This window comes from Salvia miltiorrhiza, chromosome 1 (genome assembly GCF_028751815.1).
Source record: "Salvia miltiorrhiza cultivar Shanhuang (shh) chromosome 1, IMPLAD_Smil_shh, whole genome shotgun sequence".
NCBI lineage: Eukaryota > Viridiplantae > Streptophyta > Magnoliopsida > Lamiales > Lamiaceae > Salvia > Salvia miltiorrhiza.
Window position 1 is genome coordinate 57,418,997 of NC_080387.1, and position 122,646 is coordinate 57,541,642.

General features: G+C 35.4%; 11 protein-coding genes and 1 non-coding gene across 14 annotated transcripts; 8 read left to right on the top strand and 4 right to left on the bottom strand.

Moving 5' to 3' along the window:
- The first annotated feature begins 11,139 nt into the window (after positions 1-11,139).
- LOC130997954 (uncharacterized) lies at positions 11,140-15,210 on the top strand. Its single transcript, XM_057923392.1, has 9 exons — positions 11,140-11,157; positions 11,435-11,823; positions 11,916-12,003; positions 13,189-13,274; positions 13,921-13,999; positions 14,141-14,200; positions 14,536-14,657; positions 14,759-14,830; positions 14,904-15,210. Exons 2-9 carry the CDS (start codon positions 11,456-11,458, stop codon positions 15,004-15,006), a joined length of 978 nt encoding a protein of 325 aa, XP_057779375.1. The 5' UTR covers positions 11,140-11,157; positions 11,435-11,455; the 3' UTR covers positions 15,007-15,210.
- An 838-nt stretch (positions 15,211-16,048) lies between these two features.
- Positions 16,049-18,858, bottom strand: LOC130997963 (CRIB domain-containing protein RIC4-like). The gene is made up of 3 exons (XM_057923402.1): positions 18,419-18,858; positions 17,796-17,924; positions 16,049-16,363 (listed from the first exon to the last, which is right to left on the bottom strand). The coding sequence occupies exons 1-3, from the start codon at positions 18,537-18,539 to the stop codon at positions 16,158-16,160; spliced, it is 456 nt and encodes a 151-aa protein (XP_057779385.1). The 5' UTR covers positions 18,540-18,858; the 3' UTR covers positions 16,049-16,157.
- A 4,899-nt stretch (positions 18,859-23,757) lies between these two features.
- Positions 23,758-28,137, top strand: LOC130997979 (15-cis-zeta-carotene isomerase, chloroplastic-like). 2 transcript variants are annotated; one of them, XM_057923426.1, is made up of 5 exons: positions 23,758-24,114; positions 24,262-25,257; positions 26,175-26,321; positions 26,433-26,642; positions 27,580-28,137. In XM_057923426.1, exons 2-5 carry the CDS (start codon positions 24,853-24,855, stop codon positions 27,913-27,915), a joined length of 1,098 nt encoding a protein of 365 aa, XP_057779409.1. In that variant the 5' UTR covers positions 23,758-24,114; positions 24,262-24,852; the 3' UTR covers positions 27,916-28,137. The 2 variants fall into 2 exon arrangements, with proteins under 2 accessions (XP_057779409.1, XP_057779402.1); XM_057923419.1 differs by lacking the exon at positions 23,758-24,114 and having other exon boundaries at positions 24,203-25,257.
- Positions 28,114-29,987, bottom strand: LOC130997972 (amino acid transporter AVT1H-like). The gene is made up of 3 exons (XM_057923412.1): positions 29,666-29,987; positions 28,919-29,520; positions 28,114-28,827 (listed from the first exon to the last, which is right to left on the bottom strand). The coding sequence occupies exons 1-3, from the start codon at positions 29,844-29,846 to the stop codon at positions 28,288-28,290; spliced, it is 1,323 nt and encodes a 440-aa protein (XP_057779395.1). The 5' UTR covers positions 29,847-29,987; the 3' UTR covers positions 28,114-28,287.
- A 3,554-nt stretch (positions 29,988-33,541) lies between these two features.
- LOC131007429 (U2 spliceosomal RNA) lies at positions 33,542-33,737 on the top strand. The gene has a single exon (XR_009096130.1). It is a non-coding gene; the product is annotated as a U2 spliceosomal RNA (small nuclear RNA).
- Positions 33,738-38,471: 4,734 nt separating this feature from the next.
- LOC130997991 (uncharacterized) lies at positions 38,472-47,419 on the top strand. Its single transcript, XM_057923430.1, has 9 exons — positions 38,472-38,955; positions 40,058-40,211; positions 40,796-41,118; positions 42,072-42,153; positions 42,243-42,546; positions 43,152-43,210; positions 44,300-44,389; positions 45,458-45,549; positions 45,697-47,419. Exons 1-9 carry the CDS (start codon positions 38,552-38,554, stop codon positions 46,952-46,954), a joined length of 2,766 nt encoding a protein of 921 aa, XP_057779413.1. The 5' UTR covers positions 38,472-38,551; the 3' UTR covers positions 46,955-47,419.
- Positions 47,420-49,115: 1,696 nt separating this feature from the next.
- On the top strand, positions 49,116-55,684 carry LOC130997996 (aspartic proteinase 36-like). Its single transcript, XM_057923438.1, has 10 exons — positions 49,116-49,596; positions 50,660-50,789; positions 50,912-51,156; positions 51,573-51,797; positions 52,363-52,522; positions 52,614-52,687; positions 53,696-53,783; positions 54,468-54,543; positions 55,079-55,150; positions 55,260-55,684. Exons 1-10 carry the CDS (start codon positions 49,355-49,357, stop codon positions 55,403-55,405), a joined length of 1,458 nt encoding a protein of 485 aa, XP_057779421.1. The 5' UTR covers positions 49,116-49,354; the 3' UTR covers positions 55,406-55,684.
- Positions 55,685-59,843: 4,159 nt separating this feature from the next.
- Positions 59,844-60,596, top strand: LOC131010566 (uncharacterized). Its single transcript, XM_057938132.1, has one exon. The coding sequence runs from the start codon at positions 59,844-59,846 to the stop codon at positions 60,594-60,596; it is 753 nt and encodes a 250-aa protein (XP_057794115.1).
- Positions 60,597-61,388: 792 nt separating this feature from the next.
- LOC130998006 (uncharacterized WD repeat-containing protein C2A9.03-like) lies at positions 61,389-66,709 on the top strand. 2 transcript variants are annotated; one of them, XM_057923453.1, is made up of 10 exons: positions 61,389-61,750; positions 62,182-62,272; positions 62,450-62,617; positions 62,747-62,833; positions 64,005-64,139; positions 64,803-64,913; positions 65,087-65,178; positions 65,258-65,360; positions 65,752-65,838; positions 66,054-66,709. In XM_057923453.1, exons 2-10 carry the CDS (start codon positions 62,210-62,212, stop codon positions 66,462-66,464), a joined length of 1,257 nt encoding a protein of 418 aa, XP_057779436.1. In that variant the 5' UTR covers positions 61,389-61,750; positions 62,182-62,209; the 3' UTR covers positions 66,465-66,709. The 2 variants fall into 2 exon arrangements, with proteins under 2 accessions (XP_057779436.1, XP_057779430.1); XM_057923447.1 differs by having other exon boundaries at positions 61,402-61,750; positions 62,118-62,272.
- Positions 66,710-76,479: 9,770 nt separating this feature from the next.
- Positions 76,480-79,901, top strand: LOC130998023 (probably inactive leucine-rich repeat receptor-like protein kinase At3g28040). Its single transcript, XM_057923462.1, has 2 exons — positions 76,480-78,218; positions 78,293-79,901. The coding sequence occupies exons 1-2, from the start codon at positions 76,699-76,701 to the stop codon at positions 79,764-79,766; spliced, it is 2,994 nt and encodes a 997-aa protein (XP_057779445.1). The 5' UTR covers positions 76,480-76,698; the 3' UTR covers positions 79,767-79,901.
- A 7,858-nt stretch (positions 79,902-87,759) lies between these two features.
- Positions 87,760-91,527, bottom strand: LOC130998031 (eukaryotic translation initiation factor 3 subunit H-like). The gene is made up of 12 exons (XM_057923469.1): positions 91,346-91,527; positions 91,175-91,254; positions 90,693-90,809; positions 90,485-90,588; positions 89,828-89,894; positions 89,506-89,639; positions 89,353-89,401; positions 89,014-89,085; positions 88,833-88,934; positions 88,691-88,758; positions 88,408-88,560; positions 87,760-88,131 (listed from the first exon to the last, which is right to left on the bottom strand). Exons 1-12 carry the CDS (start codon positions 91,353-91,355, stop codon positions 88,074-88,076), a joined length of 1,014 nt encoding a protein of 337 aa, XP_057779452.1. The 5' UTR covers positions 91,356-91,527; the 3' UTR covers positions 87,760-88,073.
- A 540-nt stretch (positions 91,528-92,067) lies between these two features.
- Positions 92,068-105,809, bottom strand: LOC130998035 (histone-lysine N-methyltransferase ATX2-like). Its single transcript, XM_057923472.1, has 25 exons — positions 104,761-105,809; positions 104,617-104,668; positions 104,332-104,406; positions 104,020-104,242; positions 103,025-103,148; positions 102,779-102,883; positions 101,488-101,693; positions 101,130-101,222; positions 100,923-101,020; positions 99,757-99,912; positions 97,510-97,644; positions 97,241-97,288; positions 96,220-96,334; positions 96,038-96,103; positions 95,886-95,947; positions 95,620-95,676; positions 94,868-94,936; positions 94,572-94,773; positions 93,996-94,271; positions 93,789-93,850; positions 93,635-93,712; positions 93,228-93,323; positions 93,047-93,150; positions 92,824-92,970; positions 92,068-92,327 (listed from the first exon to the last, which is right to left on the bottom strand). Exons 1-24 carry the CDS (start codon positions 105,363-105,365, stop codon positions 92,829-92,831), a joined length of 3,249 nt encoding a protein of 1,082 aa, XP_057779455.1. The 5' UTR covers positions 105,366-105,809; the 3' UTR covers positions 92,068-92,327; positions 92,824-92,828.
- Between the last annotated feature and the right edge of the window lie 16,837 nt (positions 105,810-122,646).

Here is a 122,646-nt window from a genome sequence, read left to right on the forward strand (position 1 = left end):
AAATGAAAATATAACTCACACGATGTCGAGTTTAATAATTTTTTGTAAAAGTAATATTTTAATGTCTCAATTTATCGCTTAGACTAGGTGAACTCCTCGACAGTAATAAAAAAGTTGTTTAGTGTACGTGAGTAATAAAAAATACTTCTTCTGTCCCATAAAAATATGCATAGTTTGGGACGGCATGAGTTTTAAGAAATTCTGTAAAATATTATAGTGTGAGTGGAGAATCCCACATTGATGATTGTGATGTTTAGTGGATAATTATTACTATAAATGGGTTATGCATGTTTTTATGGAACATATGAAAAGAAAAATTATGCATGTTTTTATGGAACGTGGGAGTATAGTATTTGTTACGTGATTTTGAAGCAATTAGTGTTTAAATTATTTGTTACAAGGGGACATAAAGGAAAACGTCCAAGTTAAAATCGAATGTTTGTGCTGATTTGTTAGTTTTCGACAAAAGCTGTTTGATTAATACGAGGTTTCTCATTGTGAATTTGTGATCTTAGTTTTCATTAAAGGGACGTGAGCTTGGCAATCTAAGTCCCAAGACTATGTAAAATTTAAAATATAATTAATAAGTTGGAGTTTTCACTTTCAACTGCAAATCCAAATTTGAAAACAACGACCAACAAAGTTGACCCATATATGGTACGTACCAAACAAGTGTTATTTGTTCTACTGCCTCGATATTAGATTTTGTTATATTCTACAATATTATTCGTGAAAATATAATGAGAGTATTTATTAAGTATGATAAAAATAGATAGAAATGATTTGTTCCACTGCCTCGATATTGTATTTTGTTATGTTCTACAATATAATTGGTGTATATACAATATATGAGAGTTTTTTTTTAAAAAAGTCAGAAAATATAATAAAAGCGAGTACAACGGGTACTTGAACCCTTATATCAAAGTATTTACAAAGGTTCATCCGAATTAAGACGGCAAACAAGCAAAAGGGTTAGAGCACTAATCGTGAACCGAGTAAATAAACGAAGAGAAGAAAAAAGATCGAAGCCACTTCCATTAATGGATTTTGATTCCTTCAACAATTTTATCCACATCCTATGAACCTCCCTTGAAGATAGCATCATTTCTAGCTCTTCAAATGCTTCAACAAACCATTGCCAAGTAATATTCAAAAATTTCTTTGAACTCTTTCGCTTTCGAAGACAAACAAATATTGTTTGAAATGATTCCTAAGAATATTGCAGCCTACCGCTTCAATCTCAAGCCAACTGAAACACTTTCGCCAAATATAATACGATAGGCTACAAGAGCACATAAGATGATCAATACATGAGAGTATTTATGTGGTTTGTGGATATCAGATGAAACGACACTCTAATTCACTAAAAAGGGTCGTGATCATCACTAAGTACTAAGTAAAATATATATGTTATGTTTTATTAAGTAGTAATATAAACTTTTGCTTTCAAAGGGATATTCAAGTGGTGTAGACTTTAATATGTAAATAGTTAAATTATAATTAAGGGTTAAGGTGCAGATAGGCCCCTCAAGTGAAGGCTCTTAGAGCGTTTCAGTCCTCTTACTAACTGTGTGTGCAAATTGGCCCCCGAACTCAAAAAAACGATTCAGATCGCCCCCTCTGACTTAACACCGTTATGGGCCGTTAGTCAGAGGGGGCGAAATGCACCATTTTTTTGGAGTTCATGGGCTAATCTGCACATTTTTCCTTTTTGGAGTTCGGGGGCTAATCTGCACACCGTTCATTAAAAAAAATTCACATCTCATCTTCTCCGACTAACTTTTCCGGCGTCAATCGCCGTCAGATGAGGAAAATCACGAAATCAAGTTCCCAAGCCCCAAATCGGGAATTCCAAATCGGCGTCATTGCTCCCAAAAATCACATAATCGAAATGGAAACTTGAATTCTCCCTCGAACGTCACCGCCCCCAATTGCAGAATCACCCCCAACGAATCGAACTTCGCCTCGCCGTAGACGGTGATCGTGACCCCAATCGAGAAAAGCTCTAACTTCGCCGGATTTGAGAGAAAGAGGCGACTCCTTATCGAGAAAAGCTAGGTGACTCCTCATCGAGAAAAGCCAGGCGGTGGGTTCACCGGATATTGCGGCGGCGATTTCCGACGGAATGGGAGAATTAGGGCTCGTCCTTGACGCTAAGCGTGTGCAGTCGAGCGAGCTCCGAGGTTTAGGGCCCAAGAGAGAAAGAAAGGGGCGGCGCCCTCCGCCGGCCTCGCCGGAGCTTGAATCAGCGACAACGACGATCAAATTTTGAGCGAGAGAGATGATTAATTAAAAAGTTAAAAGGTGCAGATTAGCCCCTGAACTCCGAAAAAACGGTGCAGATCGCCCCCTTGACTAACGGCCCATAACGGTGTTAAGTCAGAGGGGCCGATCTGCATCGTTTTTTTGAGTTCGGGGGCCAATTTGCACACACAGTTAGTAAGGGGACTGAAACGCTCTAAGGGCCTCCACTTGAGGGGCCTATCTGCACCTTAACCCTATAATTAAAATCTCACCGCTCGTCATCGCTCAATCAAAAAAAAAAGTAGTATGAACTTTGTATTTGAAAATAAATGCCTAAATGGTCTCTAAGCCCAGTATATATCCTCACCATATTTTATACTCCTAGATAACTCGATGAAAAATATTTGCTTCGAAATTTAAAGGAGTTGGAAGAATACTTATTTCTAGTTATACATTCTTGAGATTTGCGTCTAGCTAGATTAAACGAACAAAAGAATATGTGGCCGCTTTCTAGATGCTCTATAAGCTACTCTGACCTAATGATATATTTTAAAGGGAAAAAATTTAAAAGGCCCACTTTTATTAAATTGTAATGAAAAATGTTCATTTTTATAAAATTATTATATTTATGTTCATATTGACTAAATTATCCTTTAATGTCTCAAAAAATATATTTGTAAGACAAAAATAATATGTTGTCAGAAAAGTGACAATCTATTTTTCTTGTAGCAAATTAAAATTTTCAATAAAAAAAAAATAGTTGCCGCTTGGAAAAGTATTTTTCCGACAACAGAGACTATTTATTCTTACATTTTTCTTATATATTTGTATTTGTGTCATAAAAAGTGTAAGACTTTACACAAAAATTGATGCAAAACCATCAACATCCAAAGACAATTTCAACTCTTCACTTTAATTTATGCATAAGATCAAATTTTCTATAAAAATAAATATTTTTAATTAGAAGTTATAAATATGAGCATTTACCTATTAACCCTAACTTAAATCACAAATATTTTGCATGCATCTATAAATAGAAATCGTCAGTTACAACTTGCAATCGACATTAATTAATATATTTCCAAAACATAGGTGGCATTATACGCTAATGTTAGTTACGGGTCTTTTTTAAGTGAAATATTAAATCTATTTCTTTTAAGAACCAAGTAAAATATTAAATCCAATTCAGTACTCATCTTTAATTCACGAGATTTAAAACTAAAGCTGGAAATGGAAACGCAAAAAAAATAAAATAAATAATAATAATAATAATAATAATAATAATAAGAATAATAATAATAATAATAATAATAATAATAATAATAATAATAATAATAATAATAATAATAATAATAATAATAATAATAATAAAATAAATAAAAAGAACACTAAATTCAAAAAAAATCCTCACCAGGGTGATGATGTGAATGCTCGAGTATTTGATTATTGTCACAAACTCCTGTGTAACTAATTAGGAATCAATTCATTTAGTCGCCTTTTCAATTTTTCTAAGGCCACTTTCAATTGTAGTAGTATTTTATTTTATTGTTTTCTAAATTTAGGGTGTTGATTTTCTGCATGAGATTTTTTAAAAAAGTGACATAACACATAGGTTGTAATTGTTGCCTCTAAATTTTATGTTGTCTGATATAGTGCGTGCTTGTGCGTGTGTATTATTGCTTGACTTTTTTATTGATGAGTTTTTCCTACTCATCTAAACTAATTGCTCTTTGTTGTTAATTGATAATTAATTCAAGCCAACAAAAAAAAATGTTTCATGCCAACAACTCCTACCTTTTAATATCCCTGGATGAATTGCTCAAAGACCAATTTTAATTGTATATGTGGAAAGATTATATGTTCACAAAGTATGCACTTAATTAAAAATAAATATTTAAAGATACATACAAGCCAATTTGCAACAATCCCAATTTACTTTACCAAGGTACGCTACTCCAATTCTGTTTATTGTTTACATGCATGTGCATGTCATGTGTATGCACCAAACTAAATTAATTTATGTTTTAGAAATTAGATATATAACGATTTAATTTTCTGAACTTTTTATGAGAAGACCTCATATAACTCACATTATACTAGACCCCGCCACAAACTGAAGCAACGGTCACAAACAGGGCCGACCAGAGCCCGGGCAACGGCCCGGCAGCCCAGGCCCCCAAAATTTGAGGGCCAAAATTTTTAAATATATCCCATTAGTTATATATTTTATTAGAGCAAAAAAAATATTTGATTTATTGATTTTCAATCGAACATAATTTATTGTTAAATACCATTAAGTTATCAACTATTTAGGTAGATAAGATCTCATCTCCTTTAACGTATCTTTTGAAAAAACAAAAAAAACTCTTCTTCTTCTCCAAATCGTTGGCCAGTTTCTCAAAAAATAAGAATGGAGAAGGTGGTCTCTTGAATTTACTTTTCTAAATTATTTTGGAACTCCCCAAAAACATTCACCAAAACTTAAAATTGAAAACGTATTAGAGATCGTCAATGTCCCAAAAAAGATTGAATGGTTTGACAATATTATGTATCGAAAAAGAGATTTTAAATAATATAGATTTGAACAATGTTATAGATGATTTTGTAAGGTAAAAAATTAGATACATTTTTTTATAAATAATGGACATTTTTTCTTTTCAATATATTAAAAAAGATAATATATTAAGGATCTATTTTTATAATTTCACCCAGAGCCTCACTTTTATCGGGACCGACTCATAAATATCAAATTAATTAAATACTTAACCGTCAATAATTTGTATATTGTATGGGACATAGAATGTGGCTAGCTAAGGAGCTTTTCCTCATTTCCTCTCTATATTACTCTACCCCTCCCTTATTAGTGTATACTGCATGGGACATAGAATGTGGCTAGCTAGGGAGCTTTTCCTCATTTTCTCTCTCTATTACTCTATCTCTCACTTAGTAGTGGAATGAAAAACGTCTTATTAACTGAATTATATTTCATTATTAAAATATAATTATAAAATTATCATATAATAAATTTACTTCGTCAAAAGAATGTAGCAAAAAAATTATTTTTTATGGTCTCGAGTTCGAATCTTATTGGTAGCAAAAAAATTATTTTTCGCAATTCATACATTTACACAACGAATTCATATGTGTTCTACACAAATTCATACATTTTAGGTAATTCGTATTTTATATGTTAAAAAGTGTTTATACCGTAGTCATCTCCTATATATATACATATAAATCTAGAAATAAGTTGTTTGTAATACACAAATAGTGTATTCAATTAATATGGTGAAATTTTCGCCCTCTCCAGGATTCGAACTCATGTATAAACGACTATTCATGCATTATTAGCGACTTATTCGTAGATTTCTACTGGCTTATTTATTGTTTTCCTTTTACATGATAAATTTGAATAAATTCGTATTAGCAATAGGATTTGAATATCTTAAATTCCAGATTTATTTTCATTTTTCATCACATTTGGTCATTCTCACTGGATCCATTCTCTTTCTCTATATATATAATGACATTTGCACACATGCAATTCACGATAAACTTTTTTATATTTCTTTACATATATATATAATATATAATATCAACATATATAAAATAATATCAACTTAATTATCATATAAAAGTTATAAATAAAATACAAAATATAATTTTAACTGAATATAGAAAACTAAAAAGTATAAAAATTTAATAAAAACTACTATCACGAAAAAGCAAATACAAAAAAATAAGTTAAAAGAAAAAAAAATGAAATTGAAAATAAAAATAAAAATAAAAATGGATTTTAAAATAGATTTATTCCAAAAAAAAAGGAGAGATGAGAGGGAATTTTCTTGACTTTTAATTTTTAAATAAATAGTATAAGTTTTACATTTTAAATCCAACATTTACACAAGATATATCAAATTAAAGCTCTTGGTGTGATCTTTGATTTGATATGCATATCAATATTTTATAATTAGCAAATTTCATAATTTTAGAAAATAAATAAAAAGAAAAATAAGAAGATAAAAAAAGAAAAAAGAAAATATAAAGTGAATATAATTTACAAATAAATCTTCAATTTTATTATAATAACAAAATTATCACTCAATTTTAAAATTGATTTGAAATTGAAAGTTGTGCTTTTAATTTAATTATTAGGGCTCGTTTTGGTTCAAGTGATTCAAATGTATAATATGTCTATGACACCCTAATATCTTGTTTGGTAAGAAATAATACAAAACACGCGACATTTTATAAATCAAAAGGCGAAAAATATTATACTGGGTTGGGGGATTCAGTACCTCTGAAAGTGGTTTACGTAATATAAACCATAATTATTATTAACTTTATATAATCTTAATACATCACCCCGAACAACATATTATATTTTACAGACATTTTAATGCATTCTATCAGACATGATATTAATATGACATATAGTGAAAGACATTTTAGTCAAACATATCACACTTATCTCATAACGCGTAAAGAATGATTGAACCATTTTTAATTATTCGATCATAATATTTATAGTGAATGCATCACTATGATGGATGAATGTATCATATGTATTTGACTTTTATAATAAATATTTTTTTTAGTGTAACTTATTTCATGATGAATTTAGTGACTTTATAAAAAAATTCAATTTTTTTAGTGCAGTACTAACACATTGTACTCACAATCACACGATGTATGATCATGTATACATATTCAATGATATTAATTCTGATCTGATTTGTTCGAGTCTTGGAGATGTATTTGACCACTCTACCACATAGGATTGAAAACCGTCACGATTCCATTTCAAAGAAGGCAAAATTCTGAAAGATTCTTAAGCTAGTTGGAAATTGTGTGAAATATCATTGAAAATCCCAACATAATCCTCAATCTAATCAATTTGTGCTTCTCCACTAGCAAGGGGAAAGATTCAAAGATTCACCTCACATGGTGAATCTTTAATAATATTCCAACGTTTAGATATGATTTGGCATATACAATTCTTTTAATGTACAATAGCACATCGTCAAGGTTACAACCTATGACAATATAATTGAGTGGTTGAGATTTACGTATATAGATCAAAAATGACAAACTACAGTTGTATTAAGGTAGTCACAAGATTGCTAGATACTGAGATCTTTTCAAGGATATCTGGGAATATGCAAAAAAGATTCATGACACATAGAATCCTTTATAAAATACAAAGGGGCTAATTGATTTCAAAAAAAGGAAATGAATGTGAGTTGTATTATGAGATAGGAGAGATAGTATGATTTTGGGGATGACAAGTCTTATTGTGACCTTTTCGACTTTAAGAGATTTATTCGATAATAAGTCTATATGATTCGAAATCAAATAACTTATTTGTAGCTGGTTATTACAGACATAGTGTTCCAGATATATAGAATTGGGTCCACCTAAATCTTAATGTTAATAGTGTCCTTGTTTTTTTTTTTTTGATCAGTAAAGTAAAACTTTTATTGAAAGAAAAGGGATCAAGGCATCAGGAATGCCAATCAAAACAATAAAACAAGTTTGAAGTCTTTGGAACACCAAGAAGTAAAAGGAATTCCTAACTCCACTATTTTGTAGGCCTCGTTCCAACTCCAAAGTCTCCCCTTAATCTGTAATACAAGTCTATCAATATCCCAAGCCTTGTCCTGAAAACGACTACCATTCCTGCTTTCCCAGAGCAACCACACTGTTCCAACCCACAAAGCTTTAAGCAGTCTTCTTTCTCTCTTCTTTTTTCCAGCCGCAATGAAAGAAATGAAGTGTTGAAAGATACCTCTCGGATTTGCCGTTTTGATGTCGAGCCATTGAAAGATCTGGTCCCACACCGCCGCTGCTTTCGGACAATGGAGGAATAGGTGTTCCGTCGTTTCCTCACTAGAAACACATGCATTGCACCATCTCTCCTCCACGCTGATCTGGACATTTCTTCTATTCAAATTATCACATGTTGCCAATCTGTTTCTAAGACATCTCCATGCCGTCACCTTGGCTTTATTTGGTGTTGGGGCCTTCCAAACCTTTGCCATCTCCGAAGGTAAAACTTGTTGCTCCATTCTTATTTTTGCCACAATTTCATATGCCGACTTGATTGTGAAGCATCCATCTGGTGTCGCCTTCCAGTTCCATCCGTCTGTTAATAGTGTCCTTGTAGTTGTTGGTAAATTAAAAGATGAACATAATGAGTTTTTTACAGTACTGCTTTTTTTTTTTTTTGTAGATTCCAACATAATCCATATGACTAGACGTTACATAGTGATCCTTAAATTTAATCATGATGATATTTTGGGGTTATTGTTTCATGAAGTGTTGGAATGTTTTTAGGGAGGTATTGATTAATTATTGTACCTCCTCCCTCAACTAACTTATGGAAGATTTCACTATGAAAAGAGTTTATGCCTCGTCGCAAGGAAAAAAAAAGGGTAAGAAAGTATTAGTGAGGGTAAGAAAGTATTAGTGAATCGAATAGGTTGAGAATTGAGATATTGGATCAAGTTTGTGGAAGCCTATGTAGATTAAATGGGCTTTAAGATGAATTTTGGTTTAATACTGGTTTGTGGTCTTACAGAAGAAAGGTAAGGTCCCCTTGTCATAATTATTTTTTCCCATACATATTTATTATTTTGAACCATAATCCATGAATTATTAATAATTATAGTTAAATATACTAACTATGACAAAATTAACAAAAATGTCATAAAATTGAGGTGGATATTCGGATGCTTACGCGGAACTTCAACTCGTTTTTTACGGAAAGGCGTGGATTAAAATAATGCTCTTTTAATTCACGTCATTAAAAAAAATTAAAATAAACAAAAATATTTATGATTTAAGGGAAATTAACCTTGCTCAACTATTTATTCTCGTAGTTGTTGTGTGTGTGATTATAAATCTATGAAGGCTCGAAGTTATGGTTATGTTTTATATATTTTCGAAATGGGTTAGGGATTGGCAATAACTAATAAGCTCTACCTTGGATCAATTTCTTTTTTTATTTGTGAAGTGAATGGGATTGTTGATCTATCAAGAAAGGTGAATAATGTCAAAATTTATACACAAAAATTTGGATACAATCGGGTGTACTGTGTAATCGGGTTGACCGCATTCAGACCATGACCCGTATCCTGACCCAAATTTTGTAAATAACACTATTCGATTATACAAATGACATTATAATTAACACTATTTTGGTTATATAAATGACATTGTAATATTTTAAAATGTTATAGTGTCATTTTCAATCTTATAGTGTCATTTACAATCTTATAATATCAATTACAGGAAGTGTCATTTATATTTATTAATAGTGTCAATTATATATCGTGTCATTTATACGCAGTGTTATTTGTATAACATAATATTGTCAATTACACACAGTGTCATTTGTATATAACCGAATAGTGTCATTTACACGATTTGGGTCATGATGCGAATTTGGATCAGAAATCAGTCCGATTGTATCCAACATCACCTCATATTTATATACGGAATTTTTTTGTAATTTGGACTACTCATTTAGATGCAACGAAGATAAGTATTAAATAAGTATCAATAAAATTCATTGTATCGTCATAAAATTATATGGATTTCAACATGTGGCTTGTAGATATAGGAGAATGACTCTTGACATAGATTGCTTCAAAGATCACAAGTTTCATCTCAAAAGTAATTTAATTTCACCAATACATTATACTGATGCAGTTATATAGTCTTACATGCTAGTATTTTACAGGGAGTGAACTATCAAACATTGGATTCACCCAAATTAACTAGGAAGAGACAATGCTCTCATGTACTATGATCAATTTTTCTTCTTTGAAAAAGCAAATAAATTGGGCCAAATGATGAATGTTGAGTTAGAATATAAAACGATAACTTTTCCACATCAATTTTAACACGCCCATTGACAATTTTGCCCTTTATCATATTCTTCTTTATCGACTACAGTCATCAGCTCACTTCTTCCTTAAACCCCAGCTAACCGCCACCCGCCACTGCCCCCGGCCCCGCCCTCGCCGGCCGCCGCGGCATACTCCGCCGTGATTTTAAAATTGGAGGTAAGATACTTACTGTTGTATGCAGAACTATATTATCCATTTACTCTTTCTGCTCGGAAATTGCAATCGCATTAAGCTAGCTCTTCTTTTGATGTGTTTTCACTATACAGTTTATTGGTGTCAAGTAAGCAAGTTCATTGCCTTGTATATATTTTTAATTCGAATACTAAATCTTAAAATTTAAAACTAGTTATCTAAGTAAATTGAGGGCAGAAGCCTCAAGCCAGAATTCATTCACGCACCGCACACACAGACCTTCAAATTGGGAGCCATGACCTCACGCCCGACGCCCCCATTCGCCACTCGGCCGCGCCGCCCCCAGCTGATGCTCGCCGTTGCCCGCCAACAACACAGCAGTTTCAACCCGCCAACAGTTCTCGGTCTCCGCTGCGCCGCACCGCACCGTCGCCACTGCCGAATTAATTTTTTGATTGCTCTTTCTATAAGTTTGTGTGCCTTTTGGTTCATCTTTTGCTATTGTCATTTGTGAGGTTTAATTTTGCTTGATCATTGATGTTTGTACCTAAATGTGATTATTGGGATAGCTGCTGGGACTGAAAATTGATGCGTTCTTGCTGTGGGTTTCCGGTTTCCTCTTTATAAATTTTGTTATCATTATATCAAAATTGTCATGCTGCGCACCAGGTGTTTGCTGAATTGTTGTGCTCATCATCATTTTTTTTTATTTTTTTTTTAAGATTTAAACTGACAATAAAAGTTAGAAACGTTTTTTTCTTTTAAATGTATTTCAGTTAACCGAGGACCAAACCGAAATAACTGATTCTTTATTCGGTTAAACGAATACCCGCCTCGATTATTACATTTTGGTGAATTTTGGGTTCAGGTAACCGTAAATTTCAGTATGCCGTTTGACAGCCCTACAATTGTCATAATTACTTAATGGAAATAATAAAAAATAAATAGAATCATTTAAAATAGTAGTAATAGAATAGATGACTTCTAGAGAGAATAGATTGCGATTTTTGGTAAAAAATTCTTTTGGGTCCAAGTTAGCTTTGCTTGCATGAAATATGAATGACTTATCCAAAAAGTAATTCAAGAATGTTGTAGTTAAAGAACTTTTGCATTTTTCTGAATTAATGAGAAGAGATGTGTTGCAGATATTCTACAGAGGAAATAAAATGAAAACATCTTGTGCATATGCACGATGTACCTCTTTCACGAGACGGAAGGAACTTCTTTCCTCTTCATGTTCACTGTCGGCGGCCCAGTTTACCGCAGTACCCCAACATAATGTATTTCTTGCTCTTCCTGCTAGTAGGAAGCTGTGGCAACATATGCTGCTGCCTGCAGTAGCAGTGGCAAAGAAGGATGTTAGAGGGAGTGTCAATCAGGAGGATGACACGGAGCCCAGTACAAGCGAGGGTAGTAGTGGAAAGTTTGCCAAAGGGTCAGGGACTACAGCAAGAGGGCGCCGTTTATTGAAAATTCGGGAGGAAAAGCGGAAACGTGATCAGGAGCGTCTCCACAAATATCCTGCTTGGGCAAAGTAATTTTTTTGCTGGTGCTGTTCGTACTTTTCTGCTTGCATGTATAGGTTCAGATATAAATTCCTTTTTCCTTGCATCGATTGTTGTGCAGGGTATTGGAAGATGCCTGTAGAAATGATTCCGAGCTTAGAGCTGTTCTTGGAGATAGTATTGGTAACCCTGACCTCATGAGAAAGAGAGTGAGTTAGTGCTTGTTCAATTGATTTCAATTTTTTTGAATGATTTTGCAAAATACATGTTGAAGGAACACTGTGCTTACCTCTTAATTCTTAGTTGGTCTGGAAGATTCCATCTCCCTTTTAATTGCCCCTTGTATTTGGAATAAAGTTTTCAATCTATGCCAAATTACAGTGTCCATCAAAATTCTTATAGTTCATTTGATATTACTTGTTACATAATCCTTATTATTACTCATGACCCATCTAACTATGATACAACTGGTTCTGACTGAAAGAATGTTTTGTTTTAGGTATATGATACTCAATAGTTATTAACTTAAAGATTAAATTAGGTAGCTTAAGAAAAATTGTAGGTTTCCTTGGTAAATTAGTAAATTACTGAATGACGCCTGGTCATGAAGGGGGATCAACTTCCATATAGGAGTTGTCGAATTAGTTTAAGGGTGCAATAGAATTTTTAGCCCTTCCCAATCTATTGAAAAGGGATTCACTGAATTGAGCTATCGAGTTGGCTGCATATTTACTGGGTCTGGCCTAGGGCTGGCAAATTATGCATTCGGGTCGTTATCGGCCTAGACGATAAGGTCAAACACGAACACGATCCATTATGAATCTGCTCGACACGAACACGACTCAGACACGCCACAAACACGACATGAACACGATTCAATTCGTGTTGACACGGCACTATAACGAAACGATCCGATAAGAACCTGAATTGTTAGTAAATATACTAAATAAGAAGTTAACGGTGCTGACAGTGTGTAAAAGAAAGTCTCAACTCAAACAAACCCTAACTATAAAATATGAATTAAAATAATTATTTCATAAAAATAATAATTATTATAACAGGCAATATGAACCCGACACGAAATTATCGTGTCGACATGATAAGGACACAAACACGATACGGCTTGACATTAACCCATTAATTTCATGCGTGTTTGTATCGTGCTTTCGTGTTGTATCCAAAATTGTCAAAATTGTCAGCCCTTACCTACACTACATGCATTAGTTTTCCGGTGAGCAATATTGAAGTGCATATCTTACAAGATGCACAAGATCATGTTCTTTACGTGTTTTCGCGATAACTGTCATTTTAATCATTGCTTCGCGCAAAATTATAATGTATTAAAGTTATTATGATTTAACTTTACCTTCTTTTTTTTCCCCTATATCTGATAGGTTGAAGAAAGGGTTCGAACGAGGGGGAGAAATATCACAAAATCTAAATCCGGCTCTGTCCTTGCATTCAAAGTTAGCTTTAGAGAGTAATGCAATTTATACTTTTGGATGCTTCTCTCTCTCCCTCTGTGTGTGTATGTATTTTACTAGAAATATTTAATTGACGGAAAACTTGAGAATATTTAATTGAAAGTTTTCATATGGTTAAATGTGGCAATCCATGTCTTTTTCTGATTGTTTCTCTTGCTTCATCCAGTATCATTTTTTGCGGAATAGGCAATGATAGCATAAATGCATAATCAAAGCTGCTGACAATTGTTCCTTCACATTTTTATTTTTTCTTACCAAGCTGATTCTTAACGAGAGTTCTCTGCGGACTCTTTGGGCCTTTCATCATTTTGTGATGTTTTCTTTGCTCGTACTCCATGGTGATATTTCATATAAGATATACTCCATGTGATCTCTCAACTCAGCATGTTATTACTTCAATTATTCTTTCTTTTTTCTGAAATATGCTTTTTCGGCTGTATAATGAGTAGAATTTCTTTCATAGCTGAAAAGTGTTTCTAATCACTAGGCACAACGTTTTTTTGGGTCTTATCTGTAAAGATAAGAAGACAATTCTTACTCGTGCTTGTGCATAAAAAGATTATTTTCAAGCCTCGATATTCTCCTAGTTTGAATTGGTAATGCATATAACGCTTCTAATAGATTTTGTTGTCGTGATTTCAGTTTTAATCCTCTTGATTCATACATATGGTTTGAGTTATATGGATCCCCTTCTGATCGAGATGTTGACCTTCTTGGCAGTGTACGTAGATTCTCTGTCTTTGCTTCCTCTTATAACAAGTTATTGTTGAGCTATTTTGAAGCTCGAACCTATTATTCATTTTTTTCTTGTTATTCTTAGTAGGGAATGAGCTGTGTCCTTTAATAAATTTATATGTCACAGGTGATTCAATCATGGTATGTGATGGGCCGTTTAGGTGCGTTTAACACAGCCAACTTACAGGTTCGTCCTTCTTTCAACTCAAATTTTTTATTGCACAGTATATTTCAGCTATCTTTTTTCACTTTCCAATAGCAAAATTTGTTTAACATGTACCCTAAAATGACATTGTTTGCCATGAAACGACATAGATATATATTTGAAAAAATTGTGGATGTAATTGCAAAAATTAGGTGGTGTTGTAAATTGCAAATTTGTGCAAAGATCTGTGTTATTTCCAGCAATTGACCCTCTAGTTAATTTTCTCAAATAAAACTGGTCGTTCATTTTGCAATTAGTCATTACTCCTTGGGCTCAATGCCCTTTTAAGATCTCAAATTTGCTCCTCAACGATGCAGTTAGCAAACTCATCGATGGAGCATGACCCTCTCTATGACGCTGACAAGGGGTTCAAGGTGATGCCTTCATCGTTTCATGATATAAGCGACGTTGAATTCCAAGACAATTGGGGCAGGGTCTGGTACGGGATTCCTGATCGCCATTTTATTAGCTGTATGTATTTCTCATCAGTTTTCAGTTCCATGTGTCTCATCCTCATACGACATCTATGTGTCTTGACAGGGTGGACCTTGGCACGGCTGATATCTTTTCAATCGACGTGCTTCTTAACTGCTTGACCGTATTGAGCTCAGAGTAAGTCTTGGTTGTTCTCATACGACATCGGGTGATATAGTTGAAACTGATGAGCCTGTGTCTCTTTGTGTAGATATTTGGGCATACAACAGGTGGTTTTTGGGGGCCGGAGACTCGGGGACTGGGAAGAAGGGATGACGAGCACTGAGTTTGGGTATAAATCCTTCAAAATATGAATGATTTTTTCTGCTACGAAGTAAGGCTGATGTTTTATTTCGATAGTGAGCAGAGGTTTTCATCTTCTTGTTAAAACCATTGTTGTTGTTCGAGTTGAATGTGATGATCTCTTTTCTATCTTTCTCTAACTCAAACATATTTCCTAAATCATATCATCAATTCACTGTAAATTTATGTGAAATTTTACAAATTGCTTGGAAGTATCTGAATTGTCTGCATGCTTTTTTTTTGGTTTTTTGTTTAGAATCTTTTATTAAAAAGGATGTCCAATTTAGGCAAAGGAAACAATTTCTTTCTGTTTCCTAAAGGTGGGCTTGCTTAAACAAAGGGTTGTGGTCATGTCTAATCTAGGTCTGGCCCCAGTAGGCTGTCTCTTTTGTGATCCAAAATGATCTTTTTGCTTTTATTTTTTTGAAATATGGTGATAAGGAATAATCTACCATTAATTATCCCCATTTGAGATCTAGGACATGGAAACTTTTATAGATTATGCATTTGTTGATATTATTATTCCATTTTGTTGACTAGAGTGTCTAATAAGCAACATAAATAAATGATATTCCCCTCAGAAAACGCGCACACACACACTCATACAAACGATAAGAATGTATTTTTGTTTGTTTGTATTCGTTAATATGGTGATACCGAATAATCTACTATTAATGACTACAATTTCTTCTTTTTGTTTGTTTGTTTGTTTTGTATTTTTGTGTTTTTGTTTTTAGCGTGAAAACTCACATAGCTTCGAATCAATCGAGAGTCTAAAAATTCTAGTTCCCTAGCAGGTTATCACGACATAGCTGTTTTCTCTTGGCGCTACGTACTTTTTCCATGTGAAGAAAAATTCCTTATTTTGAATCACAGATAATTATACATTTTAAATTATATCTCTTGATTTACTAATACAAATAAACAGTATATACGTTTATAATATTAGCAACGTTCATTGAACAGAAGTAGACAATAAAATTTGAGGTCTTGATTCATTAATACTAGTAATAAGTTTTGTGTGAGTAATGTAACATCGAGTAGCTAGGAATATGATAAAGATAAATATATATATATATAAGATGCATAAAATTAAGAATCGTCGAACACATGGAAAATGAAAAAAATGAAGTGATACAACACAACACAAGGTAATAAAAGGTCAAAGAGGAGTAGTGGATTGTGCAGCCATGGCAAGTTCAAATTGCTGCAAAGACATTGAAGGAAATGAAAGAATTTCGGTAGCTTTGAGAACGGAGTTATTAACGCTCGTGGATCCATCTAACCCTATGTGCGTCACGTGCTTCACGTCTGTTGGAAACCCTATTTCCATCTCCTCTTCCATCTGCCCCATTTCTTCCTTGTAAACTACTCATCACAAACTTAAACTCATCAATTACAAATAAATTTATAAAACTCTCAACTGCCTAAATATGGCCGTATTTGTTTCTCCAATAAATATCACTTTCCAATTCGAGTTTTTTTTTTGAGTACTTTCAATAATGACACATTTTCTAATGTAGGAGGGGCCCGTGGTGGCAACATAAAATATGCGTAGAAATTATACTCGAATAAATTAATATGATTAATTGCTTTTTTGAAGATTTTCTACTGTCAACGCGACTTTTCAGTAGAAAAAAGTGGGTACATTCAAGATTTGAAACGAAGGAATCAATTTATTAGGTACTAAGCTATCATTATCAAAAGCATTAAACATAATTTGTAAACATGCATACTTTAGGGCCGAATTTGTAAAACATAATTTCTATCCCCGAAAATTGTGAATTTATTACTATATTATTACGAAAATTGTGATTTTCTTTATTTGAAAATGACTCCACAAACTTCTCATTTAATTTCACTATTTTTCAAAAAAAAATATGAGATTTAATCTCCATTTAAACACAATTATCACACTTTTTCTTAAAATATGTGTCATGTCTATTGAATCACAATTTTTAGGGAGTACTAATGTAAGGGGAAAAAAAGTTACAACAGTGACACGCTAGTGAATAATATTTTCACACCACTACCTATTAATTCAACATTCGAGAGAAAATGAAAAGGAGATGTAAGAGAAAATTATCCAAGCTACCCAGAATTATTATTTTTATACAAATAGTGAAAAAATAATAAAAACTCATTTTAGAGTAGATGCACCCTTCGTTTAATATGTGTGAATATTGATTCTTCCAAAATGAACAAATAGATAACAAAGCACGTCGGGCGCTCCCTCTCCGATTAATAAGTCGGATTAATGTGTGCGAGTGTGCGTGAATTGTAGCTCTGACAAAACAGAAATTTATATGTATAATTAATTAAATATCGAAAGACTTAGGTACTTGCATAGGATAGGAGCATTTATTAGGTTCGTGTTGTGTTTGTTGGGTTTGGTATCATGGTTCCCAAAAACGAATAATTTACTAACGACAAATTATAGGCCACGAGTTTTGCTAAACTTTCACCAACTCGCCCAAACTCACTTATGGATGAATTTCAAGAATATTCGACACCTAACTAATTTAACTCTCAAATTGCCACCTATACCTATTAATCCTAGCTACGTGTCTGTATACTCTACTAAATTACTTACATAATTCTATGAACCTACAGATTTTGCTTTTTTTTTAATTATAACTCAATTAAATTCTGATAAAAACTTTCCGAGGAAAAAATTATAAGAATTTTCCCTAAGAATTAAAATGTGATATTTCTTCAAAAAATTTAAAATTAAAATGTGACATTAAATTAAAATATGTGAAATAGGAAAATTTTGAATTTAGGAGAGGGTAAAACTTACCGAAGAATTGAGAGAAACTCTTGACGCATCTGATTAATCTGTGTAGCCCTTCAGATAATGTCGCTTTTGAAATTGTCTGATTTTTAATATTATTCATTTTCAAGTTCTCCTCGCCACTCTTAATTCCTCCTGCAAAACAAACAACCAAATGGTTTAATAAAAAATAAATGAATTGATGAGAAAATTACTTGAATGAAATTTTCATGACACAATTTGATAATATGACACGTTAATTTAGTGGATAAGCAGTAACAAAATGCCATGTAAATATGTAGTAATTAACTTTCACGACTTCTACCCCTAAAAAAAAATAAAAAATAAAAAATATCACGTTTTCTTCAGAAACAGGGACGTATATATTATACGTGAGTTTCTGGGTGTGAGAGAGACAATGTGATTTTTATTTTATAAATAAGCAATTAATTTCATCAAATATACTAAGTTGCAATAAGCATCAATAATTAAATATGTGAATATTACATAACGAGAAAAATCTACATTCACGTCGATAAGTGCAACCTGATTATTTCTATAATTTATAAGTTTCTTAAAAAAAATGTATATTAATTAAGTAATTCCACTACATCCGCAGAAAGCTTGAGAGAGAGAGAGAGAGAGCATACTGGTTTTGGATTGTTTAGGAGAGGTGGTGGTGGCGGCGGCGGAGACGGCGAGAGCAACGCTTGACTCAGAATCACAGCGGATGGAGAAAGGAATGAGCACAAATCTACCTCTCATTATCATTAACTTCCTAAATATGAGATTTATATGTGGATGAAATGAAATCTCTACTGCAGCAAAATCCGGTTCTAATAGTGAGCTAGATTAATAGGTTGCTATATGTGTGCGTGTGCGTGATGAAGAAGATAAAATGATTTCATTTGTGGAAATTAAATCACATGAAATTAAAGGATGAGGTTTGGGAGGCTGCATTATTATGGTGTTAAGTGGGTTGGATGAAGTAGTTAGAGAGTTAATCTGTACAACTCAACCTACTGTTTGCTGATTTCATTTGTCGAATTATTTATTTTTGACCCCACCATTAACCTACTTTCTATCATTTCTCCTAATGCTTTCCTTATTCAGTTTTTTCCCTCTTCATTTTAGTATATTTATGCTGGGGTGGGACCACCCTCTCTTCAATGCTAAGTCTCTCTCTCTCTCGTCCAATAGTGTTGCATGGCTTCGTGTCGCTAAGAAGTGTAAAGCAAGGAAGATTGGAATTGAACGTGGTTGATTTGTTTTATGCATTGAATTTGATGTGCTTCAAATAGAAAGCCCAGAGCAACTGCTAATACATTCAAACTACTCTTGTTACAAATAATTATTGGATTTCGAGTCCAAATCAGACACATTATAGTAATTAGTATTAGATAAATTATTTTAAGGTGCCATAATTTTTAATTGTGTACGTTATAATCAAAGGTGTGTCCAGTCTCCTATATATAGCTAGCTAGCATGAGATGAAATTGCAAAAAGATTTTTCACTTTCACAAACATTATCTTCTTGTAGTGGCAGATTTATCTACTCTTGGAATGAAGGACCATCCTACATTTTGGTCGATCCTTTCATCGAATTTAAGAAATTTGATGGTACAAACAATCATTGCATATTAATTATTGCTTTGATAATAAAGCAAAAAGCAAGCTGTTATTGAATCATCTATCAGTACAGATTATTAGCAGGCAAATTGACATAGTGTGATTTGAAAAAATGAGAAAAAATATAAAAAAAAAGAAAAAAAAAGTTTAATAGGCTACAAAACTGACTGTACTTCAATAAGCACTTTCAAAAAGTGCTCAGACACAGTAATTATCTTTTTAAATTCCATAAATCGTGTCTTTAGCAATTGATGATTATTTGAGCATGTACATCAAACTATTATTTTTCATGTTCATTTACTTAAGAGTCAAACTCAAATCCTATTTCAACCAACAATATTTTTATTCGAAAGAGCATATTTTTTTTCTAGTCAAAAATGTTTTCTTTCCTCTTAAAATGTTAAATTATTTTGAACCAAAATATATTCAACAGCCCGCCCAAGTTAACACATTTGTTTACTTTTAGGGCCCACAATGAGTCCAAAAGAATTGAGCCCATGAAGATCTCTTTCAACGTGAAGAGTTGTAATAAGAAAAAAAAATTACGATTATTCGTAAATTCTTCACCGAAAAACAATGTACTAAATTCAATCGCAATAAAAACAAAATCACATAAAAATTAACTTTTTGAAATTTTAAATTTAAATTCTGAAAAACACAATTGCCACCATTATTTTTTTCTATCTACACACGTGAAGATATATGTTACTTGTAATCTTTTCATGGGACAATATCCTAATTCCAAAGCATGGTATTACCATCAATGTTGGATACTTCCTCTAGAAAAAAATTAATTTAACAGAAATATGTACACCTATAAGAAAAGTGGGAGGAACCTAAAAAGGAATGTATACAGTGGGTCTCCACATGTATATTCAAACATAATTATTGATATTTAATTAAAATACATATCAGATTGAAGTTTGTACTACATTGAAGAATCTTATTTAAGAAAATTGTAATAATTGTACTTTTTTCGTATCATTTATAACGGCCCAAATGGATGGCACATGCAAATTAAGGAATGTGAATTTCAACAATAAAGTAGTATTTTTAAACTCAATTAAAAAAAGAAAATGAGTATAAAGTGAAAATGAGGCACGCAAATTGAAGGAATGATCTTAATAATTTAATATATTTCCTTTTCTAGGTTGAATAATTGTACATGAGATAATTCAAAAATAAATTTGAGATGTTATTAGTGAGAAGTGGAGAATATTAAATTCTAAATACGGGATAAGATGAGAGGTAACAAAATTCGCCTAGTTGTAACATTTAAGGTACAATTATTAGGGGTGAGCATTCGGTTATATGGTTCGGTTTTTGCTAAAACCAAACCAAACCATATTTTAGTTCGGTTTATAAAAAAAACCGAACCGAACCGAATTAACCGAACAAACCGAACCGAATTAACCGAAATTTTTATAATTAAAACCGAACCGAACCGAAAAACCGAATTAATCCGAAGAAAACCAAAATTTTCGAAAAAAAAACCAAAAAAACCGAAATTTTCGAAAAAAAAACCGAAAATTCCAAAAAAAAATTATAAAATTAAAAAAATATTAGAAGTTAGATATTATAAAATTATAATTAAAATATTATATATATATATATATATATATATATATTTTATATATATATATTATAAATATAATTCGGTTTTTCGGTTTTGTTCGGTTTTAAAAAATCCGAACCGAACCGAACCGAAAAATCGAAATTTTATGGAAAAAAAAATCGAACCGAACCGAAAAACCGAAAAAACCGAACCATATTTTAAAATTTCGGTTTGGATCGGTTTGGTTATTCGGTTTCTGATTTTTTGCTCACCCCTAACAATTATTGCTGATTGAAAAAAGTTATCATCAAGTAATTTTTTTAAAATTATTTTCTTATCAATTTTAACATAAATTAAAAATTATCTATACATCATGCATGTTTCAAACTCGAATTTAATAGTAAAAATAAATTGAAAGTCACTAAATAATTTTTAATTATTTTCTTATTAATGTGATAAATTTTACATTCAACCACTAAATAATTAGTTAATACATTACAAAGCTTTGAAAAAGAAAATATGAAATGAAAATTACTAAGCAAATAACTCTTTTAGTAAATAAATTAAAATAAAAAATGTACTATATAATAAGAGCATAAGATAAATAAAAATGGAGAATACAAATAATGTCATGTAAGCACATTAACTAATTAAGGTGATATATTGAATGCACTATTGAAAATATATATATATATATATTTATATATATATATATATATATATATAATTTAATTTTTTTTTATAATAAGAATGATCGCAAATGAAGTAGAGTTGAGAGGTTTTAAAATATTGAAATTTGAAAATGCACGTAAGATTCTATTATTACTCCATTTCTCTTCAAAAATAGTTTTTTTTTGTCATTTTGGGACGCCCAATTTTATTTTTTATTTTTTTTTTCTATTTTGGATAATACTCCCTCCGTCCACTAATTCATGACCTAAGTAGCAAAACACGGGTTTTAAGAAAAAGTGTATTTTTATTAGTTGAGTGGAGAAAGGGACCCACAATTAATATATTGTTTATTAGTTGAATGGAGAAAAAGTGTATTGTTTTGGGACCCATCAATTAAATATAAATAAAAACTTACTAAAAATGAATAGGCCTTGAGTTGGTGGACGTCCCAAAAAGGAAAGAAGGCCTTGAATTAGTGGACGGAGGGAGTATCTCATAACTTATTTACACTTAATATATCTACTTTTTTCCATTTTTTTTAGAATTACAAGAGGTATATATAATCAAATAATCAACCCGCACGCAGGCGGGACATCTACATCAAATAAAATTCACATAAAATGTAATATATCTACTTATTAACTCTTTTTTATCACACGATGAATTCTTTTCTCCACTTATTATAAATTTTTTCAAAGTTATTCGTTTTTAATATACACCTTAGCTCAGATTTCCCACATACGACGTCAGTTGGTGAAGTAAGAATTAACACCCTAAATAAAACGATAAAGAACACAAGGATTTTATGTGGTTCGGTCACGAGATCTTCATCAACGGGGGGTTTGCCGGAGAATTTCACTATATTCGAGAGAGTTTACATTTTCAAGTTATGAGCTACTAAAGAAAGAGAGTCCCCTGATTTACAAGTAGAAATGTTATTTATAGTTTACAAATAAAACATAATTTAAAAGGATCATTCATTTAATCAGTTGGGCCCAAGCCTCATTACAATAGTCTTATTTCGGAGCTGAATTGTCATATGTCATCGGCGCTGGTTTTGGCAAGGTTGACCAATCAATGTTGATTTTGGAAGAGTTGATTAGTCAATGCTAACTTTGAGAGAGTTGACCAGACAATGCTGAATTTGACCAGACTGACTTTGACCAAAGCTGACCGGCGCTGACTTTGTCAATGCTGACGACGGCGAGGCCATCAAGATTGACACAAGTGTATTACCTTTCTTCTTTGATAGTTTCCCTTCACCAATTTTAACTCTTTGTTTCATTAAATTTGGCCTCAAAGAGATGTGCATAATATTGTCATCATCATAACTTCGTTTTTTTTGAAGAGGAATCCCATTGAAATAAATTAGGAGCAATCATCCAAAACAATATCTCTAAACCATCTAGGGAAGTTCGAAGTCCAGGTAGCACAGTCCTAACATGAACGAGCAAATTGGGCGAGGCCGTGAGCCGCCCTATTTGCTTCCCGATACACATGACAAACACAAATGAGACAATTCTTCCTAGAAAAATTAAGAATTTCACATATATCAGCAGGCAAAAAAAGTTGCTCCTCTTCCTCATTCGCCATGACTCGGGCAGCCAACATCGAGTCGGTAAAAAGCACGATTGGAGTGATGTTATGATCCAAACTCAAAACTAAACCTTGAACAACTGCCATAATCTCTCCAAGCAGCGGGCTGGACATCGAGTTCATTCTTTTCGCAGCAGCAACTTTTATTCTCCCGTGCTCATCTCGTATAATGACTCCAGCTCCGAAAACGTTTTGCTATTTATCAAAAAGTGTGTCCACATCGACCCGAAAGCAGCCTTTCCTTGGTTTTTCCCACGTCTTCTTGCTAAGCTTTAACCCCATGCAATTCTCAAAAGTGTATGTCGGTTTTGCAGCAATATATTGATCGAGAATCACACGACATAGTTCTTCTTTCGACCTGTCATCCTCATGTAAAACTTTGCAAACATAGCCCCATGTCTGCCAAAGGAGAAGACACCGCAGCTCATAATCTTCTTTACCACCCTCCTGCCAAATAGTCGCTGCTATCTCCATAAGTGAAAGTCCCTCTGCCTACCAAAAATAAGATGGCTTCCAAATATCACGAACCTTTGGGCAGTACAAGATTACGTGTTCAGTTGTTCCCCACCTGTCCCAGCATGACTTGCATCCTCCAGCCACGGGCACATGATGGCTCTTAAGGTTACCCTCAGTCGGGATAATATTATTAAAAGCTCACCACAAGAAAACTTTAACCTTCGGGTTCGGGGGCAGCGTATTGTTCCAAATAAGCCTGCTCCAGTTCTTCTTGTCTCCAGAGCTATTGTGGGGGTGGGGGTGAGTGTTGTAGAACCCTATCGCAAGAAGAAATGCCGACTTCACGGAAAAGTTCCCTTTCGGCTCGTAGCGCCAACAAATTCTATCTTCCCCTCCATGTTCACAAATAGGTGTGCGTCGCACAGCCTCAATCTCATGGTGGAGTAAATTTTATGCTAGAAGCTCTTCATTCCAGCCCCCATTTTCATCCATAAGATCTGCCACCCTCTTGCCCCTTAGCCATTCATTAGTGTTTCTCTGTGCAATCAAAGTTTACTAATATTGCCTCCATTTCCCACTTTCCAGATAATTCCTTTCTCAATCAAAGGCCGGCTCCATGCAATGGATCGCCGCACATACGAGGCGTTCGAGGTCATCATCATAACTTATTTACACTTAATGTATCGCATGATGAATTCTTTTCTCCACTTATAATATAATTTATTTATTATTATTATTATTATTAACACTAGAATTTTAATAATTTTTTATTTATACACTCAATTATTTTTACTAAAATTCACATACTCTCTTCTAAGATTATTTTTTTAGAACGGAGAAATTATAAGCGAGAGGGAGGGAGTTCATGGTTTCCAAATTACAGTACATAAATGTGAAACATCCTTGAAAAAAGAAAAAAGAAAAAAAGTTAAAAATATACTACTAATTTTTTATTTTGTAGAGATAAACCCCACCCAAAAAAGAAAAGATAAAAGAAACAAAAAGATTTCCCGGCAATGCCAATGCTGCAACAGCATTGCACTAACCTCCAAAACCACCACGACTCACGCCTCTCTAACCTTTGATTCCCTCCTCCCTCCATATGCAATTTCCTCATCGCCCACTTCAATTTCTCCCAATTTTTTGAGGGCGGAGTCGAATTCGATCACAACCAACATGTCAACCTCCATCCTACTCTCCCACCCTCTATCCCCACACCTTCATCTCCCCAAACCCAAATTCCGTCCTCCTATAACCTCCAAATTCTCTTGTTTCGAGCTAAAAAATGTTTCCCTGCGCCGACCCTTCAAATCCCACTTTACAGGTGGACCTCAAAAGCTCAGGAAACTCGTATTAGCGCGAGTGGCGGAAACTGAAGCCGAGAGAAGTGATGTTTCTCCGCTGGTGGGTGAGGATTCTGCCGAATTCGTCTTGTCCGAGCAGAAGATTTCTTCGTGGGTTTATTTCACTCTGGTTTTGGGCGTCGTGCTTTATATTCTCAACGTGGCTTGGATTGACAACTCCACCGGTTACGGTAAAGTATTCAGCGACGCTGTTTCGAGCGTTTCCGGCAGCCCCGAGGTTCGAACATGAGTTGATTCTTGTGTTAATTTTTGTGTGTTTTGCGATGCGGATTGATTCGGCGAAAGGCGTATTTGTTGCTCGTGAATTTCAATGTTGATATATTATTTTGGAATGTTGATTTTCGTATGGTTTTAGGCTAGTGGGGTCTTGCAGGTTATATACTCTGTTTGGATTGAGGATTTTCCATTCAGGCAACATTTGCCCTTTTTGTTTGATGGTACAGAACTTCTTGAAACATTGCTATGATCAAAATGACAATTATATGAGGTTTAAAGCCCTAATGTTAGTAAGGTTGGCAATTTTTGACAAGACACAAACGCACACGAAATTAATGGTTAGTTTCTGGCCTTATTGTGTTCGTGTCCTTATCTTGTCTACACACTCCTTTCGTGTCCTGTTTGTATAACAAACTCAAATATTAAGTATTACCGGGTAAAGATTGGTACCTTTATGGTTTCACCCGATTCAAGATATTGTACCAGATGTGTTGTTGCTAGAGTTTATGTGTACGTATTTGATTAATTTTGTTTAATTTATTTTGCACTATTACAAGTTAGTCAAAAGCTCCCCTTCTCTGTGGTGCATCTTTACCATGCTCGCTCCGTGCAACGTAGTTTACTCATTGGCCAGTTACATTGATTTTGAATCCACCACTGTGACTTCAAAAACCAGACGCTAAGATGGTGGATGTTGTTGGCTTTGGAGTTGTTGAACATATGGAAGAATGTTTTGTATTAAGTAGTGTCTGTTGATAATAGCTCTAAAGCTTGAATCTTGCTAACTGACTCATGAAAGATAATCTTATCAAGTACATGAAGTCATGGCCTAGTAGTATCAGTTTGTGCTCTTATCTCTGATGCAATGCAACAGTAATTACTTATATTGATTGTTGTCAACACTGTTTTTATATGTAGGTTGCCATGTTGGTTCTTATTCTCATATTTGCACTGGTTCACAGTGGCTTAGCTAGCCTCAGGGACACAGGTGAGAAACTCATTGGAGAACGAGCATTCCGTGTATTATTTGCGGGGGTATCTCTTCCGTTAGCTGTTAGTACTGTTGTGAGTTCCTAACCATATATTATAGTTATAGTTTACTGCTTATAGATTGTACATCCTTGGCTTGGTTTCTATGGATGCTGGCTTTATTTGGTAATCTTAATCTCGCGACAGGTTTATTTCATCAACCACAGATATGATGGTGTGCAGTTATGGCAACTTCAGGGTGTTCCTGGACTACATGAGCTTCTTTGGTTCGCCAACTTCGTTTCCTTCTTTTTCCTTTATCCTTCGACTTTCAACTTGTTAGAGGTTGCAGCAGTTGACAAGCCCAAGATGCATCTCTGGGAAACTGGAATAATGAGAATAACTAGGCACCCACAGGTATGTAACTGTCACAACCAGATCTTTTTTGGGGGGTTCGTGTCCTGTGGAACATTGGTTCCAGCTACACTATTATTACATACTGATAAAAAAAATTTAGATGCTGCATGCTGTCTCTGGAGAAAACACTAGGCAGGGAATTCAAATTGTGCAATTGTGAATTAACTTTGGGAAATAGTATCTATTATGTAATGATAAAAAGTCTTAGGGTTAATTGCTGCAAATAATACAATATGTATCCAAATTTGCAAATTTCACTTGACTAACAAAACATTGTAATGACAGCATCACCTTTTAACTTTTTGCAATAACAACATCCCCAATTTATTAAGGAAGTTTGTTCGACATGTGCTACTTAACCACTGAAATATTTGGGAATGTAATTGGAACGTCTTAAAAGTTGTGTGGAACTTGCAAATTTGGGTGTTATTTGTGGATAATGAACAATTGCTGCTGATTCATTTTTTCCTTCTCCAAATGCGCATATAGTTAGTATCTTGACACAAAATTTTAAGTTTACAAGTGTTTTTAATATTTCAAACTTGAATACAATTTTAGTTATCAGTGTCTAAATTGTTTAACCATGATATGAGTTGAAATTTAATAACCAATTTGTAAGATCAAATCTACTGTTGTTCTCTTATTTATACCTTGTCTTAGTATGTACGTATTCTTGAATATGAAAACATCACTCTTGATTCTGATGTAAATTTGAACACCTTGTCTTAGTATGTACGGATTCTTGAAGATGAAAACATCACTCTTGATTCTCATGTAAATTTGAACACGAACATATTCATGTTGTCTATCATCTGATTTCACCTCCAGTAGACATTTAAAGATCGGTGCATTATTTATAAGCACAGTATGCAAACCTCATGTTCACATTGAGTCTGATAGCCCTTTTCTGTTCCCTAATTTTGCTTGCTTTCTTCAGATGGTTGGGCAAGTAATCTGGTGTCTTGCTCACACAATTTGGATCGGGAATTCAGTTGCAGCCGCAGCTTCTGTGGGTTTGATTGCGCACCATCTGTTTGGTGTTTGGAATGGAGACCGGAGATTGGCCATACGATATGGTGAAGCTTTTGAAGCTGTTAAGAGTAGAACTAGTGTAATCCCATTTGCTGCTATTCTCGATGGGCGCCAGAAGCTACCAGAAGATTACTACAAGGAATTCCTCCGGCTGCCATATATATCAATAACAGGATTGACGTTGGGGGCGTACTTTGCTCACCCACTTATGCAGGCCGCCAGTTTTCGTCTTCATTGGTAGCTTCGCCTGCTGTATATTTCCTCCGCAAGAGTAAGTCTCGGTTTCATGATACTGTTCCCGGCTGGAGCATTTTGCAAGTGTTTAGATAACTGCAGCATGGTTTGTATTTGTCGAACGGACGAGTATTAAATAAGGAGGTTTATCAACAAATGAAACATAGATCATTCAAATGTGTAGTAAAACACTAAACAGTTAGCCTAATACAGAATTAATTTCTTGCAACTATTCATTTGTTTTGTTTGTGTACTTGATACATATTTCCTCATTACATTCAATCTTTATTTAAGGGTTGAACATAAGAGAAGCTACAGCTCTTATATAAAATCCAAGAAAAACACACATATATCCATCCATGTGTGTGTGCGCGCGCGATTAGGATGTATGCCCTCTCTGTAAACTTCTGATGAGAGATCTTGAAGATGAAAAGGTTCCGAATGCTCCCAAAATCACACCAAATGTTATGAGAATGAGATTGAGCAGCAGCAGAGGTGTCGAAATTTGTCTCCAGAATATCTTGGTGTAGAAAGCACATGGAAAGATTACGCAAATTCCGACACTGACTAGGGAGCCCGTGAGGCTGAGAACGTGCTCGAAGTATGGCACGGAGAGGGCGAGCACGAGTATGATGAGCAGTAGAATCGAGCCCACTGTCCCCCGTATGATCATCCGTGTTCTTGATTTGATCGAGGGGGGAAGGCTTTGTTCGAGCTGCATGGCAAAAGGCGCGAATTCAAGCGCGTATTTTGTCATGGGCGTGAGCACTGTCGCCCACAGAGCGATCTTTGTGACGATGAGATTGTGAGGCATGCTCAGAGTGATTTGTGAATTCACTTGAGGGCCAAACATCTTGGCTCCCATGAATCCTAATGTTGTGTACAGCACTGTCACCATTGAGAAGCTCACAATGGATACCTATACATTATTATTCACCATAATGTCATAAGATTTGCAGAAACATTATATATATACAGATTTGATCATCATGGAAGTTTGACACACATACCTTGGTGAATTTGGAAGGATCTTTCATGGAATTGTATAGATTGGGGAAGACTATATGACCAGCAAAACTGAAGATATAGAGCCCCGAAATTGCAGGAATTTTGTTGAGGTGCAGGACTGGAATGTAACGGTGAGCTTCAACGGCTCCAGAGATGGCGGTGTAGGCCACAGTGGAGAAGATGACGAGAGACAGGAGGATGCCAGCGGTCGAGAGGAAGGAGATTGAGGAAAGATCCCTTAGCCACAGGCTCGGAAGGGCAACGAGGACGGCTATGAGCGCCAGCAGCTGAGACGCGGATAGATGAGGCGAGTTCAAAGTGAAGGTGGCGAAGACGTTGGCGAGGTTGTCGTGGAGTGAGATGGTGTAGGAGACAAGGGCCATGAAAATCTCTAGGTAGATGAAAGTAGTAGCTATGATTCTTCCCTTTGAACCAAATGCCTCATTTCCTATGTCTTTGTAGTCTCTTGATTTAGGGTTCTTGTGCATGCATTTCCCCAGAAGGCAAGAACTGTAGGCACACACTGCTCCAAGCCCTACTAGGAGGAATGTTGATGCCCATCCTCCATTTTCCAAGGCATAGGGAGTTGATAGTTGTCCCAAACCTGCAACAACATGTGTCGGAGTTAGCTCATCAATCTCAACCAAACTCAAAAAATACTAAAATTTTGTCCTAAACCAGCTGGCACAACAACATGATCTTGATGAGAAAAACAGGCTATCTTCTAATGAGGAAACTAGTGAAGTTACCAATGAGCATTCCAACCATGTTGATGACTGCATGAAGAAAAGAGCCGGTGGTTCGATCATCTGCATGGGTCTTAACTGCACTTTTCTCATCTTCTTCCTCGTCGCCCACGGTGCTCGGTCGCTCCTCCGCCGCAGCTTTCTCACCGGCTTCCTCTTGGGATTCCCAAATCCTGGCCGTCATTGTTTGGTTCAAGTATAGAGCGAAATACAATGGAAGAAATTGATATTTGTATATATGGTTGAAGGTGAAGGTAATGTGTGTGCGTATTTATATGGGTTGTACAAGATTCAATAATTCGACTCTAAAAAAAATATAATCTTTGTGGCGTACAATATTTATTTTCTGAGGATTGCATCTTCCAACTTTTTGGGTAAAATTCTATTCCATGACGTGAGGATATTCTACGGTGTGTAAGGCTATGTTATATATATGTTGGATTTTGTTTACGTACGATAATCTTATAATTCATTTTTCGAGCCTTATACAACTATCAGACGAGACGAACTCAAGCTCAAACTTGAATATATATGACATTATTGAATATCACACGAATTGAGCTCGAACCAAACTCAGATTCAGTTATTGGTTGGCGAGCCGAACTTATCAATAAAACAAAAGCTCGAGCAGAGCTCAAATATTGAGACTATTCAGCTCAGCTTGGTTCATTAACAACCAAATGTAGATAAAATTTTATGCTCCATTACTTGGATATTAATTGGAAACAGGATCTTATATGAAGTTAAGTTGCCAAATTGAACAAATTGGCTTCAGAGATTCCAAGGCACCTGGTTCTCGCAACCAAATTAACTTTATTCCATCGTTCCAGTAGTCTGTGTTAAGGAAATGATACTGTTTCTTCCCTCTTTATTTACTTCTTTATTTAAATCGTTTTGACAGGGGGAACATATATGCATATATATATTTTTAATATCGAAGTTAAAGGTGGGTACTTAAATTTATTTTCTGTTCGTTTTTTTCATTCACAGAAACTTGTTTCATTTTTTATGTATAATTTCCTCAAGTATAGACCTAAAATTAGTACTCATAAAGCTGATAAAGCCCTGAGGTAGAAGTTATTCCCATTTGATATAACATGTATACTATGTTGGAGATTCCAATGTTATATAATTGCATCATAAATAATCCGATGCCAAATGATTTCTATAGAATCGAACATCTCTCCTGCCTTATGGGAGAAATACCCAATCTGGTTGATTCCTTAGTTGGAAATTTGGTTATTATTCCATTAGGCTCTTCCTACTAGAAAATGCCAATATACATGTCATCGAGTCCTTATACGCATTGTTCATTTAAAAATAGGCTTAAACTTTGATCTCATGACATGGTGATCTCCTTACCCCAAATTTATAAAAATTATAAATATAGCATGAACTTTTATATATGCATTGTTTATTTTATAGTCCGAATCAAAATTTTGGCCAACTGATAGGTGACATGCCTCATTGGAAGTTGGCGTGACAATTTAAACAAATAATAAAAGTTTACATTAAATTTTGTATTATCCACAATTAGGGGTGGAAAATCGGGTTGCGGGTATCGGGTATACCCTCACCCGTCCCGATACCCGCGCGGGTATCGGGTACCCGATACCCGCAAACTTCGGGTGGAGGGTCGGGTGCGGGTATCGCATCCTCAAAAATCGCGGGTAGAGGGTACCCGCGGGTATACCCGCGGGTACCCGCGGGTATACCCGCGGGTACCCGCATACCCGCAATAAATATTTAAAAAATAAAATTACATAATTTTATTTAATAATATTAGGAATTAAACCAATTAACCAAAATTAAATATTAGGAATTAAACCAATTTTATTAGGAATTAAACCAATAAATATTAGGACTTAAACCAATAAATATTAGAAATTAAACCAATAATATTAGGAATTAAACCAATAAATATTAGGAATTTTATTTAATAATATTAGGAATTAAACCAATTAGGAAATTAAACCAATAATATTAGGAATTTTATTTAATAATATTAGGAATTAAACCAATAAATATTAGGAATTAAACCAATTAACCAAAATTTAAAAATAAAATTAAATAATTTTATTTAATAATATTAGGAATTTTATTCATCACAGGTTTTATGGATAATCGATGAAATAGAAAGGATATTTTCAATTTTTTTTGTGAAATGCGGGACAAAATACCCTCTCGCGGGACGAAATACCCTCCAGCGAGACCAAAAACCCGCAAAATTACAATTAAAAAAAAAATCGCGGGACTGTGAGGGTACCCTCATACCCGCAGCGGGTATCCGCTGCAGGTATTCGGGTACCCGCATTGGGGAAGAGGGTCGGGTGAGGGTGCCGTTTTCGGCAGTTTTCGTCCCGCGGGTACCCGCATTTTGCGGGTAGGGTACCCGCGGGTACCCGATTTTCCACCCCTATCCACAATCTACATCAGCTCTTAAATGTCTGATTTTAAATAAGATTAAAATTTGAACTCTTAAGTGAAATAATGATATTTCCGAGTGAAATTTTGACTCGGGATATAAGATGAATAACACTAGAGATGTCAAAATCGACCCGGCCCGATGGGCCGGCCCGGCTCGCCCGGGTTAGGAGGCGGGCTGGGCTTAAAAAAATAGAGCCCAAAAAAAATCGGGCCTAAAAGCCCGGGGTTTTTGGCCCGTCGAGCTTATAGAGTTTCGGGCTTTTAAGCCCGGGGTTTTTGGGCTTTTTTGGCCCGCCCATTTATATATATATATATATATATATATATTAATTATATTTATATACATTAAGGAAACTTTAAAAGACTAAATTATCTCAAGCTGGATTACAAAAACAAAATTTAATTCATGTTTATTTATATTTAACAATGATATGATTTATGATTTTTATTTTTTTATGAGAACTATCTTGTCGATTAATAATGCAATAATTAAATACATCATTTGTTATGAATTTTTAATTGCTCCATTTATGTAGAGCAGCAATGCAGAATATGGTGTATTCTAGCTCAAATTTGAGGTGTTTGTGCCGAAATTAAGATATAAGAGCCCAAGTTTATTAATTTAAATTTGAGTTATTTTTTTAATTTAAATTATTTTTTATTATTTTTGTAAAAAAAATAATATTAAAAAATTATGGGCCGGTTTAGCCCGATGGCCCGAGAGAGGCTGGGCTGGGCCTAGAATTTTGTAGCCCGATCCAATTTCGGGCTGGCCCGACCCGGCCCAAAAAAATCGAAAGCCCAGTGGGTTCGGGCCGGGCTGGCCCGACCCGTACCATTTGACATCTCTAAATAACACGGATAAATTCAGGCTATATTGATAATTTTTATAAGTTCGAACTAAAAAGTCACCATTAGATCAAAGTTCGAGCTATTTTTTTTATAACAATCCTTAATATTATATAACATGTATTGCGCTCAAAATTTAAAAAACAAAACATTCTCCTTGTATTAGTATTGTTTCATTAAAATTCATTAAAAAGAGTATGATATACAACTCGATAAAATATTGATGGAGTCTTGCATAACCTAAGATGATAGAGATCTTTACTGAATAAGAATCAATATATAACATCAAGGCGATAATAGCGATTGCGCCGATCAGAGATCTTCAATTGTGATAAAAAGAAGAAGGAAGAAGAAAGAAAGAAAGAAGAAGTATAAGAATAAGATTTGTGGAGATGAGGTCCACTTGAGTTGAGAGTATTCTCTATTTTTGTGGGTGTATTTCAGTCTGATTTATCTGTAACAAGAGTTGAGAAAAATTATTTCGAAATTTATTGAATCAGAAATCTTCTAACAGAGATGGATAAATTTCCCACATCGAAAGCTGGAAGATAGCACGCACTCAAAGGATGAGCATAAAAATCCAGAAGCAAGACATAATTAAGCATACCTTTCTCGGCCTTTTGGCTAAGATCAAGTGTAGTATCTGTTCTTATCAGTTTAATATCTGATATGTGGGCCATCGGCCCACACGATATTAAATTTATTTCTTGAGGGGGAAGGCCCATAAAGATAGCTTGCTATCTGGGTCTTCGCGCGTCGCCTTTGCGTTGCACTATTGCATGGGCCTGGCGCACCCCACCCAATTCTAAGTTTAAATTGGTATCTTTGAGTACTTTTACTGACACAATCGATTCTAACCATTTTTTTAAGTAAATGATGTTTAAGATTTTAAATTTGATGTCAATTTTATAGTTAATAAATGGGTAATTTTATATGTAGCCTCCAAATTTATCACTACAGCCCCTCGTTAAAAAATACTCCCTCCGTCCCGGCCAAGACGCTACATTTGCTCTTCGGCACGGGATTTAAGGAGTTGTAGATTAATGTTTTAAGTGTGTAGTAATAAAGTGCCAAGACGCTACATTTGCTCTTCGGCACGGGATTTAAGGAGTTGTAGATTAATGTTTTAAGTGTGTAGTAATAAAGTGATAAAGTAGGAGATAGAAAGTAATATAAAGTAAGAAAAGATAAGGTAATAAAGTGATAAAGTAGGAGAGAGAAGGTAATAAAGTGATAAAGTAGGAGAGAGAATGTAATAAAGAAATACTTAATTAGTGTTAATTAAGTGTTTAAATTCCTTATTTTTGCCAAATATAGAAATGTAGCATCTTCGTTGGGACGGCCCAAAAAGGAATATGTAGCATCTTGGGCGGGACGGAGGGAGTATAACTAAACTATTAAATATCCATTTTTACCCCCACAGCCTCAAATTTAATAATTAATTCCAAATGTTAGGAAAACTACAGCATAAACGCTTCTCTTCCAATAAGAAAAGAAAGAACAGAAAGAAAATTTGGGTGAATGGGTACTGCCGAGCCAGAGAGACGAAGGGGGGCGGCTGGACGCCATCCTCGGGCGCTACATGCGCCACAGCGGTCGATGGAGAGGAAGCAGGAGCGACATCGACGCTAGATTAGGAAAAGGGAGACAGCGGTTGGGTGGTGCTGCTATCTACGCGTAGGCGGCGGTGGCGGCCGTTCCTGCCGGCCGAAAGAGAGAGGGTGAAGGGCGTTGACACGGCGGCTACTCGCGGAGTAGCGAGGCGGTTCATGGCTGAGCGGCGAGGGGCGGCAGACGACGAGGGGCGGTGAATTCCAGCAGAGGGTCAAAAAGGGAGAGAGATATTAAGGGAGAAACATGGTGTCGACCTCCATCAACAGCGGCGCCGTCGATGCGACGACAGCGAAGAGGCTGAGAAAGAGAATGTATCTTAAGCTAACTACAACAAATGTATAGCCCCCTTCCAAAAAATTGAAGCAGACTTCGCCACGCTATCCTCCTTCTCCTTGCCAGTGGCGCCGCCTCCACCTCCTGACTATCTGATCTGACGATTAAATCAAATTGAAGTCACAGTTTTTCTTTTTTTTTTCTTTTGTTTCTCCCTTCAAATGTGGGGGCTATACAATTTCTTTTAGGAAACGTGGCTATGCATATTTGCTGTAGTAATGTTTGTGGGATTAGTTATTGAAATTTCAAATTTAGAGATGTAGGGGTAAAAGTGTATATTTATTAATATTTTAATTATATTTTTTAATAAGGGGCTATGATAAGAAATTTGGGGGCTATGTATAAAATTACCCTTAATAAATTTGACGATGTATTTGTGAATTGTAATTTTTTTATCTTCTTATTCTTTGGGTTTTATTTTTTCTTTTAAGGTCATATGTTAAATGAATAAGTTATAGTATTAATTATTTAAAGTATCAAAATTCATTTTTATTCGCTTAATTTATCTATAATATTGAACATCATATTTTTTTTCATTTTGTTTTCGTTTATTGATAGAAAAATAAGTAGATGCCATTTTGTTCAAAAAAAAATTTACATGATTGTTTAATTATAATTATTTTAAATTTAAATATTTTTAAAATATAATATTTTTTAATGCAATTAAAAATAAAAAATCTTGTATTAATTTTAATATGAATTTAAAAATAAAAATTTAGCAATATATCTTAAAATTAGAATTTAAAATATTATATATATTTATTTAATTATGCGTACGATTTATTTATATAACCATATTTTATTGTTATATTTCCCTTTTCATATATTCGTATTTTCATGATTTTTTTAATTAGTTTCATGCTATTTAAATATGAAAATTTTATTAATTATACAATTTGAAATTTTAAGAGCCCAAAATTGTTATATTAAATGACGACTATTAATTTTGTTATATTGATAGTTTAATGTTTACTTGTGTTTGCACTCGGTGCAATGCAAGATAAACATTTTTATATTTAAATAAAATTGATATCAATTCAATATTCATATTTATAAATATAATAAAAATTTTAATTTTAGTTGAATATTGAAAAATATAAAAAGATCACAATAAGGAAAATTGATATTATGAAAAGGTAAAAAAAACTTAAAAATAATAAAAATTAGATTTATTCAAAAAAAGAGGCGATGAGAGAACTTTTTTAAAGTTTTAATATTTAAATAAATCAGACAAATATTACCTAAAATATATCAAATTAACGTTCTTACCATGGGCGGAGCCAGGGGGGTCACTGACCCCCTGAAATTTTCAAAAAATGTATGGATATTTTTAATAATTTTATAAATATATTACAAAAATAAAAAAATATTAATTTTGCCTAATTTCTAACGGGAATACCAATTGAATTCCTAACTTCTACAATTTTTTTCTCTACTTCTCTATTGTTTCGCTTATGGCAATTCTTAACTATCGAAGCATTTACAATTTATAAATTGTAGGTATACATGGGGTTTTGGGGAAGTTCATGTAAATGTTCATATGAATTTGTGACTTTTTCTAAACTTCTACAAACTACAGTCGAAGTTTATGTTAAATGGCAAAGTGCATATTTTAAAGTGGCAATATACAATAATACACAACTCTCTCAACCTATATTCATACTATACCCACTTTTTTCAAACAATTCACCCCATATCCATTTCAATATTTAACTATTTCTTTTGGTACTTGCATATTCCTTCACCATTTCCTATATATGACTTCGGAACATGTGCCTGACAAAGTGAAGTTACTTTTGTGCATATTAATTGATTTCAGCACTATGCGCATAATTGATTTTATTTGCATTGTAGAACTATGCACACTTTATTAATTTAAATTGCGCATATTAATTTGATTTCAACATACATTATTAATATACGCATAGTAGAACTATGCGCCAATAATATGCGCATAGTTCTACTACTATGCGCATATTAATTGATTTCAGCATACATTATTAATTTGATTTGTATTGTAGAACTATGCGCACTTTATTAGTTTAAATTGCGCATATTAATTTGATTTCAGCATACATTATTAATATGCGGATAGTTCTACTATGCGCATATAATATGCGCATAGTTCTACTACTATGCGCATATTAATTGATTTCAACATACATTATTAATTTGATTTCAGTATATATTATATTTTCTTTATTTGCATTGGCTTTATTTTAATTTAATTTTATTTATTGCGCATATATTAACTATGCGCACAAATATTAACTCTGCGCATATTAATTGCGCAGAGTTTTGACTATGCGCAAACAATAACGGATCCACTCATTACACAGAAATCCACACTGCAAATCACACGCCCAATCATTATGCACATCTTTATTCAGCATAAGAAATATTAAAATAATACAATGGGTACGAGGTAAATCATTTTGAAAAAGTGGGTATATGGGAATGTAGTTTGCAAAAGGTGGGTATTTTAGATTTCCTCCTTATTTTAAATTCATTTTATGCTTGCAAATTTTTGTGCTAATTGTTCTTCTGCTTGTGCTATTCTTTGTCTAAATCTCTACAGACTCTAACTATTCTTGTGCTTAGTTTTTTTTAAGGAAATATTATCGTGCTTAGTTATTAATATGTTTGCTAATTGTTATATTGGATTTTTTATTAGTATTGTATTCTAAATTAAAGAAATATATTTGCTATTAAAGAGTGTTCTTCGCAGTCGTATGTAGACAATCTTTTCAACGATTGCCTACTATCTTACGTCAAAAATGACGTGTGTTGTAAATGTTGATAATGAAACTATTATGCAGATGTTTCGAAACATGAACAATAGGAGAGAAATGTTGTGATTTCTAAAACAATCATATTTATTTTATTTTTTAACTTGTTATGAAATTAAAATGACATTATAATTGTGTTAATGATTATGATTTATTTTAATTTAATTTTTTATTTAATTATTCATTTTATTGGAAAAAAATTGGACCCCCTGAGTTGAAAGTCTGGCTTCGTCACTGGTTCTTACCGTGATCTTGAATATAATATGCATATTAAATATTTTTTAATTAATCGAATTTCATAATTTTAAAAATAAATAAAATAAAAAAATAAAAAGAAACATTATAAGTTGCAAATAAACCTTTGGTTTTATTATAACTTCAAAAAGACAATTCAATTTTGAAATTAATGTCAAATAAAAATATTGACTTTTTAATATAGTTTTCTTAAAATGAGATTGACTGAAATTATTTGTTTTACTATCTATAAATTTAATTATCATTATATTATATGTATTTAATTGTTATTGTATAATACTCATTAAATTTAATATCGTACTTATTAAGTTGATAATATTGTTATTATGATATTGATACATTGTTTTAAATTAAATTATTAATTTTTAAATTAGCATATTTTTTATTATCAATTAATTTAATTCATAAATAATAATATTTTAATATTTTTACATAATTTAATATTTTTAAAATAAATAATTATACCGCGATTTGTGTATTGCATTTGGAAGCGTAAGAGAATAATAAAATAAAATTGAGATAATAAATTTTAAATCAAAATTTAGGTAATGTGGTGTTACGCAGTCAGCCTCCATTTGCCGCCAGCGAAACCCTCACCCTTTCCCTCTCCGTCTGTTCGAACATGGCAGCAAACGATGCCGTTCTCCTCCGCTCTTTGGAGCTCCGCCTCCTCCGCTGCTCCATACCATCCAACACTCCCGCACCGCCGCCTTCGCGCACCCAATCCTCGCCCCAGTTCCCTCACCTCCACTCCCTCCTAAACGACGTCGTGATTCTAATAGAATCAGGCGAGTATCTTCAGGCTGTTGCATCCTCCTCCGCTTCTCAAGCCCTATTTTCCAGTCTCCAACTCGACTCGCTGGATTCAGCTCAACGCTTCTACTCCGAGCTGCTGCCCGAGTGCGTCAGCTCGTTTTTTAATGTCAGCGGCAGTGAGGACTCAGTGGAAAAGGGTTATAAAGCACTGCTTGTGATGGCTATCGCGGTTGCTTCTTTGCTTGCCTTCACTCAGTGTAACTTTACTGGGTCAGTCACTTGTGATTTCTCGCGCAGTCGCAGCTTTGTTCGTTTAATTTGATTTTGTGGTCTTAATTATGATGTTTAGCTGTTTTAGTTTTGAGTTTTTGTTGATATGCCTGCTTATAGAGAAAGATTGAGACTTTTGAAGCTTAAAGTAGTAGATGACGACGCGACTCTTACTCGTAAGATAATAAATCGCATTGAACTATTTGATATTGTTAATTTCTACTAAATCATACTGAATAAATCATATCTTTAAGTTCTTGATTGTAAAGGGTAAAGGCCATTGAAACAAATGAAAAATGTTTCTAGGTGTAATATTTTTGGAATCTGTGATTGATGTCAAATGAGGACCATGAGGTTAATTGATCCTACAGATAAGTACATGTGATCCTGTTTGCTTATTTGATACATGTAATACTTTTCGTACTGAAGTATGCTCAGCTTAAAATAACATTATTGATATGGACATTTTTTAAATATCGAAACATAACAGGTGACAGGCTTCACAAGTCTCAAATCCACGACACTGAAAATAGAGATATTAGGAAGATTGAGACCAGTCAGTAAATTTAGGTTCTAAACAATTTATTGAATTTTGTTTAGTAGGCACCCTGATGCATAAAAAGAAATCTTGTAAGTCACACTTCTGTAATTTAGCTGGTGGGTGATTTGGACACAAATATTCTAAACTTCGATCGTGTGTCTTTTAGGCCAAAACCCACCTTCGGTTTTATACTGAAGCATTTGTGGCCAAAACCCACCTTCGGTAATTTAGCTGGTGGGTGATTTGGACACAAATATTCTAAACTTCGATCGTGTGTCTTTTAGGCCAAAACCCACCTTCGGTTTTATACTGAAGCATTTATGCAACACTTGGAATCTGCTGCAGCCGAATAAGCATAGGGTGTGACAAATAATGCTTTATGGTGATTGTGTATGGCTTCATTTTCTGTTCTTTTAACAAGAAAAAACCATATACAACTATATATTTGCTATTTAAAACAGGAAAAAAAAATCTTAGTTACTATTTTTCAATTTTAAGTCACAAGTTTTCAAATGATGACCAGAGTGAGTTTCATTTTCTATTTCTGTGATCTTGTAACAGGCCATCGGTTAATGTTCCTTTGATGCCGCTTGCAAAATTGTCGATCCTTGAGTACCAAAAAGTTGGTGAGGAATGGATAGAGTGGGAAGCATGGGCACACAAGGAACTCATGTCTATTGGCTCTGATCTTTGTGCCAAATTCTCTAACTTGCAGGTATATGTAGCTTCTATTCTTCAAATTGTTTTACTCCTTCGAATTATTTAATGACATCTACATTATTCAGTGATTCTAAATAATTTTCTTCAATGTCGTGATGCAATGTGTTTCTTTTCGAGTCTTGAGTAAATGTCATTTGTGGTTGGGTAAATAGCTCCATTGGACCATGTGATGATGATCATGCTCATTTAATGAAAGAATAAGTCAATTTGTTGCTATAAATTTTTTTTCCCTGTACCATGTATTCTATTCATTTTATTCCATACATAGAATCAATATTTTATTACAAAAATGTAGGCTTTTAAAAACTTTGAATTTGACTTTAAGGTTCAAACAAATATGAAATAAGACAGCGAAAAAGTTGAACATAGTATAACAAGCTTATTACATACTTGCACTCTATATTCTCTGGTGTTTTTTTTATTCACAATTATGAGCATAATATATGCCTAGAACTGAATCTTATCTGTTGTGTAAAAGTTCTATCTCTCTCTTGTTTGTCTCAATTATTTGTTGTCTTAGTTAAATCCCTTTGTGTTTTTGCCCTACTAAATTTTTGGCTTTATATATTTTACTTGCAGTACTTAATTTTCGGAAAGACTCTTCTGCTAAAGATGAAAGATGCCCTATTTGAAGAAAGTCTTTCTTCCATAGATGGAATAAGAAGCACATCCTGGTGGTTGGCCAGAGCTTTGTTCTTGCATCAGAAATTGTTGGATGAGCGCTCATCTTCTCTTTTTGACCTGTTACAAGTCTGTACCAATGAAAGTTTTTCTTATTTGGGCACCTTGGAGAAGATAGAAGAGTATTGGTCGCCGAATGAAGACTGTTCTACTATACTGTCTATGCTTCGGCTAGAAACAGGGATGCTGGAGCTTTATTATGGACGTGTAGATACTTCCAAGTGAGTTGGCAATTTGTTTTATGTATTTGAATCAACACTTATTCATCCTTGATTGGTAGTTGTTATTATTGTTGATAACGATATGTACAGATGCTATTGGCCAGGATGCTATAAGTGAAGGATGTAGCTGTTCAAGTCCCATACATCATAAGCCAAAGACACGCAACCTATATACTAGGAATGAAAACACCCAAAAGATGGAAAAATTAGTAACACTGAATGGTGACATGTCTCGCATAGGGTGGGTGGGTTAGTTGCTGCCAAATACATCAAAACATAGATATACAAGGAAAACAATGTCTTGAATACAGAATTAGAGATCGTGGTTGGTTCATGTGATGCTATAAATATAACCAAATGCATGTATGATAGTGTTGTCTATTGAGAAAATTTGGTGTGATTAGATGAGCGTAGAAATAATAAGAAGTATTCTTGTATGTAGATCATAAAAGACAAAACTTGTTTGCTTATCTGAAATCCTCTTCTTCTATTTAATGGTATAAGTCTTTTTCACAAACCACGTAAAGAGTGGAGCATCCCTTTAGTTTTTCTGTAAATGCTGGCAGATTTTCGATGCATGTTATCTAGTTCCAAAGTATAGTTATATGTTCCAACATATATAAGCTGCTTAATGGATTAGTATATTGGTGATTTGCTATTTGATACTCACAAGCACGAGCTTGTTGATGGCATCACATCATATATCTGTGCCCCTTTCTTCTCTAGCTGACAGCCTTTCCTTACTTGCCCATCACAATTTCTCTTGCGCAATAAGAAGTTTACAATCTTTGTATGAGAAATTCTCAAATAATGTCTATGGCTGGTTTTGTTTTTTCTTCATATATTTTATAGCTATCTATTTGATTTAGGTATGTTTTATTTAAGGGTAATGGAATATCACATCTAATTTAGCCTGCATAGTCACAGTTTTCCATGATAAATATGTATTTCAGGCGGCACTTTGAATCTGCTGCAGAGGTATCCAACTTTAACTTTTATCTGACTGGCGCTCTGGGATTTCGGACTATGCATCAGGTATTATTTCAGTTTTTCACACGTACCTCATGAAGTTAGATGGAGATTCTTGTTTTTTTCGTATCCACTGATGATTACTGGGTATATAGGTGGAACCAAGAGCACAACTTCGTCTTGTTACTGGAACAAATAATGGAGACATCTCTTTGCCAGTAAGCGCCGAGTCCAGCAGTACTAACAATTCTCCACTTCCCCAATCTTCTGAAACCTATGAAGATTCTGATATATTAATGACCCCCAGATTCATAGTAGATGAGAGAAACTCTGAAAGTGTTGAGCAGGATGCTAAGCAGCATTCTGTTGCAGCTACTCCATTGACTGCAACACAACAGGCATTAATTCTGGCGCAATGCCTTTTGGTTGAGAAAAGAGCTCGCAATGATGAATTGCAAAGTATGTTGTTCTTTCGTTGAAGCTGTTTGAGATCTATGTTCTTAGTAATTCTTATTTCATTTTTTTTCTTTCACACTTGTCAAAACTGGCAACCTCCACTACCCAATGATGAATTTGTTACGATATCCCACATTGATTTCACATGAAAGTGTGGAATGGTATATAAGAGGGGGTCAACCCCTGACCCTTGACCATGGTTTTGGGTTTAAGTTAGGGCTCCCTAACTTATATGCCTAACAATTTGGTTCGACCTGCCGGATCCGGAAGTTTACGGGAGAGGGCTACCTGGGGAGAGAGGCGACCTGCCTGGGTCAATCGAAGGCTCCCCAGAGTGAGAGGCTGAGAGCTGTCCATGGACGTCCGGTCTTAATGGAGGATGGATTGTTACGATATCCCACATTGATTCTACATAAAAGTGTGGAATGGTATATAAGAGGGGGGTCAACCCTTACCTTGGACCATGGTTTTAGGTTAAGTTAGGGCTCCCTAACTTATATGCCTAACAGAATTAAATCAGATGATGGTGGAGATTTGTGGTTGCATGTTTTCAACTAATGTCAAGATTCATTTTTTTGGGAAACCTTATTCTTGATGTTCTGTTTCAGAATGGGAAATGGCTCCATATATAGAGGCTATTGATTCTCAAAGTCCATCTCCATTCATGGTAAGATATTTTTTATTGATTTTGAAAATTTATCTCTATTCTTAGTTAAGCAAAGTATCTCTTTCCCCTATTAAATAAGAGGCTGTTTGGTTGGGAATAATTTCAACCCTAACTGCATTTGTTGCTTTTATGATGAAAGAGAAAAAGGGGCGGTAGTAGTGTTGAAGCGAATTCGTCGGAAAAATTTAAGAGATGAAAAAAGGGGCCAATGTCGAGGCTGTGGTGGTTTCCGGCGGCTAATTTGGCCGTATTCAACAAAGTTGAGAGATGACAGAATTGGGGAAGGGCTTTGTGCTGATTGGAGAAGAGAAAAAGAGACATACAAAAATGAGAGACCTGCATACATTAAAACAAGAAACTGCATATAGTCAAATAGAAACCTGCATAAACTAACAAATTTATATGCATTTGCAAATATATTTATATACTCAAATAACATCTTGCATATAGTAAAACAACATCCAACATAAATTATCTATTACACATGCATAAGCCATGCAAATCGTGGGGTATGCATTTATTGTGAAAACTATGAGAACCTGCACTAAACATATATGTTACTGCAGCCTATGAGTAACTGCATTGAACCTGTAAGTAATTCGTGATATTTGCTGAGTGTAGAATCCAGTTATAGGTTCAGTGCAGGGTTGTTGCAGTTCTCACAATAAGAAGTTTTTATTTGAACCTCTCTCTCTCTCTCTCTCTCTATATATATATATATATATATATATATATATATATATATATATATATATATATTGGTCTCATGCTTGCATTGACTAAAAATTAATATCTTACATCAATGTGATTGTCTGGAGAACTGTAAATTGCTTAGAGTATGCTGAGGGTTTATGTGATGCGCCCTTTTTATACTTATTCAGTTGTATTTGCATCCATATTGCAAATTCTCCTTAAAATAATAGTAAAGATACACAATTAAACATATTCATGTTTGCCTAGCATTTTTTTGCTTTTCCTCCTTTGTGACTTTGAGGATCACATCCCTTTGTCACAGTCGTCAAGTATGAGATTTATATCTTAACTGGTTCTTGACTTGCTAATCACGATCTGAATATTTTAATTTTCCAGCTTCAGTGTTTCTGTAATTTATTGCGTGTCCGGTGGGAATCAAGTCGTAGTAGAACAAAGCAGCGATCATTGATGATGATGGAACAACTGGTATATTTTGTCTCATTATTCTTGCCAATCTCACAATTATATTCCATGTTATCATCAATAACACCTGTCACTCTATCCTTCCTGCATATGTCTTCTTAGGACATATGAATATGAGTATGCAAGTACAGTATTTTCCATTTTCTATATCATGTCGACAGTGGTAAACAATTAAATTTTGAGAACAATGTATATCTACCCACTTTTTATTTAATTTACTTTTTTAGAAAAGTCTACCAAGTTTTCTTGAACATATGGAAGGAACTTTCTTATGCCTATTAGTCCTTATGGGGCATTTACTATTAGCGATTAGCCCAGATAGATAAAAATAGTATAGGCTAATCCATTGTTTACTAAGATGGATTGAGACTTTGGGATATCCCAAGGCCCTTGATAATTTCTATCATTTGAGCTAATTTTGTTTGATTCATATTCCATTGCAACGGTGAGATTGGAGATATCCTAGTAATGTCATGTAACTTATCTATCATTCATGAAAAGTCATGTGCTGTGAATTTTAAATAAAAATGAGATGGGTAGCATAGCTGACCAATTCAAACACAAAATTGAGTTGTTTGTTTAAGAAACAAGGGAATATGGCTATCAAGAAAATATTCTGAGAAGGGAAACCCTCTATTGTTCAGTTTCTTGCACTGTGCTTGATCTGATTTTTTTCTCTTTACAAAACCCTCTTTACGATATTTCTTTGAGCCAGAAGTTAGTTAAGATGTTAACATCGTTTTATTATTCAAGTTTGATTTAGAACTTTAACAAGTAATGTTCTATTTGGGAAGATAGAGCTGATCATTTTATGGCCTTCAAAATCTATGAGGAACCTGACTAAAATGATGCTTTCGATGTATCAAATTTTTAATGGATGTAAATTTCAATTAAGTTTATCAACATGAATTATGTGTAAAGTTCTGCCCATTTGCTTGCATAACAATAAGTGTTAATTGTTGCAATGATCATTATTATGGATAATCAGTGCATGCTTTTTGATTGTAGTAAGTATTTCAATCCTGGACTAACATTGCCTGCAATCATCTATTCACTATTGTCCTATGACAGGTGGAAGGTGTATACAACCATTCTCCTGGAGTTGCTGCAAGATTATATTACTGCTTTGGAATGTACATGCCTCCGATTCCTGCACTACGCAAGTATGCTGCTTTCTTACTTTGTTAGGGCAATCCTTTCTTCTTTTAGCTGAAAGGAAAGGATTATGCGAAATCTATACCTATCACATTGCAGTATGCTGCATTTTAGATAATTTCTTGCTATATGACCGTCATTGAACTCTTTCTCAGGGAATATGGTGATCTTTTGGTCAGTTGTGGCTTGATTGGGGAGGCTCTTAAAATTTATGAGGATCTTGAGCTATGGGATAATCTGATATATTGTTACCAGTTAATGGATAAGAAAGCAGCAGCTGTTGAACTCATCAAGAAGCGCCTATCTGAGAAGCCATCTGACCCAAGGTTATGGTGCTCTCTTGGTGATGTTACAAATGACGATGCTTCCTATGAGAAGGCCCTTGAAGTCTCGGGTAGGCGTTCTGCAAGAGCATATCGATCTCTTGCTCGCTCTGCCTACAACCGAGGAGAGTATGAGAAGTCAAAAATCTTATGGGAGTCTGCTATGGGTTTGAATTCCTTGTATCCAGATGGCTGGTTTGCTCTTGGTGCTGCTGCGTTAAAGTCTAGGGATGTTGATAAAGCACTGGATGGTTTCACACGTGCAGTTCAACTTGATCCTGAAAATGGGGAGGCTTGGAATAATATTGCTTGTTTACATATGGTTAAAAAGAGAAGCAAGGAGGCTTTCATTGCATTTAAAGAAGCGTTAAAGCTGAAGCGAGAGAGCTGGCAAATGTGGGAGAACTATAGCCAAGTTGCTGTTGATGTTGGAAACTTAAGCCAGGCAATGGAAGCTTTGCAAAAGGTGCTGGACCTGACTAATAAGAAAAGATTCGACTCTGGGTTGTTGGAAAGAATTATGCTCGAAATTGAAGGACGAACATTGGTTACTCAGTCGGAATCTAATGTACCAAATAGTGATAGCAGTAATACTGCCCCTGTTAATGTTAGCTCAAATGTTACTGCTAATGCCAATGGAACAAATGGTTTGCAAATTGACTCTGCCAGAAGTCGGGAAACTGAGCACCTGATCGAATTGATTGGGAAAATCTTAAGACAGATTGTTCAAAGTGGTGGAAATGGTGAGATATGGGGACTATATGCAAGGTGGCACAAACTGAAAGGAGATCTAGCAATGTGCTCCGAGGCTCTGCTTAAGCAAGTTAGATCATACCAAGGATCTGATTTGTGGAAGGACAAAGATCGGTTTGTGAAATTTGCAAATGCTTCCTTGGAACTGTGCAAGGTGTATCAAGAACTTGCTTCGCGTGGCAACAGCCGTAGAGAACTGTTTGTTGCCGAGATGCATTTGAAGAGTACAATAAAACAAGCTATAGATTTTTCCGACACTAAAGAATACAGAGATGTTGTAGCTTGTCTTGAAGACGTTCAAGGGGCACTTAAAGCTACGTCCTTGCCTGGTGCATGAAGCTTCTACTCAGCCTTCTCTGGTTGCTTTACGTGCACATTACTCATGTGTGACTGGAGGACTAAGATGGTGTTTGAAGGCCTCGGGCGCGTCTCTGAGCCTGTGAACAGACGAGTCCCTCCAACTTAACTCCCTTTCGAATCATATGATAGACCTGGACTTGGAGCACCAACAATGTTGTATACAATCTCCTTATAAAGCAGCACTACATGATTTTGAGTTCCCTTTATATGCATACTTGTAGGGGAGTTTTGTTTTTATTTTTGCTTAGGCTTTTGGCTGAAAAATGTGAATGTATTTTGGACTCTCTGAAACTTACTTTTAGAAAGAATAGGATAGGATGGGTGTAGAATATGATAATCCTTTTTATTTTCAGGGAAATGATAACTTTCATATTCAAGATTTGGAGTTTCTTAGATAATATTGTATGATAAATTAAAGATTTATTGTGATGACATTTATTTTGCTTATGTGAATGAGTAAATAGCTATTTCGTTGGAGGATTGGTGATGGTACTCGGGTCCGCTTCTTTCACAACCCGTGGCTGCGTACTAAAGCTACTTTCCGGCCTTCTCTTGAGCTTTGCCCTCCTCACCTTGCTAATATTATGGTCAGCGACATGTTGCTTCCTGATTCTAATCGCTGGAACTTTGATCTCCTTCAAGAGATGGTGCCAGCTGCTGATGTTCAAGAGATCATGAGCACGCCGGTGTTTTCACGTTCTGGAGCAGATAAGCTTATTTGGCACTTTTCGTCTAATGGGCGTTATACTGTGAAGTCGGCATATCAACTTGCGAGTTCTCTTACTTTGGATATCACCCATAATGTGGATGGGCATTGGGATAGTCTTTGGAAACTCACCGTTCCGCTAAAGGTTAAAAAATTTCTATGGCGTGCGGCTAGGGATAATCTGCCCTCTAAAGCGAAACTCTTGTCGAGGAGCATTGCGGTTGGAGGGGAATGCCCAATCTGTTCTAATGGTTATGAGACTTTGTGGCATCTTTTTCTTTTCTGCCCTTTTGCTGAGGATTGTTGGAGAGTTAGTCGCTTGAGTGGTATTATCAATCCTCTCATTTCTGCTAGCGACTCCTTTGTGCAGTTGCTTTTTAAGATTGTCGATCATCCTGATGGAGTTTTTAAGACAAAAGCTAGCATGCTGCTCTGGCAAATCTGGAAGGATAGAAATCGCAAAGTTTGGAATGAAAAGCACCCGATTTCAGCGGCTGCAGTTATGACATTAGCCTCGACTTGGGCTGAGTGGAGGCTCGTTGCGCGTGGTCCTGGTACTGGACGCAGTCCCCAGCAAGCTGCAACTGCTTTGTGTCTTGGCTGGCATCCTCTACCTCCAGATTCCATTAAATGTAATGTGGATGCATCTTGTTTTGAGGCAGAACGGATGATGGGGATTGGCATGGTAATAAGGGACCACAACGGTGCTTTTGTTGTGGGACGATCTATCAAACTGCCGGGTTGTAGAAGCGTGGAAGAAGCAGAGCTCGTCGGTATTAAGGAAGCCTTGTCGTGGATTAAGGAGCTGGGTTTTACCAAGGGTGTGATAGAATCGGATTGCAAACGGGCTGTTGATATGGTTAGTTCGGTGGAGAGAAACATTTCTGAGTTGGGTGTCATGGCCTCTCTGTGCCGAGCTGAGCTTGCTTTGTCTCCGGATCTTTATCTTCTTTTTGTCAAGCGTGAGTTAAATGCTATCGCGCATTGTCTAGCGAAAGCAGCGAGAGATTTTATTTCACATCATGTTTGGACTGAACCCTCGATTGCTATGGCGGGTCTACTCCATCTTCCATGTTCTTGTGAGCAATAATAGATCTCTCTTTTCCCTCAAAAAAAAAAAAAAAAAACACGGGAAAGCCATTTTTTTTCCTCTTCAAATATAATTTGTTACAATCGTTACAATAAACAACATACAATTAAAACCAACAAAATCATTGCACTGGTAGTACATTAACTCACGCAACCAAAATTTCATACAATTCATGTATCGGGTATACAATTAAAACTAGTTTCTCAAAAAAAAGAATCCCCAAATATTGACCATGCTTGTAAATTATACCAGAGTAAAATAACTTTCAAATGCCATGTGCCTAATTCAAAATGGAAAAAAAATTGTTTTTGAAATAAGAAAAGGTTTTAAAAATGAATGAAGTGAAAGCCTGCCCAACACTATCATCATATTCGTATCAAATTCGAGTATCGAGTTCAGATTCTAACAAGCCTTTTTGATCTGTATTACAGAATCGGACATTTCAAAGTTTGAACAAAGTTAATTACGAGACAAAAATACCCCCAAATAATATTTAAAAATAAATAAATAATACGACAATCATCACTAGACGAACGACTTCTGCAGCAGAAACCCAGAACAGAAGGTGAGAAACACAGAAAATGGCGCCGCGCTTCCGCTCTCTACTGCTCCTCCTTCTCCCGCCGCTCCTCAATTTTCTCTCTCTCAATCCAGTCTGCGGAAGCGGCGGCGGCGCCACCGGAGTCATCAAAGTGAATTACAAATTCGCCGGCTCCGACGCCAGTCTCAGCACCCTCAGAGCTCACGATGATATCCGCCACCTCTCCATTCTCGCCGGCGTCGACCTGCCCCTCGGTGGAACCGGTCGTCCTGACGCGTCCGGGTGAGCTGTTCCACTTTACTTCTTTTCATTTTGTGATTTCCTTTCGCTTTCGAATAGAGGAGGCGATGGTGTTAGTTTCACGTGCTGGAATTGGGTGGTGATTGTTTCCAGTTCAATGGAGCAAATTGTTTTGGTGATTTTATGTTTGCGAAGTCTGGTTTATAATTAGAATGGGTAATTTTGGTAGTTTGTTTATTTGAATGTGGTGGATTTTTATTCTCATCGTGAATTGATGCTTGATTTCAGTGTAATTCGTGGAATTGTGATTTCCAAACTACGCTGGATCTTGGCAAACAAAATTCTGGTTTTAATTTTTTTTCTGAAGTTTTTAGTTTTCTATTGTTTTCTTTTGCTCTTTAGGAAATTGCATGTTTCCTGAGTAGTTTGTGCTTTACTGTTGTAGTGTCAAATGTTTGTGTATCAGTTAGTCAATTCAGAGTTGGATATTGTATCTGTGTATAAGGTGAATTTGCTACTTTGCCAATTGATGGGAGTTTATGAAAACCATGATTGTTATTCTCGGCTGAATCCAAGGAATAATTGGATTGTAAAGGGGGTCTGAGATGGAATGTTGTACTGTTTTCTTATGTACGCACTAATCATGTCTGCATGTGTAAGTTACAAATTGCACTATATATACAATGATGCATAGTTGTCTATGGGCTCTACTTTTACCCAAGTTTATATGGTATGATAGGCTTGTGTTATCTTGAGATCAATTTCACCACTGATTTCTGCAAATAATGTGAACCAATATGAGATAACTTACATGTGAATGTACAAGATCATTTGGTCTCACACAAGCATGATCACATGCCAATAGTCAGCTTTGCACTAATAAGATGCTAACTATTTGAGAATTAATGTTTCTATTAATCAGTTTGCAAAGTATTATGTGTTTCTTCAAGTTACTTGAAATGTTGTTATTTATTCATGGAATATGATTTTTGAACATTCTCCTTCAGAAAGATAAAAATGAAAAGCAATTGGTATAATTTCTAAGCTCTGCACATGAGTGTCAAATCTCACAGCATTCTTCTTGCTTATGTATTTGATGGCACAGGCTCTACTATGCTAAAATAGGCATTGGAACACCGTCAAAAGATTATTATGTGCAGGTTGACACTGGAACTGATATAACTTGGGTTAACTGCATTCAGTGCCATCAATGCCCCCGACGAGGCTACCATGGTGTATGATCCGACCCTCAATTGTTTCCTATGTACTTTGGGTCTAGGATGAGGTTTTAGTGGTCTTAATACAGTAGAATTCCTTCATCTCTGGTTATCTTGTGATTGAATTTATGTTTTGGCAGATAGAACTTCCACTCTACAATCCAAAAGATTCTCTTACTGGAAAACTAGTGTCATGTGATCAAGATTTTTGTAAAGAGATTGGTGGAGGCTTATCAGGTTGCAATGCTAATTCATCATGCTTGTATACTGAGGTTTATGGAGATGGGAGCTATACCATAGGATACTTTGTTGAGGATGTTGTCCAGTATGATCGAATCTCTGGAGATTTGCAAACAAAATCGGCAAATGGAAGTGTTATTTTTGGGTATGTTATTGTTTTTTTACGACTATGGCATAATTTGGACGCCTAGGGGCTGCAATAATCAGTTAGCTGTGAAAGCAATGTTTACATTGATTGCCTTGAAATGATTTTGAAATTAGTTCATGATTATTTCCTTTTTGATGTTCGGTATATAATTTCTCCGTAATCTCATGATTCTCTCTGCTGTAAATGGTGGTTCTTGCTCGTGCTATTATGCATATGATAGGAAATTATGATTTCATTATCTGTTGCAGTTATGTCTCGAAATGAGGAGTAATTCCATCTCATGGCTGTACATGCAAATGCTATATAATAAACTGTTGTATTCGCTGTATTCCTATCTTTGTGAAGATTTCTTGTATATAAGACTTAGTATGTTCTCACTTTAGGCAATAATTAAGTGAAGCCTTTTTGAGCAGATGTGGTGCCCAACAATCTGGAGATCTGGGGCCATCGGATGATGCACTTAATGGAATACTGGGTTTTGGAAAATCTAACTCATCGATGCTCTCACAGCTAGCTTCGTCTGGAAGAGTGAAAAAGATGTTTGCTCATTGCTTAGATGGTGTGAATGGTGGAGGTATCTTTGCTATTGGGCATGTGGTTCAACCACAAGTAAATACGACACCCCTGGTGTCAAACCAGTATGTCAGATCCATTGCTTCGACATATGAATTTTATCTTTGTCCTTCAATCCATTTTTTTGGTAGTAAGCTGTTGATTTTATGTACACGAGTCTTTGTTGGATTATCAAGTAAGCCTTTACTAAGATCTGATAGAGATAATGGAGGGCGGGGTTGTAATTTTGGCAAATGATTCACACTATCTGTTTTTTCAAAAAAAAAAGAAAAAAAAAGAAGCAGCTGTTGACCATACATGTTTTTCTACAACTCATCCTCAATATAGTATTAAACTAGGTCTGGGAGCAATATAGAGCATATCCTGCAAGATTAAACAAAATCTAGGGAGTGGTTTGCTCTGAAATATTGTTTTGCAGTACTTTGAACTTATCTATTGAGACAACTCTACAAGTGATTCATTCTGTACTGGTCTGCACTTTAAAAGAACTCGGCGTTGGTACTTGATTGTCTTCTGTTGTTTCCTGTTTACAAAACACTCCACTTATTGTTATCTTTATAATGTTAACGTCAACCTCTTGTGTTGTTATTTACTTCTTTCTCTTAAAGCAGTTGTTTTATGAAATTGTAGGCCACATTACAATGTCAATATGACTGGAATCCAAGTGGGTCATGATTTCCTGAATCTGACTACAGATATCTATATGGCAGACAAGAGGGGAGCAATAATTGACAGTGGTACCACATTAGCATATCTGCCACAAGTGATTTATGAACCACTAGTGAAAAAGGTATCTCACTTGCTACAGTTTCCATGATACGCACTCTGATTGCCAAATATGATGGAGGGAAGCTTACCCTTTTGTCCTTTATAATTGCTAGATACTCTCCTGGCAGATGGATCTGAAATTGCAATTGCTTCACGATCAATACACTTGCTTCGATTTTTCTGGCAGGTAGTATCCATTGTTATGAGTCAAACCTCAGTTGATGCTAGTGGTCATTATTTGGTAGTGATTTATAAGGTGTCTGTACTTAATAGCTCTCAAGTCACTTGTCTCTTTTGGTTGATGGTCATTGACTGTAATTTATATAGCTCTCAAATTCGTAATTTCCTTTTATTTGACCATTGACACTTCTAACTTGTTCACATTTCCCTGGCATATGATATGATCTTATTAGGTTCTTTACGTTCGCTCTTCAAATTGATATTACCTCTGATTTGGTTTTGATAATCTTTAAGGCAGAAATTATTGAAAACATAGCCATTTGCAATTTTAGATATCTACCCTTTCAACACTGTTTGACATAATTTATTTTTAATGTAAAGAGATTGAATGGCCTTTATATTTGATTCCTTTACTTTCCATCACTAATAGCATACAATATTGGGTCAAGAACCTATGTCTAGTTTCGGCCTTTTGGGAAATAAGTATTTTGAAGTGAAATAAAGTTCTGTTAAATCTTTTGTCTAATTGTCAGCAATTTGAAGCCTTCTATTTTCTTGCAATCGCTGGAAGCTTAGATGACTAACTATATATTAAGTTTACTGTTTACTGTATATGACATTACTGTTTAAAATAACTTCAGAATGTATGTATCTTAAGGTGTTACATTTCTTATGAAGTTTGTGGTAGGACTAGAGATGAAATCTTTGCCATGTCTGATTGTGTCTTTTATTTAAGTGCTAGTCCATCTTTTTGCAATATAACATTCTGATGCATAATGTTTGAAGTATCCTGCTAAACGAAATGTGTTTCTATTTCTTATACAAATTTCGGTTTGAAGAATTTGAATATGTAGAGTCATTGTTGTATGCTACTGCTGGATGGTTCTCATTTCTAAATGATGTACAACACATGAAATCCTCAGCAGTCATATCTATGGTCACTCAAAAGTTTACCTTTTCGTTAGCTCTCCTTGTAGTTAATGCTTCTTTATAACTTTATCTTCACTTGTTGTAGTGTTGATGATGGATTTCCAACTGTGACCCTCCATTTTCAAAATTCACTTACGTTGATGGTTTATCCCCATGAGTATCTGTTCCCATTTGTAAGTACATTATGTTATACAAGTACAACATGCCTATTATCTTTTATTTACTTTAATATCTGTATAAATATTTGTAATATAAATTGTTTATAAAGTTCTTCCTCGATACCAATCCCTTACTCCAGTGCGCATGTCTACCTAACCCTCATACACTCTTCTTCTCCCTCAAATCCCCAATCACTTTAAAAGCACATTCCTCTACCACCTCTTGACGACAGACTTTCTGTGACAAGCCTGTAATGAAGCAATTAGTAGTTTCACAAGCAATCTGCCCACCTTTGAGCCTCCATATTTCTCCCAAGTCCCAACCTCCAACTCAAGCCACGGGCAAGTAATCTTCAATCTCCAGTATGTAGAAACAGTTGCAATTTTTGTGTACATGGCTTCCAAGTCAACACCTACTCCCCTTTTACAATATGTTTAAACAAGAAAGAATATAAGAAAATTGACAAAGAACAACATGGTGGTTGTTTACCATTTTAGGGCCAATGGTTTGATAGGCTGTGAAGATCTATGATTATTATTTGTTGTTTTGTTTTTAGAGGTTGAGAATTATAATTGTATATCTAGTATGTTACTCAAGATCTAGAGAAAAGTTTCCTTCTCTTAACTATTTTTGATGGCCTGCAAACTGAAATCTGCTTTTTCTACTACCCCTCCATTTTTCTTGTTATTTCTGAGCAGGAAGACTTGATGTGCATTGGTTGGCAAAACAGTGGCTTGGAGTCCCAGGATAAAAAGAACATTACACTTTTAGGAGGTAGGACCTTGCAATCTTTATCATCATTCCATTTAGATTAAAAAAATATTTATTTTGTTTGTCTCTCTTGAAGGAGCTCATAAACATGTCGCCAACATTTTCTAAGCAAAAGCTGCTCAATGTACCTTAGAATTTGTTGTTTGATTTGTTGCTTTGATGCTATGATGAAATGCTGAAATCTTTTCCATCCATTGCTAAATATGAAGAAGTTTACTTGATTGAATGCAGTGAGATTTCTTTGGTCCTCAGGTTTTCCTGTAGTCTTATATTCTTTACCGTGACTGTTGTTATTTTATTTCTGACGTATCAAGCAGCATGACGTAAGAAAATTTTTCTCAATTATTTAACAGCTAAGCTTTTTTCACAAAATTGCAGTCTTAACATCCAAACTTTCTAAATTCCAAGATGTCATTCCTCACATGGGTTTTGCTGTTTTGCTACTCTTGGCCAATATGAAACTATTCACTGTGTCAGAGTGCTATATTTTCTGGTAACGTTTTCAGTTTTGAATTTAGCTTTGGTCTAATTTTGGCAGATCTGGTTCTTGCCAACAAGCTGGTCCTTTATGATCTAGAAAAGCAAGCAATTGGATGGACTGAGTATAACTGTAAGTGTTATAAGCATACATTATTATCTTTTCGAGCCTTTGGTTTGACCTGATTCTTGAGACCAATGTTTCGTCCTTTGTGATGGTTGCTCTGTTGAATGTTCGTCAGGCTCCTCGAGTATCCAAATAAAGGATGAAATCACTGGTTCAGTACATCTCGTGGGAGCTCACTTTCTGTCTCGTGGTTGCAAATTCAGCCCTCGTGTTGTATTTCTCTTACTGATGATCGCTCTTTTGCATGGTTTGATACAATGACTACTTCCATTGACCGAAAACAGCTCAGTATAGGAAACACTTAATAGTGGAAGAGATTATTGGAGTAAATGACCACAAAACTTCAGCCTAAAATGTGCATAATAATCTCAGAAATTGGCTAAGCTTACAGTAATATTACAACAGTGAATTGTAGCTCATTGCTAGAATACGATTTTACGTTTTTGTAGGCATTACATTACATGGTGTAAATAGTTATTTGTACAGATGAGCTTAAGGTGGTTATAATATATGCATCCTATATCATATTGATATGTAAAACTGCGATGGAATTGAGATTCCCAGAGGCCATGGCTTCTTCTGAAACAGAGCTGGCGTGATTTCTAGATGAAATCCTCTGCTACAAATCCATCATTTGAAAGGTAACTCTTGAAATCTGTCAGATTAGATGCGACTTTGGTTTTTATTGAACAATTGTTGCTATCACTCTAATTCTGAATTGATGATGCATGTTGGCCTGCATTGTTACAGTAAGGTGTCATGCCAAATATTCGTCCGAATTTTCATGGAGTTGCCTATTATTCAATGTATAATTTGCGAAGTTGAACTTAAATAATAACCTTACAAATTACAAGATAAATGGATCTAGTATACAAACCTTTTCTTTTTTGGGTAATGTCATCAAGGTTAGCATTGTTTGGAAGTGAATAAGAGTTCATGTTTATATAATTTGAGAGTGAGTGAGACCATTTTACTTAAATTTTGTTTAAATAATACTTATATTCAGTAATATTAATATCTTGATTAATTTTTAGGACTTTCAAGTTGGGTATAAGTGCAAAATGTTAAATAAAACAATATTTGTAGTTTGCTTAATTTTGTGAGCTGTATAAAGAAAAAATGTGGTTGGAACAGAATTGCTAAGACAAAGTGTATCCAAATTTTGTTTGGTCGTGTAATTATGTGTGAGAAACTGAGAATAAAGCCTAATCAAATTTGAGATGATCCGAAACTAATAGGTCCATCCTCTAGTAATGGTCCAAATGCTAAAGAAATCATATCATTAAATTAAACACCTATCCTATTTGACTTACGATTATTTATACAAAGAGAGTGCATATAAGTTCTCACCCATCTATTATTATCATACGTGAAATCATACTTGTTTAGCTGATATTATTGTTTGGTGATAGTTTTAGCCTGATGAATATATATATATATATATATATATATATATATATATATATATATATATTAGTCGATTCCCAAAAATTAAATTTGTTTCGAACTTTAGTGCATATTTTTGGTGTCGAAAAACATAATTGACACTATTTCGTGTTTGAGATAATAAATCGGTTTTGCTTGATACTATGGCATACTATACCATTATAATAGCCTAATAGATCATTTATAGTATTTTTTTTAATCTTTTATAGTAAGCATTATCCATTTTAAATTCAAAACAACATCGTTTTGTCCACATGATAGTCGCATGTCATCTCCACTACCAATTATGCAGTAGACATTAAAAATTATTTCAGACTAAAATTGACACAAATCCAATTTACTGAACTTGAATAATATATTAATGATTTATTAGACTAAAAGTATAACACAATCATACTATTTTAATAGATTAGTGTATTTTGCCTTATTATATTGATAAGGTATCTTGTGGGGACCATATTCAATAGAATATTATTCTCAATTAAAATTTCTTAATCATAATTAGATGCGGTCTTCACATGTCTTCGATATTATTATAGAATGAGTTAGCAAGATCGTTTTTTCTCCCAAACTAATAAAACTAGAATTGAAATTATTTAGATTAGTGGGAAAAAAATTCATTTCATTTTGAGCTTAATCATATTCGACATTATCTTACTTCTAATTATTCAAATCATCTATTAGGAATTATATAGCAACCTGAAACTGGGGCATTCTGATTTTCTTGATTATCTATCTACTAATCAAGTAGGTAGTTTACATGACATAACATGGGACAATGATTTAGGTGTTTCAAAATAGTTGGAAGTCTAACTATGCGTGCGTTTATAACATTAACATATTCTTGCCATGTGCGTTTATAAATAGATCAACTAAACTTTGAAAATGAGAGGTTGAACAAATGTACTAAAAAGGTCCACGTAAAAAGTTTAAATTTTTATAAGGCCACAATCACAAAATCTTCTGTTTAGAAATTCTCAAATTTACAATATAATATATATAACGATGGCGTGGTAAGTAGGGTTGTAGATTTTGTCGGCTTTTTGACTCTCAATTCATCTAGATTGTTTTTGGTAGGTATTTAGTTTCCTCTATTTGACACCTCTTATTTTCGTTGGGCACATTATTTTATTCTATTTGAGAAATTATTTTATTGTGTATTTAATTTGGTGAATGATCTAGAAGTAGAAACATTGTTCCAGAAAAGAATTTCTTGGGGGACTTGTACTACTAGATATTTGAATTAACGTATATGTTTATATTATCACACATTGTGGTCACGTTCTTTGTTAGTATACATTATATAGTTTGTCAATATCGATATATATAATAATAGAAAGATTTAGTTTCTTGCCACTTTTATATGTTTCAAAATAGCTATAATTATTAAAGGAAAATGTGGACATGAAATTCAGCTTGGGGACATGCTCATGTCTCATGAGTATCGTCACTAACTACTTCGAGTTTGTAGCATTTGCCATTATGTATATATGTATGATCATAAAACTAATGAAATTAAATGATTGTCTAGGTGCAATGTATTACTCCTAGTCGTTGTTGATGTCACGACCCTGAATTAAATAATATCTCCCATAATCCCATTATACCTACCACTAAATTCAATTTAGTATATATGCACATAGGGTAGATTTCGCACGAATTTTTTTATTACTCCCGCATCTATTACAAATATCTCATTACTTTTAAGTAAGAAATCAAAAAATATATAATTAATAAATAAAGTGAATTGATAAAAAATCAAAAATAAATTGAGATTCGTAAAATTAGGTACACAGAGAGAGAGAGATTAGGTGGTGGGCCATTAATTAACTAGTGTCTTAATTATTTGTTAAAAAAATGAATGAGACACCCCATTAAGAAAATTAGAACATTTATAATAGGATGGCGGGAGTATTAGTTATCTCTTCATCGAATGCAATTAAATAAGTACTCAATACAAATTGTTGCAATATACGATATTTCATGAACACTGTAGATTGATGCGAAATATGTTATACGTCTTCTGTCTACGATATTGTTTTTCACTTTGTGGACGGCACGAGTTTGAAAATAATGATAGTAAAAAATATTGTTGTGAATGAAATTTGAATTTTACTATTAGTATGAGTGGAGTTTGTGGACCTTATTATTATAAATAGAAGTGAAAATAATATTATGAACTGATCAAAATGACAAAAATAAAAACGATATTATGGCCCTTATTGAGACATAAGAGCATCACTAACGCATTACTCTAGTGCCTACTCGAGTAGGAGTATTGCACTCGAGTAGGGCGTTGCAGGTGAGTGCTACTCGAGTCTTCGAGTATGCACGAATAATTTCTTTTTTTTTTTTTTTAATTCTCTTCTCCTCTTTAAAAATTTCTCTCTCCTCTTTAAAAACTAAAAAAATCAAGTAGACTATCAAGTAACCCCAATACAGCACTACTTACTCAATAACACAATCACTATCAAGTAGGCTATCAAGTAAGCTCATTGCGAATGCTCTAAAAGTTTTCTCTTACTCAACTAAAATGATGTTTTTCAGGTAATAATTAATACTTCCATCGAAACTCGAAAGTATCGTATTTTTATAGTAAATTTTATATGGAGTGTGACCAGAGCTGAAAAATGGAGCCATCACTAACATTTCGGGAGCACAAATTCGACATACGCGAAATTTTATTGTATTCGTGTATTTTTTATTTGAAGACTCCTAAGATGAAAAATGGCTCAAAAAAGGGAAAAACAACCATCAATGAAAACTAGTCTTTCAGCAGTTTCTTTTTCCAACACCGCATTTTGCAAAAGATTTTTAACGAGTAAAAATTTAATCTTACTACTAACATTTTCTAGCAAGCAATCGTGGTCAGGAAACTACATTCACAACTCTGTTCTGACAATATTCTCAAAAAAAAAAAAAATCAATTTTGACATTTTTTTAATAAATTATATAAGTAAACCTTCTACCACAAAACCAACACATGCACACTATTTTGACAATTTTCATCATCTCTATCACGAGTCAACTAAAAAAGGAAAAGATAGAGGAGGCGAATAGATGATGACATTCATTTGCGATCATATTTATTACTTCCTTCGTTCTGCGAAGTTTGAGTAATTTTTTTTCTATACAAATTTTAAGAAGTTAGTATTTTGTGTATTAAGTGTGATAGGTGAAAAAGTGAAAACTCGCTGAGAAATTTCCCAGACTTTTTCGGATTTCCAACAACAAAGACGGTAACATTAAGAGTATGGGGTGTTGGGACGAAGGAGTATGGAGGTGGAAACTCGAGTGGAGCCGAGAGCCGAGGGGTCGTGAACTTGATCAAATCCAGTCCCTTATCTCTTTCATTGACAGTTGTGTGTTGAGGACAGATAAGCGGGATGGTTGGAGATGGAAAGCGTCTTCCAATGGAGCCTTCTCCGTCAAGTCGGCTTATGAGGCTATTAGCCGGGAGAAAAGACAGCCGAACGAGCAAAGAAAAGAAGGTGAACTGACGCAGATCTGGAAAACCAAAGCCCCTGCAAAAGCCATTATTACGGCCTGGAAGGTGCTCAAAGGTAGATTACCAACCCTAGACAATCTCATCCGCCGGCAGGTGCCTATCCAGCCTCCGATTTTTTGCGTTTTCTGTAAGGAGAAAGAAGAGTCCATCGACCACCTTTTTTTCTCTTGTTCGAAATCTGAGGAAGTTTGGAAGGAATTGATACAGTGGATGGGCAAGCAAGTTGTCTTTCATCATAAGGCGAAGCCCCATTTCAATGTTTTTGTTAATCTCGGGCACAAAGAAGACGTCATGTTCTTAACAGCAGTTTGGATCTGTGTTGTTTGGTGTGTTTGGAAGAAGAGAAACGAATGCATTTTCAATCAAGGCTCTTGGATTAAGGAGAGAATGGTTTCTGAAATCAAGACAAGAATTTGGGGTTGGAGCTTGGCTTTCAATCTGAATCTGAACACCTCTGATTTCTGCAGCTGGAACGCAACGGCCTGTTTACATGGTTGAGACTGTTCTGAGGTGTCTTGCTTTCCTTTGTTCCTTTCTCCTTTCGTTTCTTGCTGTCTGTTTTGTTTCTGGTACTGCTTGTACCTTCTCTTTAATAAAGCTTTTTCTCTTATCAAAAAAAAAAAAGGTGAAAAAGTGAAAATGTGAATATCATATAAGAAAAGTGTTTAAGCTTCGCGGGACAACTAAAAAAGAAATCTGCTCAAGCTTAGCTGGACGGAGGAGTACTTTTAATCCAATTAATTAATTATATTAAATTCAGATTAAAATGTAATTAAAATTAATGATTTTTTTATTATACGTAATTAACCTAATACTCCCTCCGTCCCGCCCAAGATGCTACATATTTCTTTTTGGGCCGTCCCAACGAAGATGCTACATTTCTATATTTGGCAAAAATAAGAAATTTTAAACACTTAATTAACACTAATTAAGTATTTCTTTATTACATTCTCTCTCCTATTTTATCACTTTATTACCTTCTCTTTCTTACTTTATCACTTTATTACTTTCTCTCTCTCTTACTTTATCACTTTATTATTACACACTTAAAATATTAATCTACAACTCCTTAAATTCCGTGTCGAAAAGCAAATGTAGCGTCTTGGACGGGACAGAGGGAGTACTACATATCTGACAGTTGGGTCGACCTCACTTGAGATTTTGGCGATGATAAATGGAGTACTACCCAGGTACAGAGATATTAACAAACAAAAAAAAATAGTGGCAAGGAATTGGAAAGGTGGACCCCACACCACAAACACCCATCCAAAGTCGAAATCTGTCTACGCATGCAATCTATATTTCGCTTCACTCTCTCTCTCTCTCTTCCCAAGTATAAGTCCCAATCTTCCCACCGCCAACGCCAAGGCGGCAACCTTGTCCCTGTCTCTCTACCTTCATATAGCTCGCTTGTCATCATTTCTACTCTATAATATAAATACACACCTTAGGAATAATTTCTATTTTCTCCTTTCATATACCTCTCTTCTCTTCTGCCAACTCCCTCTTATTACTCACTGTTACTGCCTTCACTTTCTGTTGCCTTTTCCTTTTTTTGACGCAATCTCCAAGCTTCAATCTTCCACCTATTTTACATCCTTCTTCCCTTGTTTTTTTTTTCGTGGCTGATTTTAGGCGTTGCCAGTTTGAAGGTGAAATTCTTCTTGCGCAATTAGTAGGATTTTCTTGCTTATTAAGTCGAATGAAGTTCATTTTCTTGGAGAGTGGAGTATCTATTATGAATGTTTAATTTCAGTTTAGCAGCTGAAGTTGTTTTTGCTCTGCTCCTAGTTGGGGGAAGTTTCCATCTCGGAATCATTTACGGGGCAGTTTCAATGTTCTTATTACTTGCCCCTGTAACTTTGTTTTGTTGCTGATGTTTGTTTTCAGTGATTGTATATAGCCTTTTTCCAAGCATAGTTTATCTACATTTCTTTTCTTGCCCTTTGGATTGTTTTTTTTATAATTGAAATAGTGATGGCTGAAATATGGATTCTTCTTGTTATGATGTTGGTCTAGAAAAAAAGAAGAAAAAGAAGAAGTAAACGATGTCGTTTAATGGGGTTGATGAACGGTTCTACAGGGTGGACGACGAAAACTTGGTGGATGTTATGGATGGAATTGATGAGGAATACCATGCTGCTGATGATGCAAACCTCGATGAGTATGAGATGGTTAGTCACATTCTTGGACAAATGTTTCTTGTCTTGCTTCAATCTGTTTTTCCTTTGAAAAATTAATGTAGAAGATCAAGTGTTTTTGGATGTGTGTGTGTTGTCACTGAGTGCCTTATCTTATTGATTATGCATTTTGGTAATTTGGCTCGATTCAATTTGGTTTGGTTTGAACAGATGATGAAAGTGACAGATACATCTTCTTCACAAGCAAGGGAAGGAAAAGATATACAGGGTATTCCATGGGATAGATTAAATATAACCAGAGGAAGCTACCGATTGACTCGTCTCGAACAGTACAGAAATTATGAGAATTTACCTTCATCTGGGAGAGCTGCTGATAAGGTGAGGAATTTAAACTGTTCTTTTTGTCAATATTTTCCCTAAAATTCTTGTTTTCTATATTATTTCGTGATCCAGTTTGTGGATTATGGTTAGTTCCATTTTGGTAACCTGTTTTTTCTATCGTTGTAGGGGAGCAATTCAACAGACAAAGGAGGTAGATACTATGAATTCTTTCATAATACAAGAGTGGTCAAGCCTACATTCCTGCATTTTCAGGTTGGTTCATCTTTTTCATGTTTTAGATGATATTTTCCTTGAGTGAAATTGAATTTGGCTGTAAGAAATGAAATCTACCAGAATTCCAATATCTTCTATGGATACTTGATTGTTTCGTTTGTACTAGAATTGTGGGACAAGCTTGCATCTTCTTAGTTTCCATGAAATGGCGTGCACACGTGTAAACTTACAAGAAGGATTATGATTTGACCTTAATGACACTTAATACATAGCATCATTTTTTTTCCCATTATATTTTGCTAGTTGTACTAAGCCATAAAAGCTTAACTAAATATTGTTATACCACCAGGTGCTCATATTTAATCACTATGTAGTTGTTTCCAGACTTTCTACAACACCTTACTTAAACTTTCTGTTTTGGAATTTATCAGCAGCACATGTGACATGAGAAATAATATATTTTTCGCTTGTTAATTATGTATGAGCTACTAATGTAATGTGTTATGGTATTATACATTGACCTCAGAAATTTAAGGGTCCAAAATCCAGACAGATGTAATGGATATCTATCTCTTTATTTCCTTCATCATAGTCGGATGGATGACGAGAATTGAAGTGATGGCCTTAATCTATATACTCATACATTAATGAAAATGAACTTTAAGCTGTGCATGCATGCATCTGTGATTTGATTTATTTGGATTTTGAGATTTCCACTCTGTTGATGACTGACTGGATGAATATGTATATATTGAACGATATCCAATAATGTATATGTGTTTTGTTTTCAGCTTTTCAAAATAGATTTATTTGAGGGTGCTCAGTTGTACTTGTTGATGTTTTTGGGGTTCTAGTGTACTAGGATCAACTTCATTCGGTGTGGACTGGAACATTTGCTTCCCTCAGGAAAAATAACTCACCTTTCATAGCATATACTAAAGAAGGTGGCTTTTATCGCGTCCTATATATAGGACTTCCATAACTTGGATTGTAAAAGACTACCCATGAAAGAGTTGGTTGAAGGACCTCAACATACAGTCTCTTTTGGACCGTCAACTGGTGACACAGAGTGACTGTATATGAATCTTTGCGTAGGACAATGATGCTCTTAATCTTTAGCAACAGTTATCTTGATTGAGGTTTCTTGTGCTTTTTGCTGGCCGTTGTACAACCCAAGTTCAATGTGCTAATTGCTGAATATAATGTGCAGTTGAGGAACTTGGTCTGGACAACATCAAAACACGATGTTTATCTGCTTGCAAACTCTTCGATTATGCACTGGTCATCATTACTCCAGAATCTGACTGAAGTACTTAACTTCTCTGGGAATATTGAGCCAACAGAGGTATGTAACTTTTAGGGTTAATTGCTTGTACATACACAAAGTATACTCAAATTTTGGTTTTTAATCAACACTATTTTTTTTTGTCAATTAATACATGAACTTCCAACATTTTAGAATTTGGCTTGAATTAAATGTTCTGGCAACAATTTTCCCTTCATGGATGTCGGAATTTTATTACGTGACATTACAGCCGATAATTAAAATGCTGTGCTTTTTTTTTATATAACATAAAAACGTCGTTTTCTTCATATTTCATGTTATGTTGCGAGCAATAGGGTTCAGAGAGAGTGGTTTTAGAGGAAGAAAACAACGTTGCTTTTATGTTATATGAAACACAGTGACGTAGGATCAATTGTTGCCCGAATTTAATTCGGGCCAAATTCATAAAACGTCGCTTTTATGTTATATGAAACACAGTGATGTAGGATCAATTGTTGCCCGAATTTAATTCGGGCCAAATTCATAAAATGTTGAAGTTCATGTATTTACATGCAATTAACCCCGACTTTTATATGAACTCTGTTTGTCCTGTGTTATTTTGAATGTAAATATATTTATCTTTTGCATATTCTATTTGTATTTCATGTAGTTTTGCATAGATCCATCTGACACCTGTTTGTACTACTTCTATTCCACCAATATTTCCTTCAATCATCCATGTAGAGATATCCAGGGACCTTGTTGGAAGGATTTACACGAACACAGTTGAGCACACTGGCCGTGAAAGATCGTTTTTTGGTGGCAGGCGGCTTCCATGGAGAACTTATCTGCAAGGTGAACACAGATTCATCAGAATTGTGAATCCTCTTGATCAATCATTAGTTTGAAACAGGCTGCATATTAAAATCTCAGCCCCTGCTTCATTTCGAAAGTGCATAATAGCATCAACTTCCCTTTCATGCTTTGACCTGTTCTCATGGTTGATCTGTATTTCATTGAGCTTGTAGTGCTTGGATAAATCGGGTGTAAGCTTTTGCACAAGAGCTACACATGACGAGAATGCCATCATTAATGCCATCGATATATATGACACCTCCAGGTAATGTGATCATTGTTATTTGCTTTCATATTTGATTATCTTCTCAATCAACTGATTCGAATTGTTGAATATCTTGCAGCGGATTACATTTCATGGCGTCTAGTAATGATTGCGGTGTAAGAGAATATGACATGGAGAGATTTCAGCTCCTCAACCACTTCCACTTGCCTTGGGCAGTCAATGTCGGTGTCTTTTCATGCTATGCATTTATTTTGTTTTAAAAATATTTGTTCTGTATCCTAAAAAATTTATCTTGCAATCTGAAAGTCTGCATGAAACTAAATTAGCATCATTTTCTTCGAACCCGAGAGGGTATGTGGACTAGTTCATTTTGACCTTATTCCGTCCTTGATCTGTCAATTTCCTGGGACTTTTCACCAAAGGGTTATATCATCTCAGCGACAGACCAAAGGGATCTCTTATTTGGATCTTGAGGAATTGTTGTTGATTGTTTGTAGGAGAGTAGTGCTATAGGTGTTATAGATACATCAGAATTACAAGGAAATTGTACATCTAATGTGTATAAGATAATGTATATTTGGTGCTTATGCTGAAAGTTGTACTCTTATGCAGCATACGTCAATGAGCCCCGACCGCAAGCTTCTAGCTGTTGTTGGAGATGCTCCCGACGGATTACTTTTAGATGCTCGAAACGGGAGGGTAAGTTTTGTTGCAACCAGATCTTACAATTTTACGTATTTCAGTTTATTTGGATGTGTAACGAAACAAAGCTAATTTTTGTTTCTTGTGGTATATGCTTCTTTATCAATTTGTTTCTGGTCTCTGATTGATTTTAGCAGAAATAAATTTTCTGCATAAACTTAAATGAACATGAAATTCTAGATTTCAACTCTATTGGTCATGTTCTCTCTCAGAAAATCGCTTCTGTAGCCGGTCATCTAGACTACTCATTCGCCTCTGGTTGGCACCCGGATGGGAGGATATTCGCCACCGGGAATCAAGACAAGACGTGCAGAGTGTGGGACGTGAGAAACCTGGCATCTCCAGTTGCGATTCTGAAGGGAAACATGGGCGCAATCAGATCAATACGTTTCTCAGCAGACGGGCAGTTTCTGGTGATGGCTGAACCAGCAGATTTTGTGCATATATACAACACTAGAGAAAACTTCAAGCAAAGGCAAGAGTTGGATTTCTTTGGGGAGATAACCGGTGCGTCTCTGAGTCCAGACGATGAGTCCATCTATATAGGAATCTGGGACAGGACATACGCGAGCTTGCTGCAGTTCAACAGAAGGCACGCCTACGAATATCTCGATTCCCTGTGAGTCGCACTCCTTACCTTCTCGACCACGTTACGGACATATGACAGGTTACAAATATCATTCCTTTCGTTCTTCGTTGAGTATTGCCTGCTCTAGGCTAGCCTGATACGATAATATGTACAGTTTTTAACATGTTTTTGAAGAAAGAAAGCTTCTTTATCTTGAAATGCAAAGAAATTTTTCTTTGGGCAGTTTGGTGAAATGTAAGTACCAATTTACCATTATACATAGATGATTTTGCTGAGATATTTGGGCGGGTTGTTTCGATTGAAGTAGTGTTAATACTGACAACTAACTATCAATTACCTATTTTTAGCTTTGCAATATAAAAAATTGCTCTTTTACAGGTATATAAATAGTGTTCACTTTTAGCGTGAAGAAACAGAATTGTTCTTAATGAAAATGGATTAATTAAGTAAAATTTAAAATTAAAATAACCTGAAATTCGCAATATCCTCTTTTGAAGTTGAAAGTCGGCGAATTTCGCTTACGAAAAAATTACACACGACATTGACAAGCTTTTACATTCTTTAATTTAGTTAATATTTTCCTGTGTGGATAATCATCGATTGGTAATGGATTTATAGCATCAAGAAATACAGTCTGCCGACGGCAAATATGTGTGTGATGGTGCATTTATCCCTCTTATTAAATTTAATTAGGTATCATCATTTTTAAGGTTATTAATTTTTAATTTGTAATTTGTAATTTATTAATTAATTACTTAAAATTTAATTTACGCTGCTGCACTTTATTAAATTCAATTGGATTTCATCAATTTATAATTAAGATTATTAAATTTTACTTATAATTTATTAATTATATTTAAAATTTACTCCATCGGTCCTAATTATATACTCCCTCCGTCCGCAATATCATTTCCACATTGTGGACGGCACGGGTTTTAAGAAAAGTGGTGGATAGTAGTGGAAATGTAGTGAGTGGAGTTTGGGTCCCACAATTGTTGTGAGTGGAAGATTGTGGACCCTACTTCTATAAATGGAAGTGGAAACGATATCGCGGACGGACCGAAATGGCAAATGTGGAAACGATATTGCGGACGGAGGGAGTATAGGTTTTCTTTCTGCGAATATTCCTAATATATAGGTTTATTTTTACAAGAAGTAATGTTTTTCTACTTATTTTTTAATATATTTTCATTTAATTTGTTAAATAACTTCAATTTTAATTCATCACCTAAATAAGAGTATATTAGAAAATTTACTTATATATTTTTATTTTCAGTGAGTTTTTCTAATTCTTGTGTAAATTACAATAAGCTTATACGGGTGGAGAGAGTAATAAAAATGGATACATCGGGTGCATCAATTGCCAAAAGTGGCAACTCTAAAGGAAATAAATTGTCAAAATGCCCTGTAAACGAAATTTCCAAAATTAATCAAGGAAGCAGGCATGTTTCTTGTCGGTCTTTAGCTTCTCAGGTGGAAGGACAGAATGTTTTTGAAGACCCTAATAAATGATGTTGTATATTGTTCTCGCAAATTAGATCGAATAGAGTAATACTAGATTAATTGTAACAATTAAAATAAATTGTGGATACAATAAAATGATTTTTATACTGCATTATTGATTAATTTACAATACGAATTCACTATAAAATAAATTATAATTTATTAGAATTAAGAATTCATTTTGATTAAGTAGATAAAATTCATTTCTACATGTTAGCAACACAAAGCTATTAGACTTATACTGAGCTAAATTGGACTAGCATGAGTAACATGTGTTCATTGAACTAATCTATAAACTTATTAGATACTTAAATTCTTGAGTCTTGCATTAAAGGTGAAGTAGCTAGATTGATTGTCAATTAGAATGTTGTAACAATAAGTTCAAAAACAATGTTATTCAATAATGACACTTTGCACTGTATGAATTGGTGTCAAATGCTATTTCTTTCTCCTCTATTATAGAGGTCTTGGAGCTTCAAGGCTAAGAGAAGACGTGATTGGTCAACCTTTATGTTTGATCCCAAACTATACTTGTCTTAATAATCCTTCGTATCTTCATGCTTTGACTAGATTTTTCTTGGTATCTTTTGTATTTAAATATGTAGTATTAAAATCTATAACTAGACTATCTCTAAACACTTAAAAGAAGGCAAAATATAATTTAGTTCAAAATTTACACTAACAGTATATATGAATGGAAAATTGTGAAGTTGAAGGAAAACACAAAATGCAGAGTCTCATCTCAAGGAGCCTGAGCCAGGGCTATTGTGTGGTAGACAAAATAAAAAATATTTATGGAAAGATGAAAATAAGTTTATCTATAAATTGGTAATGAATTACTTACCTGTCATGAATTGAAGTGAGTGAAGATTAGGGTGGAAAAGATTTGGCAGTTATCAAAATTATTTTGTTTGAGAATGGTATGTGCATGTGATTGAGCTGAGAGCGACAAAGACCAAACAGGTAGGCATTAACATAAAACGACACACCAAAACCAGGACAAATAAAAAGTTGAATTATTTTCTTCCCTCTTTTTTTTTTTTTTTTCTTCCACTAAAAATAAATTCGAACGTCATATTTTCGAACTTTTGAATGATAAAGAGCAACGAAAACTAGATGAGGAAAGAAATAAGACGGCATGCACAAATTATTATTATTCGGGTGTGTGTCCAAAATGATGTTATATTAAAGTTTTTGAATAAGCACATCTTGTTGCACTTATATTCGAGATTGGTTTGGAATGGTAGCAATTAATTCAGAAAGATATATTCCTGGAGCATAAGTTACTGATTCAACGTGTTAATGACTCTCAGTGAGTAGTTGCGATACATAATGTCATTGTCATACCAAATATTTAACGCACCTTCTCATACAACAAATTTTCATTCCGCTCAGAAATTCAGACTCGTAGCCACAAAGTTTAGCATGACTAATTAAAACGCATCATATATATATATATATACATAATGGAACGTACACGCTTAATTGTTTTTTTTAAGGCGTCAACACATTTATAAATTAAACTGCTTAGTGTTTCTTTATTTTTACAACTAGTATTCCACCGTGCATACGCACGGTGTTAGAAATGGATATTGGGCTCATTCCTCTCTTAAAAGACCTTATAAAGGAGAGGGTTGCCTCACCATATAAAGTGGCTCATGCCACTATCTCCAATCCAATGTGGGACACTTCAATACACGGGGTAAATTGTTGTAGTCTTTTTTTATAACGTTAATTAATTATATATTAATTAACATTGTATTAAGTTAAAATAATAGATAAAAATTATTGTGTTATATTGAAAATAAAAACACATAACCTTTAACTAAGCAAATAATTTATTTTTTAATTATACTATTACAAATATGAGTGCAATAATAATATTAATATTAATATTATTAATATTAATATTATTAATAATAATATAGTTGATGAGTGTGGAATTAATCTCAACATAAATAATATAAAAATATAAAAATGTGGTTTTATCGTTAAGATCTACGTCCATGGAAAGAAATCCGAGAAAATTTACTATTTGTGGAGTTATACAATTATAGAGTTGAATAATTATAATGAATCAACCCCTAATTCTATACATAAGAGTCATATTTATAAGTTATTAAGTGGACCTAGCCCTAAAGCCCATTAAACAGTGCAATTAGGCCTAAATTGTTGACATGGCTGGAGGTGCGAAGGGTGGCATTGACATAGCTGGAGACGCCAAAGGTGGCGTTGACACGATTGCCACAAATAGAGGTTAACATAGTTGGAATTGCCACGGGTGTCGTTGACATGGCTGCCACGGGTGTAGGTTGACATAGCTGTTACAGGTGGCGTTTCCACGGGTGGACTGCCAACGGTGGTCTGCCTAGGCTATGTTGTCACGGCTGATTCTTTGCTCTTATTTATATTTTTCACCCATTGTACTTGACCGAAGTAGGTGAACGTAATTACATAATAATAATAATAATAATAATAATAATAATAATAATAATAATAATAATCTATATCTATATCTATATCTATATCTATATCTATATCTATATCTATATAAACAAAGTCGGCTTACCGTAAATAGTAACTACTGTTTTTCTACTTTTTTATCTTTTTATTTTAAAAATTTGTTAACACATTCATTAATTATGTTGATATAAATGCATTAATTTCAATTGTACAAATATAAATGCGCTTCAAAACATAAATTAATAATGATAATAATAATAATAATTTATGTAAAAATGACAATTGTATTATTAAATAAAGCATGGTAATACAAATTAGTAAATTTATAAGTTTTGAAAAAAAAATATTGTAGACAATATTAATTGTACTTGAATGGCCAAATCGAAAATAATCCAAAAATCGAATGAGTTGGTCTAATTAATCGATTTTTGTTTTCTTATTACTTGGTTCTCAAACTTTATTGCTTTAATTTTGAATTTGATAATAAAGTTTTAATACTTGTAGAGTGTATTTTTATTTTCTCCATTGCAAAATAATAATTTCTTACATGAAAAATTAAAGAAATATAATCATTTAGGTTAAATGTGCATCAAATTCTTACCTTTCATGAAATGACATTCGCTTTTTATCTAATAAAAGTTAATTATTTTTATTGAGAAATATGATCTATTTTTTATTACAATAATATAATCATAAAAAAGATCGTATATGTTACTTTTCTTTCATAAATATTTTTGTCTTGATGGGCTTAGCCCAAAAACCGAAGAGTTAAGGTTATAGCAAAAGAAATTAGCTTGAAATAAAAATTAAAGTTTGAAAGGTTCGAATTAAAAATAACTCGAAATTGAATGAATTAGTCCGAAATCGAGGTCCGAAATCGAGTGAATTGGTTTGATTAACATGATGGGCTACTTCTTTGATCTCTCTCTTTTTGTATATCCCTTTTCTCAGCCAATACAATGAATAAGAATGAATCTAATAATAAAGTTTAAGATGTAACCGCTTGCATATATATATACAATTGAAAAGGAATAAATAACTCAGCTGCAACTTCACGGGAAAGCTAGGAATGAGAGTTAGTTACACGCTAACTAACTTGCTTCTCAAATCCCTCAACTTCCACTTAATTATTCTGAAGTCCTTATACTTCTTAATAATAGCTATGCAGTCACTTCTCTAACAAATTAAAATATAAAGGCGCAACTCACAAATAAGAAATACAAATAATCCAAAGTTTGATATGATTAAAATTCTATAGTAGCCCAATTTCACATAAGATAAACAACCCATTAATTATTAGATATATTACCCAATGCGTAATGTTCTTGAGGCGTGTCACGCTCATTACTTCATGAAGTAACCCAAAAAGCTATATGGCTTTTAACTAAACTGAGTGTGATTCAAAAAGTTGAAATAATTAATTAAAGAATGAAAGGCTAATTCACACCGATTCAAATATTCCATCTTAGTCTAATCTATTTCCTATTGCACATGTGAGACAAAATCTTCATCGGACCAATCCCATGCATAACCGTATTGGAGAAACTTGTAATAAGCTCGTGAATCCTATTATTAATTTTATATAATATATAGAGAAAAAGTATTTGACATATTAAATTGTTATATGTGGAGGAGTGATAATTTAATGTAGTGGGACCATAGTGGTTCATATATTTCCACCAACAGCAGTAGCCGGTCGAGGTCGAGCCTCCCGTGACTGCCCATCTGCATCATGTGAATCATCTTTTGTCATCACTTGGAAAAGGTGCTCACAAAATATGGACTATTATTTTCTATTTCTCCCAAAAAGGCTTTCCTCATTTTTCGGTATTAAATATAATTCAAAAACACATGCATATTATATAGATCAACACTGATTTTAGATGTCCCCAAGGGAACACCAAAAGGTGTGACCTCCCGTGGACTGTGTGTGAACGGTGAGGTCTCAAATTCATCACTTTACTTAATGAATACAATAATGCTATTTGGACAAAATTTGTCCGGACAAAATATGATGAAATACTTTATAAAATATTTTTTTTTTAAATTTTGATTCAAAATAAAATAAAATTTAGCTAGTTTTATTGCTTTCTTTATATTGTATTTTTTTGTAATTTTTTAATAACCTTTTTAATTATTACTCCCTCCGTCCATGAAAGAACTTCATAGGAAGTAGTGGCACTGATTTTAAGAAAAAATATTGTTGAGTGTATTGAGAGTGGATAAAAGGTAGTTGAATGTATTGGGAGTGGTGAAAAAGTGTTATAATTAATATTGAGAGTTGTGAAAAGTGAAAAGTAAGAGGATTATAAGTGGTGGGGTATAGTCTTAAAATAGGTAAGAAGTTCTTTTGTGGACGTCCCAAAAAGGAAAGATATGAAGTTCTTTCGTGGACAGAGGGAGTATTATTTTTAAAGTACACAAACTACAAATAAATTAACAAAAAATAAAATAAATTGTTAAAAAATTACCAAAAAACTACAATACGAAGAAAACAATAAAACTAATTACACCCTTTTAAATTTGAATCAAAATTTATAAATAAATTGATTTTAAAAAAAAATTAACCTTATTTTTGTCCGGACAAATTTTGTCCAAATAGCACTACTCTAATGAATATATATGTGATTCTAAATTCAAATTTGATGAAGTACGAAAATTTCAATTTTCTAAATTCATCATTTTTCTCAATGAATTTATCATTCTATAATATAGTTCTCAATTTACTATTATAGTGGGGTTTGCACAAACACGCATGTGATGTCTAAAAATAACACGATATGGGATGGAACAAAATATAGCTTTTTGCATTTAATGTTCGAATTTCATTAACATTTTTTAGATCAAGAATAATTTTTTAAATGTGATTTATTTTTTACGTGTAGTTTGCATACTATTTCATAAAAATGGAGTTTATTGAGTAAGCATCTCATATAGCAGCTGTTGGTTACCTTGTCACAAAAAAACATAAAAATTACTTTTTCATGGGATATGCTTGCATTGCATGAGTATAACCGACTTTCCAATTTTCAATGAACTAATAAATACTTGTAACCTTTGGAGAACAGTACAAGGGCTTGGTAATTGTGCGACAATCGGCAGAAAAATAACATAAAAATATATGTTTGATTTAAACTTATGTGAGATTGCAAGTTAAAATTCAAATTCCAATTAATTCTGTCAAGAAACAACAAACAGTAACAGTTAGAGTAGTAGTTGAAGTGAGGGAACTACTAAAAATTCTTCACTAAACAAAGGGAAAAAGTGCAACCCATTTCAAATTGGTGAAAGCATAAAAAGTGAAAAGTGAAAGGACAAAGTAGCAAATGACATAATAAGCGACACACAAAGAATCAAAATACTATAGAAAAACTTGCATAAACTCAATATTTGTAAATTATATATATATATACATTCAGGGCGTTTACTTTGAAAAATTAGTCTTGATAGATAAAAATAATAAAGTTAATTTCTTATTTACTTTGATGGATTGGAACTTTGGGATATTCTGAGACCCTTGATTATTTTTATCATTTAAATTAATTTGACTTGATTCTTATTATCCTATTGAAAAGATCGATTAGAGAAATCATAATCTTTGAGATAAAAATACTCAATTATGTATTTTATCAATCATGCAAAATAAACACTTTCTGAAAGTATGAAACATCGACATCTTCATTTTGCCTAGGGGTATTTTCCTATTCAAATTTGTATTTTATTTCGAGGCTATTTTATATGCGTATACAATAATATTACCAAATGTGCGCGTAAGAATGACGCACTATCTACAATAGATAAATCAAACTATTCATTTTGCAGTAAGTCCCTTACGTACGAGCTAAGATTGAAAATATTGTAGTACGTTAATCTTATAAAGATTTAAGATTGGACTTACGTACGTCTACTGCCTATTGATCTATATAGATGTAAATGAAAATTTAGAAAACGATCGGAAATTTTATTAAAATTATGAAGATAAGAGTTTAGTCAATGTTAGAACTAAATTTTATTGACAAATAAATGAAAATTAAACACAAACATTCTCTGCCAGTTCAATAAGATGCTTAGTTAATTATGTGCTATAAGAATATTTAATGCCAAATATTATCTTGATTAAATTATATGAGATCGGTCAAAATAAAAGCATGTATTACAAATTTATGTGACATTATCTATTGCATATATTGATAAGACATGTAGCAATTATGGCAGTTCTAGTAATTTATAATTGATTAATGTTAGGATGTATATATAGTTCACTTATATAAATTCTAAATTGTTAGTAGTATTGCGTATGAATCATCCATGAATGCAATAAGATATTTAAATTAAAAGACACAAAAAAAAAGCAAAATTGCAAGTTAGTAAACTATAGTATGCTAACTATTTTACGATATATATATTCTTTGTTAAGAATAATATATCATCGTGAAAAAATTATTTAATGATATTTTGTATGTATATAGTGTGTTCAGAAATTATAATTTATAAGAAATTGTTTTTTACGGATGAACTCTATCCTTGAGGAAGTGTCACCGCTCAATTATGAAACAATGAATGATATACAGAGCTTGCATATATTTTGAATATTATTATTTAATATTATATATTGTGTTATTCAATGCTTCATTAGTCTCACTTCTAAAGAAAAATAATAATCTCACTAGAACCTAACCCTAGCTATATATAAAGGCTATATATATATATATATATATATATATATATATATATATATATATATATATATATATATATATATATATATATAGGGGAGGATTGGACTGAAAACAACTCTTATAAAATAAAATTGATTTTATACCATTGATCTATTCATAATCTAACGGTTGTGATTTAATCTTAAAAAATCGTATTTAAATAAATGAATTATATATAGAACGTGTATGAATTCGTTCTATAAATATATGAATTGCGAAAATTAATTTTTTTACTACATATGAGATTCGAACTCAGCACCATAAAATCTTCAGGATCTAATGGCTGAAAATAATTCATATTTTATATTTTAAGAGTTATTTTTATTTTAGCCTCCCTCTATGTATATATATATATAGGTATATATATATATTATTGATTAGAAACTTAATTATAGCTCTTAATAATAAAATGATAATTTCCAATTTATAATTACGAATAAAAAACTATATATCGTTATAAAATAGAAAAACACCAAGTGGACTTTTGACTCTCTTACCATGTGACATTACCACATATATGCCCACCGTTCCAATGAGCTTTCACTATAGTGAACATCAGAACATGATATATTTAACGAAATAAAGTTTCTAATAGACAAATAGACATTTCGGAATTTGGAGTTATGAAAGTTTACAGCTCATCAAATTACAAGATGTGAAGGAAAATATTATATACACACACATAATATATGTTTGTATCTGTATATAGAACGGTTTGAAGGATATTTCTCACAAAATAATAATAATAATAATAATAATAATAATAATAATAATAATAATAATAATAATAATAATAATTATTATTATTATTATTATTATTATTATTATTATTATTATAAAATAAGAAATAATTATCATATACTCCCTCTGTTTTTTATTAAGTGTCCTATTTTACTATTTTCCTTGTTTCTTAATAAGTGTTCCATTTCAAAATTTGAGAGTATAATTATGACATTCTTCCTATTTTATTCTTATTTAATACTTGTATGAATATAATAATTAGTTGTACATATGCATTTATTATGATAATTACTAAGGTTACAAATGCAAATATCTTATTTTATTGATATGTGTATTTTGACGACTGGGGACACTTAATAAAAAACGAAAGGAGTAATCATTTATAATTAATATTTACTATCAATAAATAATCAATCTTAATGATCAATTTCTAATTAAAAATGAGTACAATTTCAATGTAAAAATAATTATAAACCTCATTTGGATTTGGATGTAATGAACCTTATTTTATAAAATCAAAGTAAAACACACAAAGACATGTAATTGAAGAAATAAAAATAAAAGTAACGGTATATGAATTGAAGGGCAATAAATGAAATAGAAATGTGAAGTCTGAAGCGCTACACTTGGACCAACCCTGGCTTAAATTAAACAATTCCACAAAAGAAGTTAAAAACATTCCGCTCAGATTCCTGTGTTTTTCCATGACTTGATTAAACAGTGGAGTCGCCTCCGCAATATTTTGAAGCTAACAAATACTAGTAAAAAACGATACGTCCATTTCCCCTCAACAAAAATGGATACCTAAACTCCCCTCTCCGCCTTCCACCGCCCACCAATAAAATGAAAATGAAGCATCACCGCTACGCCTTACTACTCCTACTCTCCTATCTGTGCCTGGGCGGCGCCGGAGATGTGCTCCAGCTCAACGACGACGTCCTCGGCCTCATCGTCTTCAAGACCGCTTTCCACGACCCGCACCAATCCCTCGCCTCCTGGAACGAGGACGACGCCTCGCCCTGTGCATGGCGCTTCGTGCAATGCAACGCCGGCAACGCCCGCGTCTCGGAGCTCCGCCTCGACGGCCTCGGCCTCTCCGGCAAGATCAGCCGAGGCCTCGAGAAGCTCCAATCCCTCAAGCTGCTCTCCCTCTCCAACAATAACCTCACCGGCACCATCACCCCCGACCTCGCCCTTGTTCCCAATCTCGAGCACCTTAACCTCAGCCGCAACTCCCTCTCCGGCAACCTCCCGCCTTCTCTCTCCACCGTCCAGTTCCTTGACCTCTCGCACAACGCCCTCTCCGGCCCGCTCGCCGACAATATGTTCGACGACGCTCTCTCTCTCCGCTTCCTCTCTCTAGCCGGAAACAGCTTCGAGGGGCCGCTCCCGAGCAGCCTCTCCAAATGTGCGACGCTGAATCACCTCAACGTCTCCAGCAACCGCTTCTCCGGCAGCTTCTCCGGTGGGATTTGGTCGCTGGCGAGGCTCCGAACCCTAGATCTTTCTAGAAACTCCCTCTCCGGCCAAATCCCGACGGGCATGGCCGCCGTACACAACTTGAAGGAGCTGGTTTTGCATGGAAATCAGTTCTCTGGATTCCTGCCTCCCGACATCGGTTTCTGCCCACATTTATCCAAAATCGATTTCAGCTACAATTTTCTAACCGGAACAGTTCCTGAATCTCTGCAGAAGCTCAACGAACTCACCTATTTGAGCTTATCCAACAATTTCATCACAGGCGATTTCCCTCAGTGGATCGGAGAAATGAGCAGCCTCGAACACGTGGATTTGTCCGGCAACGCCCTCACCAGCTCCCTTCCTTCATCAATAGGAGACTTGAAATCAATAAAATTTCTGAATCTAGGCTATAATAAGTTGTTCGGAGCTATTCCGAGCTCTCTGGGAAACTGCTGGAGTTTATGTGTGGTCCGATTGGGCGGAAACGCCTTCAATGGCAGCATACCTAATAGTTTGTTCGACATGAAATTGGAGGAACTGGATCTTTCTAGAAACGAGGTGGCGGGGTTCCTCCCTCCTCCGTCCAGCAAGCTTTACGAGAATCTTCAAGTACTGGATCTGTCAGGGAACAATCTCGTGGGAGACATTCCAGCAGAAATGGGGTTACTGAGCAAGCTGAGATACCTTAACTTGTCTTGGAACCATCTAGAATCCAGAATGCCGCCGGAGCTCGGCTACTTCCAGAATCTCACCGTCTTAGATCTCCGAAACAACGGTCTGATCGGATCCATTCCAGGCGATATATGCGATTCTGGCAGCCTAGCCATCCTTCAGCTCGATGAAAATTCATTTGCAGGCCCCATTCCTGATCAAATCGGCAACTGCTCCTCGCTCTACTTGCTGTGAGTTTTCCGGTCGACTTGCAATATCGCTATCTCTGGCTTTAGTGTTGATTAATGTGATTTGTGATATGCAGGAGCTTATCTCACAACAGTTTGAGCGGCAATATACCAGAATCAGTATCATTGTTGAGCAAGCTGAAGATTCTAAAACTGGAGGAGAATGAGTTGAGCGGGGAGATACCTCAGCAACTGGGAAGACTAGAGAATCTCCTCATCGCAAACATCTCCCACAACAGGCTAGTCGGCCGGCTACCGGCCGGAGGCATCTTCCAGACGCTAGACGCGACGTCAATTGAGGGCAACCCCGGCATATGCTCGCCGCTGGTGAAGTCTCCATGCGTGATGAATGTCCCCAAGCCTCTGGTTCTCGATCCCTACGCCTACGGGAACCAACCCGGAGCCCTAAACCGGCCCGACCGGTCCAACCCCAAGCGCCAGCGCCGCACCTTCCTCAGCGTCTCGGCCATTGTCGCGATATCAGCTGCCGCATTCATCGCCGTGGGAGTGCTGGTGATAAGCCTGCTCAACGCGTCGGCCAGGCGGAGGATCGCCTTCATCGACAACGCGCTGGAGAGCATGTGCTCCAGCTCCACCAGGTCCGGCAATTTGGCTGCAGGGAAACTGGTTCTGTTCGACTCGAAATCTGTCGCGGATTGGCATAGTAATACAGATCTCGATTCGATTTTAAGCAAGGCGGCGCAGATTGGGGAGGGAGTGTTTGGAAGCGTGTACAAGGCCACGACGGTGGCGGGGGAAGGCACGGCGGTGGCTATCAAGAGGCTGTTGACGGCTAATACTCTGCAGTATCACGAAGAATTCGATCGCGAAGTCCGGATTTTGGGGAAGGCGAGGCATCCTAACCTAATCCCGCTGCGAGGATACTACTGGACTCCTCAGCTTCAGCTTCTGGTGTCGGACTACGCCGCTCAAGGAAGCTTACAGGCTCGGCTGCACGAGCCTGGCTCGGAGGCTCTAACCTGGCCTGAAAGGTTCAGGATCGTGGTGGGGACAGCGAAGGGGCTGGCGCACCTGCACCACTCATTCCGGCCACCTATCATTCACTACAATCTAAAGCCGAGCAATGTGTTGCTGGACGAGAATCTGAACCCGAAGATATCGGATTTCGGGCTGGCGAGGCTGCTGACGAAGCTGGACAGGCACGTGGCGAGCAACAGGTTCCAGAGCGCGGTAGGGTACGTGGCTCCGGAGCTGGCGTGCCAGAGCCTGAGGGTGAATGAGAAGTGCGATGTTTATGGGTTCGGGGTGATGATTCTGGAGGTGGTGACGAGGCGGAGGGCGGTGGAGTACGGGGAGGACAATGTGGTGATACTGAGTGATCATGTGAGGGTGGCGCTCGAGCAAGGGAACGTGCTCGACTGCGTCGACCCCACCATGGGGGACTATCCGGAGGAGGAGGTGCTGCCGCTGCTCAAGCTCGCCCTCGTCTGCACTTCGCACATACCTTCCACCAGGCCCTCCATGGCCGAGGTCGTGCAGATTTTGCAGGTCATCAAGACTCCGCTTCCCAACAGAATGCAACCTTATTGATCTTCTTCATTCATCATCAACATGTACTCTACTCTACAACCAGAGCAAGCACCACCATTTTTATATCATGACTTGCACTTTCACTTTACTCTGTTTTTTCTCGAATTCATCAATACCCATCATTCTTGTTTTTTATTTCTGAGTGATCATCTGCATGATTTTTTGCTAACTGTGAATGAAATAACATCATCAAATATAGGATGTAGGAGGCACTGGGTGACTACTAGAGCTGTCAAAATGGTCATTCCAGTCATTTAAATTTTGTGGAGTTTCCGGAGAGAATGAAGGAATTTGCAGAGAGTCTAAATAAATTCAGGTATACTTGAGAAATGGACATTTGCTATTTATAGACACCGATGTGAAAAAGAAGAAGCCGTACCATTTCTAGTTATGGCAATCTTCTTGACCCCATATGTACCAGACATGAATTGGGCAGAAAATTAACTGGACTATCCTATTAAAAATTGTAAGATCAAAACAGAGAATAACAGAATGCGACGAAGAAGAAGATGTACGTGGTTCGGCCACTAACGACCTACGTCCACGGAGGGTGAAGAGAAATTTTATTGACAGATTTGAGAGCTCGCCGGAGTTACAGAACGTGATCGGAAATCTTGAGAAACGCAGCTCAAGAAGATTACACAGCACTCACACCAACTACACTCCTTTCTTTCTTGTTACAGTACATAACTAACTGTGAAAGATCGAATTTAAAACCCTAACTAACTCACTTAATATTGAGCTAGAAACGACACCGCTTCAACAGAAACGTAATACATGAAGTAAATAAGAAACGCGACTTATAATACTTCATCTGCACAACTCATGCTATCCCTCTGACCAGCGTGGAAAAGTTTCCAGAGCAGAGAAATGACTCCAACAGAGAAATGACTTCAGAGCAGAGAAATGACTCCAGAGGAATGACGCCAGAGAGATCATCTTCCAGAGGAATCAACCGCCAGAGGAATCGACCGCCAGAGGAATCAAAATTGCAGCCAAATTCGAAGCCACCTTTCACAACAATCTCCACCTTGGCAAGAAATTGCTGCCAACAAAATATGTATCTCCTTCCCCTCAAAACCATGCCCCACTACAGGGGATCCCTTCCACTTCAGAGATCAGAGCATGACACCAAGTTGATCAATCTTCTACAGTGGTTAAATTTGGTAGAAGGAAGAACCTTGGTTAACATATCAGCTGGATTATCTTCTGTTTCAATCTTAAGAACTTTGACCAACCCTTTAGCAACAATGTCTTTGACAAAATGATGTCGGACATCTATATGCTTTGATCTTTCATGGAATACGCTATGTTTTGTCAAACATATGGCACTCTGACTGTCACAATAGACATTCACTGATTTCTGTCGAATCCCAAATTCCTTTAGTATTCCTTTAAGCCATATTGAGTCCTTTACTGCCTCTGTGAGAGCCATGTACTCAGATTTTGTTGTAGACAAAGATAGTACACTTTGTAGACTGGATTTCCAAGATATTGCAGAACCATATAGTAAAAATACATAACCAGTTTGTGACCTCCTGCTGCCAACATTTGCAGCATAGTCAGAATCTACAAATCCCTCTAGAGCTTCCCCATTGAAGTCCTTTATCCTTTCAAACAGAATACCAGTTGATGAAGAACCTTTCAGAAATCTCATAATCCATTTCATGGCTTCCCAATGACATGAATCTGGATCTGCCATATATCTGCTAAGAACACTGATAGCATGACCAAGATCAGGTCTTGTACAGACCATAGTATACATGATACTACCCACTGCACTCGCATATGGAATTTTATCCATTTCGGCCCTTTGTTTTTGATCTTTAGGCTTCTGCTTTTCAGTTAATCTGAATTGAGGCCCCAGAGGAATGCTGACCATTTTTGCTTCATGCATGTTGAATCTTTTCACAACAATCTGAGCATAAGCTTCCTGCACCAGCCACAGCTTCCCATTCTTTCTGTCTCTTTTGATATCCATCCCTAATATTCTCCTGGCATCACCAAGCTGCTTCATCTCAAATATAGATTCAAGATCTTTCTTCAAAATCTGAATTTTCCTTTTGCTCTTACTTGCTATAAGCATGTCATCAACATAAAGCAATAAGTAAGATACTGTATCTTGTCCAGCATTCTTTATATATACACAGTTGTCATATTGAGATCTAGAATATCCAATTTTCCTCATATGGCTGTCAAACTTCAAGTACCATTGCCTGTGCTTTGTTTCAGACCATAGAGACTCTTTTTCAATAAGCATACTTTGTCTTTATTTTCAGGAAGAATGAAACCTTCAGGCTGCTCCATGTAGATGGTTTCTTCAAGGTCTCCATGAAGGAAAGCAGTTTTAACATCTAACTGTTCTAATTCCAGGTCAAACTGAGCAACCAAAGCCAACAGTATTCTTATTGAGCTGTGCTTGACTACAGGTGAAAAAACTTCATTGTAGTCAATGCCTTCCTTCTGTGTGTATCCTTTTGCCACTAATCTGGCCTTGAATCTTAGTATTTCTTGTTTCAGCATCTCAATCTTTCTTTTGAATATCCACTTGCATCATATTGTTTTCTGATCAAGTGGTTTGTTCACAAGAATCCATGTAAAGTTTCTCATCAAAGAATCTATCTCTTCTTTCATAGCCTTCAGTCACCTCTCTTTATCTGGACTCTTAATTGCTTCAGAATAATTGTTTGGTTCTGAATGCAAAGTATCAGATGCAACCATTAGTGCATATGCTGTGAGACTTTCATCTCTAAACCTGATAGGTGGTTGAGTTGTTATTCTCACCCTGTCTCTGGCCAATTGGTATTGACCAAGATCCTGATGTTCTTGATTTGTTGGGATATCTAACTCATATCCCTGATCTTCATCATCTGAGGAATGTTGGAGTTGAGGTTCATCAGGTTGTGGATTAAGCTCCACCTCCACCTTTGCTTTACCTCTGTCTGCTTCTGTCTGTTTTTCAGGGAGAATACCAGTCAACTTTTGATAGGGCATCTTCCCTTCATCAAAAGTTACATCCCTGCTTATAATGATTTTTCCTTCCCCTTGCTCTAAACACCACAGTCTGTACCTTTTAGTACCTTCAGGATATCCCATAAATAAGCACATTTTTGCTCTTGCTTCCAGCTTGTCTTGCTTAATGTGAGCATAGGCAAGACATCCAAAAGTTCTGAGATAGTTGTAGTTTACTGATCTTCCTGACCATTTCTCTTCTGGTACTTCATGGTTGATGGCAGAAGAAGAACATCTATTTACTAGATAGGCCGCAGTAGATGCAGCTTCCCCCCAAAATGTTTTTGGTAGACCTGCTGACAGCAACATACATCTTACTCTCTCTAAGACTGTTCTGTTCATCCTCTCAATTACCCCGTTTTGTTGAGGGTTTCTTGGAACGGTGGTATGCCTCTTGATCCCTTTTGCATCACAGTAGGTCTTGAACTCATTTGATAACAATTCAAGACCATTGTCTGTTCTCAGACATTTCAACTTCAACTCCTTTTCTATCTCAACAGATTGATTCCATATCTTAAACTTCACAAAGGTCTCATCCTTTGACTTCATCACATACAACCACAGTTTTCTAGAGAAGTCATCTATTAAGGATAGGAAATACCTTCCTCTTCCAATCGTGGCAGTTTTGCTGGGGCCCCTCAAGTCAGCATGAACATATTCAAGAGGTTTGTTTGAAATATGCTTGCCTTCAGGGTATGGGAGCTTCTTGCTCTTAGCCAGAGTGCAGTATTCACAGCTTTCAAGTTTGAATGCTCCACCTTCATTAAGAATTCCTTTCTTAGCCAGATGATTCATGCCACTCTCACTTAAATGCCCCAGCCTGCCATGCCATAGCTTCCCTTTGTCATGAGATGCTATTGCTGATTCTCCAACAATTGTGCTTCCATCCATATGATAAAGGCCATTTCTCCTTATGCCTTTCAGTATCACATTTGATCCCTTCAAAACAAGGATGGATCCAGCATGTGACTTGAAATCAAAACCTTTCTTTTCTAGAATTCCCAAAGATATCATATTCCTTTTGATCTCAGGAATATATCTAACATCAGTTAAGGTTCTTATGGAATTGTTGTGAACTCTTATCTTGATACTCCCAATGCCTCTGACTTGACAAATCTGATCATTCCCCAAAATGATTGTTCCCATGATCTCTTCTTTCAAGTCGATGAACCATTCTTTGTTGGGTGACATGTGGAAGGAACATCCAGAATCCAGAATCCAAGAATCTCCCACAGTAGATTTCATCACATTCAGAGCTTCATTGTTTTCTGTCTCCTCAGCCACATCTGCAGAATTATGGTTCTGATTTGTGCCCTGTTGTTGCATTTTCTTTTTCCAAGAATAGCAATTCTTCTTGATGTGCCCCGATTTCTTGCAGTGAAAACATTTTTTCACATCTTCTCCATCACCATCCTTGTGTTTCTGTTGAGCACCTTTCTTTCCCTGAGAATTTGCTTTCTTGAATTTAGTGGGCTTTCCCTTCTGAACGTTTAGGCTTTCATGCTGAGAAGATTGCTTATCTACTGCACTCTTGTTCTTTTCCTTTCCTTTGAGAACCCCAAGAACATCTTCCAGTGTAATCAGATCCTCCTTGGCAATTAACAGAGCATCTTTCAGATGCTCATAGGATTTAGGCAATGCATTCAGTAATAACAATGCTTTATCCTCATCCTTCATCTCTCCATCAACACATTCAAAATCATCCAACGATTTTTGAAAATCATCAAGTTGTTCAGATAAATTTTTATCATCTAAGATTTTGAACTGAAATAGCTGTTGTTTGACAAACAATCTATTTGCCATGGTTTTAGCCATATAGAGAGAATTGAGTTTCTTCCATACCTTGATTGCGGTATCTTCCCTTGACACCTCACGTAAAACTCGATCGCCAAGACATAGGAGGATCGCGCTGCGGGCTTTCTTGTCCATCTCTTGACGACTCATCCTGTCTCCCTTGTCATCTTCCTTAGAATCCACCAATTTAGCATTCAATGCATCATCCAATCCCTGATGAATGAGCGTGGCTTCCATCTTGATCTTCCATATGGAAAAATCGTTTTTCCCATTGAACTTCTCGAAATCAAATCGAGCCGAAGTCATCGTCGTGGATCGGTTCCCACAGACGGCGCCAAATGTAAGATCAAAACAGAGAATAACAGAATGCGACGAAGAAGAAGATGTACGTGGTTCGGCCACTAACGACCTACGTCCACGGAGGGTGAAGAGAAATTTTATTGACAGATTTGAGAGCTCGCCGGAGTTACAGAACGTGATCGGAAATCTTGAGAAACGCAGCTCAAGAAGATTACACAGCACTCACACCAACTACACTCCTTTCTTTCTTGTTACAGTACATAACTAACTGTGAAAGATCGAATTTAAAACCCTAACTAACTCACTTAATATTGAGCTAGAAACGACACCGCTTCAACAGAAACGTAATACATGAAGTAAATAAGAAACGCGACTTATAATACTTCATCTGCACAACTCATGCTATCCCTCTGACCAGCGTGGAAAAGTTTCCAGAGCAGAGAAATGACTCCAACAGAGAAATGACTTCAGAGCAGAGAAATGACTCCAGAGGAATGACGCCAGAGAGATCATCTTCCAGAGGAATCAACCGCCAGGGGAATCGACCGCCAGAGGAATCAAAATTGCAGCCAAATTCGAAGCCACCTTTCACAACAAAAATGAACTTGATTCATGAACTACGGTAAATGCTTGCGTGTGAATGAGAAATCTAAATAAAATCTAGCAAATTATGTGATATTTGAATGCGTGCAATTATCTAATGACGTACACACGTAGAGTTTTCCACGAACTAGTTTATACGAGAATGTATCAGAGTATCCGTAGTGGAGAGACCATACGAGCTTTTAAAAGTGGTCCCCTCCATGAGAGGCTCGGCAATGGTGAGCCTCATCTCCACCGAGCCCGTAGTATTAAAATAAGTTAAATTCTTTTGGGCACAGAGATTAACTTATTTTTGAGTGAAAAAATGATGTGGTCCACATCGATTAAGCATTTTAAGTACATTTTTTTCATTCAAAATAAAAAACGAACTTATTCTAATGGAATATCCCAAAGCCTATTCTAGTGGGACTGAGGGAGTATTATTACTTTTCATTTTCCTTTTTTGCTATTGGGCGGTGCCCCCACGCGACTTCCAAACTCCTCTCCGCGCTCAGCTCGCACATGCGCGCCCACATCGCTCCAGGGGGACTCGGCATTGGGGTGGGGCTCACGTGAGCTAGGTGCGCGCCCACTCCGCCAGCTCCTACTGCGGATGCTCTTATGTTGAATTCCAAGTTTGCAAGTGTTATTCAATGTTACTTGCAGAAAGTAGTAATTATAAAAACCATCAAATAATACATCTACAACTTCAAAAGCTTGGGAACGAGGGTTGTGAATTGTAAATGAAAAATTGTTATTCATAGTCAGATCAAAGTTGTAATAATGAAAGAGGGGTTAAATTAGTACAGTATATTAAAAACTCAAAATTTTACGGAATTGACCATCGAACTCGTCTTGTTATCTATTTATAATTTTATATAATACTCCCTCCGTCCCATTAAAGTTGTCTACATTCTTTTCGGCACGGAGATTAAGAAATGTATTGTTATGAGTTAATTAAGTGGTCCATATTTTTAAATGACTTTTGTTTATATGGTTTAATTAGTAAATCTGCCAACCACCACCACCACCACCACCATTGCCAGCAACTCGCCGTCGCCGGCGCCGGAGCACCACCACCACCACGCCATCCTCCACCATCACTAGCACCACCAAAAATCTTCTGACCGGAGCACCACCACCACCACCACCACCACCCCAAATCTTGCAAAAATTTCAAGAAATGAAAAGGAGAAGAGGAGATCTGAAACCAGAATCAACGATCCGCGAGCTTCGAACTCGACGATTCCGCCATCCTCCGCCTTCTTCCTCACCGTTGGATCGCATACCCGAACAACCACCACCACCATCGACGCCAACAACCACCACCACCACCACCATCGCCAGCAACTCGCCGTCGCCGGCGACCGGAGCACCACCACCACCATCGACGCCAACAACCACCACCCTCAATCTCCAAACCCTAAAAATTCAAAATTTCCCCTCAATCTCCAAATCTGAAGGAAGCGGCGCTGCCTGGAGAGGCAAATCGGCGGCGACGGCAAAGCCCTAGCCCCAAATTGGAGAGGCAGGCGACTGGAAAGGCGGAGCGGCAAAGCCCTAGCCCCAAATCGAAGAGGCAGCGCCGACTGGAGAGGCGGAGCCCTAGCCCCAAATCGGAGAGGCAGCGTCGACTGGAGAGGCGGAGCAGCGCTGGGGGAGGGAGATAGTTGAGACGACGACGACGGCCGGAGGGGCTAGAGGAGGCGACGGCGACCATGTGGGTGGCACCCGCCGAAGAAGAAGAGAGAAGGGGGTGGGGCGAGAGGGAGAGAGCAGAGGCCAGGGAGAGGGAAAGGGTCGGCGGTGGTCGCGGCGAAGACCACGACGACGGCGGCCGGAGGGGCGAGAGGAGGCGGCGGCGGCACCCGCCGGAGAAGAAGAGAGAAGGGGGTGGGGCACTGGGGGGAGGTGGGGTGGCTGTGTGCGTGTGTTAGTGTGTGTTTTGTGTGTGTTTTTAAATAAAAGTGATTTAGATTTAATTAAAAAAATTTAATTGAGTGTAGAAGATAAGTTTAATTAGGTGTAGATTAGTTGATTAATTATAGAGTTTAATTTGGTGTAATTTTTACCCAAAAAGGAAAGTAGCCAACTTTAGTGGGACGCCCAAAAAGAAAATGTGGCCAACTTTAATGGGACGGAGGGAGTAGCAGGATAGCTACAAGTAACAAAAGTTTGTACATTTCATTACCTCGTACTAGAGTACTTAACAGAGGGTGAATTTCGAAAGAGGCTTACAATAAAGAAACTGCATGCTCAACAGAAAAAGCTGTAATAACCCAAATACTCGAGAAGAGGACGGAGATGACTGGGTTGACAAGGTCATTCATTCCGTAAAAATAGAATACATACACGAATTCGCAACCTCGATCCAAAATCTTAAAATCGAAATAAATTACTGGATGGACAAGATCTTCATTGTTACAAGCTGTGCCCTATTCTATAACCTCATGGATAGCCTTGTCATCCACAAAAAACTATCTTGTAACCATTCGGTGCCAGGAATAACCCAAATGGTGAACCTTCACGCTGCAGAACCAACTCTCGCCCCGTCTGCTAAGCTACAAAACCATGAGCGGCGATAGAAGACCATGGCCTGCCACACGGGTGGGCCTTTGTTTACTTTTCATGAAGAGCCTTCATCAGATACAGTCTGCTAAAGCTTTGTCCAGCCACTCTGCAACCCATGCATAGGATAAACATCATTAAAACTAGTACGGAAAATTGAAAAACATCAAAAGTTATTCTACACTAACTCTGTGGAAAGGTCCTTCTGAAACAGAAAATAAAATGAACGCAAAATAAAATGTCACAGAAACATATCAAATAAAAGTGCTATAAACAGCAAATAAGCAAGCAATCCATAAATAATGGTTACTAGATAAAGATATCTGTAGAGCATTCAATACACAGCAAACTCAAAATCAACTTGCAGAAGTTTTATATACTATACCCATTGATTTGGTTGCAATAGTTTGCAATTTGATTTGTTATGAGAAAACTATCCAATCTTGATGGCTCAGGGATAGGCTTGAAGACGGGGTTTGTAGGATCCTCCTCAGGTAATGGCTCTTCCCCTGCATTCTTCCGTGCAACATTTTCAGCCCTACAATGACGAAAAAAATAATGCATTTGTGACAGAACCGCCTTATAAAAAATATCCCCACACCACCTCTAAATCTTAGAAGAAAAGGGCATGCTCACATAAATAAATTGAGTGTTCGGAGTAACATTACCTTCTCTTCTGAAGCCAGGCCTGCTTCTGTGCTTCTTGACGAGACAGATTCCTGTAGTAGAATTGGAACTAGAGAAAGAAAGGTCATATCATGTCCTTGGCCAATCATGCAGACCTATATGCAAACAAGAATAGATACTGACCTTTTGTTGTTCCATTGACAAGTCATCCATGCATTCAATTAGAAACTCCACATTTCTCTCTAAAATTGGACTGGTTGATAATTGCAATCTATCATAATCACACTATGACAAAACAGAATAAGAATTAATTATTACTCACAGAAACAATGTAAAAGGACCAACTATGCGGAAACTTGATTACCTGGGTGACTGGAGTATCTGCCTCAAGCTCAGTCATAAATGCACTGATTAGAGCAGAATTTGAAACCTTAATCTGGAAAATAAAAAAGCCAATAAATAGCGTTACATATTGCTCATAATGTCGTCTGTTTACAATACCAAATATTCTAGAAGGGGTCTGGAATATCTAAATAAGGTATTCATCAAAACCAATTCTATATTAATTTAAGATTCAATAAGATTCTTAATAAAACTTTTGATTCTTATCAGGATTTAGAACAAAAATATAATTCTAATGAATAATTCAACAATCTTAATTGAACTTAATCCTTCAAGCAGAAATCAAAAATCAAAAGCTTACAGGAATCTCTTCAAAGATATCCACAAAGGAAAGATTTTTCTCTCTCAACCTGTGAGGAAAGCAAATGTCAGATACAGACTGTGTGCATTTGAGCTCATCAAAAGGATGACTTTAACATTTTTATTAAGGGCATCAAAAAATGTAAGAACATACTTCTCCCCTTTAAAGTTATTTGTGCGATAAAGCTCCATGAAGGTATCAGAAAGCTTCAGTGCCTTCAAAGCTAGGACACCTTGATTAGATCTTGATGGATCATAAATGATGCAGACACATCGTCTTATGTTTTCCTGTCAGTGTCACCAATATAATAATACAAGTTAAACAAGCAAAACAAATCATTATCGGTAAACACTGCATAGCGATGCAGAAATATCAGGTTCCGATAGTTACTAGTTAGCAGCAACTACAGCCAATACCATTAGCAGGAGATGGACAAGCCAAGTACAAGATGATGTAGCAATAGGTACGAGACTACCTGGTAATTCATAAAAGTCTCTATCAATTCCACTGTCTGGAAAGAGCCAAACAAAGTTGATTGATACCTGGAAGGATGATCACATGAGAGTTTCATGAAGACAACATTTAGATAACATTGTATATTTACCAGGTTTCTTTCATTGAAAATGCCATACGCATATTTCTCACTGAATGCTACATTGTTCAATGATGAAGCTTAGATAATCCATATAATAATAGCAGACTGTCATCAGCAACCACATTATAATCCATACTTCAGATATCACAGCAAAACTCTTATTGTATGTGTGTATAGAGAGAGTGAGAGACCAAAATGTTATTACGTTGACATGATACATTGCAGAACTTAGCGCTGCTGACTCACTTGATAAGGCCACTCAAACCTAGTTTAGTCATTTATTGACCTAAATTATTGCAGCTAAACTCACAGACAATGATACATTCACAATTTGACAGTGGGGTATAAGGCACCATATAAAGCAAGTTAATTATAAGTCATCTTCAACAATATTGAGACGACTAACAGCGCAAAAGTAAAGATTAATCTTTCAGAAACATAAAAACAAGACTGCTTCCACAGCATATAAATCTAGGATATACCATGATTGTGGTGGGACTTGGGGGTATTTTGGAATTGAGCAAGGAGAACACTTACCACCCAACAGTGTTGTTGTCGACATTAACCTCTCTTAGGCATCTCATCATCTCAAGCTGATAATTAGCACCTTCGGCTTCAATCTCTTCATCTTCCTCACGAATCTGCAACATTATATATAGGTAGCATGAAAACATTAAAAAATACTCCGTATCTAACACGTGTAGTTGTTCAATAAATATATGATCAGCTGAAGCAATTTGCATACCGGAAATGGGAAGCAATTGGTGACTTCGAGAACACTACCAACATCCAAACCAAGAAGCTGCCCAGTAACCAGAGCTGGTGAGAACTCCTTGCAATGCTTGATTATCTTCAAAATAACCTGTAATGCGTATTATAAGCATGACTTATTAGAAAATTACATCACAATCAGGCCACATGAAAGATGATGACAAACAGCCATGAAATTCAGAGAGTAGCAGCCGCTAAATTGCAATCAATCTTATACAGGATTGACAGGCTCATATTTGATTTGGGAATTTCGCAGTTCCATCTTTTGTCCAACAACACAAAATCATGCAGATGACCAACAAGATGAGGAATTGATGTGCAGTTGCTATTATTCCCTTATAGCCCACCCCACATAAAACTGTATTTTATATTAAAATCAACCCCAAATCAAAGAGCAAGCATTGGGCAATATCGTACTATTCCAAAAGAATTAAATTCTCCCAACAATAAACATACCAGTCCTTCGATCTGGACGACTCTGAGCGGCGGTGTGGCCTCCTCCGTAGCCGCCACTTGCAGAAAAGATCTTGTCGCAGCTGCACAGCAATAAAGGAGCCAAATTTCGTCAATCATTAGGAAACAAATAAAAATTGATCAACAGACGAAGTAAGAGTAGAGTATACGCACTGTTCGCCATGAACGATTGAGCGAGAGAGCTGTGAGAGATTATTCGAAGATCCTGAGTAGTTCAGTGGATGGAACACAAATCAACGAAAACCCTAATTTGCAAAATTGGCCAAATTGGGCTTCAGAGGTTTATTATATAGGCTTTAGATAATGGGCTGATAGGGTAGGCCCATATAAATAGTTTGCTTTTCATTCTTCTTCTTCTGTCTAGAGAGAAATTAACGCAATAAGCTAAACTAATTTGAAATAATCTTGTAATCAAATTTACGGGATCTTTAATTTAACACGTTAGCTCTTGTTGTAACTTTGTAATAAGTTACACATCTCGATTGTTTTTCATTTGACTTATTATAAACTCTTCCGCCAAAATAACAAGAGAATATGACCACTGTAATTTTATATGTTATTATCTTTGTGCATTATTATTTCAACTTAAATATCAAATTCGTTAGATGGATTGAGCACAACTGAATGAGGTGGTGGTGTTCGTTTTTATTTTATTCTTTATGCAGAGGCATTCGAATTTCATCAGTTTCTTCAAGTTATACCCAAGTTGACAAGTATTCATTTTAGTTAATTATTCATAGTTATAACCTAAAATAGACAAACTATTTATGACTAATCAAGCAGAGGGTATAACTTAATTTTTAAGCATTTGCTTGCCTCTTCCCAAAGATTGGCATCCAAAACTTACAACAAATAACGAAAAGGGGACAAACAGATACTACCTAAACTGTGGTTTCTTTTCAATAAAAGAAGAAAAAATTACAAGCATTGTGCATTGCTGCCAACTGATAGCAATATACAGTGCTTTTCTTTTTACAGACGTGAGAATTAAATAAGAATTGAGAATCATTATTGGTCCTGTGTAGCAATATACTGTAGTTGTGGGCAATAATAAGGTACAACATTTCGATGGCCACCACGGTAACATCTTCCTACTCTTCTCCGATTCCATGGTGCACCAAAACCGAGCGAGCTACTGCACAATATATGTGCAAACATCCATCAGTACCAGAAATATAAGTGCAACACATACCAAGAGATGATTATATAATGACGCACAAGTTGTTGTATCAGTATCACTAACAACTGATCGGACTTCTAGTGTGAGAAATTATTAAAAGAGAGAATGCGACACTTTTTGGGAAGTTACTGAATAAGTAGCGGGCAAATGTTGTGCAGAAACGTGCAAACCAACACAAGGAACTCACTTATGTTCAATCCTTGTCCACTATTTATCTTCTGTTTCTATCTTTTCATACATTATTTTCCTGTCACTTATATCCTTTACAACTTACAACCCTTTTCCATTCTACTTCAGGAAGGAATTCGGTAAGACAGCAGCAAATCACATAGAATCTTTAACAACAAATACCAGAAAGAAAGAAATAGCAAATGAAACTCTTAATTTCATTAGAAGAAGTATTCATTTATTATATCATGGAAATTATTGAAGACTATATGGAATAACTGACCTCTTTTATTCTCCTTTCCAATCTGTCAATTCGCTGCGCGGTACATATAGCTTTTTTACTCTTTCTTCGGACTCAACATCATTCACTATACCCCGGCATCTAGACGATCCACAATGACAAGCTAATCGTTCACCAATTGAAAAAAATCTGCAGCACAAGAAAACAAATGAGTGTACTTGTATTGATAAACAAAAGAGTACAATGGCTGGATGAGGTAGAAAACCTGTAATCATATGCTAGTTCTTCGCCACAATTAATATCTCGCTTTGCGAATATTATTATGTGGTCATGGTCATTCACACTAATAACTCTTGAATAACAGTTGGGCTGAAAGAGGAAACAGTTAGTCTCCTGGAGGTCAAAAATTAAAACTAAACAGTAAAGGTGATATATTCAACACATACTTCGCATGAATGATTAATTAAATGTGCTATGCTTCCCGCCTTGGTAGCATCTATAACACGGTTATCATCAATCCGGAACATATAAGTTCCCGCCCCCTGCAAGGAAGAAATGTTACGATAATCCAGAAACAGATATCTCCTGGCACTTTATAAGCATTCTTAAGTGACATGTGCTACCGACACTCAGTAGTGATGCAGACTTACAGCAGAACGCCGTTCAATATGTGACGGTTGAATAAATTACAAACATACGGGGTATAAAGAATCATGACAAAAACAATTGGTATTTCAATAAGATCGATAATATGAAGCATATAATGCAGCACTCAGCAGAAATATACACCACAGGAAACTACAGGAGAAGATGCAATTCTAATAGGAAAAATGGATTAAAAGTAGGCGTTTACCACTAATTTATTGTACGACAAATGTTCTCTTCTGTCGGCTACTGAAGCCCGAATAAGTTCCCCAGTATACTCAATCACCTTAAATGCAACAAAATGGCAACTTATTATGTTGAACCTCAAAAATTAGAAAGAGATGGTTGTCATAGCAATTTACCATGTCTCCAGCTCTATATGGAAGTTTAGTGAAGACACCAAAACCATGTATACGAGACTTCCCTGTGGTCAAATTATTTCAAAGGTGGATGATTAAACAGAGTACTTACCACTAATTTATTGCAAGATATGGAACTCATGCCCACGAAAGAGAAACCTTAACAACAATTAGGAATCAAAACTAAAGTACTGGTATAAGTAAGAGTACCATATGCCAGTCTCCTCCTATAGGTCTGCCTCATGTAGTTGTACTTGTCAGCAACCGAAAGAATCTCGCCAGACGGCTGAAGTTGCAAGCTTCTTAACTTCAGAAGGTCTACAGAGTGCTTGGAAGTACCAGGTTCATTGGAGCACATTTTGTTCCACAAGGACATATGACGGCTGAACCCACCTGGTATATGTGGCACATTCTCCACATACAAGCGCTTTGATGAAGGACCATCTTGTCCATTGTTTGCCCGCTTCTTCGTGTAATCATAAATTTCTAACAGACAGGGAAAAAAGAGAATTCATATATCCATGAAGACAATGCTACTGTATTTCCAAAGAGAAATCCTCTTAAACATCGGGCAATCTTACTTACAACCTTAGTTATCATTTAGTAAATTAAATCCAGAAACAGAAGCAAGGTATAGACTAGCTTACAGCAGAACATAGGCCCAAGGAGTGTGATTTAGTAAAATCCTCCAACTTAGTGAATTCCAGAATTAAATTAATAGCTATACCACACAATCGGAGAAGACAATAGTTTGTATCAGATGAAAACAAAATCAAATTATTATACCAGTACGAGAGCAACCGCTAGGGTTTATAGGTGGAACATATTCAGCATGTTCATCTTCACTGGCTTTTCGAACAATTCGTTTGTCAGAAGGTTGTTCATTAGACTTGGGCCTGTGTCTCGTACAGAAAGAAATAAACTGAATGGACTGATACTCCTCATCCTCATCGAGAGGAGCAGCATGTACTCTATCCATGTCCTCAGGCTACATACATGATACAAGAACCAAGTAAGAAAAAGAGTTTCTATAACTAATCAAGTATGCCTAAGCACATAATTTAAATACACAAACATCATACCTCAAGGCAAAAGCCGGCGGCACGTGCACAGAGGGGATGGTATGCCACACGACAATTATGGTTGGAGCACTGCAGAGGCACAATATATATAAATATAATGAAATAGACGCGTAATTTTATATTTTCAGAAGAAGAAAAATAAAGATGAGCATGGCAAAGTTTGTAAAGAAGCATTGTCAGGAGAACATGAACTAACATAAAATGTCAACTGAGCAAACCAATCAACACTATATCTCATCAGTAATGTTAACAGATTAGTTCCATAAAAAATAGAAAATAAAATACTCCGTAGCATTTAGGGAGAAGGGAGAAAGAAAAACAATTTCATTTGTTAAGGATCACGAAGAATAAAAGAATCAGCCTTACAAATTAGCTAATAGAACACACACACAAAAACCAGGATTAGTGATCCGAAAAACACACTGCAAGATGTGGACACAGACATTGCTAGCATTTTATGCAAATGGGCCATTTGTGTCAGATGATGATATGCACATGTATAAAACTTTATTTTGCTTATATCAGAAATGTGAATTATGTTGACAAAGCATTATAAAAGCTTGGGATCCAAAGTTGAAGGATAATGTACAAAACTAAGTCATGCCACCACAACAAAAGCACACATATCAAAGAAAGCATATTCAAAACAAATTGCAAAGCAATCAATGTTCTAATTTCATAAGGGGGAAAAAAAACAGTGAATAAGTTATGTAACAAGGCAACATCAGCTAAGCACAAGAAACAATATCTACCTGGATGCACGCTCCATGAGAAACATGACAGATGCTACACAATAGCTTCCACCGGTCCTTCACAGAAAATAAGAACTATCAGCTAATGTAAAATCATGTAGATTTCTTAACTGATGCTATCTAATAGTAGTGCAGAATAACACATTCCTCCATGAGGAAATATCTGCAAATTTGATCAGAAATATTGTAGGGCAAGTCTGCTTTTCCATGATTAGTAATCAACTGGTACACAAAAAAAGAGCATCAGTTAGAAAGGGAGTAGATACCTTATTGATTCGACAAAGCCCATCAATGGGTTCCATTTTTTTAACGTCTGACAAACATGTTTCTGCATGAAAATACATGATTAAGCTAAGAATTGTATCCCCAAAAAGAATCGAGCATGAATTTGTATATTGCAGGATAAAAAAAATGAAACCTGGAATCCATATGGCGCAAGCCAGATGAGCCCAACGGCCATCAGTGGTGGGTTTCATAGCACCCCCTGTAATTAAATTTATTCAGACTATCAAGCTGATTTTATTTATTGATTATTGAGTACAGCAAATGGACCCAATGAAGAAGTTACAAGATCAAAAGTCGTATTGATCCTTTAAGTACCTACTACAGGACAAAGGCAGCATAGAGGTAATTCAGGAGCTCCTGGACGGCATAAGTTACATAACCAAAGCACTCCACCAGTGGGCTCTAGTTCTCCATAACATCTAGCATGCACCTGAGCATGTAAACAGGACATAAAAATGAGATAGCAGGAAACTCAACGAAAATCCAAAAACAGTGAAGTCGCCAAAATCTTAAAACAAAAAAGGCAATCAATGACAATTAGCAAAACAAACAAAAATTAAAAACAATGGCAAAACATTAAAGCAAGCGAAATTACTGGAGTACAAAGAATTTGTAGTGGCAGGATACCAGTCTAAAAATGTCTCCGATGACAAAGTAGCTGATGCAATGTCAGGCTACCTTGCTCAGAAAAATCAAGTGACAATAGAGGAAACTCCTGGTAGAGCAGTTTAAAGGAACATAGACAGCACAACTCTTCACAGTTCAGTATAAGAAAAGAATTTAAATTTTCAAATTTTGTAAATGTCGGTTGTTTGTTTTTAGCTAAGGTAATATAGATTAGCAAGCTTCTATAACTTATGTGTGTGAGTTGTGAGTGCAAGGAAGGGGAATAAGAAAAACAATGTAACCCACAAAAAAGTGCAAGCAACTGAAACTATCTTAGAATTAATAGACATAAGAAAGGAATGCCACATGATCATGGTAACACCATCAATGAATAAGTCTTCCATATAGCAGACCACCAAGATGGAATCAACCAAAGATTTTGATCACTAAAAGAGTTCTGCCCGCAAGCCAAGCAATACAAGTTTGCTAAAATCATTCCGGAGTTACATACAATTAAAAATTGAAATCAGTTAAAAAGAAATTAATTGAGTAAGCAAGCTTCTCTAACATAACAATAGGAATAATTTATAGAATAAAATAGGAAAGGTATTTATAACAATAATTCCTTGACAGCCAGGAGGACCAACTCGATGTATTAATTTAAATAATGGATCAACACAATTCATTTAAAGACAAAGCATAAAATAAATGCTGCAAGATACAGACTTACCATCATCCTGCATTTGTCACACTGAAGAAATAAGTTGTTCTCGTACTCCTGAATTAAATATTTGAAATCATTATAGTCAACACTTATGTAATGTAGTTTTGCTGGTAATGAAATGATTTTTAAATATATTCGAGAAAAAGGAAGAGAACCACACTTCCTGGTAACTCATGCAATCTACAGTTAATCAGACCAGAAGAAAACATGAAATGAAAGAAGCCGATTGAAACCTGATTTAGGAGTCAATCCTTTTTCCAAAAGAAATACCCTACCTCATCCATATGGCAGACATTGCACTTGTCAAGGTCCATCCATGTAACTGTAACAGGTCTGTAACCAGTAGATGAGTTTTTCATTTTCTTGGACAACTGGTAAGATTTCGCAGCTGATCGGGAATTGGACATCTCCTGTAAAGTACAATACATTATATGAAGGCTAAGAAGGCATAAGTGAGGCCTATACAGTTCCACCGCAACATATTAAATGAACTGTGCATCAAGTCAGTTAAAAGGAAACAACAATTCATCCATGTAGTCCCTAATATAACAAAAAATAATGGCATAAATGAGCATTCACTCAGACAATCTATGAGCCTCATTAAGGTAGTTCTCGCTTTGTAAATTGTAAATATCAGTTGACTGAGAATAATTACTGAACAAAAAACACAAAGCTAAAACAGATTGGATCAATCATACTCAAATAGGTAGCATGCATTGTGGTGTTCAGTCATGTCATGGAAATAACACAATCATGTGCTCCTCGATTATGGGCACATGTAACAACTCATTGACTTTGTTATAAGTTGATGATGTGACTCCATATTTTGCATGGAGCAGCATGCAAGACCAGCTTCCGAAAGGTCATGCAAGACCAGCTTCCGAAAGGTCAAGCAAGCCATTGTTACGAGTCTACTGACGCAGAAAGTTCACAGCTTACACTAATGGCCAGGAAAAATCCCCACCTTCTTTTCTTTGAGTTCAGAGGAAATAGTTTCAGTTACAATTAAAACAAAGATGGCGCGTATTACAAATTATTAGACGTAGAGCAGTTATACTGCATATTTAAGTAATAGAACCCTAAAAAAGTGTCGATGTCGCATGAAAATCTGTTAGATGGTAAATTGCACTCCTGAATTATCATTTGAATCATAAATGGAAGTGTGTGATTGTACTAAAATTCTATGGGGAAGATGTGATTTCAAGATATTCAAACCGATCATCTAAAGAAATCCAATTTTCTAAGTTCTTTTATCTTTTTAATCACATTTCACCATCCATTTTCTCCTCTAAATAATTCCTTCTTCTTCTCCTCACCTCTTCAGTCCTCCTCAGGTCTCGCCCATGGCCATGGCGATGTTGACTGCGGAGGCCACTCCTGCCTTGGTAAGACACTGTGCCATTTCCCTCTCTCTGATTCTTGATATTCTGCTTCGCCATGGTAAGCCTGCTGGGTGATGGGCGTAGATCTGAAGGAAAAGTGATGTTTTCGCAATGTTGACAGCAATTATGAGAAAGGTGGTGAAGCTTTTAAGAAGGGTGTAAATGAAATAGCAAAAGCTGTGACAGACAAAGAAGGCAAAAACTGAAAGGGCAAGCAGGGAAGGAGTGTCAACAGGAAAGGAAGAAGGTTAAGAAGCAGCAGGAGTGAGAGGTTATGAAAGAAGATGGAGATAAAGCAGGAAATCAAATTGCAGAACAATACACCTGATTACAAAAAGATTAAAATGGTAGAGGGGTGTTTCTTCGGAGACCGCCGCCGTTTGGCTGAATAGGATTGTTTTTAGATTTAGGGTTTTGAAATCAATGCTCACACCAACCTTTTTTGTAGAAGAGGCCTTAATGCAGTGATTTGGCCCATTAATGTTGGCTGAAGGTAAGAAAAGGGAAAAAAGCTCAACAAACCAAATGGGCCATAATTTCCCAAAATATTCAAAAGGTTAATTTCTCATATAACTAGAGAAATTATGAATTTCATAAATTGCCAGCTTCAGGCTTCCATAACTGGAGCTTTGAGCAAGATACTAAGAAGAAAATAGAATATAGTTTCATATCCAAGGACACGGAAATTTCAGGCAAATCCTTTTTTCAATTCATAAGAAAAAAAAGAAGCAAAGAAAGAAAGAAATAAGATGTACCGGAACATGACAGTGCAACTCATTGCTGTTCACTGAAGCACTTGAAAATGATTAACTTTTTTTTAAGCATCATCTAATTTCCAATAGAGTAAAGTTCTAAAAACAACTCACAATGGAAAAATGTAGCCAACAATTTTCACCAAAGGTCGAACACTTCATAGGATATGCAATGAAAAAAATAGATTCAAACTGATCCTTTATGGTTACATGTATTCTGATATCCTTACTTTAGCATCATAATCTGATGTGTTGCAGACTCGCAAGATATTTGACAACCAAACTAGGTATAAGACTGGTAAATAAATTATAGTAACATACATGGCTATAAAACAAGATGGCTATGATTTTGGAGTAATTAATGCAGGTTAAGATGGTGCATAAGTACCTTTATGAGTCTGGAAACTTTTGGGTGGGAAAAACCAAACATACAAGAACCAGAGGAAAAATTCTGATCAGCTTTATAGTCTTTATTTCTGATTTGCACAATCCTGATCTTTTTGTAAATTTTATTCCAGCAAGCTGATGGAGTTGGTCCATTGAACTGCAAAATAAAGACAATCAACAAGAGGACAAAGGTTACTTAAGCATGCTCATGAGCAGGCAGTAATGAAGAGCTCTGTAAAAAATATGAATACTGTTATTTACAACTCACAATGAAACAACTATATCTTAATAATCTACAAGGATCACCTCTTAGTCTTGGGTAAAAGTTAAATATAGGCTACAGCCAGTTAACCAAATAAGATCCCATGCTATAGCTATCTAGAAGATTATAGTATTTCCACTCATGAGATGAGGTGGAGAGCAGGCAGAGCTCGTGGCAGCGGTTTTGGGAGTGGGTTCCAAAGGTTTTGATTGGTCTTTTGAGAGTGAACAGTAGTATTCAATGGAGAAGGACGGTTTAGGACTGGGAACTGGGGCTTAGGATTTTATTTTCTCAATAAGCGCCATTGATCTTGATGAGGTGGCAAGTGCTGAATTCACGTATTCCTCCGACTAGACACGTCAAAGTTGTGATGCCGGAAATGTGTATTTTAGTGAAATTTCTGAAATGTTGGTATAAAATATTATTAGTTAAACATTTCTATAAAAACGGAAAAATGTTGGGACAGAGTATGATATTCACCCTATTATTTTTTCAATGACCAAGGTCTTACACAGCAAGGTTCCTGCCGTCATATCCATGTAGGTTCCTTCAGAACACCTGGTTATCTAAGACTACATAGAGATATTTTCTATGGCAGTCTCACTCAGAAAACCAATAGGACAACCAGTTTCTCGCTAGCCTAAGCAGCTCCATCCTTGGAACCAAAAGCAAGCATCACAAAAAGCATGCTGCTTCTACTTTTACTAAGCCATCTGGCAGGATCACTCTTCCACAGAAATTCACAAGTTTACCAGTTTATTTCAAATATGAAACACTAGATACAAACCTCAGGCAGGGAAGGCATAACTTCACAGAAGGAAAATAGAATGGCAAATAAGAAGGAGAATATACAGAGAAAGATAAAAGGAGCCAAACAAATTTGATAGGATAGCTTTGTATGACACCTCTTCTCCATTATCTCCTGTAACTTTAAATAGAGGCCTGGTCCGTGAGTCAACATCTCTCAGTACTTCCATCTTATACATAGTATGCACAGTTGGATCTGAAGCAGAAAGTGAAAAATAGAATGATAGAAGTGATGAGGGAGTAAGAAGTAAAACATAATGAGCAAAACTAAATAACAGAAAACACCTTTAAGAATATTAATTCACCTGTCAAAGATGTAAACATCCTCACAGCAGTGTATCCCTCAGGCCATATGAATTTCTCATTTTGGAAATTACTGGAGTCTCTGACAATCTTTCCTGCATAATGATTCACATGCGCAAACAAATTTGTCAATTATGTCGTGGAGATCCTGCCTCATTAACTATGAATCAATTGATACCTCGACATGGTCGAGTAATTACCAATGAAGGTCCTAAGCACTAAGGGCTACCGCAATATGTTGCAGCCTTGCAGGTCCTTACTACATATGTAGTGCTCAGACCAAAACTAGGCCTAATATAACAAGAGAAAGCAACAAATGCAGCAATATATTATCAAAATGAAAAAATTAACAAGACTTACCAAGGCTTACTATTTGCAACTCTCCATCTTCCAATGGGCAGCTTTTGAGATCATCAAGTTTCTTAAGTATCTCATCATGACTCATGGACTCACCATCTGAGTCAGCACCATCTTCATTCTCCCCACTTCTATTATCATTTGCATCACTGTCAACACCATCTCGCAGCTGCTGCATTCTCTCTGGTAGCCTCTGTTCACTAAGATATCTGATCATAACAGATAATTTAGAGAATTTCAAGGATTTATACTAGTGAAATAAATGACAAAAAGATTTTACTTGGAAGTGATACACAGATATCTCATTTTCATATTCATAAAATAGAATGTTCACATAAAAAAACCTATAATATTTTCGCCTGAAATGTATTAATGACAGGGTGATTTAATACAAGAACTACAAACAACTAGAATGCCAGGATTGACAGAAATTCAGTGCTGCAGTACTTATTCAGCCAAATCCGTGTCTCAATTATTTTCAGTGGGGATTGAATAACCAAGAATATATCAGCAAGCATACATCTTAACAATTAGGTGCCTGGCCTATAATCAGCCAAATAATATTTCATGTGAAAAACATTGTAGCATGTAGGTAAACATGCCTACGGCAAACATGAAAAGCCTAGAGCAAAATCCAAAACATGCAAACGCCATAATCAGAGTTTGCCGGGTGACATCTCCAACTCAGCCAACACAATGGAACAGCCAGTTTGCTGAGGCACTTCAGTACATTCAGGCTCGAACTGGTACCATAGTCATCTCAGTTACTCCGAAATCCAAACACAGATGGTAGTGAGCTAAGGTTTAAGGTCAAATCATTTACTTCAGAATCGCTTAGCCTAGGTTATATAATACTCCCTCCGTCCCCCAAAAAACTTCCTATGAGCACGGGTTTTAAGACAAAAAGGTGAAAAGGTGAAAAGTAAGGGTAAATGGGGTATTATTAGTGGTGGCGTAAAGTCCAAAAATAGAAAGGGAAGTTTTTTTGGGGACGACCCAAAACAGAAAAGTTACGAAGTTATTTGGGGGATGGAGGGAGTAACTTTTACAGAATAGACACAAGAAACAGAAAAGGGAAGAAAATACAACTAAAAGAAACAGACGTGCATATGAATTCACAACCATCCTAAGCACATCAATATCACTTGAGATAATTTATTCTTTCGTCTCCCTTTACCTTTTTCTTTTCCTTCAGACATAATTAACAAAATTATTCTAAAGAGTATCTGACAGCATTTGTACTGAACAAAACAATACCATTGATAATCTACGAATTTCGATGAGAAACACTCACACTTTTGCCTCCTCCAATCCTCGAACAAAAGTCGGTTTCTTGCACTTTGAATGACAGGACGAAAGAAGGCCCTTGAGGAAAGAGATAACTTGTTTCCGGGCAACCCTGATAATTAGCAGATAGAAATAAAGTACATTGTCTAGATTATTATAAGTGGTAACCAATTTTGAGCAAAATAATAACTCTCCAAAAACTGCTAAGCAGTCTAAACTAGTATAAACTTCAACTCTAAGTCATTAATAATACCTAGCAAAATCATAGGTGCCAAAGAATTGAACAACGACAGACTTTTCTCCGGAAATTTTGCTTAATCCCTTGTGTTTACCCACATGAGATTCATCTAAAACAATTGCCGGCCATACAGCATGTCCTATATCAGAGAAAAATTACAGGTATCAGCAAATGATTAGAAAACTAGTATACGTCAGAAAGTAATGTGACAAATACAGTCAATTACAAACTAAAAAAGAAGAGCCTCGGGCAGCCAGCATTTATTGGAACAGAAAGAAACAGAACATGGGAGAACACAAACACCCTGACCTCGTAAAAACAGAAAAATATGTTACGAAGGGTAATCATATAAGAAATAATATGATTATGTGACTGAGAGATCCCAAGTTCTCAACCTCACATCTTACATCGCGAAGGCCAAATTTTGAAAGTAAATAAAACATTCAGTAAAAGTTGACCCTCATTCAGCGAGGGCCGCAAAGCAAATGAAAAATCTAAAGCAAGAAATTTAATAAAAATGAAAAATCCAACTCCAAATAAAAATTTGCAGTAACAAATGAAACTGAAGATTGTTAAGCATTTAAATATCGTATTCGGAATTACCCAAATTCACATCCTGATGCAAAATTTTATTTTCATTGGTAAAAGTAAGTCCCACTTTTTTAAAAGAGCTTCAAATGTACAGGGGCTGGCAAGGATGAGCACAGCCTTTATACACTAAATGAAACAATGGCCTGTTAATTTTAGCACAATAATAAATTGAGAATAAATTTGACAATTTTGTGCTCCTGGTGATCCGAAAAAGACAAAAATAAATTACTGGGTAGCAAACCATTTCTGTATTTCCTTACTGTCTTACTGATATCGAAGTCTATGATACCTTTCTATCTTTACTACCCATCAGATATCAGAGCTCATAAATGGACTGAACTGTAATGATCAGGTAGTGCGGCCACCGGAAAGACCAGCTTTTTAACTTAACGCAAAACCAGAAGAAGATAGAGACAAACCAGTAAGTTTAGCCCAAATTAGATCTCCAGTCTCAATCTCTTGGCAATCATCATCTAAACTAGCGGCCAAAACCACCATCTCGTTAGTATCAAGTTCATCAGCTTCGGAGCTCTTCTTACATAACTTCAACTCCATACTTTGCATCTCCTTGAAAGAGACATTAAACTTTATACGTTCATTAGATAAAACCAGATCTTCTTGCTCTCCATCCTCATACTTCACCTGCATAGGTCTCCGGGTATTATCAATGTGCTCACACTAACATAGTCGCATAATACAAATACACGTAAAGTAAAGTAAAAGAGCGTTACCTGGTGCCGACCAGTCTCATAATTGTACCCCGTTATATGGCCAGAATACCAGCTTGCATCCAGTGGCCAGTACACCTGTTCCATTTAGCAACAATTTGAACATGAAATAGGATCAATTACATGTAAAAATTAAACAGATTGTCCCATTGTTTCCACAGCAGATTCAGAAACTGGAGTCCAGACAATGAACAGGTATGTCCATCTGGTTAATGCAAATGTCGAATTTTAAAATCACTCCAAATGTGAAATGTACTTATGACTGTTAGTGGTTATTGAAGTTCTCACCTTGCATTGTAACTCAATGAACTTCTTTGGATCAACTCCCTCGAAACTCAGCCTGCACCCAAAGAACAAAGTTGAGACACCATGAAAACATCATCATCGATTTGCGAACTTGAGCACAAAATGCTAGAAAAAACCAACACATACCAGACCCATTTCTTTGTCCGTAGAGCTCCTGAATTCTTTACATCACTCTCCAAAGAATCTTTTTTTCGTTTTTTCGTCTTGGTATTATTAACAGTCTTACACACATTCCTACTTTCCCTAGCATTTTTACAATTAGTTTTGTCAAGATCATCACTCAACGACGTTGGATCATCTGATTCTCCCGACAACCTACAATCAATTCCCAGTTCCACGGCCTCCGCCTTGGCCTCACGCCCCATTCTCCTCCGCTTAATGCCACCCCCGTCTCCCCTTCCATCAACGTCCAATTCCACATCTAAACCCTCCAAAAGCAGCCCCTTCAGAAAATTGGAGCTCTCCGCCCTCTTCCGCCGCCTCGAGTAAACTATAGCGAAGTGAGTCTCCGACGTGATCGGGCGCTTCCTGAATTGATCATGGCCGTTCGTTTGGGGTGGTTTGCGGGCAGCAGCCTTGACCTTCTTCGATCCGGAGGCCGTGACGCAGGGAGAGGTAGCAGAGTACACGTCGCAGAGCGGGATGTACTTGAGGGGCGCGCCCCCCCTGTGAAATTCGTCGTCATCGCTCAGCTTGGCGCCGCCGTTTTCAGGTAATGCATCAGCAGCCATGGCTAGAAAACCGGGAAGCGAAAGAGAGAACAGGTGGAATCTTTTCCCAGTTTTTTCTTCTTCACCCCCCTGTGGGGAATGAGGTATTTTTTATTAGGGTTTTTCAATGGCGGAACGAAAAATTGATTTCCCGCCGTTGGCACCTGAAGAGTGAGAGAGACTACTGTGGATGTATATATAGTACGTGCCAGCGCGTCTCCTTTGACAGGTGTGGATTACACAGACAATTTTTGAGCGAGAGATGACGAAACTCTTCTCTACCAATTCCTTTCTGATTCTTTTTTTTTTTTTTTTTTGCAGAATTATCTTTTTCTAAGATTTGTTACAAAATATCTCCCTCTCTTTCCATTTAAGACACCTTCAATTTCTAAAGAGTATTAAGAAAAATCGACTATCGTCCTGTTTTGCATTCAGTTCGTCAGGAATCAGATGAAATTGTGTAAATTTTACAGAATTCACAATTCAGGTGACGGAATGTAAATATAAAATAATGTGTCGCCACATTTTTTCTGTAGTAAATTAGCCAGTGTTATTTAGTTGATTTTTTTTTTTTTTTTTTTTTGCAGGTTTAGTGGAAAAGTATACTATTGACAATGAACTTATATTGCTATCAGATACAGGTTTAATCGTTGGAAATCCGCAAAACCTTGTTTTTTGCTTTTTTTAGTTCCTTGAAATGTCGGTTTTCTGATATTGGGAAAAAGTTCATTTATAGATTCATGCAAAATGAGCATGACGTCGATTTTATAATATATGTGAAAAAGGTCATTGATAATTGCACTAATATACCCTCTCAACAAAAATTACAGTGGATCCACGCAAAACAATCATGGCATCGACTGTAGTAACTTCTCGCACGAAAATAAATGTCAAGATTTTAAACTTATTGTTAAATTAAATAGGTTTGTCGAAAATCTGCAAAATGTCAATTTTCATATCTAGGTGAAGGCCAAAATTAATAACATGGATATAGATGCATGTAAGAAAAAAGTAGTAGTTGCTCGCACTAGATATAACTTCTAGTGGTATTAGTTTTTTCAGATAATGAAAACGTCAATTTCTAATATGTGAAGATCCCATAGTTAGTTATATTAAACATAAACCCATACAAAAAAAAACATGATGCATGACGTAGTACTAACTTCTCACACGTATATAGATCGTTAAGATTTCGAATTTACATTAAATTAAATAAGTTTATCGAAAATTAGCAAAATATCGATTTTCATATATTACAAAAATGCCTAAGTTAGTAACATCAACATATGTAGATCCATGCAAAAACAAAAAAAACCACCACATAAAACATTGCAATTACTTGTACAATTTATAATTTGCAACGTGTTTTTTTTTTTTTTTAGTTTATGGGAACATCGTTTTCTAATGTGTGAAGAATGTCATAGCAATACATATTAATTGTTCGCACAAATTACACATGTCTAAATGAAAATAAATTATCAAGGTAAGGAACTTACAATAAAACTAAACAGTTTTATCAAAGATCCTCAAAATGACCATTTTCAAATATGGGATGAAGGCCAATGTTAGTAACATCAACATAGATATATGCAAAAAGATCATGACAGAATACGTAGTAATTGCTCGTATGAGTTATAACTTTTTTTGACAGTAACACTTGAGTTATAACTTAATAGATAGGTTTAATTATTGAAAACACATGCAGTACGTATGTTTTTTTTTTCATGTAGTTTATATGAATGTCGATTTCTAATATGTAAAGGAGGTCATAATTAGTTGCGCTGACATAAATCCACGCAAAACATAACATGGTGCAAAACGGATTAACAATTTGCACGATCGAGTTACACATGTCTAAATGGATATAGATTATTCTTTCAAAAAAAAATGGATATGAATTATTAATTAAGATATGAACTTATAGTTAAATTATATTCTCTCTGTCCCATTACTTTTTGGCACGAAGATTAAGAAATTTGTAAAAAGTAGATTTAGTGGGTTGGTAGAAATTATTTAAATATTATGTATAGAGAGATAATATATTGCCAAAAAATGAATGAGACATTTGTAATGGGACGGATGGAGTAGATTTGTCGAAATTAAATCATTATAATGACAATTTTCAAATATTGTACGATGACCGAAGGTAATAACATTGATATAGATCTATGCAAAATGACCATGACACAAGTCGTAGTAACTGCTCGCACGAGAGTAATATTATACTATAAGTTTAGTTATTGAATATCTGCATAACGTATGTTCTTTCTCCTTGATTTATAGGAACATCAGTTTCTAATATACACGAAGAAGGTCATAGTTAGTTACACCAACGTAGATCTATGCAAAATAAACATGATGCAATACGTAATAATTTCTCGCACGAATTACATGTGTCTAATTGAAAATAGATGCTACAATAAAATTTATATGCTTGTAAAAATTCCTCATAATTTTGATTTTCAATTATGGGACAAAGGTAAAAGTTAGTAACATCGTTAGATCCATGCAAAATAGACAAAATTGGTACTGTTGACATATATACATTTAAATTGTGATACAACAAGAGCGAGAGGTTATGAAATAAAATGGAGATAAAGTAGAAAATGAAACTGCATAAAAATATAATTTATTGCAAAAAGATTAAAGTAAACGGTTGAGATGAGTTCTAATAGGATATCTTTTAGATTTAGTGTTTTGAAATCAATGCTCGCGCTAATCTTTTTGGTGGAATAGGTTTAATTTAATGCAGTTATTTGGGCTATTAATGTTTTGTTGAAGATAAGAGAAAAGGGAAAAAAGCTCAGCAACCCAAATATGGGATAAAGACCAATTTTAGTGAAGTCGATATATGTAGATTTGTTTTAAGTATAAGCTAGAGGTTATGAAAAAAGATGGAGATAAAACAATAAATAAAATCAACAAAGAGATTATAGTAAATGATTAAGATGAGTTTCTTCATAGATCACCCGTCGTTTGGTTGAATAAAATATCTCTTAGATTTAGTGTTTTGAAATCAATTCACACCAATCATCAAATCAATTCACACCAATCATTTTGGTACAATAGGTCTTTGTGCAGTGATTTGACCTATTAATGTTGGCTAAAGGTAAGAAATTGAAAAATAGTTTTGCAAACTAAATACGAGAATAATGTATGATTATTTTCTAACATGCGCAACAATTCCATCAATATGTCATTTAAAGTATAATTGTGTCCACATTTCTCATCAGACGAAAGAAGAGGTTTCCACATGGACCACATTTGTTATAAATCATGAACATATATATTGCAATTACAACTTCACTTGCAAACTTTTGCAAATAAATACAAAATAGATTTTAATTATTTCAATAGATCCTCCCCCAATTTTTACGACGACCAGAAAGATATCATCATGGATTACAATTTACAATAATAAATTTATACAATTTTGTGATTTCAACCACACTTTAAAATCTTTGCAAATGAAACTTAAAATATACGTACATAATATTGGTCTCTAGAATAATATGATTCGTGTCTTTATTGAGTTGACCCGATAATGATACAAAATTATCATGTCGGGTTCGTGTTAGGTATAAGTCAACTAATTAGCATAAATATATACAATATGTTATTATTTTATATTGGGTTAATTCGCTCTAAATTCTTAAACTACAGTCATTTTCCATTTTTTCCCTCAATCTTTGAACTTCCCACAAAAAACCCCCAACTTTCAATTTTTCCTAATTTTCCCATGACGGGTTTTCCGGCCAAATCTGGAGTCAGAATTTTCCTATGTGGTGCCAACGTCTTAATACGTGGCAATACCCTCAGATCTAGACGGCGCCAACGTGTTCTATTAATGCCAAATCACTCTATACCACCACCCCCAAACCATCAACCATAACCTCCCAACTCATCTGGCAGACATCCCCTCAGATTTAGACGGCGGAGGGCGCTCAGCAAGAGATCCCCTCAGATCCAGATCTAGGGTTTCTGTCTCGCCAAGCCGCCATCGCTCCAACTCACCGCAGCGTCGTCACGGTGCGTCGCCGCCGCACAAACACCATAGAACTCAGATTGGGTTTTCCACCGTAAATCAGAATTCCCATCGTCCACCTCCTTTCCTACCGCACCAAATCGCGCCACCACAAAAACGACGAGCCTGCCACCATGATGAAAATCGAGGGTGGACTCCAAAAGTCGAAGGAGGAGACGTCGTACGGCGGCGCTGTCTTCGAGCTTTGGTAGAGAGAGATAACAGAGAGACAAAGGTGACCACGGTGGCTGACGACCGTCGGCGTCGCCGAAGAAGCTGCGGCGACGGATTGTGGTGGGGGAAGATGAGATAGTGACCTTGTAGAGAGAAAACGAGGGGAAGATAGGAAAGAGAGAGAAGGCTTTGCTTAATTAATGTAATTAGTTGGCGCCACGTATTGCCACGTATAGGGTGATTTAGCATTAATAGAACACGTTGGCGCCACATAGGAAAAATCCGACTCCTGATTTGGCCGGAAAACCCGTCATGGGAAAATTAGGAAAAATTGAAAATTGGGGGTTTTTTGTGGAAAGTTCAAAGATTGAGGGAAAAAACGGAAAATGACTATAGTTTAAGGATTTAGAGCAAATTAACCTTTTTATATTTAGTTCCTTTAAGCTAATCGTAATTTGGGTATTTAATTTGAATTGTATCTGCATTGATGAATATTTTTTTCAACAATATTTTTTATTTATTTAGATTTGAAAATAAATTTGTTGTGTAAAATTGCAAATCACGCATTATTAATTATTGTTGTTATTATAAGCTTTGTGATTTTCGTGTCGTTATAATATGTGTAAATCTAAGTTTTAATTATGTCATATCAACACGCAATCTTGTGTGACATATCCGTGCTCGTGTCATGTTCGAGTTTGGACATTCGTGTCGAGTTAGTGTTAAAGTTAGGCATATCTTTAATGAATCGGGTTCATGTGTTGGCCTTAATAGGCCGCATCGTTATTAGGTCAACACGATAGATCTGACCATCATGATTTATCATATATATATATATATATATATAATTTTATTTAACTTTTTCGAGTAATTTATTTAACTTTTATCAAATTTTGTTTGATACACCAACTTAAAAATATACATGATATTTCATGAGATACTCATTTAATTTGATTTTGTTTTCGATCGGAATTCTGACCTAATTTATTGTTTACATAGATAGCTAAAAAATGACATGACACGTATTTAACCTCACTAGCACATATATGACATCGTTGGCACATAGTTGACACCAATATGAACACATTTCGCACAGAATTGGCACAAATATACAAATATGAATCTCATTCGCACATAGTTGGCACATAGATGCACAAATATGAATTTTTGTATCATGTATATTATGTACTTTTTATACATCTATGGAGAATAAAAATATATATCCAAAAGTACTATAAATAAAAATATACTACAAGTACAAAGTAATCAATAATCGAAGATAAAATGAACTAAAATTGGGCCATGGACAAGCTTTTATAGAAATCAAATATAACAAGGTAAATATCATATTAAATCTTAAATTATACAAGCTTTATAAAAAATGTCCCGAACTATAAGAATTATTTTTTAAAATCTCAAACTATTAGGTTTGTATCAAAAATGCCCCACGTATATTTTCTGGTCCCCATAATCATGACGTGGCTCATCGGATGCAACCGTGTAATTTATATTTTACTTTTTTAAATGATATGGCACAAAATGAAGTCGTTTTATCCTATATTATTTTGGAAAAATTTAGTCAACGCTGGATAAACTGACCTTCAACACCATTTTAATCAATTAATGTGACACAAAACGACATCATTTTTTAAGTGATGTGGCACAAAACACCGTCGTTTTATATCATGTCATCTAAGATAATAAAATATAAATTACACTGTGGTATCCGACAAGCCACGTCTTGATTCCGAGAACCAGAAAATGAACGTGGGACATTTTTGATACAAAGCTAATAGTTTGAGATTTTAAAAAGTATTTCTTATAATTTGAGAAATTTTTTATAAACATACTCCCTCCGTCCACGATATTGTTTCCACTTTGTGGACGACACAAGTTATGAAAAGGTGGTAGAGGATTGTTATGAGTGGAATTTGTGTCTTACTATAGAGTTTGTGGATCTTACTGTTTATAAATAAAAGTGGAAATGATATTGTGGACTGATCGAAATGACAAAAATGGAAATGATATCATGGACGAATGGAGTATATATTTATGAGTTTAATATAATATTTATCCAATATAATAATAATAGTAGTAAAAGTTTAAGAAATAATAATTAAATTTATTGGTTTAAACCCTTAGTTGTATCTGAAATATGAGTTTGAACAATACTATTATTTGTTCTTTTTTAAATGACAATACTATTATTTATTGTCATATACTTTTACTCAAATTCTCACATCGTAACTACTAACTCCTTTTTGTCTTGAGATTCACATTTGTGTATAAATAGCGCTTATAATGTACAAAAAAATTGTGCATTAAACTATAAGCATGAAAAAAGCTCAATTTAACAAATTAGTACCTAAAATATCACAAACATTGAAAAGGACATGGAGTACCATTTTTTTCATATTATAAGTATTTTTTCCTTGTCCAAAGTCATGTATGCTAGAATTTTTTTAACTTTTTTTCCCCATATTATAAGTATTTCTTCTTTGTACAATGTCATGCATGCCGGAAATTCCTCAAATACCACAAGCTTAGCTTTGGTATGAATTGAATGGCCCGTTAAAGCTATTATGACAATAATAAAATAACACATGTAAACATTAATTATTAAAATTTCAAACAAAATAAACTCATCTTCCCCATTTCCATAGTCACCCCACCGCCAACTGAAAAAACCGGGTGAGAATGAATATTTTTGGAAACATGAGTACGATAAACACGGCGTCAATTGTGGTCTCGACGACCCCTCAGTTTATTTTCAGCTTGCGATCGATATCTACGACTGGATATGCGTAAGATGCAAGGAGATATCATCCACAGAAAGATTGGAGTTTATCCTGAAATTTCTCTTCTTTCAAATTCGCAAATTTGTGGGGCAGGAGATGCCGTCTACGCGGGCCGAGTGTGTGCAGGAGATGATGTCTACGATGGCCGAGTGTGTCGTTTATTTCAAAGGACGATAGAAGAATAGTGGGTCCGGAGATGCGGTCTAAGGCGGCCGAGGGTTTCATTTTCAACATGTTTTTTATTGTTTTACACTTTTTGGTTATTATGAATAGGTAGGGATGTCAATCGGGTCAACCCACTCGGTTTCGGACCAACCTATTCGGTTTCGGATTATTTTTGGTTCGGACTAGTCGGTTTTTTTATTTTTCGGGCTAAATTTTTTCGACCCTAACCCTAACCCACTCGGTTTCGGGCTAGCCCGTTCGGGCCCACAAATTTACGATTTTTTATATATGTATAATCTTTTTATATGGATAATCATATTATTGTAATAAAAAAATGTCGTGCTTTTTAAATCAAAACATTTCGCCGTATTTTAGATACAAAAATTAGTGTTATTTTAATGTAAATTTACATAATATCTAATTTTAACTTTGTTTCCGATAACAATTGTATATAGATATAACACAAATTACTATCTTTCTTCGATTTTTATATCATAAACATTTATTATTAATCGTTAGAAAAAATCAAAACATATTATACAAACATCAAAATGTTATTATCAAATTAAAAAGTAAAGCATTAAGTTTATAAATCAATTATTAAGAAAATGTTCGGTTAATCGGGCCAACCCACTCGATTTTCGGGCCAACCCTATCGGGTTCGGGCCATTCGGGCTAAATTTTTTTCGGGCTAAAATTTGTCAGCCCTAACCCATTCTTTTTTATCGGTCTATTCGGGTCGACCCGTCAGTTTCGGGCTTTTTTGACATCCATATGAATAGGTAATGTTGTTATATTGTAGACTTGTGAAATTGCTTAGACGGAAACAAATTTTGTACTTTATTTATTTTATTGCGTTTGAGTTTTATTGTTTATATTATATTTGTTTGATGTTCTTTATCAGGCAAGTAGGTTTAAAACAAATTATCGATATTATCGTACCGAAATTTATCAATTTCAATATACCGTGTAAGTGCGGTATACCGAAACATGATAGGGTATACCGAAACCGCGGTATACCAAAATACGGTACGGTATGCCGAAACTCTGGTACGGTAAAAGTATGAGATTTTTTCATACCGTAATTTAAGGTATATCGTAGGTAAAGGTAAGATAAGGCCTATATTTAATTAACTTTGGTGAAATTTCAGGTGAAAGGGTGTCTAATCTGTTCGTGAACTGTTATTATAAGGCCTACATTTGCCGATCTTTGTACACCCAAGTTAGAGGTGCCCTCAGGAGTAACCGGCCCATCCCAGAACCCCCGCATTGCCTAAGTAGTAATCGGCCTGCCCCAGAACCCCCGGGTTGTAAAAGATTTGGAAACAACTGTACGTATCCCACACAACTTGATTTTCTGCCTTCAATGGGACCCGAAGTCCAAAGAGATTTACCGTCCATGCACTTTTTGTTAATGTTCCAGATGCTCTTAGAAGTAAAGACGCAAGTTTTAATACATGGACGTGTCTTAAACCTGGTATTCCTGACGAGCTGAACCGAGTGTGGCCTAATCTGAAAAAACCGGGCGAGAATTAATATTTTTGGAAACATGAGTACGATAAACACGGCGTCAATTGTGATCTCGACGACCCCTCAGTTTATTTTCAGCTTGCGATCGATATCTACGACTGGATATGCGTCAGATGCAAGGAGATATCATCCACAGAAAGATTGGAGTTTATCCTGAAATTTCTCTTCTTTCAAATTCGCAAATTTGTGGGGCGGGAGATGCCGTCTACGCGGGCCGAGTGTGTTCAGGATATGATGTCTACGATGGCCGAGTGTGTCGTTTATTTCAAAGGACGATAGAAGAATAGTGGGTCTGGAGATGCGGTCTAAGGCGGCCGAGGGTTTCATTTTCAACATGTTTTTTATTGTTTTACACTTTTTGGTTGTTATGAATAGGTAGGGATGTCAATCGGGTCAACCCACTCAGTTTCGGACCAACCTATTCGATTTCGGATTATTTTTGGTTCGGACTAGTCGGTTTTTTTATTTTTCGGACTAAATTTTTTCGACCCTAACCCTAACCCACTCGGTTTCGGGCTAGCCCGTTCGGGCCCACAAATTTACGATTTTTTTTATATGTATAATCTTTTTATATGGATAATCATATTATTGTAATAAAAAAATGTCGTGCTTTTTAAATCAAAATATTTCTCCATATTTTAGATACAAAAATTAGTGTTATTTTAATGTAAATTTACATAATATCTAATTTTAACTTTGTTTTCGATAACAATTGTATATAGATATAACATAAATTACTATCTTTCTTCGATTTTTATATCATAAATATTTATTATTAATCGTTAGAAAAAATCAAAACATATTATACAAACATCAAAATGTTATTATCAAATTAAAAAGTAAAGCATTAAGTTTATAAATCAATTATTAAGAAAATGTTCGGTTAATCTGGCCAACCCACTCGATTTTCGGGCCAACCCTATCGGGCTCGGGCTATTTTCGGTTCGGGCCATTCGGGCTAAAATTTTTCAGCCCTAACCCATTCTTTTTTATCGGTCTATTCGGGTCGACCCGTCGGTTTCGGGCTTTTTTGACATCCATATGAATAGGTAATGTTGTTATATTGTAGACTTGTGAAATTGCTTAGACGGAAACAAATTTTGTACTTTATTTATTTTATTGCGTTTGAGTTTTATTGTTTATATTATATTTGTTTGATGTTCTTTATCAGGCAAGTAGGTTTAAAACAAATTATCGATATTATTGTACCGAAATTTATCAATTTCAATATACCGTGTAAGTGCGGTATACCGAAACATGATAGGGTATACCGAAACCGTGGTATACCAAAATACGGTACGGTATGCCGAAACTATGGTACGGTAAAAGTATGAGATTTTTTCATACCGTAATTTAAGGTATATCGTAGGTAAAGGTAAGATAAGGCCTACATTTAATTAACTTTGGTGAAATTTCAGCTGAAAGGGTGCCTAATCTGTTCGTGAACTGTTATGATAAGGCCTACATTTGCCGATCTTTGTACACCCAAGTTAGAGGCGCCCTCAGGAGTAACCGGCCCATCCCAGAACCCCCGCATTGCCTAAGTAGTAATCGGCCTGCCCCAGAACCCCCGGGTTGTAAAAGATTTTGAAACAACTGTACGTATCCCACACAACTTGATTTTCTGCCTTCATAGGGACCCGAAGTCCAAAGAGATTTACCGTCCATGCACTTTTTGTTAATGTTCCAGATGCTCTTAGAAGTAAAGACGCAAGTTTTAATACATGGACGTGTCTTAAACCTGGTATTCCTGACGAGCTGAACCGAGTGTGGCCTAATCTGAAAAAACCGGGCGAGAATGAATATTTTTGGAAACATGAGTACGATAAACACGGCGTCAATTGTGATCTCGACGACCCCTCAGTTTATTTTCAGCTTGCGATCGATATCTACGACTGGATATGCGTCAGATGCAAGGAGATATCATCCACAGAAAGATTGGAGTTTATCCTGAAATTTCTCTTCTTTCAAATTCGCAAATTTGTGGGGCGGGAGATGCCGTCTACGCGGGCCGAGTGTGTGCAGGAGATGATGTCTACGATGGCCGAGTGTGTCGTTTATTTCAAAGGACGATAGAAGAATAGTGGGTCTGGAGATGCGGTCTAAGGCGGCCGAGGGTTTCATTTTCAACATGTTTTTTATTGTTTTACACTTTTTGGTTGTTATGAATAGGTAGGGATGTCAATCGGGTCATCCCACTCGGTTTCGGACCAACCTATTCGGTTTCAGATTATTTTTGGTTCGGGCTAGTCGGTTTTTTTATTTTTCGGGCTAAAATTTTTCAACCCTAACCCTAACCCACTCGGTTTCGGGCTAGCCCGTTCGGGCCCACAAATTTACGATTTTTTTTATATGTATAATCTTTTTATATGGATAATCATATTATTGTAATAAAAAAATGTCGTGCTTTTTAAATCAAAATATTTCTCCATATTTTAGATACAAAAATTAGTGTTATTTTAATGTAAATTTACATAATATCTAATTTTAACTTTGTTTTCGATAACAATTGTATATAGATATAACATAAATTACTATCTTTCTTCGATTTTTATATCATAAATATTTATTATTAATCGTTAGAAAAAATCAAAACATATTATACAAACATCAAAATGTTATTATCAAATTAAAAAGTAAAGCATTAAGTTTATAAATCAATTATTAAGAAAATGTTCGGTTAATCGGGCCAACCCACTCGATTTTCGGGCCAACCCTATCGGGCTCGGGCTATTTTCGGTTCGGGCCATTCGGGCTAAATTTTTTTCGGGCTAAAATTTTTCAGCCCTAACCCATTCTTAAAGGGAATAGACAGAAAATTGGTAGAGCATTGCCTTAATGTGGATCCTAAGATCAAACCAATGAAGAAAGAACAAGACACTTTGGGGCCGAGAAGGATGCCGCAATCAGAGAACAGGTCCAAGGACTGCTGGACGCAGGGCATATTGAGGAAGTACAATATCCAGAGTGGATTTCGAACGCCGTAATGGTGGCCAAGAAGACAAACACCTGGCGGATGTGCATAGACTACAGAGATTTGAATGCTGCCTGCCCCAAGGACCATTATCCTCTGCCGAGGATCGATCAACTCGTGGACTCTACATCGGGTTGTGCGTTGTTATCCATGATGGATGCATACCAGGGGTATCATCAAGTCAAAATGAATAAAGGGGACATCGCTAAAACGGCATTTGCCGTCTGTTGCGGGGTGTATGGTTGGAGAAGTATGCCTTTTGGGTTGAAGAACGACGGGGCTACATACCAAAGAATGATGGAAAAAATCTTCAGAGAACAACTTTCAAATAACATATCGGTGTATGTGGACGACATGTTGGTACGCAGTGTCAGAGCAGAGGATCACGTCTCTGACCTGGAGGAAATTTTTACTGTCATAAGAAATCATCGACTCATGCTCAACCCAGCGAAATGCACCTTCGGGGTCACCACAGGAAAATTCTTGGGATACAAAGTTACTCCCGCAGGGATTGAGGTCAATACGGAAAAAAGTCAAAGCTATCATGGAAATGACACCACCCAGAGGGATCAAGGAAGTGCAGACTCTGAACGGGCGTATTACTGCTCTGAGCAGGTTCATCTCACGATCAGCAGAGCGCAGTATGCCATTCTTCAAAATCTTAAGGAAGGGAACCAAGTTTCTATGGACAGCGGAATGTCGGACGACATTCGAGGATCTCAAAGCATATCTAGCAGAGCTCCCAACTCTGACCAAGCCAGTTCCGGGAGAAACATTATAATACATAGCAGTGGGCGACGAGTCAGTTAGCTCTATGTTTATCAGAGAAGAAGGAAATCACCAGAAGCCAATCTACTTCGTCAGCAGAATATACCGAAATTTATCAAGTTATCAATTTCAATTTCAATATACCGTGTAAGTGCGGTATACCGAAACATGATAGGGTATACCGAAACCGCGGTATACCAAAATACGGTACGATATGCCGAAACTATGGTACGGTAAAAGTATGAGATTTTTTCATACCGTAATTTAAGGTATACCGGATTAAGGTATACCGTAGGTAAAGGTAAGATAAATGTATAAAATTTCTCCATACCAGAGGTAAATGTAAGGTATAAGGTATGAACAATTTATTAAGGTGTCACACCGTCTCACCCCTAGTTTAAAGACTTGTAATTATAATTTGATGATTGACTCATTTACAAAAATACAAAGTAAAACTTTTTTGGGACGAAGAGAGTATTATTTTGAAGCTTTATATTTAATTTTGATGATTTTTTTCTTTAGGGAAAACTATGTGATTGGTTCTAATCAGCGCTTGCGCTGAGCCGCCCCCTTATCATCCGGCCAATCTGATAAAATATCATTTGTTGTTACTTAAAGTGTCACTTGCAGGCATTAAAATTATCATTTTTAAGTATTATTTTTTATAGTGCTAATTGCGTGTAATATCACGAACTTTGCTCAAAATCCATTTTCCCCATGAACTTTAAAAATTCAAATTATATCAAATACTTTTATATTTGTTCAAATTGCCCATAATTTAATTCTTGATTATTCAAAACTGACCCCATCAAATCTGGAATATTCAGAATTGACCACTTCACAAAATAAATTACACAATAACCTCACATTTTTTAACTTATATATCAAAATACCCTCTAATGATTTTGTTCTTTTATAATTATAAAACATACACATCACACTCTCTCACACTCTCACCTTAAATCGTATCAGAGTGGATTTTTATTGAGGAATTATATTATAGTATTTATTTAATAATGAATCCTACGTGGGAAGAGACTTCAAAGAAAAATTATAAATCCGGACAATTATCCGAAATGTAAGACATACAGGCATTGGCGGAGCCAGAGGGGGGCAGTGGGGTCACTGGACACCCCTGGAAATTTTCAAAATTTATAGGTGTATTTTTGTCATTTCACATATATTAATAAAAAGTATAGTTTTTATTCTAATTTTTAACATGAAATAATATAACAACTTTTACATATATATATTATGAGTTCTTTCTAGTACTATATTCTTTATTTTTTATTTTTCGGTGTTTACACGGAATTAGGTTCTATTTTTTTTTTTTTTTTTGCCAATTATGAGTTCTCTCTTAGAATATACTTATAAATGTTATTGTAATAATAAAGCTATTATAGAGAGGCTCTACAACATGAAAGATAGGAAAGAATATTCATGACATTATCACGAGTATTGAGTTTTATCAAAAACACATCCTAAAATTAATATTGAAGTGATACAAAAGCATATTGGACCTTATTTTATGATTTTATTATAGCTTTATAATTATATAAAACTCATAAGAGTAATTTTGTCTGAATAATATCATGTTGGGGTTCTTTTATTATTTTGTACAAATATTGAACAGATGTGGAGGTCTTTTTATAATTTTATCTGAATGTAAGGTAGGTTTGTAATTATCATAAAAATTGATATGGGGAGTTTGAACAGTTTTGAAAGTATTTGATAATTTGTGGATTTTTTAAAGTTCGTGGGAAAAATGAATTTTAAGCAAAGTTCGTGATATTACACGCAATTAACCATTTTTTATATATACAAAATAACATTTACTTGTATAAAAAAATATCATATGTGCAGTATAATTTTTTGTTATTGAAAATGCCATTTACATGTATTAAAAGTATTATTTATTATGTATCATTTATTTTTATACAAATTATCATTTGCTTTTATAAAAAAACGGACATATATAAAAATTTATTTTAATATATGTCAAATAATTGTTTTGATATAAAAAACATGCATTAAAAAAATAAAAATATTTTATTTAATAAAAATAATTCTGAACAAATGGTGCGTTAAAATGGTTAATTGTAAAATGAAGGGTTAATTACGCCAAAAATCATGAACTATACCCCAAATTTCCAAACTTTCCACGAACTTTTTTTTATTAGCAATTCCATGAATTTAAGGGGTTGAATAATTTTTACACACTTTTCATAAATCCCAAAATTACAAACTGACATGACAATTTTTAAGTCACTTGATAAATGACATGACAATCCCAGACGGCAAGTAAAACGACGTCGTTTAGTTGAGGCTAAAACGACGTCGTTTGAGCCCAAATCCCTCTCTCTCTCTCAACTGCATCTCACGGCCGCTTTCCCAGACTCCACCGGCTTCGCCGCCCGTTCGAACCTAGCGGCAGATGGCCAACCCCACTGTGGAATCCCTCTCACCACGCTGAAAAACTGATGGAGATGAAGTTGCAGCATTATTCCCTGCATCAAAAACCCATAGAAGAACGGCTACAGGAGCTCAAACAGCGCCGCCGCCCTAGCCGAATCCCGCCGCCGGTATCTGGGCGAGGGTCCATGCGTTGTGATAGAGCGAAGTAACCTCATCGAGTGCGAGGATTCCAAGGACCGCGACGGCGCCGTGAGCTAGCCACGGGAACATCAGGATTTTGAAGGTTTGTTGTTGCTGCTTCTCTCCCGCCATGGCTGTGAATCAATGAAGCTCTCTGCTTTGATGGGAAGGTAGTGAGGAAAATTAGGGCATTAATTATTTTGATTTACGCCTCAATCTTGAGAGTGAATTTGCAGTTAAGAGATTTGATAATCCAATTGAACGATACCAACAAGTGATTGATTGGAACTGTCGTTAACTTTGTCGATGGAGCTGTCGGCGGCAATAAGTGAGGAGGCTGGCGGATCTGCGAGGGTGGTTGGGGAAGAGGAATGCGGCAGATCTGGTGATGATGGTGGGTAAAACAACGACGTCGAAGCTTTTCGGAGGCGGCGGAAAGAGAGGTGTGATGGTGGGGGAGAGAGGCGGCGGAGGAGGAGGAGCCACCTGTGGTGGCGGCTGTAATAGCTGGAGGCCATGGCTGCCGACAAGAAAGTGAATGATTTTTTGTCTATTTTTTGTTTTTTGGTTTTTTTTTTCCAAGTGTCAATTTTTTAGTCCAAGTAGGCGCCATGTCAGCTCGGAGATTCACCGGAGAAAAAAGCATGAAAAAATTGTTCAACCCCTTAAATTCATGGAATTGCTGATAAAAAAAAGTTAATGGAAAGTTTAAAAATTGGGGTATAGTTCATGATTTTTGGCGTAATTAACCTTAAAATAAATGACGAACTTATGCTTATTTTGCAAATTCGACCTCAATTTTAAACCTTTGCAAATAAAAATCAAATTTTTATAAGTTTTATTATTATGTGGAATAATCTATAATAATAATGTGTATATTGATTTTTATTATCAAATAATACAAAATTATTTAATAACTATAATTATTTAATGTGGAGTATGTTTTTAAATTCGAAATTTTATTGAGTAATTGATATTTATGTTTAAACCATATTTTGCATTTATTTATATTTTGACTCTGTTTAATATTTATATTTATATTTATTTATTTAAAATATCATTTAATTTGATTTCACCGTGCATCGCACGGATGGTCGTACTAGTTTCCTACAAAAGAGAATTTCACTATTTCTCATTCTTCATTTTAACTTCAAGGATAAATAATATTATCACATAATCCTCAAATATCTTTCACCAACACAATTTATATACTTATTTTGTTTTATTTGATCGATAAATTTATCATGGCAAAAATGTGGGATCATAAAAAAATCCCCTCCTTGCAGTGAAATAAGGAATGAGAAATGGTGAAACTCTCTTGTAAAACATGAGAAAAAATAAATGAGATATTTAAAGGGTGTTTTTTTTGTTATCATTTATTTTTTTCATGTTAAATTTATAAATCAAAGAAAACATATTTTATTACATTATTTTTAATTTATGTGTTTAAAATAGCGGGACATTACTGATGGAATGAAGGAAGTATATTTTAAATAAATGTGAACATAAAATTACAACGTAAAGTGTTTTTCATCGAAATTTATCGTGTTAGACGAGCTTAATTAAAATTGAAGTACTGGCATGCTTGTCTTAAATTTTCACACTAAAGAACATTTTTCGAAATATCTAAATACATTCGAGATTCGCCAAATACGAAATTTACAAATTCCAATCGAGGGCAATTATTTGTCTCTTTATCACCCTCAAATATTTCAAAAAGATTGAACGAAACCGCTACTGTCATTGTCGTCCTCACTAGTCACCTGAAAATGTTTTTAATTTGCTGGAAAAACATGAAATTGGGCCATAGTTGTGATTTGGACCCAATTCGCATTCAATTGATCTGTGTTTGTAATTTTCTTTTCAATAGAATTTTTTGTCAATGGCAATTTTGGGATGCAATTAGCAAAGTGGGAAAACGAGAGAATTAGATAGAGCAACGTGGAAAAGAGTGTTTGATTGCTCGATATTAAATTGTTATGATATTATTAGAGATTTATTAATTTGGGATTAATTTTATTATATGAGTAGATCAAAAACATTAAACAATGAATAATTATACGTGTTGTTATCTTTAAATTAAGCATCGAACTGTATTCACGGTATATGATGTCTTAAGACTAATCCCACAAATCGGACCGATGTATTTTGGAAGATTGTTTGTAGATTTAATTATATCCTGTGATGAAATAATAATATGGTATTCAACCACCAACAAAATCTACATCATACAGTTCCTCCATTTTATTGCAAGTATCTGAATCATAAATTTGG

Coding starts and splice junctions, on each gene's coding strand:
- LOC130997991 (XM_057923430.1), top strand. CDS start 38,552: ATGGCAGCAAACGATGCCGTTCTCCTCCGCTCTTTGGAGCTCCGCCTC. Junction 42,547..43,151: donor TCGCAATGATGAATTGCAAA/GTATGTTGTTCT, acceptor GTTCTGTTTCAG/AATGGGAAATGGCTCCATAT. Junction 43,211..44,299: donor AAAGTCCATCTCCATTCATG/GTAAGATATTTT, acceptor TTAATTTTCCAG/CTTCAGTGTTTCTGTAATTT.
- LOC130998023 (XM_057923462.1), top strand. CDS start 76,699: ATGAAAATGAAGCATCACCGCTACGCCTTACTACTCCTACTCTCCTAT. Junction 78,219..78,292: donor TGCTCCTCGCTCTACTTGCT/GTGAGTTTTCCG, acceptor TGTGATATGCAG/GAGCTTATCTCACAACAGTT.
- LOC130998035 (XM_057923472.1), bottom strand. CDS start 105,365: ATGGCTGCTGATGCATTACCTGAAAACGGCGGCGCCAAGCTGAGCGAT. Junction 104,669..104,760: donor CGGACAAAGAAATGGGTCTG/GTATGTGTTGGT, acceptor CTTTGGGTGCAG/GCTGAGTTTCGAGGGAGTTG. Junction 95,677..95,885: donor GGCTTTGTCGAATCAATAAG/GTATCTACTCCC, acceptor TTTTCTGTGAAG/GACCGGTGGAAGCTATTGTG.
- LOC130997954 (XM_057923392.1), top strand. CDS start 11,456: ATGAAAACATCTTGTGCATATGCACGATGTACCTCTTTCACGAGACGG. Junction 12,004..13,188: donor CTGACCTCATGAGAAAGAGA/GTGAGTTAGTGC, acceptor TATATCTGATAG/GTTGAAGAAAGGGTTCGAAC. Junction 13,275..13,920: donor TTCAAAGTTAGCTTTAGAGA/GTAATGCAATTT, acceptor TCGTGATTTCAG/TTTTAATCCTCTTGATTCAT.
- LOC130997996 (XM_057923438.1), top strand. CDS start 49,355: ATGGCGCCGCGCTTCCGCTCTCTACTGCTCCTCCTTCTCCCGCCGCTC. Junction 49,597..50,659: donor GGTCGTCCTGACGCGTCCGG/GTGAGCTGTTCC, acceptor TTGATGGCACAG/GCTCTACTATGCTAAAATAG. Junction 53,784..54,467: donor ATGAGTATCTGTTCCCATTT/GTAAGTACATTA, acceptor ATTTCTGAGCAG/GAAGACTTGATGTGCATTGG.
- LOC130998006 (XM_057923447.1), top strand. CDS start 62,147: ATGTCGTTTAATGGGGTTGATGAACGGTTCTACAGGGTGGACGACGAA. Junction 65,179..65,257: donor GATATATATGACACCTCCAG/GTAATGTGATCA, acceptor AATATCTTGCAG/CGGATTACATTTCATGGCGT. Junction 65,361..65,751: donor ACTTGCCTTGGGCAGTCAAT/GTCGGTGTCTTT, acceptor ACTCTTATGCAG/CATACGTCAATGAGCCCCGA.
- LOC131010566 (XM_057938132.1), top strand. CDS start 59,844: ATGGGGTGTTGGGACGAAGGAGTATGGAGGTGGAAACTCGAGTGGAGC.
- LOC130997963 (XM_057923402.1), bottom strand. CDS start 18,539: ATGATAATGAGAGGTAGATTTGTGCTCATTCCTTTCTCCATCCGCTGT. Junction 17,925..18,418: donor TCCTAAACAATCCAAAACCA/GTATGCTCTCTC, acceptor TTTGTTTTGCAG/GAGGAATTAAGAGTGGCGAG. Junction 16,364..17,795: donor GAGTTTCTCTCAATTCTTCG/GTAAGTTTTACC, acceptor TGTGATGAGTAG/TTTACAAGGAAGAAATGGGG.
- LOC130997979 (XM_057923426.1), top strand. CDS start 24,853: ATGTCAACCTCCATCCTACTCTCCCACCCTCTATCCCCACACCTTCAT. Junction 26,322..26,432: donor CGTTAGCTGTTAGTACTGTT/GTGAGTTCCTAA, acceptor ATCTCGCGACAG/GTTTATTTCATCAACCACAG. Junction 26,643..27,579: donor GAATAACTAGGCACCCACAG/GTATGTAACTGT, acceptor TGCTTTCTTCAG/ATGGTTGGGCAAGTAATCTG.
- LOC130998031 (XM_057923469.1), bottom strand. Junction 89,086..89,352: donor ATATCTTTGAAGAGATTCCT/GTAAGCTTTTGA, acceptor TTTATTTTCCAG/ATTAAGGTTTCAAATTCTGC. Junction 88,561..88,690: donor GCCTGGCTTCAGAAGAGAAG/GTAATGTTACTC, acceptor TCGTCATTGTAG/GGCTGAAAATGTTGCACGGA.
- LOC130997972 (XM_057923412.1), bottom strand. CDS start 29,846: ATGACGGCCAGGATTTGGGAATCCCAAGAGGAAGCCGGTGAGAAAGCT. Junction 29,521..29,665: donor CATGGTTGGAATGCTCATTG/GTAACTTCACTA, acceptor ATGTTGTTGCAG/GTTTGGGACAACTATCAACT. Junction 28,828..28,918: donor ATCCTTCCAAATTCACCAAG/GTATGTGTGTCA, acceptor AATAATGTATAG/GTATCCATTGTGAGCTTCTC.